The sequence below is a fragment of the Mesoplodon mirus genome (assembly GCF_964341445.2).
Source record: "Mesoplodon mirus genome assembly, chromosome: 7".
Taxonomy (NCBI): Eukaryota; Metazoa; Chordata; class Mammalia; order Artiodactyla; family Ziphiidae; genus Mesoplodon; species Mesoplodon mirus.
In genome coordinates this window covers 139,961,274-140,104,535 of record NC_138983.1, presented here as the reverse complement: position 1 = coordinate 140,104,535, position 143,262 = coordinate 139,961,274, and the positions used below count along the sequence as shown (strand labels likewise).

Sequence of the window (143,262 nt, the reverse complement as noted above, 5' to 3'; positions counted from 1 at the left end):
TATATAAACACACGTATGTGTGTGTGCGCATGTGTGCACACATGCTTAAAATTTTTTTCTGAGCTGTGAATGTATTTATATATTTTACTCTATGCATTTCATAACATAGTAATAAAATGTGAGAATAGATTTATGTATGTGTTTCATTTTGGAAACATAAACACAGATGCACAGCCTAGAAACTTATGAAAATCCTTCTGAGGAACAAAGTTGAAGAGACAGGGAAGGAGATGGAACTTCCCTGAGTTTGTCTTTTCATGTAGTTTTAATTTTTGAATAACATTGATGTTTTAAGTATTCAAACAATAAAATTACATCAGTAAGGATGGAAACAGTTTTTAGGAGATAGTAGCAGAAACAGAGGTGTTGATGAGTAATTTCATCTTCTGGTTTACAGCTTCCAGTCTCCCTTGGCATTGGTTTGGGGTCATATGACTAATACTGGCCAAAAAGCTTTAAGAAGAAGCCTTTGGGCTGGAACAGAAGAGGTGATTTTATTCCTCCATGTGTTCTCTTCCTTTGCTTGGCAGTCATAGAGGTCACATTCTGACAGCATGGAGCCAGAGGAAGGATTCATCCCTGTATCTCTAAGTCACCACATGGAGCACAGCTACCCTGAACTTGTGTTTGGAGAGTGAGAGTGAGTCTCGGCTTTCATTTGGGGACTTGTTTGTTGCCTTGGCGTAGCCTAGAGAAGATGTAAAATTGAGATGATTTGTTGAGAGTGAGGAGATATAGTGGCTATTTTAGGGAAGTTGGGGAGAGTGAGATAAAGGTTTTCTGTACTCTTCAGAAGAATCAGAATAGAACATTTATAGACTATTAGAGCTGGAAGAAAACTAGAGACATTATCCTTTTCTTTTCATTTTGAAGACAAAGAAACTAGGACCAGAGGGACTAATGATTTGGTCAACATCACATAACAGGTTAGTGGTGGAGACAGGATTACAACCCTCATTTCTGAGACCTTGAGAATAGACTCAGGGTTAGGCTACAACTACTTTTGAGAGCAGCTAAACATTTGCTTTAGGATATTGTGAACTTCACTTCCCTGGTGAAGGTTCTAGATGGGAATAGCAGCTATCTGAGCCCCTGTCAATTGTTTGCCCACAACTATGAAGTCACAACAGAATCCCCCTTTCATTTCTGCTTAACTGTCCTTCCACCTAGGCAGTCCACCATGGGTGACTTGGGAAAATCAGGAAATATGCTTCACAAGAAATGGCACTTGCACTTTTTACCCTTTACCTCTTATTGTTTGGATTATTTTTTGTGATTTGAATCACTTGTGTAAACAAAGTAGACACAAAAGTAAAACGTCCTTGTTGAGAGTTTTGCTCCTCCATCTTTGATGTTTTCTGGGTGGACGGGCCCATTCTCCCCATTTGTAAGAGGAAGAATAAGAAATGCTGTGGCATGGTTTGAACGAATGTCTAGAGGTCCCAGGTTATTTTGTTACAAATTTATTCTTTTGACTATAAAATCTCTTTCTGCTTCAGCAGTGCTCAAGAGTGGGTGACCAGCCATAAGCCTCCCTTACCCTCCATAATTTCGATCTCTGATTCAGTAACTTCCCCCTTGTATCTTTCTCAGGCTCATATCCTGACTGCCCACCTCCCACCTCCATTTCTGAGCTGTGGCCATCACTAATGTGGACACTTCCTCACCTTTCTTCTCTACCTCCACTCTGACCCTGGGGATTAAAGGAGGTCATTGTCACATCATCGTTGGCCAGCCAATCAGGTGGGCACCTCCCTCCAAGGACCTCCTTGTGCTAGAGGAGTTCTCAGCCTGCTTCAATGGAAGGAGGGAGCCACGAAGGAGGCTTGGCGTAATCCAAAGATGATAATTACAACATGGATTGTGTACATTCTTGCCCGGAAAGGTGCCGGCTTCCCCTTCCCGCCGAAAGTCAGTTCGGTAAGTGGGGCTGGTGGTAGCCACGTGGAAAGTGTGTCAGGTATCGTTTCCCCTCTGAGCCCCTGCTGCCACTTCTGGAGAGAAGATCTCACAGTGCTAACTGTGGATAATGGAGGAGGGGCTGGGTCTCTCTGTATTCTGAGGGCATCGACTTACCACTTTGTTGCAGGATGTGGAAGCTGTGGAGAGCGAGGCTGTGTCTATAGTACAGCACTGGTTGAAAAAAGTGAGTGAGATTCCTCTGGGACTCAGGGCACCACAGATTGTTGAGAGCTGGCCTCAGTGGGTGCAGGGAGCTGGACGTCCCTCCCCCTACAACCAGGAAACCCAAGCTCATTGCCCATCAGCCTGCCTAGAGCCGTGTCTGATCCACCACGTGTCTGGAAGGACCCGGGCTGTCCCCTCTCCAGAGACGGGCTGGCGTCACCACCAGCCCCGCCCTGCTTCTCAGGCACATGGGAGGGGAGGGGGTTTCAGATGCGTGGCCCCACTGTAGGGTGTCTCAGGAGGACCTTGGGCCCATGACTTACTGAGTCCCTGGAATTCCACAGGAAGGTAGCAGCAGACGAGCTAATTGCAGGAGCTGTGTGATACAGCGTGTTTGTGTGGGCACGCATGTGTGTGTTGTGATGGGGAAGAGGAAAAGGGAAAAGGAAGAGGAGGGAGAATTGGGGCCAGATAGAGTGACACTTTCTGAGGGAAACTGCTTGCCTTTCAGATTGAAGAAGAGGCTTCCCAGGACATAAAGGAGAAGATGTCCACCAACTGCCCTCCCAGGCATGGCCAAGATGCACACGTGACCAGAGACACGGTAATGGAACCTTTGAGCCACCCATCCTTGGGGGGGGCAAGGGGAGGGAAAGGGGGAGGTGGGTCCTACCACAAAGGGTCCTGGGCAAGTGGGCAGAGCTTGTCCAGGCTGGGCTCCACCCTGGCCATGGGGTCCTTGCTGGGCAGTAACCACTGGACTCCACCCCGATTTCCTAGGTGAAGCACCACCTCTCAAAGTCTGATTTGTTAACAAACCAGAGTCAGGAGGTCCTGGAGGAAAGAACAAGAATCCAGTTCATAAGATGGAGGTAAAGCATCTCACCTGCCCCGAGCTAGGCACGCTGTGGGGAGGGGGAAGCAGAGAAGGCACAAGCCCCCCCTCTTCGGGATTACTGGCCAACACAAACCCACGGCTCTCCTTCTCTAGAGATGTTGACTCCTTTGACAGTTTTTCAGCCTTACTTTGGGGTCTCTCTTTTTTTTTTTTGTCTGCGTTGAGTTTTCATTGCGTCGCGCGGGCTTCTCATTTCTCATCGCAGTGGCTTCTCTTGTTGCGAAGCACGGGCTCTAGGCGTGGGGGCTTCAGTAGTTGTGGTGCCTGGGCTCAGTAGTTGCGGCTCGTAGGCTCTAGAGCGCAGGCTGAGTAGTTGTGGCACATGGGTTTAGTTGCTCCGCGGCATGTGGGATCTTCCCAGACCAGAGCTCGAACCCGCACCGCCAGGGAAGCCCTTACTTTGGGGTCTTAAGGGAATATTTTTGCTATCTTGAAAGCCCAGCTCACTGCTAAATTTTAAAATGACTAGAGGGGTTGGAAAACTGGGCTTGCTTACCATTTCTTAAATGCTTCTGTTTAAATTTCAGATTTCTGTTGTTTTTGCACTTGATTTGTTCAGAAGTGGCTTCACTTTAAATAGACCTACTAGAGAACAGACTTGAGGATGTGGGGAGGGGGAAGGGTAGGCTGTGACAAAGTGAGAGAGTGGCATGGACATATATCCACTACCAAACGTAGAATAGATAGCTAGTGGGAAGCAGCCGCATAGCACAGGGAGATCAGCTCCGTGCTTTGTGACCACCTAGAGGGGTGGGATAGGAGAGGCTGGGAGGGAGACGCAAGAGGGAAGAGATATGGGAACATGTGTATATGTATAACTGATTCACTTTGTTATAAAGCAGAAACTAACACACCATTGTAAAGCAATTATACTCCAATAAAGATGTTAAAAGAAAAGAAAAGAAAACAAAATAGGCTCATAAAGTGAAAAAGCCAAAGCCCTCATCTTGGGCGGAGGTGAGAGGAGGTTTCTCAGCCCTGAGGCTAGAATTCTGTGCTACTGTGGAGTAGCCGTGTGCCGTGTCAACCCCAGCCTGCACAGACCATCTACACCGCCACCGCCTCTCCTGGCTCTGAAGAGCAAGATTCCAGGCAGGGGAGCTGGGCCTGGAACCTGGCTCACTGCCTCGGCACATGCTTCCCTGCCTCCTTCTGGGATGCATGTTCACTTGGGTCTCTTTTCCCAGTAGAGTCATTGTGGGATTCCGCTGGGCTTCCCCCCCGCTGTGAAGGAGCCCTCTCTCATCTCTGGACTTGGCTTCCTTCCTGTGCCGCCATCGCCAGCTTTGCTCTCTCCTATCAAGGAAGATACGTTTCTCAAGAAATGTGTTTTTGCTTCAGGATGTACAGTTTTCCTGTGTTTACACCTTCCAGTGGCATTAGCATTTTAAAAGAGGATTCAAATGCTCAAGAATTGCATAAGAGGAATGGTCTAATTTGAGGCCTCCCTGGGAAAGGTCTTTTTTGGATGGGAAGCCGGCCAAGGTCGCCCAAATCATGAACATTGGTGACTGTCCCCCGTCCACCGCCCTGGATGTGGGAGGCTTGTCCTCCCCTGACCTGGCCAAGCTACCAGCTCTGGCTGTTGCAGTTCCTTGTTTTGGACAATATGAACATCATCCTCTGGTGTTTTTTAGAGCTTGGCTGTGTAGCGTAAGTAGGTTAAAGCTTTGGAGACATGGGACAGAAATCAGTCAATTATCTACATACAAGTTTTCCACTCTGGATATTCTGTGGAGATTTTAAACCAATAAACTCAGCCTGGTCCTCCCTCCGATCCACTGATTTTGGTATCCTCCTATTAGTTTCATTAACTACGTAGTCAGGGTTGCATATCCCTTTATTAAGCACCACTGAATGCTCATTTATATGGTAGATGTGTACTGGCCACCTGATGTTTGCTAGGGCCTCTGGAAGAGAGAACAACATAAACCAAGTTCCCCATTTGAAAGGATACAAGTGACCTGGGTGGAGAAGCATGTGAGCACTGAAGGACATGTTGGGGACGCCCGTAGGAGGGCACAGTAGGGGTTCGGGCTGCACAGGCTCTCGGCTTTGCTGCCTAGGCTTCAGAAGGGTTCCTAGCAGGACGTTCACCTGGGCTGACACGTGTCTGGGCAGGGACTGGACACACAGGAGCCCGAGCCAGGTAGGGCCTTCCACACGGGCAGGAGCCTGGCACCTTGGCCAACCCCGTCCAGCCTCTGTGTCCCCTTCTTCTTGGAGGCATCACAAGTCCCCTCAGGCCCTCTGTCCTTTCTTCTCTCTCTCTTTGGGCACTGACCAGCTCCATTTTATATGAGCCATATTCCGGAGCACGTTTGGGCTGTGGGTCCTTATAGGCGGTATCAAAGCTGAATTCACAGGGAAAACCCCAAAGCACCTAGAGCAAGGCATTACCCAGAAGGCACTGTCAAGAATGGGGTGGTCCGGTGGGCACAAGAATGGTGGTCCAGTGGGCAGGCTGCTTTTCCTGGAGTGGAGGGTTTGTGAGGGTTTGTTGGGGTGTGGAGTTGGGAAGGGCATGAAGTGGACCGTGGTGAGGAAGGCAAGTCCAGAACAGTGAAATAAAACGAAAACAACAGCAGCAAAGAGGAGCCTGCAGCTTCTTTGTGACGGAATGTTCTAGAAGGATCTCTAAACCATAGTGACTGGCACAATGCTGATGATAGAGAGCTGGTGATGAAGCTGGAGAGGAATTCAGACTCGCTCTGTAACTCTAGCAAAGGCGCGTAACCTCTCCGTCTCCTTGACTCTGCTTAGGACCATTTGCTACCTGCCCAGGATCGTTGCGGGGCTCAGGGGTACTTGGTTAGTAAAAAGAACGCTTTGTGTTACTGGTACAAGGAGGGTGAAGGTGCAGCTCAAAAGCTTATGGTGACAGGGTCAGAGCTATGGTCCCCCGTGATTCCAACCCTGGAGGTTCCACGGTGACTGGTTAGTAGAGAAGGAACCCGGGAACCCCAACGTCTGATGGTGTTTTGCAGCCATACCCGCATCTTCCCAGTGCCAAGCGAGGTGAGAAATGATGCCATGCGAGAACGGATAGAGCAGGTGAGACGAAGGTAAGCATTCGAGATGAGGTGATTCGTGTCCTAACTGGGGACAGGTGGGTGGAGTGCTGCTGGCCTCTCCGTGGGTCTCCCTTAGCTCCACCCCTGGGCCTGGCCAAGCCAGGGGCCCTCGGCTGAGCGCCTCTTCCCGGGACTCAGCTCCTGGGCCCAGGCTCGGGCTGCCGACCCACCCGGCCCTGTGCGACGGTCTGGGTCTGTGCTCTCGGGGGGGCTCTGCCACCCTGTGCTCTCCCCGCTGACTCTCCTCTCCTCTCCTCTGTCCCCTGCAGCATATGCCATCTTACGGATGAGGCATCTCAGGAGCTTCACAAGAGAAATTCCTACTCAGACTGCTGAGAGCAGCAGGTGAGAGGGCTGACAGGTGAGGGGCCGGGCCAAGAGGACGGCCTCCCTGGGCAGAGAGCCGGCGCACTGGGTGGGGCTTGAGAATACCAGGGAGGGGCCTACACCTGGGCCACTGCGGGTCGGGAGCAAGCAGCTGCCTGAGGCTCCTGCCACGCCTCTCAGGTTTCCAGAAGGACTTGGAGTCAAGGTCAGATTTGCGTCTCTGAGTCTTCACTGTGGGGTCGCAGACCAGTGCTTCTCAGTTGTCCATGGGCCCCGGAGTCTCAGGGGCCAGGCGGTCGAGGCCGCAGTGGGACCTGCAGCTCTGAGTTGCTAGAGCTGCTGGGCGTAGCCGCTGCTGGTCTGCTGACCCCTCTCTGAGTCACAGGGTCACACAGCACTGGGGCGGGAGCGAGGGCGCGCAGGTTTTGGCCCAGCCCCCGATCAGGGCCGTGACCTTGGGTCGTGTGGCCTCGGCCTGCACGCGGTACCAGTGGTCATGGTAGGGCTGTTCGTGCTGCTCTGGAAGGTGGCGAGCGGAGGCCAGGAGATGCCTCTCCAGGAGGTATCTGTCCGTGAAAGGTTGCTGCACCCCTGCCACGCGGGAGAGACCATGCTGATCGTCGTGGCGGCTGACGGGGGGGCCACCAGCATGCTTAGAGGAGGGCCGTGCTGGTGTATGCTGGCATTTATTGAGCACTTACTGTATGCCAGCTCTGCACGAGGCACTTTGCCTAGGTTTCTCATCCGACCCAAATGACTGTAAGAGGAGGGTGTGGTGGTGCAGCTGTTCTCACAGTAGAGATTCGGCCACCCTGGAGAGCAGGTGATGGCTTTCTTCCAGCTCCAGCGTGGGCGATTGCTTCATGCTCTGGTGCCTGTTTCCTGACTTCAGGACGTTGCCTTGTGGACCATGGGGTCCAGCACGTGGCAAGCGCCGTGTCCGTGGTTTGCTGACGTCAGCAGGGATGAGGAGTCGGGGGTGCCTGCTGGCACCTCTGTGTTTGAAGGAGCGGAGCCAGGCTCCTGCACCAGCTCTGCCTGACACACCACCCCTCCTCCTCGAGGGGCTTCCCACTCCTGTATCCTGCTCTGTGCATGTCGGGAGCAGCGGGCTTAAGGAGGCCTTGCCAGCCCTGCCTGTCAGCCTTCGCACATTTCCGTGATGCGCCCCTGGGCATTTCCCTGCCTCCCAGGTTGATGCCCTTCAGGGTCAAGGAGCTGCCTGTGTCAGAAGGATGTCCAACCCCCCTTGACCTGAGGAGTGACCACACCTGGGCAGAGAGAATCCAGCGGGTGAGCCCTTCCTTCGGACAGTGGCAGCACTGGAGTCTTCCTGCTGAACTGCTGATAAAGAGATGCACTGTTTAACCACCACCCCGGCCTCTGGTGTGTGTGCTTTGCCATCGTTCATTCATTGGACCCTGAGCACCTCACGGGCTTGCCTCTGGGGACACACGCTCTCAGCCTTGTGGGGAGACAGCTGACAGGCCCTTACCATTGTGTGAAGCAGGCTATGCTGGGGTTCCTGGGCTGTTAGGGGCAGGGCTGTGCTGGGGCAGGAGGACTTCCTGGGGGAGGTGTGGCGTGTCTATTTCACTGAAGTATTTTATGTTCATTTACTCCTCCTCTAGAGCACTTCCTTTCCTTATGTAGACCCATGTTTCTGACCTACATCCTTTTTCCTCCTTAAGAACTGTTAACATTTCTTGCAAGGCAGGTCTGCTGGCAGCAGTTTCCTTTGTCTGAGAAAGTATTTCCATTTCATTCTGAAGGCCAGCTTTGAAGAATACAGAAGTCTAGGGGTTTTTTTCCCCCCAACACTTTGAATATTTTGCTCCACTCTCTTCTTGCTGGCATGGTTTCTGAAGGGAAGTTGGATGTGTTTTTATCCTGCTCCTCTCTGGGTAAGGTCCCCCCACCCCAGCGTTCAAGATTTTTTTTGTGTGTGTTTGATTTTCTGCAGTTTGAATATATGTTCAGGTGTAGATGTTTTGGTGTTTATCCTGCTTGGTGTTAAGAGCTTCCTGGATTTGTTGGTTGGGGTCTGTCCTTAATTTTGGAAAATTCTCAACTATTATTTCCTCAAATATTTTTTCTGTTCTTTTCGTTTCTTTCCTGGTGTTCCCATTACTCAAATGTTACACCTTTTGTAATTGTCCGCCAGTTCTTGCATATTCTCTTCCACTTCTTTTCATTCTTTTTCTTTTCTCTTTGCTTTTCCATTTGGAAACTTCCTACTGACATTTCTTAAACCTTACTGACTCTTTCCTTGTCCATGTCTAGCCTGCAGATGAGCCCATCAAAGGCATTCTTCATTTCCATTTCAGCGTTTCTTCTTTCTGGCATTTCCTTCTGATTCTTTCTTGGGGTTCCCATCTCTCTACTTACGTTACCCATGTGTTCTTGCATGGTGTCCACCTTTTGCACTAGAGCCCTTAGCCTATTTATCAAGGTTGTTTTACATTCCCAGTCTGGTGATTCCAACCTCTCTGCCATGTCCGAGTCTGATGCTTGCTCCGCCTCTTCAGAATGTATGTTTCACCTTTCATCATACCTTGTCGTTTTTTGCTGAAAGCCAGGTAAGATGAATGAGATAGAGGAACTGAGGTAGACAGGCCTTCAGTGTGAGGTTTTATACTTGTCTGGTTAGGGGTCAGGCTGTGTTTACTCCTTCCAGCAGCTGTGGTGTCAGAGGCTAAAATTTCCTTTCATGTCCTTGCTTTTTGTCTTTGGGTTTCCCTAGAGATTCTTCCTTAAATAGGGCCCGAAGCTTGCAGTTCTTTGAGGTGTAATCCCCTCTTACTTTACAGGAGCCCTATTGATGTGGTGAGGTGTGAGGGGCAGGGAGGGGAGCATCCTGTAATCCTCGAACTTGGTCTTGGTCTCAGTTAACCTGTGCCCCTGGCCTGTGACCTTCACATGTGTTTCTCCCCCAACTCCTACCTCAGGAGGGACGGGAAAACGGGAGGGGGCTACAGTTAAATATTTTCCTTCCCTCGGCCAGGTAGGCTCTGGCAAAATAGATTTCCTTGAGAGCAGGCCTTTGTTAAGGAAAACAGAATGCTTAAGACATATTTCAAAATGGCTATTTCTCCCTCCTCTTGCTGGGAGATGGGGGTGGGGGAGGTTTCTCTGATCTTCACTGTGAGAACCTGGTGGGATTCCTTAGATCCTTCCTACGACTGGCCTCCTGGACTTGTTAACTCTCAAGCCTGTCCACACTGAGTTACCAGTAGTCCATCAACTATAGTTTAAGCCTTGCTCCCTGGCCCTGGTTCCTGGAGGTTCTGCTCTGGTACATTGTGAGTCTCTGTATCCACCTGTCTGTCTCTCCTAGTTTCAGGTCAGCGGTTTACCCCGTGACCTTAGTTCTCTGATGGATCTGGGAAGAGTTGTTGCTCTTCGGTTTATTCAGCTTTTTTTTCTTACTGCGAGGATGGGTGAGGACTTCCAAGCTCTTTACACACAGACCAGAGACTGGAGACATCGCTCTCACATTTATTGAGTGTGCAGTAGAATAACAGCCAGTGTTTGGTGACCTCTTAGCATGTACCAGGGACTATAAGCACTTAACCCAAGCTGCCCTTTGGTGTGGATACTTTTATTATTAGCGAGGAGACCACGTAAGACCAGGAGGTGGTGACCTTGACCACAGTCACCGTGTGACTGAGCAGTGATGGAGCCCAGCCCGGCCTTCTGGCTCCAGGCCTCCTCTCTCAGCTGCTTTGTGTGTGGGTCCTGGGCTGGGCTGGGGAACATGCAGTAAATGAAACCTCCGTCCCTGTCCTGGTGGAACTTTTGGTTTGACAGGGGAGACAAAGTTTTAGACTACATCAGTCACAATTTTCTCAACTACCATAAAGGAGAAGTACTATATGTAATGGGAACTTGCCCTGATCAGAGAAGAGAACTAAGATTTACTTTCGCTTATTTTAAAATCATCACCTCATTTTGCAGGTGAAGAGCTGGAAGTTCAGAGAGGTTAAGTGGCTTTCCTGATGCCACACAACCATTAGACGCATGGCCAGGATTGGAATGCAGGCCGTCTCAGGCCATACCACTGTGCACGCTGGGGTGAGGGGTCGTTTTGGTGGACAGTAGTGGTGGTGCTGGTGACCTTGGCCAGCCTGACACTGTGGAGGGGAGGGGGCAGAGGTAGGACGGGTCCTGCCCCACTATACCTGGAGGTCAGGGATGCCTGCACTTCCTTCCCATCACTGTCCCCTCGCAGCTTCCCTCTGCCTGTTCATGTAGCAGAGGAGGGGAGTGAGAAGAGCGGCAGTAGGACTGGCCAGGCAGGGGCTCCAGGACAGGAGGAAAAGCAGCAAGGCTGCTCTGGCTGGACAGGAGCGGAGGGAGAGGGGCACAGAGGAGGGAGCTGAGAGGGGCCCGGGCCAGGCCACGCGGGTGGGGCCTTGCCCCAGCAGAGATGGGAAGCGCAGGAGTGTTACCTGTGGAGCCGGGCTGCGGTGAGGGTGGGGGCGGAGAGCCCAGGAGGGGTCCCCAGGGAGCGAGGGGATGGGCTTGAGACAGGACGGAGGCGACCTGGTGATGGTGGCACCTGCAGAGTGGGGAAGGAGGGACATGGGGACAGCTGGCTACAGGGGTGCACTGCCCAGGAAGGTGTCTCATGGGGTAGGCTCAGTTTGGGTCCTGATGTGGCCTTGCAGGTGATTTCCAGCAGGTGGATGGACAGACAGGGCCGGGCTGGAGGGGTGGCCCCTGAGAGTGCCTGGGGCAGGGCCAGGCTGACCTTTGCGGGCAGGGCTGCAGTCCAGACCTCAGCAGGAGGATGGAGGAAGGGAAGAGGTCCACGGGCCACTCTCTGCAGTCCCAGAAGCTCTGCCTTCCCGACTTCTCCTCATGCTCCTGGGGAGGTGCCAAGAGACGCTCAGCTGGCCAGGCCTCTCAGCCTCAGGCTCCTGGGTCACAGTTCAGTGAAGGGACAACACCTGCTTCACAGTCCAAACTGAGCGCCAGTTTTGCCGGAAACCACCAGATGGTGCCATTTCCATGTAAAAACAGGTTTCCTGAAGGTGAAGCCTGTGTGCGACTCAGGGTTTAGATTTTATCGCCACTTGGGAAGCGTGAGCAGATGGGAGGCCTTTGAGCATCTTAGTTTAATGATGACTACAGTTCACGTCCACATCCATGAACTATGGTAGGACTACTAACTCAAATGAAGCGTCCTGAGCGTTTACGTGCAGCCGCGAGCGGCTCCCCAGGCGAACATTCTGTGGCGTCCTCAGGGGCTCAGGGTGGTGGAAGGCCGACAGGCACAGACATAACGCAGGGTTGTGTGAGCATAGACGGGAGAGCAGAGGAGGGAGTGGCCTCTGCTTGAGAGAAAGTGTGGACTTCCCTGCGAGGGGACATTCAGCAGAGGCTTCTCCAGGCTCCGGCAACGAGGAGGGGTCTTCTAGGCAGGGGACAGCCCTGCGGGAAGGTGTGGAGGACAGTTAGGGACGTGGGCCTGGCCCTGAGTGTTTGGAAGGCAGGGTGTGGTGGAGATCACGGCAGGAGAGGAGGCGGGTAGCCTACAGGTGTGTGCAAGAGAACCCCGTGGAACCTGCTAGGGTACCCGAGGAAAGGAGCTGGACGTGCGTGCTGGCCGGGGGGCGGGGGGTGGGCGGCGTGCCCTTGCCCCCAGCTTCAGGCACCTGGACAAGCAGGGGCGCTGTAGCCCTCGGGAAGGAAGGGAGACCACAGTCCTGGGCCCGGCCGGCCCGCCCTCTCGCTCAAGCACGTGGAGTGGGCGGAGCGAGGGGCCAGCGTTGGTGGTGTAGCCGCGGCTCCTCCAGACCCTGGGTGGAAATGAAATCATTAAGTGGCTCAGATGGAGTTTTGTTCTGTGCGTGATTAACCCCAGGAGGGGAGTTTGGGAACAAATATGCCTCCTCTACCTGTATTACAGGGGGACTGAGCCACGGTAAATTAAAAGAAAATCACTGGCAAATTTGGGACCAGTCAGCTGTGACCAAGCCATTAGTGTAGTTAAGTGAAGCTGAAAGAGCTAATAAAGGCTTTTTGGGTCATGGATCCTTCCGGGAGGGGAGGGTGAGGCGGGGGGGCGGGCAGGCCGGCAGGGAGCTGGTCCCCACGCTGCACGTGGCGGCCTTCCCTGGGACTTGGCGGAGGTGCTGCTGGCGGTGGGCTGCTGTGTGTCGTTTCCTAACGGGGAACTTAATCCTAGGAAGAGACAGGACCGAGACCCAGCCTTGGCCTCTGGTGTATCAGAAGACAGACTGGGTCTTGGCAAAGTGGAGCCTTGGGACATGGACGTGGGAGCAGCATCTCCTGAGCCTGTTGCCCAGAGTGAGGTGCGAGGGGCCCACGCTGGGGAACCCCATGGGGACCCCCACGACGGAGGCCTAGCCTGTGCCCTGGATGTCCACCGAGAGCTGGGGTGGCTCTGGTCCATGCCCAGAGGAGGGTGTTGGACGCCCAGCCAAACCAGGACCTGAATGTGGGGCGCCAGACAGGGAGGGGATGGGCTCCCGCCTGTGCAGGCGAGTTCTGCAAGCTCCTAGACCACCCCAGGGTGCGGGGTGCGGGCGCCCGCGGCTGGAGGGCAAAGCGAGAGCTGGCCGTGCCCAGGCCAGACTCCAGGGACCCACCAGTGGCGCTGGCCGTGCTGCCCTGTCCTGTCCACGTCTGCCCCGGGGGCACTGGCACCGGCCACCCGAGGTGGGTGCGTGCAGACCAGCAGCCCTCAGTGCCTCCCGGATTGAAGCCCAGTTGCCGGGCCGGTGCCCACGTGCAGGGGTGGGGCTGGGCCTCCCCGACGCCTCGCCCCTGCATCTGCATCACTACCCCCCTCCATCCCCTCCTACCCCCCTCCCCCCAGGCCCTGCAGGAAAGCAGGAGCTGGGCTCGGTTCTGTCAAGGAGGGCGGGGACCCCGGCCTGCAGGTGCAGGGTCCCCAGTCAGTGGGCTTGGCTGGGGTGGGGAAGCCTGGGGGGTTCGAGGGGAAGATGGCAAAGGCTGTCTGTGCGGCTGAGCCGCCCCTCCCTCTGCTTCACGGCAGCACTGGGAGGGCGGCTGGCTCAGGTGCTCCCCACGCCTGTGGAAGGGACGCCCTGCTGGGCCTCAGGCGAGAGTGCGGGCCTCCGGGTTTGCAGTACCATTTCCTAGTGCTCCCCTCAGAGCCTCCACCCTTGCAGGGCTGTCACTTAGGGCGCCCTCCTAAGGCAGCTCTCTGTGGGTGGGCCTGGAGGCCTGGGAATGAAGGGCTTGGTCCCAGGAGGAGCTCTGTGGTGTGCGGGGCTCCTGAGCCAGGAGCTTCCGCCTTCCGGGGAGGAGATGGCGACCTGTCACTCCCAGAGGGAGGCTCAGCCACTGCCCCCAGGAGCTGGCGCTGGACAGTGACAGGCCCTGGGTGCATCTCAAGATGCTGGGGCGCCAGACAACGTCTGGGGAAAAAGCTGTTGGGAGCCCTTCTGGGAGCCGGTGTGTGAGGGGTGTGTTTTCAGACCCACGCATGGTCGAGTCAGGTTGGCCCCTCAGGTGGGTGAGGTTCGCCAGCTCCGCGGGCTCTGGAGACCTGCCTTGGGGACCAGCTGGACCCGGGGACGCCCCACACCCTGGGGAGGGGCCTTCTCTGGGCCCGTGTGGCAACTGAGGAAAGGTACTTCCCTGGCCTTGAGCTGCCCTGGGGTCTGGGGAGAGGCGCCAGGCTTGGCCTGCTCCAGGCGGGAGGGTGATGTGGTGTCCTGTGTCCAGCAGAGGGTGCTGTTGCCCTGGTGTTGCCAGCTGCCGGTGCCCCTGATCACACTGTCCACCGCGTAGGGCACCCAGCTTCCAGCACCTGCATCAGTGCCTGCACTCAGCTCCTCCGCCCACTCTGGGCCCTTGTTTGGGGGGCAGCAGAGGACCTCGGGCCTTAGTTTTATGGGGGAGGAGGCCCCTTGTTCTGTCTGGCTGCACAGGCAGAGGCTGGAGGAGGGCGGTCACCGTCCTAGTCCACAAAGCCCAGTCCCTGCCTGCACGCCACTCGGGGCTTCCAGGGCCCCCTTCACGAGGGGAGGGGTGCGGGCTACGCAGGGCATAGCAGCCAAGGAAGGAGCGTCACTGTGAACAGTGCTGGGGCTTTGGAGTCCCTTTTCAGGACCTAAGTCCTGTGTCCACTTTGTGCAAAGCTGGTGGGCGTCAGAATCCCACCAAAGTGCCAGGGCATGTGTTAACAATGGAGATCGCTGAGCACCACCCGACTCATTTTACTGGGTGGCCTGGGGAGGGAGCCCAGGAACCTGCATTTTTATGAGGCCCATGCAGGTTGTTCTGAGACAGCTGTCCTCAGGCCCTTTGTTGGCAGACGAGAATCTGGGGACTCCTGGGTCAGCCTGGGAGGGAACGTGCTGCTCTTGTTGCTGCTTCCTCTACCTGGTCTTCGGAAGCATCTTTGGCCAATTAGCTCGTGACCACCCAGGGGCGTCCTGCTCTGCTTTGGTCCCAGAATTAACAAAAGGGAGAGAAGCAGAGAGACAAGTCATGCAGAGCGTGGTTCCCCCGGGGCCCTCTTCAGCTCTAGTCCCTTCCACACCCTCACTTTCCTGCCTCTCTCACCTTTCATCCCCCCCCATCCAGGGCCCCTTAGGTTTCTAGCACTTTCTGAGTACTTCCTGGAGGGGGTTGTCTCTGCTTCCTGCAGGGGAGACGCCCAAGTGTCAGCCTGGGGTGTGTGTGTTTCTCTAGGCGGGTCTCCTGCCATCAGGACCGGTGAGGCCTTGGGAAGCAAAGGGTGCACCCAGGTGCTTTCCTTGGGGCTGGCACTGTTTCGGCTGCCTTTTATGGGGCCATTGCCAGCTCTTGGGGAGGGGGGCGGGCAACAGCACTGAGTCTGTCCCTGCTCTGCCTTTGCTGGCTGTGTGGCCATGGCCGAGTCCCTTAGCTCCTCCAGCGGTGGGCTGTCCCCTCTGTCAGGTGCGAGTGTCCCTCTCAGGGTGGCGGTATCAGTGGTGGCAGAGCCAGCACACAGTTTGTGCTATCTGCCCGTCCGCCCCTCCCTGCCCTCCGCTGCTCCAGAGTGTGGGAGTCCTCGGGCAAATCAGCCCGGGTGTCTATACCCCCTTCCCCGCACGGCTCTGGGGGTGGGACTGTCGAAGCCCTGCCCAGAACCGATGGTGGTCGCGTTGTTGGAGCAGGGAAAGCAATTGTGATTTGATCGGTACTTTCTCTCCCTCCTGTTCTCTGTGCCTGGCCAGGACCCTGGGGTCCAGCTGGTCTTGGGTCTTGGCTCTGAGGCCTGTTCTTTATTCTGTGCTGGGTCCAGTCGCCTGGCCTTGGGAGCCACGTAGGAGTCTCTCGACAAGGTGCGTTGAGGGGGACTCGAAGACTGGGCTGACTGTGGCCTTGGGCTCATGGGTAAAATGGGAGTCAAAGTAACTCTGAGCGGGGCCAGAGCAGGGCACGTGCAGCTTCTGACGGCGTCCTGCACGCTGCTGAGATGCCAGTGACGTGGTTACAGTCAGTGCAGCACAGAAAGAATGGTAGCTTGCCCTTGCCTCCAGCTCTCAGGGGCCTTTTTCATCAGAAAAGCTGTGTTTCCATCTAGGCATCCACCACCCTGGGCTTTGAAGGAGTGGGGAGAAGCCTGGGGGATGTTGTCAGTGACCAAGCGTAATTTCGCGACAGGCAGAAAGGCCCACGAGAGGAGAGGAGGAAGCTGCACTGTGGGTCGAGGCGGCCTCCCTGCCAGACCCCCAGATCTGAGACCCTCCCAGCTTCAACCCCAGGACCGTCCAGGTTTTGCATCGGGAAGTTCGGTTTGGACAGACGTTCCTCAGTGAGCAGGTGGTGGGCAGGATTGTATGTATGTCATTCCCGTCTTCGGTTCTTGCATTTCTTAACTTCCCAGAGTTATTGTGAATGATGAGATGGGGCCTCCGGTTTCTCCTAATCCACGCCGCATGCCCATTAGGTCAGACCCAACCCTCCCAGATGGTGAGGGCCCTGCTTGTCCACACGCCAGTGGGCCGTCCCGCAGGCTTCATCCTCTCCTACAACTCGGTGTGGACCTTGGGTCTTCAGGCTGGAATGCCCCCGACCCCATTCCCTATCCTGGACATGCCACTCGCCCTTTGAGGCCCAGCTCAAATGCCACATCCCCTGGAAATGTTTCCTCTTTCTCCTTGCTCCTAACTTGCCAATAGGATCATGTTTAGTTCCATATCTCACTGTCTCTCTCTTTAGCATAATTTCTTTTCATACTGTCTTTAAATTTTTTTTTTTCATTTGTGATCCTGTCAGACTTGCTAGATGGTAAGATTCTTTAGGGCAAGACTGATGTTTTGTTCATTTTCGGTAGGTGCCCAGTAGGGGCTGAGCTGATGCAGTGCAGCCTCGCCGACCCCCTGGAGATGCAGACCCTGGCTGGCCCACACCCTGTCTGCGGTACTGACCCCTGCATCTCTCCACAGTGCCCCTACCCACCACCACCCCCGGGCGTGGAAGGTCTGACATACAGACTGTGGGCCTCCTCTCCGAATGGAATCTGTCATGGGTGTGTGAGGCCCGAATGAACCCCAGTGGAGGAAGCATCTCCCCAAGGTCACTGGGATGAGGGTCCCTGTAGCGATGAACAGCCTTGGGGGCCGTCCTCTGGGACTGCTGTTTACATACGTCACTGAGCACGAAAGGCCGTCTAAGGAACACAGAGGCTGACAGAGCAGACGGGCATGAGCAGCTCTCGCAGACTTCCTCCTCTCAGGGGCCTCTCTCGCTCTCTCTTCCTGTCACCTTCAGCATCACAGGACCCATCAGGGTTCCTGCTCTGTTGCCAGGAGTAAGCCCTCTCCTGCTCTTCATGGACTGGGTACAATGAAAACAAATACAGGCAAAGAGGCAGAAGAGTTCCCCAAAGAAGGACCCTTGGTGTGCGGTCTTGCGAGTTTTGGTTACTTGGTCATGATCCCCCGAGTATGGGCCCAGTTCCCTCCCATCCCCCCACCCTCGGTCACCCCGAGTGCTGCTGGACATGAGCGGGTGGCTGTGTGAGCAGCCTCCTCCATCACTGCGGGACGTCTCTGACCCTAGGAGTCCTCTTTGAATTGTATTTATTAGAATTTAAGTTTTCCTGTGGTAGAAAGAACACCAAACTTGAAGTCCCAGCTCTGTTACTTTCTAGATGTGTCTAATCAAGGGCAAGTGCCTTAATTTCTCTGAGACTCATTTAAAACATTTAAAGAATACACACACACACACACACACACACAGACACACACACACAAACATTGATTTCTGCTCTGCCTGTCCCGTAGGGTGGTTGGGAGGCAGTTTGAAGACTGAAGCTGGGCTCTGAGCTGCTGAGAGCAGTGTAGGCACCTTCCCGAGGACAGGGATGGCCGCCCTGTTCACAGCTGCCTCTCCAGCAGCAGCCGGGTGCTGGGCACGGGCAGGTGTTGGTGAATGAATGAACGAAGGCCTCAGAGAAGGGTCCAAGCTGCACGCGAGGCTGTGAACGTGGTGGGTGACGACAGAGAGGATGGCAGCTTGGAGTCCATTTTTCAGGAGATGTGAGGACAGCTGGCTGAGGGACAGTGTGTCTGGAGCGGACAGTGGGTGGGGTCCCATAAATTACCCCAAGGCTTCAGCTGCATCCCTTTACATCTCACTGGCCAGGAATGGCACAGGGGAATTCAGGTTCTGTGATTGTGTCAGGGCAGTGGGTGGCTCCTCCCTGGGCCTGGCTGCATGGCTGTCCTCCCAGATGAGGTTCTGTTACAGGAAAGAAGAGTGGAGGCAGCGGCTGGACGGGCGGCATGCAGCGTCTGTTTCAGGACGGGGAGAAGAGAGCGTGCGTGTCTGTGGCTACGGCCGCTCTCTGCAGGGTGGGGTGGCGCCGGGGCAGGAGTCTGCCCACGTGTCCACCTGTGGTGAAGGGGGAGCAGGGGATGGCGTCAGCAACCCTGGCTGTTAGCCGGCGGGGCTCTGGTTCCTGTCCCGCTGGAGGCTCATTTGTGACTTTGTGCTGTTAACTTCTCGGAGTCTTCATAAATTTTAAAATTTTATTTTTAAAGGATCATTTGTTGTGCTGACTCCCAGGGTTAATGCTGATGGTGATGGTAACGATCGTCACAGCAGTAACAGGTCACACCTACTCAGCCTTTGCTGTAAGCTCGGTCACATTGTGCACTTCTCTCAACAGCCGTACGCTGTTGTGCTGCCAGTACCCACGCTTCACAGACGACGAGTCAGATATGGGGAGGTGAAGACACTGGCGCAAGATGGTAAAGATCATACATGGAGGGGCCAGGAGTGTAGCTTATACTGTGTGGCTCCCAGCCTGCTCATTTAACCATTAAACACCGCCTCTAAGTGGCTGAGATTATTATGAGGATGAAGCATAAGAGCAGCAGTGATGACTCCTGTTGTCTGTTGAGCACATTTTATTTGCCAGGCACTCTTACAGGATCTGACTTAAGAGTGGTGGGTAAAAGGAGGTCCTAGCTCTTACTTCTAGTGAGGGCAGGGGGTGGACAGTAAGCAAACTGATAGATACATGATAGATAGTTAGATAGGTAGATGGACAGATAGATGGATGGATAGATAGGTAGATTGTTAGGTAGGTAGATAGATAGTTAGGTAAGTAGATAGGTAGATAGATAGGTAGATAGGTAGTTAAGTGGATAGATAGGTGGATAGTAGATAACTGGTCTGGTGATGCTCTATGCCCTGTAGGGAAGAAAAGAAGAAAGAGAAGAGAGGGAGTGACTGGAAATTGCTCTTTTATGTGACACGGCCCTGGGTGGCCTTGCTGCAGAGGTGAGAGTTGAGGATGGACTGCAAGATGTGAGAAAGTGAACCCCGGACATCTGGGGAAGAAGGTTCCAGGCAGAGGCCCCAAGGCACAGGTGGGCTTGGCCTGTCCACGGAACCGCTGTATGGCTGGAGTGGGGTGAGCAGAATGGTAGAGGACGTGGGAGATGGCAGCATCCACTGGGAGATGGACAAGGCCACACAGCTAGTTTGGAGAGTGGGGACGGATGGCCCAGGAGCAGGCCGTGAGGGTGTCCCGGGTCAGGTGAGGTGGACCTTAGCCCTGACTGCGATTCTGCTGCCTTCCTCCTAAGGTAAAAGCTTAAGGCAGTGGCAGAATGACTTGATCAGCTTTGCATCTTAGAAGATCTCTTGGTGCTTCTGTGATCCAGTTTCTCACCTACTAAGTGAAGACAGTGACAGCTGTGCTGCCAAACCTTTTAAGATTTTGTCGCGATCAGATGAAATGGTCGAGAAAGGCCGCGTGGAGCTGTGACGTGCGGTGCAGGTGCCCGCTGCTGCGGCAGGAGGTGGGCTCGCTGCTCATTGCCGCACGGCTTCCCTTTCTCCAGGCCAGTGGCCAGATAAGAGTCTCAGTCTCAGAACTCAAAGAATGCTTTTCCCATGGATTGTTTCACTTACTGTTTATACCTTGTCCAGAGCAGTTGAAACGATTGTCCTTCCCATTTAACAGAAAAGGAAACTGAGGCTCGGAGAAGTCCGAGAGGTTAATACACAGCTACTAAGTGCTGGGGTGGGTTTTCACCCAGCACTGCCTGATTCTAGATTCAGTTCCCGAGAAGAGGCTGCTAGGTGCTGTGGAGGTGGGCTGTGGAGAGGTGGGTGGGAGGTCAAGGGTTAGACTTAAAATTTGGTTGTATGTGTGCAGACTAGACCTACTTGGAGTGACAACTGCTGTTACGGTCACACACATAGTCCCTGGGAAAGAACGCAGCATTGTAGACAGCACAGATTAATACCCAATAGAAATTGCTGAAAATAGTCCAAGCAGATGCTAGCTATAGCACAGAAAGCTTAGCAAAATAAGGTGGTCCTAACATACCAGCTGATGGCAATTAAATGCAGAAGACAAAAGAACAACCTAGTTCAGCTAAGATCTGAGAGCCTAGCTCTAACTGTGGCAGTGGCCACTGAGAAAGATCAGGGTGCATGGTGGGGAGGGGTGCAGGGGTGGTGCTTCCACCCACCAAGAGACTCCCCCCAGCCCCCTAAGCCAGAGGAGCCAGGAAGGAGCCACAAGTGTCTCCAGGAATCTCACCCCAAGCCCCACTGGTCTACACTCTTAAGGAGTTCCTAGTGTTCTTTGAAAACTGAAGTCCCTGGGGCTTTTGCTTTGCTTCTGGAAGCGTCAGAGGGCTGGGGAATTCTGCGAGTGTCCGGCCCATGATGGGCAACCTAGCAAAGAACATTTCCACAGACATCACTTAAGGCAGCCCTCGCCTCCAAGCAAGATTTTCCTCCACTTGAGGCAGTGTGCATCTGGCCACTCTCAGAGATTGCAGAGAAGGGCCTTCTGTAGCCTTGATGTTTCCTGCTGACACAGAGACTCACTTATTCCTCTTGTTCATTCTTCATCTCCTGTCCTGCCTCTAGTCCTTCTCAGGAGAGTACATGGATGCTGAGTTTGCATGCTCGTGGGGAACAGAGTGAGGCCGGAGTCCGGGTGAAGAGCAGAAGGAGGGAAGGGAGCGCGGACAAGCGCAGGGCCGTGCTCACTGCAGTTCAGGGCCACAGAGGTGGGGGCGTCCCTGATATGCCTTTATCAGCATTACCATGCAGTATTCCCCGCCGGCTTTGTCTTTGCTTTGCATTTTATCAATACCTCTGGCGGATCCTCCCTTTCTGTGGGTTTATTAATATTGCCCTATGATCTATGGGTAGCTGCCATGCTTTATATTCCAGCCCCATCCCGACTTCTCCAAACTCAGACACCATATTTAATTAGATTTTCTCCCTGGCTCAGGCAAACAGAAATTGAACTCCCAGTATATCTCTATTGCTCTGGAGCCTGGGCCTGACAGAAGCAGACAGCTCTCTTTCCCTCCCTGGCTTCCTCCACCTCATCCCCTCCAGTCCTACCTCTGACATTAATATTCCAACACAAGCCCATTTCTAGGTTCATTCTTTGGCCCCAAACTCTGAAATTCATCCTCACATCACCCCCTGCCATTAAAAAATGACCCATGTGCTGAGGCTTTGCTGCTCTGTTTGATCTCCCTCCAGACTTTGGGCAAACCTGAGAGCTGATGGGTGGGCAGAGAGTGGAGGAGGTGGAGGGGTGGAGGGCTGTCTCGCTCTGGATGTCAAGCTGATGGGTGGTTCTGCCTGAAATCAAGGAGACATGTAAGATGTCCTTTCAAGATGACTCCACCCTTGGAAAAGTCTTAGGGAAAAGTCACTTTACTGTGTTACAACTTTTCCATCTGGAAAATGGAGAACACAACAAGAATTGGGCTTTATTGAAGTTATGAAGAATGAAGATGTCTGATCTCACTTTCTGTCAACAAAATGTGAGGGAACGGAGAGGGGTTCAGAAGAGATGTAGAGAGGAGAGCTCCCAAGATGACCGAGTTGGAAGACCTGAGCTCACCTCTTCTCACAGACTCGCCAAGACAACAAGCAGAGATGATAAAAACGGGAACCTACAACTAAAGACATAAAGAAGGAACCACAATGAGATGGGTGGGTTGGGAGGAGCCATGTAGTCAAGTCCCACACCCGCAGGTGGGTGACCCATAAACAGGAGAATATTGCAGAGGTTCTTCCTGAGGAATGAGGGGTCCAAGCCCAGCATCGGGCTCCCCAGCCCGGGGGTCCTGCTCAGGGAAGATGTGCCCCCAGAATGTTTGGCTTTGAAGGCCAGCAGGGCTTCTTTTGGGAGACCCAGAGGGCAGTGGGAAATAGAGACCCCACTCTTTAAGGGCACACACAAAATCCCACGTGGTCCGGGACCCAGGGCAGAAGAAGTAATTTGAAAGGAACCTGGGTCAGACCCAACGCTGATCCTGGAGAGGCTCCCAGAGAGGCAGGAGGCAACAGCAGCTCCCCTGGGACACAGACACTGACAGCAGCCATTTATGGGAACTCCTTCTACCACATGGACACCATGTGGCGAGTGTCATTGTGGAATCCTCCCTCTTGGTTATTAGCCCCGGACTGAGCCCCGTCTCCATCCAACAGCCTGTGGCTGCCTGTGCTGGGACGCATCAGGCCAAGCAGCTAACTGAGCATGGACACAGCCCCACCCACCAGCAGACAGGCTGCCTTAAGATAGTCTAAGCCCATAGCTTCCACTGCACACAGCCCTGCCCACCAGAGGGCAAGAACCAGCCCCAGAATATGTGGCCCTGCCCATCAATGAGCCTGCTGTAGTCTCAGGACCAGTCTCACCCACCAGCAGGCTGACACCAACCCCAGGAAAACTGCAGCCCCACAGCCACCAGCAGGCCAGCACCAGCTCTGGGAACAGCTTGGCTCTGGCTCCATCCAAAAGCAAGCCAACAGAAGTTTCAGGACCCCACAGCAGTCAGCTTTCCCCAACAGGAGGGTCCATGCAACCCACATAGGGGCAGCCTTAGAGCATATGGCTTTGGAGAGCAGAGGGGAGTGGGCCGCTGGGACCCATAGGATGTCTCCTACAGAAGGCCACTTCTCCAAGGTCAGGAAACAGAACCAACCTACAGATACATAGAAATAAAAACAGCAAGTTAGGCAAAGTGAGACAACAAAGGAACATGTTTCACAAGGAGGAACAAGATAAAACCTCGGAAGAAGAACTAAGTAATGTGGAGCTAGGCAATCTCCCTGAGAAAGAGTTCAAGGTAATGATTATAACGATGATCAAAGAGCTTGGGAAAAGAATGGATGAACAGAGTGAGAAGTTAGAAGTCTTTAACAAAGAGTTAGAAAATATAAAGAATAACCAGAGATGAAGAATACAATAACTGAAATGCAAAATGCACTAGAAGGAATCAACAGTAGACTAAATGATACAGAGGAATGGATCAGTGAACTGGAAGACAGAGTAATAGAAATCACTGACGCTGAACAGAAAAAAAAGAATAAAAAGAAATGAAGACAGTGTGGGAGACTTCCAGGACAACATCAAGTGCACTAATATTCACATTATAGGGGTCCCAGAAGAAGAGGGAGAGAAAGGGGCTGATAACATATGTGAAGAGATAATAGCTGAAAACTTCCCTAACCTGGGAAAGGAAACAGTCACCCAAGTCCAGGAAGTGCAGAGTCCCATACAAGATCAACCCAATGCCAAGACACATTGTAATCAAAATGACAAAAGTTAAAGGTAGAGAGAGACTATTAAAAGAATCAAGGGAAAAGCAACAAGTTATATGCAAGGGAACTCCCATAAGGCTATCAGCTAACTTTTCGTCAGAAACTCTGCAGGCCAGAAGGCAGTGACAAGATAAATTTAAAGTGATGAAAGGGAAAAACCTACAACCAGGTATTTTGTACCCAGCAAGTCTTTTTATTTATTTTTTATTTCTAATTAAAAATTTTTTAAAAATTTTCTTTAATTTATTTTTTTATACAGCAGGTTCTTATTAGTCATCAATTTTATACACATCAGTGTATACATGTCAATCCCAATTGCCCAATTCATCACACCACCACCACCCTCACCCTCCGCCGCTTTCCCCCCTTGATGTCCATATGTTTGTTCTCTACATCTGTGACTCAATTTCTGACCTGCAAACCAGTTCATCTGTACCATTTTTCTAGGTTCCACATGTATGCGTTAATATATGATATTTGTTTCTCTCTTTCTGACTTACTTCACTCTGTATGACAGTCTCTAGATCCATCCACGGCTCAACAAATGACCCAGTTTCATTCCTTTTTATGACTGAGTAATATTCCATTGTATATATGTACCACATCTTCTTTATCCATTCATCTGTCAATGGGCATTTAGGTTGCTTCCGTGGCCTGGCTATTGTAAATAGTGCTGCAGGGAACATTGGGGTGCATGTGTCTTTTTGAATTATGGTTTTCTCTAGGTATATGCCCAGTAGTGGGATTGCTGGGTCATATGGTAGTTCTATTTTTAGTTTTTTAAGGAACCTCCATACTGTTCTCCATAGTGGCTGTACCAATTTGCATTCCCACCAACAGTGCAAGAGGGTTCCCTTTTCTCCACACCCTCTCCAGCATTTGTTGTTTGTAGATTTTCTGATGACGCCCATTCTAACTGGTGTGAGGTGATGCCTCATTGTAGTTTTGATTTGCATTTCTGTAATGATTAGTGATGTTGAGCATCCTTTCATGTGTTTGTTGGCAATCTGTATATCTTCTTTGGAGAAGTGTCTATTTGGGTCTTCTGCCCATTTTTGGATTGGGTTGTTTGTTTTTTTGATATTGAGCTGCATGAGCTGCTTGTATATTTTGGAGATTAATCCTTTGTCCCTTGATTCGTTTGCAAATATTTTCTCCCATTCTGAGGGTTGTCTTTTTCTCTTGTTTATGGTTTCCTTTGCTGTGCAAAAGCTTTTAAGTTTCATTAGGTCCCATTTGTTTATTTTTGTTTTTATTTCCATTACTCTAGGAGGTGGATCAAAAAAGATCTTGCTGTGATTTATGTCAAAGAGTGTTCTTCCTATGTTTTACTCTAAGAGTTTTATAGTGTCTGGGCTTACATTTAGGTCTTTGATCCATTTTGAGTTTATTTTTGCGTATGGTGTTAGGAAGTGTTCTAATTTCATTCTTTTACGTGAAACTGTCCAATTTTCCCAGCACCACTTATTGAAGAGACTGTCTTTTCTCCATTGTATATCTTTGCCTCCTTTGTCATAGATTAGTTGACCATAGGTGTGTAGGTTTATCTCTGGGCTTTCTATCCTGTTCCATTGATCTATATTTCTGTTTTTGTGCCAGTACCATATTGTCTTGATTACTGTAGCTTTATACTACAGCCTGAAGTCAGGGAGGCTGATTCCTCCAGCTCCTTTTTTCCCCTCAAGACTGCTTTGGCTCTTTGGGGTCTTTTGTGTCCCCATACAAATTTTTAAGATTTTTTTGTTCTAGTTCCGTAAAATTGCCATTGGTAATTTGATTGAATCTGTCGATTGCTTTGGATAGTATAGTCATTTTCACAATATTGATTCTTCCAATCCAAGAACATGGTATATCTCTCCATATGTTGGTATCATCTTTAATTTCTTTCATCAGTGTCTTACAGTTTTCTGCATACAAGTCTTTTATCTCCCTAGGTCGGTTTATTCCTAGTTATTTTATTCTTTTTGTTGCAGTGGTAAATGGGAATGTTTCCTTAGTTTCTCTTCAGATTTTTCATCATTAGTGTATAGGAATGCAAGAAATTTCTGTGCCTTAATTTTGTATCCTGCAACTTTACCAAATTCATTGATTAGCTCTAGTAGTTTTCTGGTGGCATCTTTAGGATTCTCTATGTATAGTATCATGTCACCTGCAAACAGTGACAGTTTTACTTCTTCTTTTCTGATTTGTATTTTATTTCTTTTTCTTCTCTGATTGCTGTGGCTAGGACTTCCAAAACTATGTTGAATAATAGTGGTGAGTGTGGAAATCCTTGTCTTGTTCCTGACCTTAGAGGAAATGCTTTCAGTTTTTCACCATTGAGAATGATGTTTGCTGTGGGTTTGTCATATATGGCCTTTATTATGTTGAGGTAGGTTCCCTCTATGCCCACTTTCTGGAGAGTTTTTATCATAAATGGGTGTTGAATTTTGTCAAAAGCTTTTTCTGCATCTATTGAGATGATCATATGGTTTTTATTCTTCAATTTGTTAATATGGTGTATCACATTGATTGATTTGAATATATTGAAGAATCCTTGCATCCCTGGAATAAACCCCACTTGATCATGGTGTATGATCCTTTTAATGTGCTGATGGATTCTGTTTGCTAGTATTTTCTTGAGGATTTTTGTATCTATATTCATTAGTGATATTGGTCTGTAATTTTCTTTTTTTGTAGTATCTTTGTCTGGTTTTGGTATCAGGGTGATGGTGGCCTCATAGAATGAGTTTGGGAGTGTTCCTTCGTCTGCAATTTTTTGGAAGAGTTTGAGAAGTATGGGTGTTAGCTCTTCTCTAAATGTTTGACAGAATTCACCTGTGAAGCCATCTGGTCCTGGACTTTTGTTTGTTGGAATATTTTTAATCACAGCTTTAATTTCATTGCTTGTGATTGGTCTGTTCATATGTTCTATTTCTTCCTGGTTCAGTCTTGGAAGGTTATACCTTTCTAAGAATTTGTCCATTTCTTCCAGTTTGTCCATTTTATTGGCATAGAGTTGCTTGTAGTAGTAGTCTCTTAGCATGCTTTGTATTTCTGTGGAGTCTGTTGTAACTTCTCCTTTTTCATTTCTAATTTCATTGATTTGAGTCCTCTCCCTCTTTTTCTTGATGAGTGTGGCTAATGGTTTATCACTTTTGTTTATCTTCTCAAAGAACCAGCTTTTAGTTTTATTGACCTTTGCTATTGTTTTCTTTGTTTCTATTTCATTTATTTCTGCTCTGATCTTTATGATTTCTTTCCTTCTGCTAAGTTGGGTTGTTTGTTCTTCTTTCTCTAGTTCCTTTAGGTGTAAGGTTAGATTGTTTATTTGAGATTTTTCTTGTTTCTTGAGGTAAGCTTGTATAGCTATAAACTCCCCTCTTGGAACTGCTTTTGCTGCATCCCATAGGTTTTGGAGCATTGTGTTTTCATTGTCATTTGTCTCTAGGTATTTTTTGATTTCCTCTTTGATTTCTTCAGTGATCTCTTGGTTATTTAGTAACGTATTGTTTAGCCTCTATGTGTTTGTGTTTTTTACGTTTTTTTCCCTGTAATTCATTTCTAATCTCATAGCATTGTGGTCAGAAAAGATGCTTAATATGATTTCAATTTTCTTAAATTTACTGAGGCTTGATTTATGACCCAAGATGTGATCTATCCTGGAGAATGTTCTGTGCACACTTGAGAGAAAGTGTAATCTGCTGTTTTGGATGGAATGTCCTATAAACATCAATTAAATCTATCTGGTCTATTGTGTCATTTAAAGCTTCTGTTTCCTTATTTATTTTCATTTTGGATGATCTGTCCATTGGTGTAAGTGAGGTGTTAAATTCCCCCACTATTATTGTGTTACTGTCGATTTCCTGTTTTATAGCTGTTAGCAGTTGCCTGTGTATTGATGTGCTCCTGTGTTGGGTGCATAAATATTTATTATTGTTATATCTTCTTCTTGGATTGATCCCTTGATCATTATGTAGTGTCCTTCCTTGTCTCTTGTAACATTCTTTATTTTAAAGTCTGTTTTATCTGATATGAGTATTGCTACTCCAGCTTTCTTTTGATTTCCATTTGCATGGAATATCGTTTTCCATCTCCTCACTTTCAGTCTGTATGTGTCCCTAGGTCTGAAGTGGGCCTCTTGTAGACAGCATATATATGGGTCTTGTTTTTGTATCGATTCAGCAAGACTGTGTCTTTTGGTTGGAGCATTTAATCCATTCACATTTAAGGTAATTATCGACATGTATGTTCCTGTTACCATTTTCTTAATTGTTTTGGGTTTTTTTTTTTTTGGCTGTACGTGGGCCTCTCACTGCTGTGGCCTCCCCTGCCGTGGAGCACAGGCTCTGGACGTGCAGGCTCAGCAGCCACGGCTCACGGGTCCACCCGCTCCGCAGCATGTGGGATCTTCCCGGACCGGGGCACAAACCCATGTCCCCTGCATCGGCAGGCAGACTCTCAACCACTGCGCCACCAGGGAAGCCCTTGGGTTTGTTTTTGTAGGTCCTTTTCTTCTCTTGTGTTTCCCAGTTAGAGAAGTTCCTTTAGCATTTGTTGTACAACTGGTTTGGTGGTGCTGAATTCTGTTACCTTTTGCTTGTCTGTAAAATTTTTGTATTCTCCATCAAATCTGAATGAGATCCTTGCTGGGTAGAGTAATCTTGGTTGTAGGTTCTTCCCTTTCATCACTTTAAGTATATCATGCCACTCCCTTCTGGCTTGTAGAGTTTCTGCTGAGAAATCAGCTGTTAACCTTATGGGAGTTCCCTTGTATGTTGTGTGTCATTTTTCCCTTGTTGCTTTCAATAATTTTTCTTTGTCTTTAATTTTTGCCAATTTGATTACTATGTGTCTAGGCATGTTTCTCCTTGGGTTTATCTTGCCTGGGACTCTCTGCACTTCCTGGACTTGGGTGGCTATTTCCTTCCCCGTGTTAGGGAAGTTTTTGACTATAATCTCTTCAAATATTTTCTTGGGTCCTTTCTCTCTCCCTTCTCCTTCTGGGAGCCCTATAATGCGAATGTTGTTGTGTTTAATGTTGTTGCAGAGGACTCTCAGTCTGTCTTCATTTATTTTCATTCATTTTCTTTATTCTATTCCGCAGCAGTGAGTTCCACCATTCTGTCTTCCAGGTCACTTATCCGTTCTTCTGCCTCAGTTATTCTGCTACTGATTCCTTCTAGTGTATTTTTCATTTCAGTTATTGTATTGTTCATCTCTGTTTGTTTGTTCTTTAATTCTTCTAGGTCTTTGTTAAACATTTCTTGCATCTTCTTGATCTTTGCCTCCATTCTTTTTCCGAGGTCCAGGATCATCTTTACTATCATTATTCTGAATTCTTTTTCTGGAAGGTTGCCTATCTCCACTTCATTTAGTTTTTTTTCTGGGGTTTTATCTTGTTCCTTCATCTGGTACATAGCCCTCTGCCTTTTCATCTTGTCTATCTTTCTGTGAATGTGGTTTTTGTTCCACAGGCTGCAGGATTGTAGTTCTTCTTGCTTCTGCTGTCTGCTCTCTGGTGGATGCGGCTATCTAAGGGGCTTGTGCAAGTTTCCTGATGGGAGGCACTGGTGGTGGGTAGAGCTGACTGTTGCTCTGGTGGGCAGAGCTCAGTAAAACTTTAATCCACTTGACTGCTGATGGGTGGGGCTGGGTTCCCTCCCTGTTGGTTGTTTAGCCTGAGGCAACCCAACACTGGAGCCTACTTGGGTTCTTTGGTGGGGCTAATGGCAGACTATGGGAGGGCTCATGCCAAAGAGTACTTCCCAGAACTTCTGCTGCCAGTGTCCTTGTCCCCATGGTGAGCCACAGCCACCCCCCACCTCTGCAGGAGTACCTCCAACACTAGGAGGTAGGTCTGGTTCAGTCTCCCCTGGGGTCACTGCTCATTCCCATGGGTCCCGATGCACACACTACTTTGTGTGTGCCCTCCAAGAGTGGAGTCTCTGTTTCCCCCAGTCCTGTCAAAGTCAAATCAAATCAAATCCCACTAGACTTGAAAGTCTGATTCTCTAGGAATTCCCCTTCCTGTTGCCAGATCCCCAGGTTGGGAAGCCTGACGTGGGGCTCAGAACCTTCACTCCAGTGGATGGACTTCTGTGGTATAAGTGTTCTCCAGTCTGTGAGTCACCCACCCAACAGTTATGGGATGTGATTTTACTGTGATTGCGCCCCTCCTATCATCTCACTGTGGCTTCTCCTTTGTCTTTGGATGTGGGGTATCTTTTTTGGTGAGTTCCAGTATCTTCCTGTTGATGATTGTCCAGCAGCTAGTTGTGATTCTGGTGTTCTCACAGGAGGGGGTGAGAGCACGTCCTTCTACTCCACCATCTTGGTACCACCCAGCAAGTCTTTCAATTAGATTTGATGGAGAGATCAAAAGTTTACAGACAAGCAAAAGCCAAAAGAGTTCAGCACCACCAAAACATCTTTACAAGAAATATTAAAGGGACTTCTCTATGTGGAAAAGAAAAGGCCACAACTAGAAACATGAAAATTGTTAAAGGATAAAGCTCATTGGTAAAGGCAAATATACAATAAAGGTAGTAAATCAGTCATGTACAAAGCTAGTAGGAAGGTTAAAAGACAAAAAGCAGCAAAATCAACTATATCCAGAATAAGCAGTTAAGGAATACACAAAACAATTTAATGTAAAATATGATGTCAAAAACAGTAATTGTGAGGCGAGGAAAGTAAAAATGCAGGGTTGTTAAAATGAGTTTGAACTTAAGAGATGAGCAACTTAAAATAATTACACATATATAATATTATATATATATATATATATATATATATATATATATTGCTGTATATAAAACTCATGGTAACTAGAAACCAAAAATCTGTAATAGATAGATGTGCAAAAAAGACAGAGGACTCCAAATATAGCACTAAAGACAGTCATCAAATTGCAAAAGAAGAGAACAAAAGAAGAAGAAAGGGGAAAAAAAAACTACCCAAACAACCCCCAGACAATTAACAAAATGGCAATAAGAACATCCATATCAATAATTACTTAAATGTAAATAGACCAGATCCTCCAACCAAAAGACAGAATGGCTGGTACTAACTACTACTAGAGCCCATCAATGAATCCAGTAAAGTTTCAGGGTACAAAATTAATATACAAAAATCTGTTGCATTTCTATTCACTGACAATGAAATAGCAGAAAGAGAAATTAAGGAAACAATCCCATTTATTATCACATCAAAAAGATTAAGATACCTGGGAATAAACCTGCCTAAGGAGGTAAAAGACCTGTACTTGAAAAACTATAAGACGCTGATGAAAGAAATTGAAGACAACACAAACAGATGGAAAGCTATACCATGCTTATGGATTGGAAAATCAATATTATTAAAATGACCATAATACCCAGTGCAATCTACAGATTCAGAGCAGTCCCTATCAAAATACAAATGGCATTTTTCACAGAACTAAAACAAAAATTTTTGAAATTTGTATGGAAACACAAAAGACCCCAAATGAAGAACAGAGCTGGAGGAATCAGGCTCCCTGACTTCAGACTATACTATAAATCTATAGTAATAAAAACTGTATGGTATTGGCAGAAAAAGAGTCATATAGATCAATGAAACAGTGTAGAGAGCCCAGATATAAACCCACACACTTATGGTCAAATCTATGACAAAGGAGGCAAGAATATGCAATGGAGAAAAGACAGCCTCTTCAATAAGTGTTGCTGGGAAAACTGGACAACTGCACATAAAAGAATGAAATTAGAACATTTTCTCACACCACATAAAAAATAAATCAAAATGGATTAAAGACCTAAATGTAAGACTGGAAACCATAAAACTCCTAGATGAAAACATAGGCAGAACACTCTGACAGAAGTCGTAGAAATTTTTTTTTTTTTGGATATGTCTCTTAAGTCAAAGGAAGCAAAACCAAAAATAAACAAATGGGACCTAATTAAACTTAATTTTTTTTTTTTTTTGCACAGCAAAGGAAACTTTTGACAAAACAAAAAGACCTACTGAATGGGAGAAAATATTTGCAAATAATATGACCAATAGGGCTTAATATCCAAAATATATAAACATCTAATATAACTCAATATCAAAAAAACCCCCCAAACAACCTGATTAAAAAATGGGCAGAAGACCTGAATAGACATTTTTTTCCAAAGAAGACATACAGATGGCCAACGGGCACATGAAAAAATGCTCAACATCACTAATCATTAGGGAAATGCAAATCAAAACCCCAGTGAATATCACCTCACACCTGTAAGAATGGCTATTATCAAAAAGAACACAAATAACAAATGTTGGTGAAGATGTGGAGAAAAGGGAACCCTAGTACACTGTTGGTGGGAATCTAAATTGGTGATAAGTCAGATAAAGACAAATACTGCATGTTATCACTTATATGTGGAATCTAAAAATTAAAACTAATGAATATAACAGAAAAGAAACAGACTCACAGATACAGAGAACAAACTAGTGGTAACCAGTTGGTGGGGGAGGGGGGAATATAGGGGTGAGGGATTAAGAGGTATAAACTGTTATGTTAAAATAAATAAGCTACAATGGTACATTGTACAGCCAATATTTCATAATAACTATAGAGTATAATCTATAAAGTTTCAAATCACTATGTTGTATACCTGAAACTAATATAATTTTGTAAATCATCTATACCTGAGTAAAAAAAGAAGAAGAAGAGATGTAGTGAACACAGCAAGGAGTCGCTCCTGGGCCAGCTTCTGGTGCCAAGGAAATTCCTGCTGGCAGGAGCTGGACAGCCAGGGTCCCTGGCAGCCTGTGACCCTAGACCCCTAGACCATGGAGCCTGGGACCCAGCAGAGCTCACCCCCCAGCTCCACCCCAGTCACTCTTGAGAAATTAATTTAATATGTTTGGGAGTCAGGCTCCTCATCAGTTAAATGTGGATAATGGCAGCTGCCCTGTGTGCATCTCATAGCTGTCACACTCAGGTAAAATTGCGCATGTGAATGTGTCTCATAAGCTGTGATGCTCTCCACAAGAACAGACATTCCCCTTCTTGGCTAAGTCTTGATTTGTACTTGCTGTTGGAAGAGAACAGGTCATGGGTGATGTAAAATAGAAGATCACAGGATATTTTTTACTTGGCTTTGAAATGATTTTTATTTTCTTTAGCAGAGAAATTTGATAATTAGCTTTCCTTGCCTGAGCACTTAGACTGATGTCAGGAGGAATTTAAGCTGTCAGGAAAAAAAAAAAAAAAGAAGGAGGGGAAGAAGGAAGCAAGAAAGGAAGAAAGAGGAAGAATGAAAAAGAGAGGAAAAAAAGGAAGAAGGCAAGCAAGCAAAGAGCAGAGAGGGTGGTTTACCTGAATTCCTTAGGTATGTTTGAAGTGGCATTATACCAAGGTGTGAAAATATGCACATTTACTTTACATCATGGTGAATATTTATTTATTTATTTTTAGTAGGGTAGAGTTGTTTTACAGTGCTGTGTTAGTTTCTACTGTACAGCGAAGTGGAGTTCCCTGTGCTATACAGCAGATTCTCATTAGTTATCTATTTTATACATATTAATGTATATATGTCAGTCCCAATCTCCCAATTCGTCCCACCCCACCCCCTTTCCCCCATTGGTGTACATACGTTTGTTCTCTACATCTGTGTCTCTATTTCTCCCTTGCAGACAGGTTCATCTGTACCATTTTTCTAGATTCCACATGTAAGTGATATTATACGATATTTGCTTTTCTCTTTCTGACTTACTTCACTCTGTACGACAATCTCTAGCTCCATCCACGTCTCTACAAAGGACACAATTTCGTTCCTTGTTATGGCTGAGTAATATTCCGTTGTATATATGTACATCATGGTGAATATTTAAGAAACTTAAGTGTGAGAGCTGCAGAGCATTCCACAGAGGGTAGGAAGGACTGGGGCTGGGAGGGTCTGCATGCCGCCCCGAGGACTGCAGAGGGAGAAAGGAGCTCTGGAGGGTGACCTGCCTGCACTCAGGGGTCATCCTGGTCCCCACCTGGCACTGCATCCCTGGCATCCTCAGAGGAACTCCTGGATAATTATGGGGAAGGAGAGCTCCTCCATGCCTTGGCCACGGAGAGGGCAGTGAAGGGCATGTGAGGGGCAGGGAGAAGATGCGTCCCCGGCCCCACCAGCTGACCAGATGGGGGCACGGTGGACGTGGTGCTGGGCTGAAGGAGAAGGCTTTGGAGTCCGGTGGGCATGGGCTGGATTCTGGTTGTGTCACTTATTAGCAGTTGTAAATCTCTCTGAGCATCAGTTTTGTCAGCGGCATCAAAGGGAGATAACGCCTGCTTCATGGGGTTGCTGTGAGGGTAGAGGGCATCCTGTGCAGAGCACCCTGGGCGGACGTCCGTCCTGAGTGTGCCCGGCCCCTCCACTTGACCTGTGTTCTCTCCTGCCTGAGGACCCAGGGCCCCCTGTGGCAGGGCTCAGGAGGCTAGACCGGTAGACGCTCCAGTCAGATTTTCAGAGAAGCCACCTTTGCGTTCTGACCCTGAGATCAGACAGTTAGGGAGCTTGGTGGGAGGGGGTGAGGAGAGGGTCAAGCATTTGAGTGTCCAAGGCAAAAATAAAGGTCCTCAGATGCTCTGGTGGAGCAGGGCATCCAGCTTTATTTTTATCAGCACACCCCTTGGGATCTCGTTTCTTCAGACAAAAGTCCTACCTGGAAGCCCACAGGCACCCACCAGGTAAAGGCGAGACAGTTCTGTGGTGGAGCCCCTCCCAGAGCAGACCCGCCCTCCCTTCCCAGGGGGAGTCCCGAGACTTCTGGGGCCCAGAGCTGGTTAATTCAGAGCCACTTCTAGAACTAAATCTTAATCCAGGGATTATCTCCAGACACCATGATGTCTCTTGGCAGAGGGGTTCTTGCTATTCCCTCCTTGACTGGGTTGCTGCATATTTTAGGTAAGATGACACCGGCTACTCCCAGACATCAGTGGCTTAGTGCAGTAGAAGTTTGCTTCTTGCTCACATGACGGTCCGCTACAGAATTTCTGATCAGCAGGTGGCGTTCCATCCCGTGATGGTGGAGGAACTCAAGGTCCTTCGTCAGTGGTTCTTCTATTTCAGAAGGCCTTGCTCCCTCTTTATCTAGAGGTGGGGGCGGGGTGGGGGGGAACCACGGCGGGGGCACAGATACTTCCTAGAGGCCAGGAAAAGGCACCCTGTGTTCGCTTGTGTTCCATTGGTGAGAGCTCTGCACGTGGCCACGTTTAATGGCGAGAGAGGCTGGGAAGTTGAGTCTGGCTGTGGGCCCAGAGAGGAGGGCAGAGCAGAAACCTGGGTGTTGGTGGACAGCCAGCCAGCTTTCCCACAGGTGGCCCTCTGGTCCCCGAATACCCTTTGGGGCTCTCCTTCCCACGCAGAGCCCCTCGCACACCCTGGCCTCTGAGGACACACGGTCTTCCCTGCCAGGATCCCCTGTGGTTTCTCAAGGTCTGTGAACTAAAAGGCAAGCTCTCCACCCCTCACACTTGCCCCCAGTACCACCGGGGTCCCCCTTGCCCATTCAGATCGTGCCCAGTGGTAGGCACTCAGCATCCACAGGAGTGGTGCCATCTTGCTGGGCGGGCAGAGTGAAGACACTCTACGCTTGGTTGGACCCTGCTTCTGCTCTGGGAGAAGAGTCCTTGTCTGCTGCTCTCAAAGTGCCTGCTCTGCCCTTTGTCCACCCCTGCTGTGGTCACATCTGAGGCGGGCGCTGAGGAGACTGACCTCTTGGGAGCGGCACCACTTGCCCAGCCTGCTTCTGTCTGGGGCGAGTTTTCCACTCTCAGGCTCCTTTGGTATTCAGCTCCCTTAAAAACTTTGGTGGGTTTCTGAACTGTTTGCTTCCAGTCAGTGCCAAATGCTGGTAACAGCGCCCAAAGTTCTTTCCGAGGTACAGTTCTCAGTGTGTTTCATTTTTTTCTTCTTTATCCCTACCTCGCACCTAGGGCTCCCCCCACCTCCCCAGTTTAATAGCGGCCACCATGAGCTGTCGGAAACAATGGGCTTGGAAGGTGATTTGTTTGCCAGGGCCGCCGTCACAAAGTACCACAGGCTGAATGGCTTATAAAAAGGCACTCATTGTCTCACGATTTTGGAGGCTGGAAGTCCGAGGTCAAGGTATCAGCAGGGCTGTTCCTCCCGAGGGCTGTGAGAGCCTGTTCCCTGCCGCACCCCAGCTCCTGGCGGTCTGCCGCCAGTCTCTGACGTCCCTTGGCTTCTGCTACATCACCCTGACCTCTTCTTTCATCTTCACATGGCATTCTTCCCGCGAGGGTATCTCTGTGTCCAAATTCTCCCTTTTCGTAAGGACGCCAGTCATAGTGGATCGGCCCCCCTACTCACCTATGGCCTCATCTTCACTGATCTCATCTGCAGTGACCCTCTTTCCAAATAAGAGGTCCTGGGGCTAGGACTTCAGCTTCTGAATTTTTAGGGGACGCAGTTAACCCATGGCAGAAGGCAGACAGCCTCTTTAATCTGATCTCTGTTACAGGGCTGAGTCCCTCTGCTTCACTGAGGATTCTTCACGAGCCTTTGCTACTAAAAGCCCTTTCAGTTTCATCCCTGTCCCAGCTGTTTGTTGCCCCAATTTCTGAACTCTCTTCAAACATTCTTCCTAGAAAGAAAACTAATCCAGAGGAAAGGAGATTAGCATACAATGAAGACCTACTAAGTGCATTATATTAGTTTCGGGTGTATGATATAATGATTTAATATTTGTATATATTGTGAAATGGTCACCACAGTAAGTCTAGTAAACATCCATCACTATACATAATTACAGATTTTTTTTCTTGTGATGAGGACTTTTAATCATGTACCCTCCTAGCAGCTTTCAAAGACACAACGCAGTATTTTAACTATAGTTACCATGCTGCACATCACATCCCCAGGACTTACATTTTTGACCCTCTTCACCTATTTCACCCAGCTTGGTTTTTGCTCTTTGATTTTTATTTTAGATTCCACACAAAAGTGAGATTATACGGTACTTGTCTTTCTCTGTCTGACTTATTTCCCTCAGCATAATGCCCTCAAGGTCCATCCACATTGTCACAGTCCACAAGCAAACTCTGAACAACATGTACCCTCCCTAACCTCAATTCTTTGTCCAGATGTCAGTTCCTGGGGGAGCGTTCCCTGAACACTCCATTTAGAATTTTGCTGCTCCAGTATTTCTGATCTTAGACCCTTTCTTGCTCTTTTTCTTTGTAACACTTGTCCTGATCACCTTCTGATGCAGTGTGTCATTTTCTAATCTTGTTTATTGTCTGTCTCTCTAGGTGTTTACTCCTTGAAGACAGCAGAGATTTTTGCTACTTTGTTCAGTGAAGTACTCTCAGTGCCTGGAACAGTGCCGGGCACCTCGTTGAATGAATGGATTGAAGGTGTCTCGTGGAACCTGGGAGATTGGGGCCGAGGGCAAGTTCCCAGGGGCTGAGCCAGTGTTACAGGTAAGCAGATGGGCGAGACCCAGCCCAGTGATTTCCCAGGTGTGGACCTGAGTTGAGGGAAGTTACTTCATCTTTCTGTTCTTTAGTTGCCTTGTTGGAAAATGCGGGCAATCACCGTCCTTCCCCTATTGGACTGTTGGAGGATTAACTCACAGAACACACAGCATGCCCCGGGGTGTGGCACGCTGGTGGTGCTGACAAATGTTGGGTCTTATTCATCCCGTGTTGGTGACACTGATGCTCACAAAAGGAAATAGCCCTGCCTTTTCTGCTGTCACTTCGCTGTTGATGTACGTTTTGTTTGACCCTTATGTTGGGGAATGCGAAATGATGCCCCTGTAGGTAAGAAGGCAGAAGGTGGCTTTTGCTATAAGATACTTGGTGTTACTCCACTTGGTTTCTTCCTGGCCCCGTGGACAGTCACCCAGTTGTGTGCACAGCTGTGAGACCACTGGGCTTGCCAACAGCTGGCCTGGTCCTGGGTGTTGCCCTGCCCCAGCCCCACCCGGCCAGACACCTCGGTCCTGGAGTCTCATCACGCCCCTTGCCTCGTTTGTTTATTTGTGAAATAAAGGGGTTTCTTTCTTGGTAGGTAACTTGAAGAGACTTCTGGCATTTGGGGCATCGAAGGGTTGTGATAGAGACGAAACTGGAAGGGACTTGAGTAATAACAGCCCATTAATAGTTTTCATTAAACAGTGTGTAAAGTTCCTTCAGTTCCGACTTTTCCTGATACTGCCCTCTATGGTTTAGCCAGAACTATTTCTCCCCTGTTACTCTCCAGCCGCTCAAGTCACTAGGTTCTATAGGCTGTCATGCTTGCCAGACTCCTGTGTCTCTCCTGGTGCCACCTGGGCAGATTCTCCTTTGGCCTCGGGACCGTCTTTCCATGAACCGTCCTGGACCAATGGGATCAGCCTTGGTTCTCCAGCTTCAGAGCGCAGGAGATCTGGCACTTGGCAGTCTCCTCTCCGCCCAGGAGGGCTGGGATGTGCAGGTGCAGAGAGGGTGCAGGGAGATGGGAGGTCAGGGACGACAAGGCACTGACACCCCGGCCCGCAACCCCCCACCCTGTCCCTTCTGCACACGGGAGCTAATTCGGGGCCAGTGAGGACAGGACCGGACAGCTGTACTCGGACTGACTGTGCGCTCCTTAACGAAGGGAGCAGACAGCGCTGGGCTGTAAGGACATCACAGTACGTCAGGTCTGATTCTGCTAATGGATTCCTTTGGCTTATCACAGGGACTCCTGGTTGGGTTCATGTCAGGGATTCCCAGAGGATCTGGAGAGGCTGTCGGGGTGGAGTGGGAGCTGCTCCTGCGGTCCCCATTGCCTGTCCAGGGCAGCAGCTGCTGTGTTGCCCTGGGATTCAGGCCGAGCCCATTCTGGAGAGCATCCTGGAGCTTGTGGTCCCCCAGGAGTGGCAGAGCTCACCCCTTTGCACCCTCACCACGGTGGCTGCAGGCCAGGGGCCTGGCCCCAGCGTTGGTCCAGCCACCCCTGCTCCCGCCCACAACCTGTGAAGCACCTCTTGACCCCCAGAGGGTTCATCGCTCGTACTTTGGCCAGAACATTATCCCATTCTGTGCCTGTGTCTTCCATTTGTATCTCTTTCCAGCTCTCTTTCTCCATCTCTTCCTCCAGTTGTGGGTGTATTTTCATGATGGGGCTAGACTTCACTTTTGGCTGGGCAGGTAGCATATTGCCTATCTAAGGCATCTTGAGAAAACTCAGAAACCCAAAAAATCGTACTCTCACCTCACCAGCTGCCTAAAATTTTTGGGGGCTTAAATCAGATATGTGTTAAAGGGGCCCATCTCCCATGGGTAAATGTTCAGTGCTTTAAGCTCTTATCCATCACACCCATGAGGGGATAATCTCCAGGTCCTCTCTTGAGGGGAGTTGTCAAAGGTGGTGGAGAGAAGGGACACTGAGAGCCTTGAAGGGAGGGTGGGGTCTCTACTAGAGACAAGGGGAAAGAATAGTGAGACCGGGGGTCGGGACGCTACATGGTCATACTTTCTCCAGAGCTGCCAGGGCTACATCTCCGGCAGTCACTTGTAGGACACACCGGTGTATCCCCCTGTCCTACTCCAGAGGGTCCCGCTCAAAGCTGTGTCTCTGGACAGACCCTGGCAGACCCCGAATTCCAGGAGGCAGGGCCGCGTCTCACAGCGTGTGGGCAGAATGGTGTTCAGGACCAGCGTTTAGGGCAGGCCCCCTGAGCCTCAGAGGGCTGAAGAGGATGCGGGTGGAGCCATGGGGTGTGGACAAGTCGGGTGTAAGTTCTGGCAGAGTTTGAGGACCATGGAGCGCATTTCTCTGGGAGCTCTGGACATGATGCAATATTGGAATAGGAGACTCAGAGTTTGGAGCTGAGGGCATTAGTTTTCTACTGCTGCTATGCAAATTGCCGCCAGCAGTGGCTTGAAACACACATCGGACAGTTCTGTGGGTCAGAAGTCCAGCACGGGTCTCAGCGGCTAAAGTCACGGTGCCGGCAGGGCCGTGCTCCTTCCTGGACGTTCCTCCTGTGCCTCTTGCCTCTTCCAGCCTCTCGAGTCCCATGGCTCACAGTTCCCTCCTCTGTCTCCAGAGCCAGCAACGTGGCATCTCTCTGACCTTCTTCTGTGGTCACACACCGTCCCCCCACCCCCACCCCTTGTGACCAAGGCAGGGGAAGGTTTCTCTGCTTTTAAGGACTCATGTCATTAGGTTGGGCTCGGCTGGAGGATCCTCACGAAGGTCCTTAACTTTACTGACCTGGGCACAGTCCCTGTTACCATGTAAGGTCACACACTCACTGAGTAGGGGGATGGGACACAGACATCTTCGGACCATTATCCTGCCACCACCTGGCAGTACTTAGACAAACCTCCAGCAGGTGCCTAAGGACAAGCTGCTGGGAGGGTCTGATCCTCAGAGCAGAGACTCTGGGGAGGGGTCCGTCGGGGCCCAGTGCTGACCTTTCTCGCTGACTCTGGGCAGACGGGAAGGGACTGGCGGGATGCTCGTTTCTTCTTCCTGGGGGCATAGCCAAGCCAGGCTACGCTTTCCTCATAGTTATGTGGGGACAATGGTCTGTGGGGAGGAGTGAAGCTTGCAATGCCCAGGCCTGGTGCATGCTCTCCATGCTGGTGGGATGCAGATGACCTGGGAGGAGGGCTGCCGGGCACTGCCGGAGGGGAGTCTACTGGCCCGGCAGGAGCCTGAGTTGGAGCAGGGGTCCCTCTCCCACCCACACGCGTCAGGCTGTGATGTGAGTGCAAAGCAGACTTAAAAAAAAAAAAATCTGTCTGTCTATCTGTCTATCTGTGCCGGGTCTTAGTTGTGGCGCGCAGGATTTTTTTTTTAGTTGCGGTGTGCAGACTCTTAGTTGTGGCATGCATGTGGGATCCAGTTCCCTGACCAGGGCTCGAACCCGGGCCCCCCGCATTGGGGGTGTGGAGTCTTATCCACTGGGCCACCAGGGAAGTCCCGAAAAGCAGACTTTGAAGAGTTAAACTGCTGAATTGTGGGCTCTCTGTTATAGGGTTAGGTCACCCTGAGTGACACAGAAAGTGATCCCAGGAGTGGTGCTTCCAGAACAAAAAGTCTAAAACATGGGACGTTGACTTACTAGTCAGGTGGCAGGTGGTGAGGGCTGGGAGGTGGGAGAGCCCGTGAGTGGGGATAAAGCGCTTGGTAGGGCTTCACGGCGATGACTTGGAAGGGAGGAGACCTTGTGCCTCCTGAGGGGTCAGCTCCAGGAGGGGTGTTGGGAAAGAATTAACTAACTTTGAAGAAAAATAAAAGGGAGTGGAGAAAATGTGGAAATTCGGGCCATCAAACGTGTTCCAGCTGTTACTGCTGTGTAAGAAATCACTCCAAAATATAGCACATAACCCTAGGTTCATCCGAAGTGTGAAGATTTCTTTTCCTCCCAGAGATTCTGGGCTTCAGGAATTCAGGCAGGACATCGCAGGGGCGTCTTGTGTCTGCCCCACAGTGTTTGGGTCTCAGCTGGGAGGCTGGAGGGCAGGGAACTGGGATCTTGGGATGCTCACTGACTCAGAGGTGTGGGGCGGGCTGGGGGCCGGGGGCTGGGGGCCTCTGCACGAGGCAGTGAGTGCGTCCTTACAGCCTAGACAAGCCAGCCGCCGGGCACGGGTGTCCCATCCTCTTCCTGTTAGTCACTGTCACCAAGTCACTAAGGCCACCGTACCTAGAGGGAGGGGAGAGAGGCCCTCACGCACGGTGGGCTGGGTGTCAGGCTCGGGAGAACAGAGAGCCTGGCTGGCAAAATGGCCACGGCCATGTTTTGGACACAATCAGCCACAAAGGGTTTGGGAAAGCTGGTTGCTCCCTAAAGAGCAGGAGGTAGGATTGAGAAAGTTTGTGAGAGACAGTGACCCAGTGAAACAAAAACTTGGTCCCGTAGCAGAAAATGAGGTTGGGGTGTGGCATCCCGTGGAAGCCTCAAGACGGCTGATGAGAAAATGAGAAGCACGAAGGTGAGGGAAGAAACTAAGAAGTTGTGTACGTTTTAGGATTATGTCGAGAAAAGATTGCTTTTTTCATATATGGACTGACTGGAAGCAAATGGATCAGAAGCTACTAAGCCTTTGAGGTGTTTGTATTGCAGAAAGCAAGGGAGTGACTGAGTGAGCAAAGACCCACGAGCCTCCCCTCTCCTGTTTGGCAGGACGCAGCAGTGAATGAGTCCGAGATGTCCGAGAATTGGGCGGCCGGGAGCCCTGACGTCCCGTTACCACGAGGCCGAGAGGGGTGACTGGCGGGGAACAGCTCCCCATGGGCAGAGGTGGGGCTGTGGATGAGGTGTCAGCTGGGCTGCCCGCTGCACCCTCTCCTCCAGGACAGGACTGTGTAACCGTGGCTACCTCGTCCCGCTCCACTATCTCAAGCTGGGTTTGTGAACGGCAGACACTTCCCTGTATCTCGCAGGTCACCACTCGCAGGAGGCGTGTCCAGCCCAGACGAGAGGGCTGCGAACGCAAGGGTGGCTTCGGGTCTCTGTGGAGAGGGCTGGACGTGAGCTGTGCTGGGGGAGAGTGGAGCGGAAGGGTGGGCTGTGTCCTCTCCCTCGTGGCCTGTAGTTGGGTATGGCCAGGCAAGATGCGCCCACTTTCAGTTCCCCTCTGACCTTCCCTTCGTCCTGCCAGCTGGGCTCAGAAGGGCCGGGGAGGACTCCGAGTGATCCAGCAGCAGTGCCCCTCCTGGCCTCACCCCCGACATCCCTGCCACCCACAGTCTACCGGGATGTGAGCAAGAAATGAGCCTTCGGGGTTTTGTAAATAGCAGTTAGTCTGCCCTGACTAGTGCAGACTGTTTTCCCGACATACCCTTTGAAGAGACAGTGAATGACATTTGTAGGTAAGTCCATTTCTTTCATGCACCGGCACGTCAATTCCCTGCCTCTCCCGGTCCCGCCAGCCGTGGCTGACTGCTTTGAAGGCGTACAGATGACCTAAACTGAGTCGGCCACCTCACCAGGCTGGGGGCATTTGGGTTGGGAGTTTATAGGCTGCTGTCGTGCATTGTGGATGAGAGGGGCCCAGGAGGGCAGCCGTTGGTCACTGCTGGGCACAGAAACAGGGGACTGGGCAGTGGGAGAGGACGGTGCAGAGAGAGCACGGCCGGGTGCCGTGCACCGTGGAGAGTGAGGAACTGGTGCTGGGCCTTCCCGTCCCAGCTGTCCTTTCCTGGGTTCTAGGACAGATTCCTTGTTTATATAATCAACTCCCTTTGCGTCTACTTTTAGTGGGTTTCATTTGTCATAAACCGGTGTTGACTAAGACAGAAGCAACATGGAAGAGCGTTCATGGAATTCCGGGTGGAGGGAGCAGGGCACACAGTAGATTGTATGTATGTTATGACCTTGAACTTGTGCTGGTCATTGTATATATGTGTATAAGAAATGTAGGATGTACACCAACATATAACAGTGGTTATCTCTGGGAGAAGGGGCAGTATAGGTAATTTTTAAGCTTTCTGGTGCTCTTGGTATTTAAATTTTGTACCACCAGCTCTGGACCCTGGATGTTCTACTCTCAGCCCCTGACTGGCTCTTCTGAAGGCTTGCTGGCCAGACTTCAAGGCTGGCTTTTACCCTTTGGTGCCTGTTGAATTCTTTCACTTTTGTTCCAGTCTTGTCCATCTGGCCTGGCCACATCTTCTTCCTAGGAGCCAGTTGGCTTGATCTGTCTCATTTCCCAGAGCAGAGATGATCGTCTTACTCCAGCCTCACCCATGTCCCCTCTCCTTCCTGCTTGCCCCTCAGAGGCTTGGTATTACAGAGCTCTAGCAATCGTACTGCAAAGGCAGCAAACTAACAGTGGGGGGAAGATCTAGACCTAGAGAACGCAGGCCTCTCCTGGAGCTCCCCAGGGGGCCCAGCCAGACTCTGTCCTGGAAGGACACGGTGGTCTCCCTGCTTCCGAGACTGGGGATGTTTGCCAGAATGGAATTGCCCCAGTTCCACATACAATGCTGTTGGTTGAAACTCATATTTTGAAAATGCTGATGACATTTTCATTTTATTGTTTAGTTTAATTATCATCCTCTTATTGCCTTGAAACAATGTTCTCTTTCCCCTGCAGGGATGTTAGCCCAAACACAGCCGCATCCTTGGATTATGTGGGAGAAGGGACCTGAAAGGAGTGAAACAGACTGCAGGCAGGAAATGAGTTTGACCCGCAGTCTGTGTGCAGGATTCCCAAATCTGCCCTGGATTTGGGAAGCGTCTCTGTCATTAGAACAGGCATCCCTGAGAGGGGGCATTGACCCTGGGGGCCAGCACAGCTGACCAGTACTCTAGGGGAAGGGATATCCACTCTCAGAGACGATTGTCCTTGAGGGAAGGCAGAGATGTGTTTTCAGTCCTCTTTTTGGGAGACAGGGGGATTTATTAGGAAATTAGAAGTCGAAGCTACGTAGGAATCCATAGTTCAAAGTGCTGAAGCATAGTTCAGAAATAACTTTGCTGCTTTAAATGATATCTGTGTTTACACATGAGGAATCTTGTACGATTCATGAGGATTTTGCATCATTTACCAGGAAGGATCAGCAACTATAACTTCACCTTCTTGTAACTTTGCAGGTCCTAGGCATGCACGGCCTCACCTGACAGGCACATTTGTACCATTGCAGGGACTTTGTGATGAGCGTGGCAGCGCTCACAGGGTACAGATGTCATTGATAACAGCAATTCTTGGCTTCCAAACAAACCAAGAAAGTCAGTATTATTCCCATTTCTACTCCTGTTCCTACCCCAGGAACCAAGGCTCTGAGAAGTTACACGTTTGAGCTAAGGTCACAGCACTGTGGAGCTGCAGTAAACCTCAAGATCATCTGGCTCCAAGGTCCATGTCTTATTTCTCTAAACATGGCAGTGATGGAACCAAAACACACAGCAACCCAACCCAACCCAACCCAACCCAACCCAACCCAACCCAACGCAGTGCAACACAAGACAAGCCAACCCAACATGACTGAACCCAACCCAACCTAACTCAACCCATCAACCCAAGCCAAAACAACCCAAGCCAACACCACCCAATGCAATTCAACCCATCCCAACCTGACCCAACACAACACCACCCAATTCACAACCCAACCCAATGCAACACAATCTAACCCAACCCAGTGTAAGACCCTGTTCCTTGGAGGACAGGAGAGAGCTCTCCCCCCTGCACAGAGGGAGCCATTTACATCCTTCAGTTTTCCAGTTCCCCTTGGATTTAATCTTGTTAGGCTGTTAAACTGTGACATTTGAAGGAGAGAGACATCACTTAGGGTATCCAGATCCTCCAGATATTTGATACTTATTTTGATATAATGGGATTTGGTGGGGGCTTTGCTAGGGAAACCCTGGGGTAGCGTGTGTCGATGGCTGTCAGTTTGTAACGTGTGACAGGTGGAGAAAATACTGTCAATCTTGAGAAGGATTAGGGCAAACATTTTATATTTTGTTCCATGGAATTGCTGTTCAGCATTTACCTTGACGCTCATTTGGTCAGGTTTCTGTCCTTCTGATTCTCTGTCTGTTCACAGGTCCCCCAAACTCCACTGTTGCTGGGGAGATAGTTATACAGACGCACTGTTCTGTTTTCAGAGCACAGAGGGCTGTGTGCTGAAGGCTGGCCTCAGCCTTTCCTTTTGGATCCTTTGAAATGTCATTGTCTTATCAGAGGATCGAATCCAGTGAATCCTTTACAACTCGGTTTCCATGGATAAGAGACGGTGAGAGGTGCTGGTGTTACAACATCCACTGGCAAGTATCAATTATTAATCTGACAAGCTGGGGGGTTAGGGCTTTCTGAGCCAGACGCGGAGAGGCTGAACATTTTCAGTCTCTAAAAGCTCGGGATCTGGGTCCAGCAGTCCAGCAGGATCACTTCCTTGCCATGTAAATTTGTGTTTTGGCCGCAGGTCCTTCTCAGTGTAGGCAGAGGCCTCTGTCAAAAGCAGGCTGAGCATGGCAGCTGTCCCAGGACTGGCTCCATTCCCTTCCCTCCCCCTCCTCCTTTCTCGTGGGCCTTTCTATGGGGCTGGGCCCTCGTGGGGCTTATCAGGTGCACCTCATTCACTGGGCTCCACTGTATGAGATGGGTCTCAGCTGGAGGCAGCCATGTAGGGGGGAAAAAAGGGCTGATTGAATTTGGTTTGGGACCAGCTCCAAGTCCCGCAAGGCTTGCTAATGTTTGGGGGTGATTTCCATATCACTCTAAAGTTGCTTGTCTTTCTCCCAAAGGCAAAGGCTGCTGCCAAGAGTGGAGGACTTAAAGCTGGAGGCCGCCCTAAAGATGGGAAATGAGGCAAACTCCGTTTCTGGGGCTTGTGCTGTGTGTGTGTGTGCGTGTGCGTGTGTGAGCACGACGGTCCTCGGCTCCCTGCTAGCTCCCTGTAGTAGAGATCACAGTGCCGAGGAGAAGTCCAGGGCTTGGCTAGGCATCTGGCCAGTGACGAGCACAGGGTGACACTGTGTGAGGGCGAGAGGGGGCTCCTGGGAGAAAATGGAACGTGGCAGCGTGAGCCTTGGATACTCTGGAGGGACGTGCAGGGCAGGGTTGGCCATGAGTGTGGAGTGACCTTCAGTGAAACAGGAGGAGCCAGGACAAGCTCGTTTGCAGCCGGATCTGGTGGAATCCCTTTATGCAAGTCACTGGCTGCTCTGTACCACATAGGTTCTAGGCTGTGGACGGAGACAGTGATTCTCTTGGAGGTATGATCACATAGAGGAAGGAGGTACTGGGATGAATGAGCCGCTGACCTTGTCCTCGAGGAGCTCCCTGCTGAGCTGGGGGACACGTGCAACATTTGGAAGAGGCTGTGACATGTGTGACTGTGCATTTGGTGGGAGGAAGATTAGGTGGCTTCTGAGGTCCTTTTCAGTTTGAGGGCTGAGTTTCTACGAAGCCAAGTCGGACACATTATTCATTCACTTGATTCTTCAGCAGTTATGTATGAAGCACGTTTGATAACCCACGTCCTGGGGTCCAGTGAGAAGGAAGACAGAAGCGCCCCTGCACGTATGGAGCCTGGTGTCCAACAGATGTTGAAGGGACGATTTGTATGACACACAGACCTAGGCAGGCCCTCTCCTTGGGGTGGCAGGCGTGGCTTCTCAGAGAAAGGGGTGACTAAGCGATACCTGACAGTGATTGGCTGGATGACAGGGCGAGGGAAGGGGGACGGATGAGGGCGTGGCGTGCATGCAGGTCCTGCCATGAGGGAGAAGGTGACATCTTCAGGGCTGGGAGGGGTCCAGGCTGCCGGGAGGAAGTGGAGGTGAAGTTAGACAGGAAGGGAGGCAGGAGCTGAATTATGCCTGGCTCTGCCACATGTTTTCTTTGTCCTAAAGAAGGAGACTGTGACCCTCTCAGCCTCAGGTCAAAGGGAAGCCTTTCCCGAGTGCCTGAAAGTACAGGAGGCTTCCCTGGTTACACAGTCTCAAAGAACAGATCTTTTCCTTCAGAGCTCTTATCCAACTTATAATTAAAATGATTTTCATGTTTGTTTTTTAATGGCTGTCATGCTCTACCACTAAAAATGCAAGGACCGTCACAACTTTTCTAACCAGTCTGTATCCAGTGCTCATTACAGCGGCTGGCACATTGTGGAAATGTCATAGATGATGATTGCCTGGATACGTGCGTCCCAGTGGGTGTCTAGGGATTCCTTTGCCCGCATTGTGGGCAACTCTTGCAGAAGACCAGGTGAGATAAGGGCAGGTTGAAACAGGTGGGAGGTGGTATTGACAAATAGAAAGAAGTGGGCAGACGGTGAGAAGCACCCAGGATGTTGTGGTGGGTTAGCTGGGAGAGAGGGGGGAAGGGCTGCCCAGGTTTCTGGCTGGAGCAGCTGCATGGATAGGGTGCCTTTACTGATGTGAGTTCTCGAAGAGGAGCTTAACGAGTGGCCTGGGGTGGAGATAACGCATCCAGTTGCAGAGGCCCACGCAGTGGCACGTCTGACCTCTTGCTCGTTGCATGTAGATGGACCACTTCCCATCTCCCTGTTCTCTGCACATGGATGCTTTTCCATCGGGCTCTTGTTGTGCACGAGTCTGTTGTCCATGCAAATAGTATGAAGTGAGGAATTCTCTGTTGTCGGCTCTTCAGATGGTCACTTGAGAAGTCGTGTGGGGAAGACAGGATGAGTGCTTCAGCACAGCGCACTGTCTTCACTTCTGGGCAGCTCTGTTCTGACTCCATGGACTTCCCTCCCCACTTAAACCGGGTTGACAGGCTGGACGGGGAAGTTGGTGTGCTTTACCAAACCATCCTTGAGATCCTGTCTAGCCCACAAGCAAAAGACATCCCTATTGATTGTATTACTTCTTTTCTCTCAGCCCAAGCTGGTTGAGTTAGAAGTAGACACTTGGTCCAAGGCCAGCTTACCAGAGCAGTGGTCAATCAAATTCTCTCAGGGATCTGGTCAGTGGAGGTATTTGAGCAGAAATGTCTGTAGACTTGGCACTGGGGCACTCTGAGGGACCAGGAGAATATAATGAGTAGATGACCCATAGTGAAGAGACAGGGAAGGACATAGATACACAAGTGACGATGAAAGGCCAGTTGGAGGGAGGGGGTGCAGAGACTGATTTCTAGTTCTTATTTCAGTGGAATTGAAGGGAACTTATGTCCTTTCTCCTATGTCAAGTGCAGCCCATAGAGAATGGGAATTTTACCTTTTCTCCTTGTAGGAGCAAGCTGGGGATGAAGTCTCTACTACTTGTTCCTACTTGTTTACCTGAAATATTTAGGATGTACAGTCAAAGAGAGTAATAGCAAATGTTTGTGTACTCACCAACTAGATGGGCCAGATCTTAGCCTTTTCTCTTTTGCTATATTTCGTTGACATCTCTATACTTCTCCCCTGTTCCATGGTACTCCTTTCTCCCTCAGACGTACCCACTGCTCTATATTTGTTGTTTATCAGATAATGTTTCCATATTCAATATACTCATTGACATTATAAAGTATTGGGATTTTTTGCTTGGTATTAAACTTTATATAATTGGCTTTATTCTGTAAAAAATTTTGTAATGTTCTTTTCACTTAATGTTATGTATTTTAAGTTTGTCCATGTTACTCACTGCAGGTCTAATTTTTTCATTGGCACTGCTGTAGATTATTGGGTTGCATGACTATATTCCAATTTATCCATTCTTCTATGGATGATCTTTCAAATTGTTTTCCTATATTTTTCCAATTACAAAAACGTTACAAAGAATATTCTCACGCAGGGCTCCTAATGAAGACACACGGGGTTTCCCTAGGGAAGATACTTAGAGTTGTAGTTGCTAGATCTTAAGGCCGTGCACATCTTCAACATAACTAGACTTAGCCAAATTGTTTTCTAAAGTGGTTTACTAATTCTGCCTTGCAGCAAGTTCCGATTGCTCTGTATTCTCACCAACGTTTGGCATCATTAGACTTTTAAATCTTTGCCAATAGATGGATGGGAAATGGTATATCACTGTTGTAATTTACATTTCTATGATTACTAGTGAGTTGGCTATATTTTCATATGTTGGCCATTTCAGCTTTTTTTCCCCCTAAGAATTGCCTGTTTATTCCAGTTGCCAATTTTCCTCCATAGGATTGTTTGCTTTTGCTTATTTAGTTTCTATACATTCTCGATATAAATCCTTATTGGCTATATGTCTTGATTAAATCTTTTCCTTATTTGTGGTTTGTCTTTCCAATTTGTATACGGTAACTTTTCATGTTGATAGGTTTTAAGTTTTAATGTGAAATTTATAAGCCTTCTTTATGGCTGGTGCTTTATGTGTCTTAAGAAATCCTTTCGTACCTGAAGTCATAAAGATATTCTTTAATTTTCTTCTGAAGGTTTTTAAAGATTTATTTTGTATTTAGTTTTTAGATCCATGTGGAATATATTTTTGGTCTGAAGTGAGGAATATAATTTTGGTTTTCTCCAGATGAGTACCTTGTGGTCTTGGCATCATTTATTTATTACCCTGTACTTTACCCAGTACTCCTCACTCTGTCCTATATACCAACTTTCATTATATTCAAGGTTCTGTCCTGGACCTTCTATTTTGTTTTCTTCATTTCTGCAGCAGTGTCACATTATTTTAACTTTAGCTTTATATTAATATCTGATATAATGATTATGCCCACTTTGTTCTTCTTAAAAGTTTTTGGTCAATTTTTCATCTTTTTTGGAGTATAACTGCTTTACATTGTTGTGTTAGTTGCTGCTGTATAACAAAGTGAATCAGCTATACGTATACATATATCCCCATATCCCCTCCCTCTTGGGTCTCCCTCCCACCCTCCCTATCCTACCCCGCTAGGTGGTCACAAAGCACCGAGCTGATCTCCCTGTGCTATGCGGCTGCTTCCCACTAGCTATCTATTTTATATTTGGTACTGTATATATGTCCATGCTACTCTCTCACTTCGTCACAGTTTACCCTTCCCCCTCCCCGTGTCCTCAAGTCCATTCTCTACGTCTGCGTCTTTATTCCTGTCCTGCCCCTAGGGTGGTCAGAACCCTTTTTTAAAAATTTTAGATTCCATATATATGTGTTAGTATATGGTATTTGTTTTTCTCTTTCTGACTTACTTCACTCTGTATGACAGACTCCAGGTCCATCTACCTCACTACAAATAACTCAATTTCATTTCTTTTTATGGCTGAGTAATATTCCATTGTATATATGTGCCACATCTTCTTTATCCATTCATCTGTCAATGGACACTTAAGTTCCTTCCATGTCCTGGCTATTGTAAATAGAGCTGCAATGAACGTTGTGGTACATGACTCTTTTTGAATTATGGTTTTCTCAGGGTATATGCCCAGTAGTGGGTTTGCTGGGTCATATGGTAGTTCTATTTGTAGTTTTTTAAGGAACCTCCATACTGTTCTCCATAGTGGCTGTATCAATTTACATTCCCACCAACAGTGCAGGAGGGTTCCCTTTTCTCCACACCCTCTCCAGCATTTGTTGTTTGTAGATTTTTTGATAATGGCCATTCTGACTGGTGTGAGATGATACCTCACTGTAGTTTTGATTTGCATTTCTCTAATGATTAGTGGTGTTGAGCATCCTTCCATGTGTTTGTTGGCAATCTGTATATCTTCTTTGGAGAAATGTCTATTTAGGTCTTCTGCCCATTTTTGGATTGGTTTTTTTTTTTTTTTTTTTTTATATTGAGTGCATGAGCTGCTTGTAAACTTTGGAGATTAATCCTTTGTCAGTTGCTTCATTAGCAAATATTTTCTCCCATTCTGAGGGTTGTCTTTTTCTCTTGTTTATGGTTTCCTTTGCTGTGCAAAAGCTTTTAAGTTTCATTAGGTCCCATTTTTTTTTATTTTTGTTTTTATTTCCATTTCTCTAGGAGGTGGGTCAAAAAGGATCTTGATATGATTTATGTCATAGAGTGTTCTGCCTATGTTTTCCTCTAAGAGTTTGATAGTGTCTGGCCTTACATGTAGGTCTTTAATCCATTTTGAGTTTATTTTTGTGTGTGGTTTTAGGGAGTGTTCTAATTTCATTCTTGCACATGTCCCTGTCCAGTTTTCCCAGCACCACTTATTGAAGAGGCTGTCTTTTCTCCGTTGTACATTCTTGTCTCCTTTATCAAAAATAAGGTGACCATATGTGTGTGGGTTTATCTCTGGGCTTTCTATCCTGTTCCATTGATCTATATTTCTGTTTTTGTGCCAGTACCATACTATCTTGATTACTGTAGCTTTGTAGTACAGTCTGAAGTCAGGGAGCCTTATTCCAGCTCCTTTTTCTTTCTCAAGATTGCTTTGACTATTCGGGGTCTTTTGTGTTTCCATACAAACGTGAAATTTTTTGTTCTAGTTCTGTGAAAAATGCCAGTGGTAGTTTGATAGGGATTGTATTGAATCTGTAGATTGCTTTGGGTAGTATAGTCATTTTCACAATGTTGATTCTTCCAATCCAAGAACATGGTATATCTCTCCATCTGTTGGTATCATCTTTAATTTCTTTCATCGGAGTCTTATACTTTTCTGCACACAGGTCTTTTGTCTCCTTAGCTAGGTTTATTCCTAGGTATTTTATTCTTTTTGTTGCAATGGTAAATGGCAGGGTTTCCTTAATTTCTCTTTCAGATTTTTCATCATTAGTATATAGGAATGCAAGAGACTACTGTGCATTAATTTTGTATCCTGCTACTTTACCAAATTCATTGATTAGCTCTAGTAGTTTTCTGGTAGCATCCTTAGGATTGTCTATGTATAGTATCATGTCATCTGCAAACAGTGACAGTTTTACTTCTTCTTTTCCGATTTGGATTCCTTTTACTTCTTTTTCTTCTCTGATTGCTGTGGCTAAAACTTCCAAAACTATGTTGAATAAGAGTGGTGAGAGTGGGCAGCCTTGTCTTGTTCCTGATCTTAGTGGAAATGGTTTCAGTTTTTCACCATTGAGGACGATGTTGGCTGTGGGTTTTTCATATATGGCCTTTATTATGTTGAGGTAAGTTCCCTCTGTGCCTACTTTCTGGAGAGTTTTTATCATAAATGGGTGTTGAATTTTGTTAAAAGCTTTTTCTGCATCTATTGAGAAGATCATATGGTTTTTCTCCTTCAGTTTGTTAATATGGTGTACCACATTGATTGATTTGCATATACTGAAGAATCCTTGCATTCCTGGGATAAACCCCACTTGATCATGGTGTATGATCCTTTTAATGTGCTGATGGATTCTGTTTGCTAGTATTTTGTTGAGAATTTTTGCATCTATATTCATCAGTGATATTGGCCTGTAGTTCTCTTTCTTGGTGACATCTTTGTCTGATTTTGGTATCAGGGTGATGGTGGCCTCATTGAATGAGTTTGGGAGTGTTCCTCCCTCTGCTATATTTTGGAAGAGTTTGAGAAGGATAGGTGTTAGCTCTTCTCTAAATGTTTGATAGAATTTGCCCGTGAAGCTGTCTGGTCGTGGGCTTTTGTTTGTTGGAAGATTTTTAATCACAGTTTCAATTTCAGTGCTTGTGATTTGTCTGTTTATATATTCTATTTTTTCCTGGTTCAGTCTCAGAAGGTTGCAATTTTCTAAGAAATTGTCCATTTCTTCCAGGTTGTCCGTTTTATTGGCATATAGTAATATTTAATATTGTAGTAATCTCTCATGAGCCCTAGTATTTCTGCAGTGTCAGTTACTTTTCCTTTTTCATTTCTAATTCTGTTGATTTGAGTCTTCTTTTTTGTCTTGATGAGTCTGGGTAATGGTTTATCAATTTTGTTTATCTTCTCAAAGAACCAGCTTTTAGTTTTAGTGATCTTTGCTATTGTTTCTTTCATTTCTTTTTCATTTATTTCTGATCTGATCTTTATGATTTCTTTCCTTCTGCTAACTTTGGGGGTTTTTTTGTTCTTCTTTCTCTAATTGCTTTAGGTGTAAGGTTACGTTGTTTATTTGAGATGTTTCTTGTTTCTTGAGGTAGGAATGTATTGCTATAAGCTTCCCTGTGAGAACTGCAAATTTAGGAAGTTTTCAACTATAATCTCTTCAAATATTTTCTCAGTCCCTTTCTTTTTCTCTTCTTCTTCTGGGACCCCTATAATTCGAATGTTGGTGCATTTAATGTTGTCCCAGAGGTCTCTGAGACTGTCCTCAATTCTTTTCATTCTTTTTTATTCTGCTCTGCCGTAGTTATTTCCACTATTTTATCTTCCAGCTCACTTATCCGTTATTCTGCCTCAGTTATTCTGCTATTGATTCCTTCTAGAGAAGTTTTAATTTCATTTGTTGTGTTGTTTATCATTGTTTGTTTGCTCTTTAGTTCTTCTAGGTCCTTGTTAAATGTTTCTTGTATATTCTCCCGTCTATTTCCAAGATTTTGGATCATCTTTCCTATCATTACTCTGAATTCTTTTTCAGGTAGACTGCCTATTTCCTCTTCATTTGTTTGGTCTGGTGGGTTTTTACCTTGCTCCTTCATCTGCTGCATATTTCCTTGTCTTCTAATTTTGCTCAACCTACTGTGTTTGGGGTCTCCTTTTTGCAGGCTGCAGGTTCGTAGTTACCGTGTTTTTGGTGTCTGCCCCCAGTGGGTAACGTTGATTCAGTGGTTTTTGTAGGCTTTCTGGTGGAGGGGACTGGTGCATATGTTCTGGTGGTTGAGGCTGGATCTCATCTTTTGGTGGGCAGAACTGCATCTAGTGGTGTGTTTTGGGGTGTCTGTGAACTTAGTGTCATTTTAGGCTAATGGGTGGGGTTGTGTTCCTGTCTTGCTAGTTGTTTGTCATGGGGTGTCCAGCACTGGAACTTGCTGGTTGTTGAGTTGGGCTGGGTCTTAGCGTTGAGACAGAGATCTCTCAGAGAGCTCTTGCCAATTGATATTACATGGGGCCAGGAGGTCTCTGGTGGTCCAGTGTCCTGAACTCGGCTCTCCCACCTCAGAGGCTCAGGCCTGACACCCGGCTGCATCACTAAGACCCCATCAGTCACACAGCCAGGTATGTGGGGAGTTTCTTGCCTTTTGGGAAGTCTGAGGTCTTCTGCCAGCATTCAGTAGGTGTTCTGTAGGAGTTGTTCCACATGTAGATGTATTTTTGATGTATTTGTGGGGAGGAAGTTGATCTCCACGTCTTACTCCTGCATCATCTTGAAGGTCCTCTTCATCTTTTCATTTTCTATACACATTTTAGAATCAGCTTGTCATAGTCCTCTAGGATCCTTGTTTGAGTTTATTGAAATTACATAAAATATTTAGATTAGTTTCAAGAGAAAGATCAGTTTCATAATATTATCTTCCCACTATGACATACCTCTTAATTTATGCTTTCTTTAATATCTTTTAATAACATTTTATTATTTTTTTAGAAATGTAATATATAGCTTTTGTTATTATTATTTCTCTATACCATTATTATTTTCTATTATTTTTATATACTTAGAAATTTTTTAAAATATTATTTTAAAGCTACCTTTGGGCCTGTGAGCCATGGCCACTGAGCCTGCGTGTCCGGAGCCTGTGCTCCGCAACGGGAGAGGCCACAACAGTGAGAGGCCCATGTACCGCCAAAAAAAAAAAAAAAAAAAAAAAGCTACCTTTGCTTATACATAGGGCCACTACTGACTTTTAGAAATTAATTACATCTGTAAGAAACTTGCTGAACTTTCTTGTTGGTTCCAGTTTTTTGTTTTCTGTTTATTAATTTTGTTCTTAGTTTTTATTATTTTGTTTTTCAAAAAAGCTTTGTGTATTACCTTGTTATTTTCTACATTCTTAATATTCAGATACAACTCAATCTTTATTTTCTAGTAGATGTATTTTAAGACTATACATTTACCTCTAAGTGCAACTTTAACTACAGTTACAGTTGTACTTAAAGCTGTATAAGTTTTAGTATACTATATTTTTATTGCTCAATTCTAAATATTTTGTTACTTAAGTAGTGATTTACTATATCCAAGGGGTTATTTAAGAATGCATTGAAATTTCTAACATATTTATTTCTGGGACTGCATTTGTCTATCTCTTTATTGTTCTTTTTCATATAAATACAATTTGTCAGAAAATTTGTTCTATGCTATTAAAACTTCTAACATTTCTGAGATGTTTCTGCACTAGTTCAAGTTCAATTTTCATGAATGCTCCATGGATGTTCTTCATTTGTTGGTGCAGCATTCCATGTTCATGTCTGTCTGATCAACCTTGCTTGCTTTGTTGAGTGAGTCTTTAATATGTTAACTTTATCTGCTTGCTTTATCTATTTTGGATAGAAATATTCTGAAATTTTCAAGTATGATTGTAAAATATTCATTTCTTAATGTAATTTTGTCAGTGTAAGATATATTTTGCAGCAAAACCATCATTTACATAAAATAACAATTTTTATAACTTCCTGGTGAATTGTTTTTTGATCATTCTGCAGTGGCCCACTATGGTAGACTGTATTATTATTAAAATATTCACTCCTCCCACTAAGGCAAGATTCTACTTCTCTTCCCTTGTCATAAAGTTTACTTGTGTAACTTGGCTGGGGCAGTGAAGTTGAGTGGAAGTGAGAAGCACCACTTTCAAATAGAAGATTTAAAATCCAGCACATGGTTCATGATGTCTTTTTCTTTCCTTCTTTCATGGGACCAGCAAAGTTTTGGGTAGAGATTAACCCAACAGCCAGGGTCCAAGGGTGAATGCATTATAAAGCAGAGCTGCTCCCACCAGTGATGGGTATGTTGCTGAGTGGGAAATAGACCTTTTTTGAGTGAGTTGCTGAGATCTTTTGGGTTGTTTGTTACTGCAGCCTAACCTAACCAATCATGACTAATGCTTCCAACTAACTCTTATGAATGCCATCTGCCTTAAGGTTGATTTTTGTCTGTCATGACTATAGCCACTCCAGCTTTCTTTGAAATAGTGCTTTCCTGGTGTATCCTCTTTAATCTTTCTCCCTTCAACCTTCTTAGTCTTATAATTTTGGTATGTCTCCTCTAAACCACATTTAGCTACATTTTGTTTCCATTCTATTCTGAGATGCTCTGGCCATTTAATTTTACTGTTTTTACTGATGCATTTCTTCCATCTTAATTTGTGATTTCTGCTTAGCTTACTTTTTACTTTTGCCTTTGCCATCTTTCCCATCATCCATAAACTGTTGTATTGTGCTGATGGTAGCATCCAAAAAAGATACGTTCGCTTCCTAATCCCCAGAACCTGTGATTTATATGGCAAAAGAGTAAGCATTACCTTACATGGCAAAAGGTATTATTAAGCTAATGATCTTGGGAGAAGCTTATCATGTAGTATCCAGCTGGGCCCTAAGTACAATCATATGAATCTTTATAAGACAGACACACAGAAGAGAAGGAGGCAGTGTAACTATGGAGGCAAAGATTGGAAAGACGTAGCCAGAAGTCAAGGAAAGCGGACAGCCCCCCAGAGGCAAAGGACAGTTTCTCCCCTAGAGCCTCCAGAGGGAATGTGGCCTTGCCAACACCTTTAGTTAAGACTTCTCTCCTCCAGAACTGAGAGATGATAAATTTCTGTGGTTGTAAGCCATCCAGTTTGCAGTGATTTGTTACAGCCACCACAGCAAACTAACACAAGTGGAAATAATAGTGTTCAAATCCCATAGGATCATTGTGAGAAGTAAATGAGATAATACGGATAAAGGACTTATCAGTGCCTGGCCTACATTAAGTGCTTGATAATTTTTAGCCATTATTCTAATTATTATTTTCAGTTAAAATATGTCTTAGGTCTGGTTCCCTAGAAGAGCCTGAGATGGAGACTTTTATTGAAGGGTAAACCTGAAAGATAGTGAGGGAGCAAGGTGGGGCAAAGGAACCGTGTAGAGTCTAGCTGCTAGACAAGTAGCTGCCATACAAGAGCTGAAGGCGAGTCTCAGCTTGACTCTGTGAGAATCTATGAACGACACCTGCAGTTTTCCTACCTTGGGACAACAGAGCCAAACTTTTCTTTTTTAAAAAAATTTATTTAGTTATTTTTGGCTGCATTGGGACTTTGTTGCTGGGCGTCAGCGTTCTCTAGTTGTGGTGAGCGGGGGCTACTCTTCATTGCAGTGCGCGGGCTTCTCATTGCGGTGGCTTCTCTTGTTGTGGAGCATGGGCTCTAGGCACGTGGGCCTCAGTAGTTGCGGAGCGTGGGCTTCACTAGTTGTGACTCGCAGGCTCTAGAGCATAGGCTCAGTAGTTGTGGCACATGGGCTCAGTAGTTGTGGCTCATGGGCTGTAGAGCGCAGGTTCGGTAATTGTGGTGCACAGGCTTAGTTGCTCCGCGGCATGTGGGATCTTCCCAGACCAGGGCTAAAACCCATGTCCCCTGCATTGGCAGGCGGATTCTTAACCACTGCGCCACCAGGGAAGTCTGAGCTAAACTGTTCTATTCCTACATTAGTCAGTCACTGGGTGGGGTGCTAGGGAATGGGGTGGGATGGGGTAGTGAGGGGTGGAGGCAGTATAGCCTTCCTCTCACTTCAGGGTGAGTGGGTTCTTCCCATTCCAGGGCATATCCCTTGAGAAGGGTGCAGCTGTGAGCCGCTGGCATCCAGTCCTCACAGCAGCTGGGGAAAGAAGCTCAGCCCATGTAGTGGGGGTGTGGCTGGACACCACCAGTGTCTCCTATACAATAGAAGCTGAAAGACAGTAGTTTATTGTCTTCAAAGTGCTAAAGAAAAAATACCTGTCAACTCAGAGTTTTAGCCTCACTTCAAATAGTATTCAAGTGCTAGGAAAAACACAATAGCATTTTCAGACAATAGAGTTTTCCACCCATAGGCCATCACAAAAATATATTAAAGGATGTATTTCAGCAAGTAGAAAGGTGAATCCAGCAATGAACCAGTAGAATTTGAAGTTAAAAACACATTACTATTTACATTAGCACCCCCAAAGTGAAGTACTTAGGTATAAATCTAAAAAAATATATATAGGACCTATATGGGGAAAACTGCAAAACTCTGATGAATGATATCAGAGAGGAAATAAGTAAATGGAGAGAGATTCCAAGTTTACGGGTAGGAAGACTCAGTATTGTCAAGATGTCAGTTCTTCCCAACTTGATCTATAGATTCAGTGAAATCTCAATCAAAATGCTAGCAAGTTATTTTGTAGATATCAACAAACTGATTCTATAGTTTATTTGGAGAGGCAAAAGACCTGGAACAACCGGCACAATCTTGAAGGAGAAAGAACAAATTTGGAGGACTGATACTACCCAATTTTAAGACTTACTATAAAGCTATATTAATTAAGACAGTATTGGTGAAAAAATAGACAAATAAATCAATGAACAGAATAGAGAGCCCAAAAACAGACCCACATAAACATAAGCAGATATTACTCAGCCATAAAAAGGAACGAAATTGGGTCATCTGTAGAGACGTGGATGGATCTAGAAACTGTCATACAGAGTGAAGTAAGTCAGAAAGAGAAAAACAAATATTGTATATTCACGCATATATGTGGAATCTAGAAAAATGGTGCAGATGAACTGGTTTGCAGAGCAGAAATAGAGACATAGATGTAGAGAACAAATGTATGGACACCAAGGGGGGAAAGTGCCAGGGGGTGGTGGTGGTGGTGGGATGAATTGGGAGACTGGGATTGACATATACACACTAATATGTATAAAATGGATGACTAGTAAGAACCTGCTGTATAAAAAAAGATAAGCAAATGATCATTGACAAAGGAGTAAAAGGCAATACAGTGGAGCAGAGACAGTCTTTTCAACAAATGTGCTTGAACAATTGGACATCCACATGCAAAAAATGAATCCAGACACAGGCCTTGTACCCTTCACAAAAATTAATTCAGAATAGATCAGAGACTTAAATGTAAAACAAACTGTAAAACTCCTAGAAGAGGGCTTCCCTGGTGGCGCAGTGGTTGAGAGTCCGCCTGCCGATGCAGGGGACGCAGGTTCGTGCCCCGGTTTGGGCCGCAGAGCGCCTGGGCCCGTGAGCCATGGCCGCTGAGCCTGCGCATCAGGAGCCTGTGCTCTGCAATGGGAGAGGCCACAACAGTGAGAGGCCCACGTACCACAAAAAAAAAAAAAAAAAAAAAACAACAACTCCTAGAAGATACATAGGAGGGAATCTAGATGACCTTGGGTGTGACCTTGGGTATGGAGATGACATTTTATGTACAACACTCAAGGCACAGTCCACAAAAGAGATAATTGATAAGCTGGACTTCAGTATAATTAAAAACTTCTGCTCTGTGAAAGACAATGTCAAGAGGATGCAAAGACAAGCCACAGACTGCGATAAAATATTTTCAGAAGACACATCTGATAAGCAACAGGAATTTTCATTCAGTACTGGTGGGAATGCAAAATGGTGCAGCCGCTTTGGATTGTGTTTTGGAAGTTTCTTACAAAACTAAACATGGTCTTACCATACCATCCAGCAATCACACTCCTAATGGTATTTACTGAAAAGAATGGAAAATTATGTCCACACAGACACATGCATATGGATATTTATGGCAATTTTATATAGAGGCAACCAAGATGTCCTTCAGTAGATGAATGAATACATAAACTATGATACATCCAGACAATGGAATATTACTCAGCTCCAAAAATAAATGAGCTATTAAGCTATGAAAAAACATGGAGGAACTTAAAGTCATATTATTAAGTGAAAAAAACAAATCTGAAAAGGCCATGTATTGTGTGATTCCAACTTCGTGACTTTCCAAACAAGGCAAAACTATGGAGATGGTAAAAAGATCAGTGGTTGCCAGAGGCTAGGGGGAGTGAGGGATGAATAGGTGAAACCCAGAGGATTTTTAGGACAAGAAAACTACTCTGTAGGATCCTATAAAGATGGCTACATGTCATCCTAGATTTACCAAACCCATAAAATGTACACCACCAAGAGTGAACCCTAATGTAAACTATGGATTTGCGGTGATAATGACGTGTCATGTAGATTCATTGATTGTAACCAATGCACCATCTGGTGGGGGGGTGTTGGTAGTAGGGGAGGTTGTGTGTGCCGGGGCTGGCGGGGAGGGAACATATGGGAATCTCTGTACTTACAGCTCAGTTTTTCTATGAACCTGAAACTGCTCTAAAAATAGTTTATTAACTAAAAATAAGTGAATCGAAGAGGGATGAATGGGATACAAGATACAAGGCAGAACGTGGCAGAGAGGCAAGATTTGAAGAGATAGTGATATTTCTAATAAAATTAAAGAAAAAAATGAACCTTCACACTGAAAGTATGTTCCAGAACAGAGCAGAATACAAACAAATATGAATCCACATCGAGAGACCTCACAGTGAAATAGCAACACATCAAGGATAAAAAGAAAAATATATAGTTTAAACTTCTCATCTCAGAGAAATCAGACTGCTTACAAAGGAATCAAATTAGAATGAGAGCCTATTTATTATCAGCAGTCTTTGTTATGAGAGCAGGGTTTCAAAGGTGAACAGAAAGTGAGCTGTATGTCTGTGTGTGGGAGTGTCCAGGGCATGTGGTAGGGCCAGCGTGAGACAGAGACAAGAGGAGGGGGAGAGGGTTCGTGGTCAGATGACGAGCTCACCCGGGACGAGCTGGGCGCCAGGCATTGAGGAGACCAAAGGGACCACAGGAATGGTCAGATGGTCAGTTGTGGCTATGGGGCCAACATGGGGTAGTGACCACATGGGTCACTGTGCAACCCACTGGTGAGGAATGCTGGGTGCCTCCGTGCTCTGAACCACCACTCGGGGCCTATTTCCATGAATTTTTCAAGTGCTACTGGCTTGGCAGGATTTGAAGAAGTCTGGGTGGAGGTGTGTAAAGATCTTAGCAGAAAAGTGGGGGTGAGGAGAGAGGAGAGCAGCAGTGGAGGCAGGTGCCGGGAACTCGATGTTCCTGGGGCTGGAGCATTCCTGGACACCCCGTCTCTGCGGGCACGTCCCTGTGAGTTCTCTGTGCAGAATAACAATGGGACCAGTTGATGACTGTGGTGGACAGAGTTCTAAGGTGACCTCCTGATATTCCTGGCCTCTCGTGTACCGATACACCTCCCAGGTTATTCAAACATGAGTCTAGATACTGCTGTGAAGGGTTGCAAATGTAATTAAGGCCCAAATCAGTTGACCTTAAGATAGGGGGGTTATCCAGGTGAGTCTGACCTAACCACCTAAGCCAGAGATTTGAAGCCGACACACAGGAGAATTGGACACAGAAGAAATTCTCTGTTGCTGACTTTGAAGATGGAGGGGGGCACTTGATAAGGAATGTGGATGGCCTCTGGGAGCATGACAGCTTGCAAGGAAATGGGAACCTCAGTCCTATGACTACAAGGACTTGAACTCTGCCAACAGCCTGAGTCAGTAGTAGATTCTCCTCTGCCCCAGATGAGAACCACAGCCTGGGAAACACGTGGATTTCACCTCGTTGGACCCTGAGTGGAGAACCCAGCCACACCAGGCCCAGATGTCTCTCTTCAGAGACTTTGAGATACTAAGTCTAGGTGGTTTTAAGCCGCTTAGTGTGGTAATTTGTTACATGAAATAGGAAACTAATCCAGTGATGCTGATGATGATGAAGAGAGAAAGAAGGTTCAGGAACGGCTGGAGCAAAGAGAGAACCAGAGAAACCCAGGTCATCGGTGCAGTCTTATGACCCAGGCTCTCCGTCCTCTGAGCTCGGGAGCAGCCCCGGGTCTTGATTCTGCTCTCGGCCACTTCAGGCAGGCTCTAGAAAAGAGGATTCAGACCTGCTTAGTGAATGAATGTCTTCCTTTTGTCTGGTTTTCCCTTTTACTCTGAGAAAGAGGCACACGCTGTTTTTCCACTGATCCCTTCTCTAATAAGTGTGCCGACCTGAAACAATTGACCTTAAAAAATAAAAATAAGTAACCAGCTCCCAGAGCCCTAGCAGGCAGCATTAACATTCTCCCGTCTCGCTGGCTGTGTCCTGGGAGTCTCAAAGAAATGAATCTTATTATTAGTCTGCTGCCAGTGACTGCTCCTGACGGCTTCTTCCTGCCAGCCGCAGCTGCCGAGCCTGGCACAGGTGTCATGAGCCTGACGGCTCCGCAGGGTGGGGCGGGGTGGGGGAGGCACATTGAACCGTCAGCCCCAAGCTCAGAGCAGGCTGTCTGGGTTCCCCCAGTCAGAGGAGCCTCCAAATCGATGTTTCCAGGACTTTCTGGCAGATAACTGATAAGCCATTATAGTGAATGGTGGTAAGATACACCATTCAAGCCTTCAGACCCTCTCTTTTTGTTGTGAGATATATCCTTCACTTAGAGGAGCATGTATAATCTGTGTGTACAGTTTTAAAAATTATAAAGCAAACACCAATGTAAAAGGAAAGACAGACATTGCCAGTACCCCAGAAAACCCCCGTTCTCCCGTTCCCATACACAATGCCTTCTTCCCCCAGGGGAAGATAATCATTATCCTGATGTTCATGAAAATTATTTCCTTGCCTCTAAGAATACTAGTTAATGCCTCTCTCTTCCTATGCCTGGAGAGGAAGTGTCTAGTTTTGCCTGCTTGCAAACCTTATGGAAATGGAGTTTGTACCCTTGTGCATCTTGCTCCTTTACTCAATATTATGTTTTTGAAATTCATCCATATTATTCAACATATAACTGTAGTGTGTTCATTTTCATTGCTGATTAGTATTCCATTTTATACCATGATTTATTTGTTCTCATGATGGACATTTAATTTAGGTTGTTTTTACTGTCTGGATATTTAAACCACACGTCTGTGGACATTCTGGAACCTGCACACCTGGCAGGAGGTTATGTAGGGTAGGTACCAAAGCACAAAATTGAATGGACACAGCGTAGTGTCTTCAGTCTTCCTAGATAATGTCAAACTGCTTTCCAAATGGGATCCAAGTGCACTTCCATAAACAGTAGGTACAATTTCCTAATTCTGTACATCTTTCTCAGCGCTCGGTATACTAATTTTCTTATAAATTCTTGGCAGTTCTTTTTTTTTTTAATTTTATTTATTTGGTTGGTTGCACCAGGTTTTAGTTGCAGCAGGCAGGCTCCTTAGTTGTGGCATGCGAACTCTTTTTTTTTTTTTTTTTTTTTTTTTTTTTTTTTTTTTTTTTTTTTTTTTTCCGTACGCGGGCCTCTCACTGTTGTGGCCTCTCCCGTTGCGGAGCACAGGCTCCGGATGCGCAGGCTCAGCGGCCATGGCTCACGGGCCCAGCCGCTCCGCGGCATATGGGATCCTCCCAGACCGGGGCACGAACCCGTATCCCCTGCATCGGCAGGCGGACTCTCAACCACTGCGCCACCAGGGAGGCCCCATGCGAACTCTTAGTTGTGGTATGCATGTGGGATAGTTCCCTCACCAGGGATTGAACTCAGGTCTCCTGCATTGGGAGCTTAGAGTCTTAACCACTGCGCCACCAAGGAAGTCCCTGTATACTAATTTTCTATTGCTGCATAACAAATTGCCGCAAACTTGGTGGCTTAAAACAACTTAAATTCATCACAGTACAGTTCTCATGAGCCAGAGTCTGGGCACCGATTACTGGGTCCCCTGCTCAGGGTCCCACTAGGCTGTAATCAATGTGTTAGCCTGGTTTGGGGGCTCATCTGACTCTTGGGTTCTCTTCCAAGCTCCCCCGGTTGTTTGTAGAATTCATTTCCTCGAAACTGTAGGACTCGTGGAGCCTGCGTCTTCAAGGCCAATGGGAGGATGCCTCTGACACTTACCTTCTTCTAAAGGAGCCTCTGATTAGGCAGGCCCGCTTGGATAAGATCCCTTTTGATTAACTAAAAGTCAGTGGGGCACTTAGGTTGCTTCTATAGCTTGGCTCTTGTCCATAATGCTGCAGTGAACATGGGGGTGCAGATATCTTTTTGAATCAGTGTTTTTGTTTCCTTTGGATAAATACCGAGAAATGGTATTGCTGGATCATATTGTAATTCGATTTTTAATTTTTTGAGGAGCATCCTTACTGTTTACCACTGTGGCTGCACCAGTTTACATTCCCACCAACGGGGCACAAGAGTTCCTTTTTCTCCACATCCTCTCCAACATTTGTTATCTGTTGTCTTTGATAATAGCCATTCTGACAGGTGTGAGGTGATATCTTCTTGTGCTTTTGATTTGCATTTCCCTGATGATTAGTGATGTTGAGCATCTTTTCATGTGCTTGTTGGCCATCTGTATGTCTTCTCTGGAAAAATGTCTGTTCATATCCTTGGTCCATTTTTTAACCAGACTGTTTTTTTTTTTTTTTTTGCTATTGAGTTGTATGAGTTCTTTATATATTTTGGATATTAAACCCTTATTGGATATGTAATTTGCAAATATTTTCTCCCATTCAGTAGGTTGTCTTTTCATTTTGTTGATGGTTTCCTTTGCTGTGCAGAATCTTTTCAGTTTGATGTAGTCCCACTTGTTTGTTTTTGCTTTTGGAGTCAGATCCAAAAAAATCATTGCCGAGTTTGATATCAAAGAGTTTACTGCCTATGTTTTCTTCTAGGAGTTTTAGGGTATCAGGTCTTACATTCAAGTCTTTAATCCATTTTGAGTTAATTTTTGTGTATAGTCTAAGATAGTAGTCTAGCTTCATTCTTTTGCATGTGGCTGCCCAGTTTTCCCATTTATTAAAGAGACTGTCCTTTTCCCATTGTATATTTTTGCCTCTTCTGTCATAGATTAATTGACCATATATGTATGGGTTTATTTCTGGCTTCTCTATTCTGTTCCGTTGATCTATGTGCCTGTTTTTATGCCAAAGGATAAAGAATATGTGAGATTGATCTGTCTATCTATCTATCTATCTATCTATCTATCTATCCATCTATCAATGGAATATTATTCAGCCATAAAATAGAATGGCATCTTGCCGTTTGTGACAACATGGATGGATCTTGAGGGCATTGTGATAAGTGAAATAAGTCAGATAGAGAAAGACAAATACTGTATGATTCCACTTATATGTGGAATCTAGACAAAACAAAACAAAACAAACAAACAGACAAGCCAAGCACATAGATACAGAGAAGAGATTGGTGGTTATCAGAGGAGCAGGGGTTGGGAATAGGCAAAATGGGTGAAGGGAGTTAAAAGATATAAACTTTCAGTTATAAAATAAAATATTTCATATGCTTCTCATTTGCAGATATTTCTGACCTGGTTGAGCAATATTCTTTAATAAAAATATTGTATGGGGCTTCCCTGGTGGCGCAGTGGTTGAGAGTCCGCCTGCCGATGCAGGGGACACGGATTCGTGCCCCGGTCTGGGAAGATCCCACATGCCGCGGAGCAGCTGGGCCCGTGAGCCATGGCCTCTGAGCCTGTGCGTCCGAAGCCTGTGCTCTGCAACGGGAGAGACCACAACAGTGAGAGGCCTGCGTACCGCAAAAAAAAAAAAAAAAAAGAAAAAAAAATTGTATGATAAGACTTTTTTAGTGCTTATTCTTTGTCAGCCATTTACACACAAACCTCTTTTAATATACTTTTAATATAAACCCCTTTATAATAGGTCCTACGAATTTCTCCATTTTACAGATGAGGAGCCTGAAGCTCCAAGGAGGTAAGTGACCTGGCAGGGTCCTGTAGGAACCACTGCTTTGGTGTTGGAACCCGCTTTGCATGGCTTGAGAGCCCATGTTCTCAAGCTCTAAGGACATCTAGCACACTGACTCAAGGGACAAGGAGATCTGCTCTGTGTCATGTTAGAGGGACAAGTGCTCTCTTATTCCTTTTGTGATTAAAATGCTGCTTTTATGGAGAAGAGTGACTGTTTATATTGCCGTTCTCTTCCTCCAGCTAGCCTCTTCTCCCCTCTCCAATCTACTCGATACACTGTTGTTAATTCCTCTTCTCCAGCCTCTGAGTTCATCATGTTAGCTCTGCCCCGAAGCCTGTGGGATCGACTGGGAATCTGGTGTCTCAGGCCTTCCTCCCAGCTCTGGGAGTCTGACTCCAGACTTGTTCCCAGCCTCATCTCCCACGGACGCTCTCTTCTGGCCCTTGCACAGCACTGGAACATACACAACCCAGTACTCTACTCGGACCACTGCCCCTAGTTGTATAGCCTAGTCCCACTTTCTGTCTCTTCCAAACTCTAGTAAGCTTTCAAGGCCCACTTCAATTCAGGCTTTCTAGATGAATCACCCTTTAACCTCTCTGTCCCAAGAGATCTTTTCCTCGGTCTCTTGAGTTGCTATATCATTTATAATTTTTACCATTTGACCCCTAGTCAGATCCTTCATTATAATGCTACTTAAATGTTCATCTCTCAATAAAATTATCTACTTATTGCTAGTTAGCGAATCTGCTGAATCTTTCTCAATTCCTGTGTTATTTGAACTTTACGTGGCATCTAATACTGTTAAGCAAGGAATTATTCTTGAAATTTTCTTCTCTATGTTTTTATGAAATATTTATTTCCTAGTTTCCTTCTTCCTTTGGATTCTCATTTTCACCCATATCCTAAATGTCTGTTCTTTGGGATTCTGCCTTTGGCCCTTTTCTCTTTCACCCTGTACTTCTGTGTGTAGCTCTTACTATACTGTCACTTTATTGGATTCTCTTTTCCATTGATCCATTAGCTCCTTGAGGTCAAGGACAGCATCCTCTCTTCATTGCATCCCAGGGGGCTTGACCCAGAGACTAGCAGCCTGCATTCCTTGTGAATTCCTGCAGTTGCTCTGACGCTGCAGTGTCAGAGGTGATGCTCGTGGATGGAGGAAGGCAGAACTGATGGTTGTGGATGGACAGGACGTCTAACTGATGAGACCAGGATGGAGGTACAGTGGTTTCTGGAGAAGACCCTCTTGGGAATTTCTCTTTTCTGGGATTTTTCCCTTTTAACTTGGGGTGTGTCTATATGGGGAATGCTAGTTGTCTTCAAATATTTAAAATAAATATTCAGAAAGCTCTCATGCCTTTAGTCCTGTTCATGCATTTCAGATTGTGTCAGATCTATTCTGGTCCATCGCTTCTAAGATAACCGGAGCTCTCTGACTTGGCTCCCAAACCAGACATAGAAAGTTAAATCAGATAACTCACGTTTGGACACAGATTTTCTGTCTTCAACAAGTTTCCACATCTCATTTTGTCTTCATTAGAATACCCTGTGTATGAATTCATTCACTAAAAGTATTTCTGTTTTTTTCTTTTTTTTGCGGTACGCAGGCCTCTCACTGCTGTGGTCTCTCCCGTTGCGGAGCACAGGCTCCGGAGGCGCAGGCCCAGCGGCCATGGCTCACGGGCCCAGCCGCTCTGTGGCACGTGGGATCTTCCCCGACCGGGGCACGAGCCCGTGTCCCCTGCATCGGCAGGCGGACTCTCAACCACCGCGCCACCAGGGAAGCCCCTAAAAGTATTTCTTGATCCAGGCACTGTCCACGGTGCTGGAGGAGCCACATGGAGAACAGCCCCAGGCTTCAGGTGGCAGCACTTGCTGCCCTTATTGCCATTCGAAGCTGAGGAAGCGGAGGCCCTGGCAAGTTACACGGTTTCTGAATGTTCCTCTGATGGTAAATGAAGGAGCTGGAGCCTCCTTATCTCAAGCCTGTATTCTGCCTGTTACACCACCTTGCTAAGTGACCTTGCTAAATGACCTTGCTAAGTAACTTGCTGAACTCTAAAGTTCAGTGGAAATGTGCTTTTATTGCCACGTTCAGTTCGCAAGTTTTGTCTTTTTCTGAAAGAGAAACTCGGAGGAGAACCAATGGTAACATTTGAAGCAATGCTTCGCTTTTCCTTTCAAGTTCCTTCACGTTGAATGGCCCAGGTTGCAGGGAGCTGTTTCCAGGAATGACACCCAGACTCCTCGGCCTCTGATTGCTTGCATACTTCCCCTGGGGTGGGGCAGAGGGCTGGACGCTGTGAGAAGTGTGCCAGCCCTGCCCAGCTCGCACCCTTACTGGTTTTCTCTGAGTCCTGGGGGCCCAGCTGCCTGGGTCTCTGCCCCAAGCCTGCTAACTTTCCTTAGAAGAAAGTAAAGGTTAGCTGAGATCACACAGCCAGGTGGATGCCCGGATTCGCTTTCCCTGGGGCTAATTATGGAACCACATTAGATAAAAGTCAACATATGTTGTGAAAGGCACTGTGTATCACTGCTTGACAGTTTCTAACAATGTGCTCATGTAACAGCTGTCAAAGGCAGTGCTAGAAAATGAGTAATATGTTGATTTATGTATATCAGATCTGTCCTGCGCTCTGTGCTGGAACAGACCAGGCTCTGTGGGTGGAGACTTGGGGAGGGCGCGGAGGAAGGAAGGAAATTCCCTCATCTTCAGAAGCGCCTGGAAGGCATGGCTGAAGCCTGTAGCAGCTGTTACTTTCCGAGGTCCTTTGGAGAAAAATTGCCAAGGGGACATCTGCTCCCTTTCTACAACAGTGGGAAGAGTAAAATCTGAGCCTCCTTAGGCGACGGGGGCTGCTGAGGTAGTCACCTGTGCATTCCTTGGCTTCTGCACGGGGCTGAGGGTGACACCGTAGGGCCCACTCTAAATGGCTTTTGGAAAAGGGGGTCTCTCTCCAAGTAACCAGTTTGGATTTTCTTTAGAGTTAGGGCATTTTCTGAATGACCAGCTCGATTTTCTTATTTGTTTTGTAAGTATCTCATTTTGTTTCCAAAGTACATTGAAAGAGGAAGTATTCTCTTGCATTTGAAATGCTGTCTCCACTTTCTGTGTTGTTTTCTCCTGAGGCCATTCAAAGGGCCCACTTGATTCCCAAAGGGCCTGATTAGTACGCCGGGGAGGTCACTTTGGTGTTGCCCTTGGGATCTCCACTAGGTTCCAGATTTACCAGCAGCTCCTCTCTCTGGCCTCCTTCTCTTGCATTTGCTAAACTGTTCGCTCACCCATAACGTTTTGCTTCTCTAAATGCTAAGTGACTTAGTAAGAGAATTAGGCCTAAATCACAGAGCCAGCCCCTGAAAGCTAGCAGCAAATCAAAACTCTGAAATAATCACTACTTAATGTGTAGCTTGGGGGAATCTTTCACAAATAAACATAAACAAATATTCTACTTACTTGTTGGTATTTGTTGGGACAGAAATAGAAACTCCCTGCTCATTTCTATAGCCTTCGGAGCAGTATCCCCACAGTGAGATTGGGGATGGAGTCCAAAGCACACTTGCCTTGTGTTTAAGGTGGGAAACATTGATCAACATAGCAGCCTTGAGGGCTCTTCCTGAGGGTCTGAGGGTGCGAGCAGATGGGGCACGCTTTCCTCTCTCGAAGGTTGTGGCGTTGATTGTGTTGACAAAGGCACACCCCTGCCCCTCTGGCCACACATGCCACAGCTGCCATGTTGGCTGCCAAGAACCTGGCGGATGCCATGTGTCTCCTGCCGCTGCACTTCCCATCCCCAAGGCCTGGATACTGCCTCCATGGAACAGGACTTCATCAGGCTAGTGTCCTCCAGCTCTAGATCTGATGTGCTCCCAGGGGCATCCAAGTCATACCCAGGGGGAGTCAACCCCCTATAACCGAATCTGCTTCCAGCAGGCTAGGTAATGGAGAAAGCCACTTGCAAACCGCTCCTGGTCACTAAGATGCTGTAGGAGTAGTTGACTGCACACCCAGTTAGTGAAAGTTCATGGGCACTGCACACATGCTCGGCCAAGGGTTTAGAAGGAAGTGAAGATTCACAATAGACCAATGGTAATTAATGTAGCCGATTCAAAGTTTCAACCTGCAAAAGCAGGTGTCCTTTCCCCAGAGAGATGTAATGAAGAGAGCAGTGTTGAGCCATTTACTCCAGGATCCATTAGACCTTCCAGTGATGCAGATCTGCTCTTGGGAGGCTGCATCTTTGGGGGACAGCTGTATTTCTATTTGACCCATCAACTCACAATGATTACAGAACTTGACTTGTACCAACTCGATTACAATTGGTATGAAGGCAATCTTAGCTAAGAGTGAAGGAATCTCCGGAGCAGTTAGGAAGAATCTGCTGTAGCAATCTTTTTAATAAAAATTATCTTTCCTTACTAGTGATCAGCAAAATATTTTAGATTAAAAGGTTCTACTAATTTAAGACAGAAAGGTAACATGAGGTGGTGGAAAGAACACAGAATTTAGAACCAAAGAGTTAGCATCCTGGGTTAGTAGCTGCGTGATCTTGAGCAAATTCATGAATGTCTTGGAAGCTTGGCTTTTTTAGTCTATAAAATGGGAATAATAATCGTAGCTACCTTGTGAAATTGTGGTAAGATTACATTAGATAATGAATATACAAGAGCTCTTCAAATTGAGTATAAACTTGTTGTGTTTTCTCTCTTCTAAAACACATTTCCCCTGTGTTTGAATGTTTCTAAAATCCATGGGTTTCTTATAATTGATATATATATATTCAGTGGTAGTACTTTCTTTTTTCCCCTGGAAAGTTATTAAATTGTTGGCATGTGTTGCAATCCATGGCTTTTTAGAGATGAACATATGGTAGTTCAATAAAAAGAGGTCAAATTTATTACTTTTCATTTGGTATTGAGTCACTTGTTCACATGGTGTACTCACCATTTATTAAATGCATTTCATTATTTGCAACAAAATACTACCTAATGCTAACACTTGTCTACAGAATTTCCATCTCCTCTGAGTTATATTTGACTTCACAGTTGGCACGATACTTGCTTGTCAACATTGCCACCTGGCAAGTCACTGCGGAGTGGCGATGGCTGGAATCTGCTGCGTAGCAGAGGCCACCTTTACTGATGGAGGTTAGCTGGATGGCTCTGGGCCGAAAACCCCATGAGCTCTGAGTCGGCAAAGTCTTAGAGATCTGAAGAAAGAGCCCTATAAGTTGATGGTTTTATTACTATTAAGAGGTGAGATTACTTAGACACCAAAATGCAGGTTGCTTTCCTCTAGATTGATTTTTATTAACTCGAATGCAAACTGTTTTTTGTACCTGATTGTACCATTTTATTTTCAAACACACTGCATTGATAACCTTGCTCCCTCTTTGCATTTTCTGCAGGCTTTTGTTGTCTTTTATGAGGCTATTCAGTGAGGAAAAAAGTAAAATGGACTTGATGGTGATATATTTACCTGGCTAGATTATAACTACTGCTAAAATAAATAGAAGTTTTAAGACAACAAAACTGAAAAAGTGCAGATATCCACTGAAGCCTTCTCACCTCCCCTGGGAGGGATAAAAACACATCCTACTTACAGCATTCCTTTTTCTAAGGCCCTTTCTGGTTTTCCCAAATAACCATTGTCTAAATAGAGTAGCTTGTATGAAACTGTACACGTGGTGGGTGGTCCTATACATATTCATTAGTAAAATGTACATAAGGCACTGATCCATGGGTTTTTTTAGTCAAAGATACGGTTTCAGCAATAAAAAGTTCAATTCGGATCTACTGGGTAGAGTCCATGTAGTTCTGAGATCATGATCCTGAACTCCATCCGCTCCCATCCTTTCAGAACTTGAAAAATATATTAACAAATTTGGCCCAAAATGAAGCTGGGAAGACAAAAATGAAGCAATAAATGCTGGTAGATGCCAAGTTCAGAATTCATCTGCTCCCGTTGAGGGCCTCATGGTGTTTGCAATGCAAATCTCAGACTCATGCCTTAATCATTACCGCAGGGAGACAATTAGGGTTAAAATATAGATTTCTAGATAACGAGAGCAAATAATAAAGAAATAAATACACAAAACAAAGCGAGCTAATATGACTCATTTAGAGCAATGCTTTGTTTACAGCTTGCAGGGCCTTTGTAGCCAGGAGATGGGCTTTCTGAACGTGAGACTGTGTAACTTGGCTCCAGATTTTTTATTCATAATTCATCAGTTTAATACTTTCTTGAATTGAGAGAAATACAGGTTTTATTTTTTGACTCTGGATTTTATGAAGGGAAGATGGGAATATCCCCTCAGGACCGTGGGTTCAAGGATTGTGCCCTAAAATCAAGGCACATAAGTTGTTTGATGTTTTCCATTTTATACTTTAGGGGTTAAATACTCAGGCCCTGGAATCAGACAGGCCCAGCTCAGCAGATTAAAGCTCTGTGGCCTTGGGCAAATTATTAAGCCTCTTCAACAGCTAAGGCTTGAAGGTTCCTTGTCCAAACGGTTATCAACCTCAAGGGCTTGTTGGGGAGACTGAAGGAGAGAGTGCGTGTGAAACAACCCATCGTGGCTGTTCCTGTTAATCACATTGCTCTTTTCTCCTGAGACAACCTCCTTAAATCTATGCCTCCTCATGGTTGTCCCTCCAGCCCTCCTTCCTGATCAGAACTTTGAATGATCCGTCTCTGCTGCTCATGACCACCTGTCTTGGAGGAGAAGTGGATACCTGTCACTGGGGATCACGTGGACCTCCCCTCCTAACCGTGGGGGTGACAGCTACCCTCCTGGGGGTCATCCACCCATCTGCTCAGAGAGAAGCGCTTGTGAGTAGGTACTGCCCTGGACGGGAGTTCAGGAACACAAGGTTCCAGACTTGACACAACCCTGACTACGGTGTCTTTGCTGTCTTTGTGTCACCGCACATCCCTGGGCTTTCGTTCTGTCCTTATATTAGGGGAGTTGTTCTAGATGGTGGCTTCCAACCGTGGCTGCCTTTAGAATCACCAAGGGGAGCTTTGGAAAAATACCAGTGCTCAGACCCCATTTCAGCCCCATTAAACTAGAATCTCTGGGGTGGGGTCTGGAGTTGATATTTTTAAAAAAGCCCTGCCAGGTAATTCTACTGTGCAGCCAGGCCTGAGAGTCACTTGGAGAGGTTGCTGGTCTCTGAGCTGTGCCTCTCCGGCAGGGAGGGAAGCTGGTGCCATGGGCTCTGGGCCCACTGCATCCTCAGACAGGGCAGCTGGGTTCCACAGACAGTGGTTTTCTGCTTGAGGTTTAGGTTAAAGAAAGTTCCTCTGCTACAAACCAAATCAAAACCTTTGAGTGGTAGTGATGACAAAAATTTCTTCTGTCTACGGTACAGCAAAACTCAAAAAAAAAAAAGAAAAGAAAAAGGAAAAGAAAATTAAGAGACTCAATTGTCTCTGATGTTATTTGGCACTGTTCTCATGATCTGGAGCTCATTTGTTCTGAAGGTTACCATTGTTTTTTTCACGTTTCATCATGGAGTCTAATGAATCCCTTTACATTTTCTGATTCATCTTGGAAATACCTACTTCATAATTAAGAAAATAATGTTTTGTTTACATAATTATGTTTACATAATGTTTGTTTACATAATCATTATTAAAGGCACAATGTGGTATATTAACATTACATTTATAGCACATCCTGCTATATGCATCCATCAGTTATTTACATATATGAATTGAATTTGAAATTTATAACAGATGTCCTCATCCTACACCAACAGGAAATAAGGTTGTATTTACATATAAGCTATGTATCTATATATCTGTATATGTGAATACAAGTTTTTTATTATTAATGTATTTTATTTGTTTTATTTTTGGCTGCGTTGGGTTTTCGTTGCTGCGTGTGGGCTCTCTCTAGTTGCAGTGAGCGGGGGCTACTCTTCTTGCGGTGTGCGGGCTTCTCATTGCGGTGGCTTCTCTTCTTGTGGAGCATGGGCTCTAGGCACGCAGGCTTCAGTAGTTGTGGCTCACGGGCTCAGTAGTTGTGGCTCTCAGGCTCTAGAGCACAGGCTCAGTAGTTGCGGCGCACTGGCTTAGTTGCTCTGCGGCATGTGGGGTCTTCCCGGACCAGGGCTCAAACCTGTGTCCCCTGCATTGGCAGGCGGATTCTTAACCACTGCACCACCAGGGAAGCCCCAGTACAAGTTTTTTATCTTTTAGTTACAGCTTCTGTGCATCCATCCATGTATGTGTTCATTTATTTCTTCCTTTAAGAATTACTTCCTGTTGGATGTCTGGTTTGTATGAGACTTTGTGCTGTGGGGGATTGTGTGTTTGTCATGTGTTCGTGTATGTATGAGAAATGAGGATATCTGTTTGTAGATAAATACAGGAAAATATTTATACGTATAGCAAGCACATGCTTATAATTGTAAAAGATGTCAATTCATTTCCAGATGCTATGGACTCAGTTTTCTTTTCTTTTTTTTTTTTTTTGTGCATTACGCGGGCCTCTCACTGTTGTGGCCTCTCCCGTTGCGGAGCACGGGCTCCGGATGCGCAGGCTCAGCGGCCATGGCTCACGGGCCCAGCCGCTCCGTGGCATGTAGGATCTTCCCGGACCGGGACACGAACCTGTGTCCCCCGCATCGGCAGGCGGACTCGCAACCACTGCGCCACCAGGGAAGCCCTGGACTCAGTTTTCTGTTAACCGGATAAAAAGAAATAATTTTCAAAACTACCCTGGAAAAAAGGTTTCCAAAAACTTTTACTTTGTTCACTTGCTTAGTTCAAGATATCCAAAATATATTTAGTTAAGAAACAATAAAATCAAATGAAAATGCAAATATATGTAGAACATATCTGAAAAAGACAATGATAAAAATCATGAGTGAATAATAAAACATATAAAATAAGGATCTACTGTTAGAAGAAGCAGGTGCCAACTAATCCAGAAAAATGTGTCTATAATGAAGAAGGAGGGGTGGAAGTCGGGTTTCAGAGACCCCAGCGGTCTCTGTGGGTAAATTCACACACCCCACTGTTTTTCAACCCTGGGGATATTTTAAAAAATAACTGATGCCTGGACCCCCAACTCAGACCAGTTGAACCCAACTCTCTGGGCATGGAGTCTAGGTCTCAGTGATTAAAACTTGCCCAGTGAATTGTCAGATGCAGCTGGGGTGGACGAATGCAGAGGCACCAGTGGCTTCTGTCCTGGGGCATGTTCTACGCTGGAGTCAGGCCCAGATGCACACTATTTTTGCAAGAAGCAGACAAGTTCTACAAGGAATTTTGGTGTCGTGGGAGGTTAGTTGGGTTATAATTGGCTCTAATTGGCTCTCCCAGCAGCTGAAACGTTCCTTGCCTTAGCTGAGTGATATTCCAAAAGGGGAGCGAAGTGGTCCGACCTTTGAAAACATCAAAGGAGTCACTTCCTGCTGGTCTCACGACCCAGTGCCCTACAGCTCAGCAGGGCCGGGTCCAAGCCCAGTGGAGCTGAGAGGAAACACCTTCTGCAGAGTCAGATTTTTATCTTTGCCCCCAGATCAGCAGTGCCAGCAGACTCGCAGGAAAAGAATGGGGCTGGGAAGGAGGCCGAGCCCTGACATAAAGTCAGCATCTGCCCTGTAACTTACTCAGCTACCACCAGTGTCTTTGGGCGGCTTGTTCCCCTTCTGATGGTGAAGCTAAACTCCATTCACATGTGTTTTAGTGCAAATGTGGAAGGGTTTAACACAGGTTACATGCCAGGTGATTAACATGACTTGTGAGGTATCTGTGAGGTTCACTCATGTCTCCAGTTTCATCTCTTACGACGCCATGTACCAAACATATGGAACCATTTCTCTTTCCTTAATTAAGCCTGGTGTTCTCTGTCTCTCTCTGTCACTCGTCTGCATTCTCCTCTACACAGGTAGCTCTGCGTGGACAGGGACATTTGCTATCCTGTCGAACACAGTAGGGTTCAAATATTTGCTGAATGAGTGGAATGTGTATGATGAGGTGAAGTGCTGAGATGTGGCCTTGATTTTCACGTGACTTGCCGTCCAAGTCAGGACTGAAAGGCTCAGAGACAGCACGGCCCTGCCGTCTGGGTGGCCACAGTCCAGGGTGGGAGCAAACCTGAGGATAAGTACACGATGAAGCACAGTGCAGTAGGGGTAAGAGGGGATTTCTTACTCCTTCTCTCTTGGGGTGGGCCTGCTAGGGGGCGAGGAAGGGGCTCAGCCTGGGCTGAGGCCCCAGTGGGTGGGAACAAAGGATCAGGGCCTGCCCAGATGTGCTGGTGCTCAGGAGTGGGGCCAGAGGCCAGGGGTAGCTGCCTGGAGGAAAGAGCAGGGTTAGGAAGGAAAAGGCATATTTGCAGTAGAGTCCAGGTTATGGGAACAAGCCAGGAATGAACTAGAGTATGGAGAGAGGAGGATGAGGAGGTAGCAATACCAGAGAAGATCCACAGCCTTGAGCAGCCTGGATGCCAAACACCACTTCTATTAAGTGGAGCCCACACCGCGTGGTGGGTCAGAGCACTGGATTTGGGTTTGGGTGGGCTTGGGTTCAACTCTCACTTCTGCTACACGTTAATTGTGGGTTCTCGGGCAGGAGACGTCACCGCCCCCCAAGCCCTCCAAGAACGGGAATGGCATGCTTGCTGCTGCAGAGTCTGTCACAGGGATTAGGGGACCCTGCCCCCCTCAGCACCCCTCCTGGACCTGCCTGTCCTTGTGTTGCCTCCCCTGAGGCTTGTACGAGGGTCCCGAGCATCAACTGTGGCAGCGTGCTTCTTTCTCACAGCCAGCAGGGGAAGTGGAGGGGCTTCTTCCAGATTTCCTGAGAAGCCCCCACTAGTGTCCTCAGCCCAAGCTGGCTGAGGACAACCGAATGCGCATCCTAGGGCTGCTGTCCAAGCCGACCACAACTGGGAGGCTTAGAACAACTGACATTTTTGCCGCACGGCTCTGGAGACCGAGAGCCTGAAGTCAAGGTATGGGCAGCTCCCCCTGAAGGCTCCAGGGAGGGCTCCGTCCAGGCCTCTCTCCTGGCTTCCTTTCCAGTGGGTCCTTCTCTCGTGGCAGCATCTCTCCAGGCTTCACATGGCATCTTCCCTGTGCTCACGTCTCTGTGCCCAAATTTACCCTTGTAGTCAGGACACCAGTCATATTGGGTTAAGGGCCACCCTAATGATCTTGTTTTAATTCGATTACTTCTGTGAAAACCCTAACTCAAATTAAGGTCACATTCTGAGCTACTGGGAGTTAGGATTTCAATGTATATTTTAGGGGAGCTCAATCCAACCTGTAGCAAGGCCCACCCCTGAACCGAACGCCGCAAGAGAGAGACTTGTCATGACTGTTGTAAATCATCTGCGGGGGGCTGGACGCTGGAGTTGTCTGCGTGCCCACACCCTCTACTCTCTGGGTGCTGGGAAAGGGGCGGGGGCCAGCGCCTGCAGAGGTGAGGTGCCTAGAGCCTGTGCTTAGTCCACATGTCACCTGGACCAGGTGCTTGGCCTGTCTAAGCTTCAGCTCTCGAGGCTGTAGAAACGGTGACCTGGCCGGTGGCTCTAGGAGCTGAATGAGCTGATTCGTGTAAAGAGCCAGGCCCTGGGCCAGGCCCCAGAGTGAGTGCCCGAGTCACAGGGCCGTCACTCGCTGTTGTTGTTACTATGACAGTGGCACTTGCTTCTGGCCACGGTGAAGGAGCAAGAGTGTCACCGTGTCACCAGAGGAGCAGGGGAAATGAAAGCATTTGGCTTTGGAATCTTTGAATTAAGGACCTTAGAATGTTCACAGAGGATCCCTGGCAAAGATTCAGGCCTGGAGCTCTGGAGAATGTTGGGGACCAGAGGCTCTGTCAGTGGGTAACTGACAACTGTGAGTGTAAACCTGCGAGCTCAGGGACAGGCGGGGAGCACGGGGCAGGGGGAGATGTGGACAGAACCCAGGTGCTGCTGTGTTCAGGCAGGTGCTGGATGGAAAGAAATCGGGGAGCCCAGAGGTCCTGACAGCAGTGTCTTATTTGGCGGTGCAGGGTGCAAAAGAAAACGCTATAATTGAGCGGCATGAGTTCCAAAGAGAAGGAGCCATGGGGGCAAAGTCAGGGGCCAGCTTCCACTCAGTCCCCATGAAGGGCTGAGTCAGCGTCCCTCTGCCTCAGGGCATGCAAGTCTTGGAGGGGAAATCGGAGCCCAGGGAAAGGGGAGCAGACAGAGTGTGGGAGCTGAAGGGGGGTGTTCAGCACCAAAGCTGAACACTGGGCAGGAGGCGGGGGTCCTGGGGCAACTCGAGGGGCAGGGGTAGAGCACGGGGCATGTGCTTTGCCCTACAGTGAGGGCACCGTGAGATGCAGCCAGCATGGGTCCAGTCTCGGCAGGATCCTGAGGAAGATGCCGGGTTGGGAGCTGTCTTTGGTCACCAAAGCCCTGGAGGGTGGAGGAAGTCCTGGGGCTCGCAGAGGGGGTTCGGGTATCATGGCAGGTGCTGCCCCAGCAGACACAGTCCGGTGTCAGGGGCTGAGGAAGCTGGGTTGGTTCTGGCCCACGTGGATGTGATGACAGAGCGGCTCAGAAGGCTAAAATTGTAGAAGCACATTTGGGGCTGGGGGTGGAGAGATGACTCCTTACAAGGAATATGCTATAAAAATTCTGGGCTTTTTTCCTGTAGCCTGGACCAAGTTGAAGGCTCTGCAAATGTTATAAACCAAAAAGAAGTTGTTTCCAACTTTGTCATAATACTTTGAATTGGTAAAAGGAATGCATACTGTAATTATTTAGTGGTTTATTCTTAATTTCTGGGTTTAAGCATCATGCTTTTGTGAAGCATCTGCATTTTTCATGGTTTACTTTTCCACAGTCTGTTCTAGCATATAAACCCCTGGGAATAGGGGGTCTGTGTCATTGGACTCTCAACTGTCCAGCAAGGTTTGTAACTAAAGATAATTCGGTATATTTCTTTTGGGTGGTGCAAACTGTTGGAAAGACCTTCTTTTCTTATTTTTTGTAAATTTATTTATTTATTTACTTGTTTATTTATTTGTTGGCTGCTTTGGGTCTTCGTTGCTACACACAGGCTTTCTCTGGTTGTGGCGAGCGGGGGCTACTCTTTGTTGCGGTGTGTGGGCCTCTCATTGCGGTGGCTTCTCTTGTTGTAGAGCACGGGTTCTAGGTGTACGGGCTTCAGTAGTTGTGGCACACGGGCTCAGTAGTTGTGGCTCGTGGGCTCTAGAGTGCAGGCTCAGTAGTTGTGGTGCATGGACTTTGTTGCTCTGCGGCACGTGGGCTCTTCCTGGACCAGGGCTTGAACCCCTGTCCCCTGCACTGGCAGGCAGATTCTTAAACACTGTGCCACCAGGGAGTTTTCATGAAAAGACTTTCTTTTATTAATGGAAATTGTTTCCAGCGCTGGAAGCAGGAATCAGGTATCAATACGCCTGTGTTTGTTCTGCCAGTGAGGACCTCGGGGGCAGTGGAGGAACTGGCGTGGAAACCCCTGGTTCCTGGTCTCCTCCTGAGGTGGTAGTTCCTAAACTTTGCTGCACTTTGGAATCACATGGACATTTCTAAAATTACGAGTACCTGGTTTCCACCTGCAGACATTCTGACTTCATTGGTGGCATTGAGTGCAACTTGTGTGTCATTGTTTTCACAACCTGCTCAGATGGTTGTAATTGTTCTGAAAAAGCTGGGCGTCACTGTCCTGAGGGCTTCTCTATGACAATTCAAATGAATATCATCATTGTATCTTTCAAAACACAAGTTATAAAACATATTATAAATCTGTATGATACTGATTTATGAACCAGTATCATGAATAGAATATTGTAATGATCATGTTTACCTATAGTATATAATAGAATGAATCAATATCAGGAATAGCACATACAATAGAGTAAAACCCTGAGACTTAAGTATATAAATATTCAAAGATATAATGAATATTCAAAGCTGTAAAATGAAGGAAGGCTCATGGATTGGTGAGGATGGGAACTATTATTTAGTTAGAAATCAGTTTAAATTTGGGGGACCTAGGGGACTTGACAAATGACCTCCTCTTCACTGCCCACATTCAAAAGGAGTGAGTGCCGGACATAGAGTCAGAAAGATGGGGATCAGTGTTACATGGGTCACTGGTGAAGACTGGGTGGGGAGTGTGGATCTGGATCTGCTGGGAGATGAGGCTGGCTACCACTCTGCACCTGGGCTGGGTAGACTTGCCCAGGTAAGTCCCTGGCAACACTGAACATCTCAGGTCTGCCCTGGGGGCCAGCTCTTGTGGAGCTGCCGGGCGGAGGAGCAGACCAGAATTGAGAGCTCTGGATGGGAGGGCAGGAGCGCAGAGGGCGAGGGAAGGGCTGAGCCTTCACCCAGGGCACTTGCTTATGGTGGGATCTGGGCAGAAGGGCAGGAGGGAGAGAACGCTCCATGAGGAAGCAGGAAAGAACTGGCAAAGGGGGCTCCACCCCAAGGGGAGAGCCCTCCTGTCACATTCACTAACTTCTAATGGGTTGTACAGTTCGGTGTAAGACAATGAAAACCTGGAGAACAGAATGATATTTAGGTGGCTATTTTTCTTCCGTTTGAATGAGCACGGTCTTTCTCAGTGTTGGAATGGTGGAAGAAACCACAAAGAAACAGATCAATACTTGACGACACACCATTTGGGGCCTATCAGATTATTAAAGATTTTTAAACGTGAGGATAATACATGAGGGTGGGAGTATAAATTGAAGCAACCTTTCTGTATATGAATTTGGCAACTTATTTTAAGAGCTTTCACATGTTCATCCATTGACTCAATACTCCACCCTTAGAAACCTGAGAATGTAATCAATGATAAGGTCAAAGATTTATGTCCAAAGATGTTCATTCCAGGTTATTCATCATAGTGAAAAGAATGGAACCACCTGAATGCCCAACAGTAAGGGAATGATTAAGTAGACGAGGGTGACTCCATTCTACAAGAGTGTTATGTTTTAACTAAAATGGACCTTTTGAATACTTTTCCATGGGGGAAATGCTTGCAAAGAATTAAGTTAAAAATACACAGTACAAAAATAAATATACCCTATGATTATAATAGTGTAAACAATTTTATTTAAAAATATTGGAAGGAAGTGCATCCAAATGTTAATAGTGATTGGGATTGTATTTTTTGCTTTATTTTTTTAAATGGAGATTCTGGTTTTTACATTATTTTTATTTTATTTATTTATTTACTTAATTTATTTTTATTTTATTATTCTTTGGCTGTGTTGGGTCTTTGTTGCATACACAGGACCTTTCGTTGCAGCGTGCGGGCTTCTTTCTAGTTGTAGTGGGTGGTCTCTAGAGCGCATGGGCTCTGTAGTTGTGGCACGCGGGCTCTCTAGTTGTGGCGAGCTGGCTTAGTTGCCCCACGGCATGTGGGATCTTAGTTCCCCGACCAGGGGTGGAACCCACGTCCCCTGCATTGGAAGGCAGATTCTTAACCATGGGACCACCAGGGAAGTCCCTTTACATTATTTTTAGATGAATGCTTCTTAACAATCTTTTTTAAAGTACATATTCTTTTTTTTAACATCTTTATTGGAGTATAATTGCTTTACAATGGTATGTTAGTTTCTGCTTTATAGCAAAGTGAATCAGTTATACATATACTTATATCCCCATATCTCTTCCCTCTTGCGTCTCCCTCCCTCCCACCCTCCCTATCCCACGCCTCTAGGTGGTCACAAAGCACCGAGCTGATCTCTCTATAAAGCACATATTCTTTGTGGAGGTCTGAATGTCATGGGCCTTCAGCATGCCAGCTTGGTGGCATTGGGACTGAGAGTGAAAACTACCTCCAGACCATGAGTGGGAGAGGAGGACATGACAGCTTCGTCCCCAGGGCCAGTGGTCTCAGAGCCACACACAGCACCCCCGAGATGGAGATGGAGATGGAGGGGGCTGCTTGTCGTCACCTCTGTGCCAGCACACGTGCTGTAGGACACAAGGAGATTTATAAAGAATAGACGATACGTGCTCTTTGATTAATTTCTTTTTTTTTTTTTTTTTGCCGTACACGGGCCTCTCACTGTTGTGGCCTCTCCCGTTGCGGAGCACAGGCTCCGGACGCGCAGGCTCAGCGGCCATGGCTCACGGGCCCAGCCGCTCCGCGGCATGTGGGATCTTCCCGGACCGGGGCACGAACGCCTGTCCCCTGCATCGGCAAGTGGACTCTCAACCACTGCGCCACCAGGGAAGCCCTGATTAATTTCTTAAAATAGGCAGTCAGCCTGTTAGACATAAACGCCTGTTAGGACTGCTAGGTCTTGGTGGAGGCCATGCCCGTGGAAGTTTCTGGGGAAGAGCACTTTGGGAAGAGGTGTGCCGGAGCCACCCCGGCAGTTAGAGCAGCTGGAGCGAACATGGGTACCTGATCCCTGACAGGTGCAGCTGAGCACCTGCCGCGCACCTGCCTAGGGTGCAGGCCACACCCGCCCCCCGCTCCCCGCAAGTGCAGGGCCAGGACGGCTCCGCACAGGGGAGCGTCCAGAGTAGCCCCCATCGGCCTCTCCCCACGGAAAGCCAGGTGGCTTGTAGGCAAACTAGGTTATAAAATTCCTAACCGTGCTTCTTCATCCAGTCCTGGAGAGTTTGGCCTTGTTCAGATTCAGATATGACCACAACAGAACCTGGTTTCCTAACAGAAAAGGCTCAGAGATTTGAGCGCAGGGTGAGGCTGGGACCAGGACAAACGCATGGTGCAGAGCACGAGTTCCCGTTGAAACATTTCCTCCACAGTTAGGCTTTGCTTTCAGTCTTGGCTCTTCTGCCTTTTTGAAATATGTTTTTTTTTTCTTGAGTTAATTTTTTTTTAAGGAAAAAAATTCCTGAAAACAAAAGCATATTTACTCAGATTGGTACTTGACCTTGGTGAATCACTAGTTGAAATTAAGAATATTCAGGGACACTTTATTTCTCCTATTTGAAACTTTGCCCTTTTTCAGAATTTTGGTATTCTTTATTTTAAAACAAAAGCTGGGACAAGTGTGCTACCAGCCCTGCTTTTTGTATGAAGATCTCTGTAGTTTCTGTACAGCACTGAGCACTATGGACAGCGACCTTGAAAGATCAGAGAGAGAAATAACTGCTGGGTTAATATCTTTTCCCTATTTCCTTAAGACCTGCACTGCCCTCTCTTCTGCATTGTGCTGCTAAAGCCCAGTTTGGTTTGTGATGTCTAAATTATTAAATGGTGCAGGATGTAATCAATGCAGGACTAGGAAGTTTCCGTGACCTGAGATGGGAGGTGGCTTTCACCACGTGCAGTGACGTTTCAGAAGCGCATAATCAAGCAGGTGCCTTGATGTTCCTCAAACTGCCTCTTGCTGGGTTTCTTCCTTCGTACCCGGGGAAGATGCGGGTCTGTGGCTGTGCAGTTGGGCCTCCAGGGAGGTCGTTTTCCAGGCTCAGGGCACTTTCTCTAGCATTGGGACTGGTTTGGATTTGGCAAGCAGCAAGGGGAAATGCTTCCTGTGTCAGCGTCTCTTATGCATTTCCCCACTGACTCCCACAGGTGTGAGGACCTAAAGTAACCAGGGAACGGTAGAGGGGGGAGGGATCGATCCGTGCCGAAGTCTGTCTCACTGATCCTTCTAGCGGAGATGGTGTCGCCTCTGAGCCCGAGCGTTCTTGTATGGGAAACGCATCCTTTTAAAGAATTAGTCTTTAGCATTCTGTCAATTATGGCCTGCAAATCTGCCTGAGTAATTAAATGCCAGCTGACAGTAAATATCAAACTGCTTGGGAGCTGTAGTGAGATATAGACAAGTGGATCTGTGTGATTGCTTTCGTAATTTGCTTTTTAATCTTTAATACCAATTAAATGCAGGGGAGCTGAGCCTGAGTGTCGCCCAGCTGAGACAGCCCATCAGCTGAGGCCGTGAGTGTCCAGCATGGGTTTCTTGGCTCCCGTGACTGCACCGGGTCTTGGGAGACAGGGAAGTCTGATGGGCAGTGACTGGTGGGCCCTGCACTGTCAGCAGGCAGAAGAGCCCCCTGCCCTCAGGGCATGTCCTCAAAGGCTTATGTCAGTTCCCTTCCCTGTACTTTCTCCCCTTGGTTGTCCCCAGCACCACTGTGGTTCAGTTTAAGGCTTGATTTTTTTTTAACCTTCTTGCTTTGGGGGAAGGCAGAGGAGGAAGAGAAGCAGTACTTGACCCCCATCAGGTGCACTTACAAAGCGGAAACTGCTCTTCGGTGGTTTCTGCCAAGACACCAGCCAGTACGAGCGCAGGTTCCTGGCCCCAAGACCAACCCCAGAGGGACTTAAGGGTAGTGGTCTCAACCAAGGATGAGCACCCGCCCCACCCCCAGGGGACCTTTGGCAGTATCTGGAGGCCTTTTTGGACGTCTCAGCTAGGGAGGGGATGCCTGTGGCCTGTAGTGGATGCAAGCTGGGATGCTGCAGGGATCCTACAATACGGAGGACAGTCCCACAGCAAAGAATGATTTGGCCCCCATGTCAGTGGTGCCGAGGATGAGAAACTTGCTCCTGTAGAGTGAAAACAGGAACTCAAAGAGAATTGAGAATATTCTTGGGGTTATAGAGGGTTTTGAACTGTGAGTGGGCGGGAGTGATGTCTCAGGGCAGGACGGCCGACACAGTGATGGGAAGGTAAGGACTGTTGGGGCAGCTTCTGTGTCCCCTCATCGTTGTTCTAGGAAATGCAGAGCCTGTGCTGTACCCTGGGTAGCCCAGGCTCCAGCCCAGGTGTTCTCCAGAATGGACAAGGGCATCTCGGGAGCCCAGTGCTCCTTGGAGCTGACAGAATAGGTGGACATGCACTTCCTTGGGCAGTTGCCTCCTGCCGCTTCCCTCTAACCTTCCCCACCCTCTCTCCTACCCCTCGGTGAACTGTTTACTATCTAAGGAGTGTCTCTTTTTACTGTTGTTCCTTTCGGGTTGACAAAAAGTAAAATGCTGAATGAGGTGGTTGTTTGTGGAGCAGAGGATGATTGACTGCAGTTCATTGTACCTAAAGTTCTCCAATATAGGCTTCATTTGAGCTAATTAGGCTAATATGGACAGGGGCTCTGGCTTTCCCACTCTCATTGATAACCTTAGGGAGCTCACTAGCCAAAACATGAGACATTTGAGAAGTATAGTTACTGCAAAAGAAAGGTGGTGTAGTGCATTACAGATTGCATCAGAAGCAGATGTATTAAAACATTTAGACCAAGATTTTAAAATGAGCCTAATAAACATACTAATCACTCATATGTGGAATCTAAAATATGACACAAATGAACTTATCTATGAAACAGAAACAGACTCACAGACATGGAGAAGAGACTTGTGGTTGCCAAGGGGGAGGGGGCAGGAGAGGGTTGGATTTGGAGTTTGGGACTAGCAGATGTTAGCTATTATATACAGAATGGATAAACAACAAGGGCTACTGTATAGCACAGGGAACTGTATTCGATATCCTGTGATAAACCACAATGGAAAAGAAAAAAATGAGCCTAATAAACATTATAAAAGAGGCAAAGAGACATAAAACAAGAACAGGAAAACATAAAATGGACAAAGTAAAAATCTAGGTATAAAATAATGGTTGAATAATGATGGGTTATTTAGCAAAAAGGATATAGCTGAGGAATGAATTAGTGACTGGGAACATCGGATTTAGGAAATTTCTGAGAAGAAAGGACAAGGAATTAGAAAAGCTGAGAAAGATGGGAAAAAGAAATAGAAGAGTGAAATACAGTCCCTGTGGGTTACACAAAGCCAGCCATGCAGAGGAGATCACAGGATGCAAGAAATAAAGGGAGAAAAACTCTTGGGAGAAATGATGGATTAAAAAAAATAAAAAAACTTTCTTTAATATTTTCTGTAGTGTAGTCTGCTGGCAGTAAATTTTCTCAGTTTTTGTTTATCTATGATAGTCTTTATTTATCATTTATTTTTGGAAGATACTTCACTTGGTATAGAATTCTGGTTTATAATTTTATTTCTTTTAGCTCTTTGAAAATGTTACTCCATTGTTTTCTAGCTTTCATGGTGTTTGAAGATAAGCATAATATAATTCTTATCTTTGCTCCCCCATATGCAATGTGCATTTTTTCTCTGGCTGCTTTGAAGATTTTCTCTTTGTCTTTTGTTTTCAGCAGTCTGGCTGTTCTATGACTAAGTATGCTTTTTATTTGCTTGTTTGTTTTGGCATTTATTCTGCTTGCTGTTCTCTGAGCTTCTTTAGATCTGTGGTTTGGTGTCTGTCATTAATCTTGGAAAATTTTTGACAGTTCTTTATTTTTTAAAAAATTAGTTAATTTATTTTTGGCTGCGTTGGGTCTTTGTTGCTGCATGTGGGCTTCCTCTAGTTGCGGCGAGCGGGGGCTTCTCTTTGTTGTGGGGCGCAGGCTTCTCTTGTTGTGGAGTATGGGCTCTAGGCGCACGGGCTTCAGTAGTTGTGACACGCAGGCTCAGTAGTTACGGCTCTTGGGCTCTAGAGCACAGGCTCAGTAGTTGTGGTACATGGGCTTAGTTGCCCTGCAGCATGTGGGATCTTCCCGGACCAGGGCTCGAACCTGTGTCCCCTGCATTGGCAGGTGGATTCTTAACCACTGCACCACCGGGGAAGCCCTGACAATTATTTCTTCAAATATTTCTTCTGTTCTGTTCTTTCTTTCTTCTCCTTCTGGTATTCCAGTTGCCTGTTTGTTAGATGTTTGATTTGTCCCCAAACTCATGGATTCTCTGTTCTGTTTTTCTCTTTCTTTTTTTTTTTTGTCCGTATGCTTCAGTTTGAGTAATTTCTTGAGATCTTCAAGTTGTTTTATCCTTCACCTTGTTGAATATATAGATAAGCCAGTTGAAGGCATTTTTAACCTCTGTTACTGTGTTTTTCATTTCTACCATTTCCATTCTTTCTTTTTTTTTAAACATCTTTATTGGAATATAATTGCTTTACAATGGTGTGTTAGTTTCTGCTTTATAACAAAGTGAATCAGCTATACATATACATATATCCCCATATCTCCTCCCTCTTGCATCTCCCTCTCATTCTCCCTATCCCACCCCTCTAGGTGGTCACAAAGCACTAAGCTGATCCGCCTGTGCTATGTGGCTGCTTCCCACTAGCTATTCCATTCTTTCTTATAGCTTCACTTCTCTGCTGAAATTACCCACCAACTCTTGCATCTGGTTTACCTTTTCCATTAGCACCCTTAACATATTAATTATACCTATTTTAAATTCAGCATCATATAGGTAGTGTCATATCTGAGCCAGGTTCTGATGATTACCCTTGTTATGTGTTTTGTCACTTTGTCTTGAAAGACACGCATCTTGTGTAAGATAGTAGAGACTGAGGTAAATATTTTTTGTGTCTGGAAAAAGTATATATCTTTCCTTCTGCTAAGACCTTAGCACAGGAGTTTGAGTTAATCTACTTAGGAGCTGGGCTGGATTTGAGCTTTGTTATTGCCATGGTTATGCTTAGTAAGTTTTATAGACGTCGTATTTCCCTGGTATTACACTGAGTTTAGGGTGGGGGCTAATTTGTCAGAAAATATTTTTCAGTGTACGCTACCCCCTCTGGCTCGAGGTCTTCACCATGACCTGAACCTGAGAGAAGGGGTGTGTCCTGTGACTCACCTGTTACTCCATGATTGTTGGCCCCGCCATAGGGACATTCTCTCTTGTTCTGACTAAGCGTCCGTCTGGGAGGAGCTGTGTCCCTGCGTCTCAGGGAAGGGGTCTTCTCCGTGCTGATCCCCTCCGCCAGTGTGACTCCCCTCACCTTGGGGAGAGGGATTGTCCCCTTTTCCTTTTCTCAGTCGCAGTGGGTCTTCACTAGTGCTCCAAGTGAAGTTCACTTGTTGCCTTTTCCCTCACCTGTTAAGACTTTTGTTGCAGAAGGGGATGGAGGTACCAGTGGGCTTTGCCCCTCCTGCAGTGTCTGCTCATCCTTTATATCTGCACCACAGGAGACTCTCCCCGGAACCTCCCAATCTTGTTGGTGAGCACCCAGTAGAGTTTGTACAGAAAAAGCCTGTAATAGTGTGTGGGCCCCTGGTGCCCATGCCCTGCGGAGGCTTAATCATGGGTTACTACCCTCTCCTAGCCACCAGTTTGCCAGCCCCCCAGCTGAACCCCCTCCTAGTGCCTGGATGCCACCAGTCAAGCTAAGCCAGGTCCTGTACCTCATCTCCTGTTGGCACATGCTCTTGAGCTCAGCAGTCCAACTGGCTCAAGAAAAACCATGAACTTGCTGTTTGTGCCACTTAGGGTTTGTTTTTTTTTTTTTTTATGTTGTTGTAGGGTTGGGACAGTCATTCTTTCCCAAACTCTACCTCCCTGAGGGGAAACCAGAAGTCTGAAAAAGTATTTTTAAAGTATTGAAGAATACTTTATTCTAGAATTATATCCAGCCAGTTTCCTGTTCAAATGTGAGAGTATAATACAAGTATACTCAGATACAGTCTTTGTCACACACCATCCACACTGCAAACAGTTTTATTTGAAACACTTAAATACCAGGAGAGAATAATTCAGAATATTTTACCTATGTAAAAGAAGTAAAGGTAATAAAATGCCTAAGCTTGTTGTCTTTTTAAAAGGGAAATTTATTCATGGTGACCCAGAGTTGAAAGTCTAGAGTACTATAAATATGATGGGTGCTGGGAAGGAGATCAAATAACCTAAGAGTAAGCTAAAATTCCTGTTTAATTTGGGGAAAATAATATATATTTTTTTAAAGTAAGAATAGATTAAAATACAAAAGGTTGGGATAAATTAAACAAGCAAATAATATGGTAGGAACAGGCTCAAGTATATTTGATTACAATAAATATAAATAGACTAAACTCACCATTTATAAGACAAATCTTGATACATTGTATTAGGAAATATCTAGATATAGGCATAACTGCAGAATTTTCCTCTGGTTCAGATTTTTCTGGTAGAAAGTTCTTTTACTAGCCAATCTTTACAGAACATACATACTTCCTAGTGCAGTATTTTCCATCCAATGTTGTAATGGGAAAAATTATATTTATACCCACCAAGCTCAACTCAATTTTAGCAAAATGATTTCAGGGAAGATAACAAGTTATGTTCTAAATACAATTGGTGAAATCATGTGTAGAGATTTTGAAAATCTTGACAAGTGTTAGCAAGGAGGATGTTATCTTGGATTTTGCTGAAAAGCATCTCAGAGTCGTTCTCAGTTGAGCAATTCTCTGCCATTGTGCACTTGTTCTCAACGTGTTTCCAAAGTGCTTTCGTATTTAGCTTCATGTTGTAAAACAAGTCCTCAAGAATGTTGAGAAAATGTTGAAGAAAATTGCAGAGAGGGAAGCAAAATGAGTAAGGAAGATGTTTGAATGGTAGAGACGTTCCTGCGTGTGAGGAAACTTTTGTTACAACCATGTTGATTTTTGGTGATTGAGAAGGAATCTTAAAATACTTTATGATCTAATAAGTTTGTTACTGACAAATAGGTATTTTATTTTAGGAAATAGATCGGGGGGTTTGACTGATGTGTAATGGATTCTTGGATAAATAAAATAAAGGAGACTAGGCTCCTGATTACCCTTTCACATAAGAAGCCTGAATTTTGGGAAAAAATTGTTGGCCTTAAGTGGAAGCTGCCTCCAAATGAGGTTACATAAAGGTGGAAAGTGAAAAGATGTGTGAGGACAAATCCGGCCAAATAAAGTTAGCCTGGCTATCTAATTTTTAGATAAAACAGACTTTAAGACATTTCTAGGAATGGAGAGGATCACTGTATACTAAACGTGTTTGTTTCACCATGAGGATATGGCAATACTGTGTATGCATCTATAAAAATCTTCCAAAATCTGTTAAGTGGGGCTTCCCTTGTGGCGCAGTGGTTGAGAGTCCGCCTGCCGATGCAGGGGACACTGGTTCGTGCCCTGGTCCGGGAAGATTCCACATGCCGCGGAGTGGCTGGGCCCGTGAGCCATGGCCGCTGAGCCTGTGTGTCTGGAGCCTGTGCTCTGCAACGGGAGAGGCCACAACAGTGAGAGACCCACATACCGCAAAAAAAAAAAAAAAAAAAAAAAAAAAATCTGTTAAGTAAAAATTGATAGAGCTATAGGAAGAAAATTGATTAATCCACCTTCATGATGGGAGATTTCTACATACATTTGTTTATAATTGATAGGTCAAGTGGGAAAAAAAGCAGCAAGTGAATGAGATTTCAAAAAGACGATTAATTTGAGTTCTGCATATTATTTTCAAAATATTTTTTGAATATTCTCAGGTATTGAGATTTCAACATGTCTTTATTTGATTGGAAGATTCCCCCTTGTCTTGTGTCTCAGTCTTTTCTCTCTGTAGTTTACATCCAGTGTTTTTTCATTCTACTCCATTAGATCATGCAGAAAAGGACTATTCCCTGCATGTAATGTAGAACAATTTGTTTTGAGTTAATTTTTTTGTGGGATATGAGGTAAGGATCTAAATTCATTCTTTTTTTCATATCCAGTTGTTCCAGCACCATTTGTTGGACAGACTATCCTTCCCCCAGTGAATTTCCTTGGCACCATTGTCAAAACCAGTTGATTGTAAACATAAGGTTTGCTTCTGTCTACTTCTGTTCCATTGATCTGTATTTCTACATTATGCCAGGACAACGCCGTCTTGGTAATGGTGGCTTTATGTAAATTTTGAAATCTAGAAGTGTGAGTACTCCAACTTTGTTGTTTTTCAAAAATATTGTTTTGGATTTTTTAGATGTTTTGCATTTCCATACAAATTTTATAATCTGCTTGTCAATTTCGGCAAACAACGCTGCTAGAACTGGGGTGGTTGGTTACCCAGCAGTAGACACCTGAACAATACTGTTTACTCAGAGTCACTTTATCCTGTACTAACATCCAATTCTTCCTCCTAAGAACTGCTTCAAAGACATGTCTCTCTTATCCCACACAGTGGATTTCTTTCCCTTTCTCTCCTTTTTTTGGTTTGACCCCTGTGAGGCACTTCACCTTTTTTTTTCTGTTATGCTTTCTATGACTGAGTTTTGCTCATGATTTCAGCCAGTCATCAGTTGTGTCATCCAGCGTCTCCAGTGTCTCCCAGCTGTGAATCATCGAGGGCTCCAGGAGCCGCACTTTTGCGTGACTTCATGCACTCACAGAATAAGATTGTGGAGAAGATCAGGAGAGAGGCCTGGGCCCAGGTGTGAGCCCTCAGGGCTGGTTCCCTAAAACAATACTTTAGAAACTGTAGGAAACTGGGGAGCAGCAGGGAGAGTGACACTTGTCTGGGGGGCAGCTGAGCTCTTTCCCAGAATGTTTTTTGTCTTTGCAAGAGTAGAAGATCACCATTCCTTCTGATGAAGAGAGTCAGGGATCGATCCCTTCAGCCTTACCTTGTAAAACGTGACTCAGGGCGGGAGCTCCAAGGAAGGGCCGGGTCTTTCTCAGAAACATGCAGGATGACAGGGACATGGACTGTACTTCCTCAGTGAAAGCCAGGAGGGAGGGAGGGAGCAAGGTCGCCACCGGAGAAAGGCCTCCCCCCATGGAGCCAGGAAGACCACCCTGGAGACTCAGGCAGTCTCTTTGTAGTTGAAATTATATGGAGAGGAAAAGAGATTCAAGAGAGAGAAACTGACCCAGCACCAGCAAGAGGAGACAATCGATGCCAACTCTCCCCTGCTGGACGCTGAGCTCACTGGCAGAGCAGTTCCTGCAAGAGAAACCAAGCAGTGTGGACAGTTAGGAATAATGACCACCTCACAGAACCAGCAGCGGACAGAAACAGGTGATGTTTGGGAAAGTGGGACGCAGAAAACCTGAATCTGTGACAAGCTTGCGTTCGCCCCCTCTTTCTGCCTCATTGTCCATTGACGTGCATTTGCAGTGAGAGAAGCCCGGAGGGTACTGTCTTTGGAGACACGCCTGGTCAGACCTGACTCACAGGGTTGCCTCTAGCAAGGGCGGAGATGGGGCAGTGGGATGGCAGAGAGGACTCCCCGGATTCTCGCGAGGTGCAGCCTTAGGCAAGACCCCTCACCATGGCGGCATCCTCCTCTGGGAGTTTATCTCACCAGCATCCTTCCCGCTCCTCACCAACCCTCCAGTGGGGAAGTTACTGCCCACTCTCCATTCTACCTGCTTTTGGTGGAGCTGCCAAGCAGAGGGCCCTGCTTTGCTGAGTGTGACCAGAGCCAGGGCAGCCTATGGCAGACAGTCTTTTGCAGACCGAGGGGAAGGTGAGGGCACAGAGATGGTCAGAGCGGGGGCCACACCAGAGACACGCCAGGAGTCACTGCGCTGTTTCCTGCCCTTCCCAAGACTTGGTTTAGGGGATGAGGCCAGCGTCCTTCCATTGAAGGCTTTCTCTCTAAAACTTAAGTCAACAAATGTCTGTTTGGTTGTTTTCAACCAAAGCAGGTTATCTGATATCAGAGAAGAGGGCGTTCCAGGGACGTAGAGAGAGAGCTTCAGGCAGAAACACAGGAGCTTTTCATCTCTGGCTGCTGAGATGGGCAGCGGCTCCGGCTACAACCACACATGCAATTTCTCCAGGCCCCGTGTGGGTGGGGAACTCGCGTGGGGCCTGGAGCGAAGGCTCTTCTGCTCTAAAGCTTGGCTTCCCTGGATATGGTCCCAGCTCCGTGGCTGTCTTCCATGGATATTTTTAGAGTAAATAAAATGCTATGAAGTGCTTTGATGATTCTGGAAAAGCGATTAAAAATTAATCCAAGATAGTATGAAAATCTGGGCCCGTCCCTTTAGCCAGCTGTAGGCATCTCAAAGTATCTGATCCTACAGGAATGGAGCTTCTGTGCATTTTGTATTCTGTCACACACGGTCCTATGGATTGGCCAATCTGGGCTAGAAGGGAAGCAAAACACATAAAGACAAAAAACCCTCAGCAACTAATTAATTATTTTCCAGTTTCAGAGGGAAGTTGTGGGGGAAAACTGTTAAAACCAAGTAACAATCATTTTTAAAGGAACCCAACCAACGCATTTCCATAAAGCAAATGCGTTGGACCTAGTAAGAGGCAGAAGGCTCGCTTGGAGCTAAAGCTTCTCCAAAGTTGCGTGTTTTTAAAATAGGGGCTGATAAAAGCAAATACTCCAACACAAATAATTATAATATTTTAATTGCGTTTCTTTGGGGCTTTTAAATTTTAAAAAATAAACATATGTAAGACAAAGTCAGCACTGGCAAGTGGCAGAGATTCTGTCAGACCCAATTGCTCTTCTGGAGCTGCATGAGGAAAGAAAGGGGTGAATGTGGCTTGCTCACCTCTTTGAATTCCAGAGCTGCTGGGGATCAGTTAGGTCTGGGGCTCGATTCCTGTTTAGGGAAGATGTCACAGCCCCTCTCTGCTCTTCCGTATTTTGTCACTTACCTACCTGCCCTCTGACTAGCACAGTACATGGCACACAGTAGGACGTTTGATAAGCACTTGGAGTGGGAATCCTCTGCCAGCACGTGGGCAGCAGCACCTCACAGGTTCTGTGGATCACAGAACGTGGAGATGTTAGGGGCAGAGAATTCAGCCACACCTACAGACTGGTAGCAAAGACTGTGAGACCCCAGGCTCTCCTGGGGGCCTCACTGCAAGCTGCTGGAGCCACCGCAGTGGGAGACCACCGCCAGGGCGTTCAGTGTGCCTTGTGGGTTTTCCTCAAGGAGACACTGAATAGGAAGCTCTTCCTCTCTCCGCTCTGATTGTCCAGAGCCACCCCCAGATTCTGAGGCATCTTATCTTGTGTTCTGGGTCAAGCCATGGACCCTTGGAGCATAGGATCCCATTGCTGGAGCTTTCCATAGCTGTGTGGAGGTCCAAAGAACTTTACAAATCAATAAGCTGATGAACCCTTCAAGGCTTACTTAATTTAACCCCATCACAATTTTGTAGGCAGGACTTGGAAAACTATGGCTCTAGAAGTGGCCCAGCTGGTTCCCAGCCACTGGGCTCCCCCCTCACACCCAGTAGGTCAGTTTGGTCCCCACGTGCAGGCCCAGGTGAATCCCCAAAACCCAAGTTCTACCCTGCTCTCAGGCCCCACTAATCAAATACGCGTGGTCTGGCTGGGGCCACCCAGGGTCCTTGTGTGGACTTGGTGTGTTGCTTCCATTCCTAGCAGCAAGGCCTTTCTTTAGTTCCCGTAGTTTCCCTCATGTCCTTGTCGTTTTCTCTAGAAGTCCCATTCTCAGCATAAAATGCTCCTTGCTCTCTGTAACCCAGGCAAAACGACAGCCTCTCTGAGCCTCAGTTTCTTCCCTTGCAGAGTGAGGATAATAATACTACTTCATAGCAATATTGCTATTGCTGGTATTCAGGGTCAGTTGACATAGTGCAGAGTCTGGACTTGTGAGGTGAGAGAGGTGGAAATCGGTGTTTATTCCTCGTTGGCCCTTGTTGGGCATGTGGCTCTCCATCCTCTTGGCCTTCTCTCCTCTCTGGAGCTGGAGCACTGCTGTGGCCCCAGTGTGGCAGTGGGGCCTTGCTCTTACTGGACAGACTTCCAGGAACCCTGACTCTAATCTAGCCCTGACCCTAAAGCCCAGCTTCTCTGGGTCCCAGTCTGGCTGGCTGTGATTCCCAATCACTGGCTTCCAGTCTGCTGGGCTCTTTGTCCTGGACTCTAGCCTGTGACTGCTTGCCTGGTCTTGGCCTGGTCTTGGCCTGGTCTTGGCCTGGTCTTGGCCTGGTCTTGCCATTTCCCTTGTGAGCCCTCCAGGAGCTGGCTCCCTTCCCGAGGTCAGACCCTGTGTCTGGCCCCAGGACCTCCTACCTGCCAGCCCTGAGGGCGTGACTTTGACTTGTCAAGAATCTCCAGGGAAGATACTAGAAAAGCTCACTAACCGGAGTTTGTTTGGTGATACTCACTATTATATTCATTGACCCTCTGGCCCTCCTCCCTTCAACCCTCCCCAGGCTCAAAAAGGAGAAATATCTGCCTGCAACCCCCAACTCAGGACAAAATAACAACCCAGCTAAATAACAAAATATCCATGAAAACTGGTTTTGGTAGTAATAGACAGAAGCACAGCCCATCACTGGTCCTGGAGGTCACTTTACAGTGTGAGCATGAAAATTCATGAGACCAGCCAGGGAGAAGGAGGCAGTGGTGTTGAGGTCGGGGGGGGGGACCAGGGAGGGGCAGGAGAGGAAAGAACATGGCTCAACATTTCTTCAGTTCATTCTCTTATTCTTAAACGCAGAAAAGTTCCTGAACCTCCCTCCTCTCCCTTTACACGTGCAGCTGTAACGCCTGTCTATGGAGCTTGCACTGGAGCGTTTCTGTCTGTCGGTCTGTTCCATATGTAGCTTGTGTTCTGGTTGTTTTCGTATGAATATATTTTCTTTCCTCAGCTAGATGCCAGGTACAGTCCTTTGTGTCGAGTGACATATTCAACCAACGCGTGGAAATCAGTGTCTGAATCCCGGTGTCCCACCTGCCAGCTTTATTCTCTCTGGCACCTCCCTCCATCTGCAGCCCCCCTTGGGCATCTTACTCTTCAGAGTCACACGTTCCCTGACTTCCTCCTTGCTCCTTCATAGCCGGAAGTCCTCAAGTCCTACTGTTTTGAAAGCGGTTTTGTACCCATTACCGTTTCAGTTCCAGAACTATCATGTCACACCTGGATCGTTGCCACCATCTCCTCATGATTCTCTTTCCTGCTGCTCTCTTGGTACCATGCAGCGTCCTTTACTTAGAGACAGTCCCCGCAGCGCGTCAGTGAAGCCAGTCCCAGGACCAGGTCCTCCCCGAGGTCTGCGGGGCTGGGCCTCTGCTGCCCCCGCATGTGGCCCATCTTCCCCAGGCCGGGGCTCACCCCGCCAGGGCGCACGGTGCCACCCCCACCCCAGCGCTGGCTGTGCCGACTCCCTCTGTCCTGTCCTCATTCCGGGCTCAGCCAACACCCTGTCTCACGTGGGAAGCCTCGTGGACCCTCCCAGCCACAGCATCCTCTGATCTCGGTGGCAGGTGTTTTCACTTTGGGATTTAGCCACGAGTGTTCATGCACAGATGCCTGGCTATTTCCTGCGACTCCTGTCACCTGGACACAGCCGTGACACCCCCGCCAGTGAGCAGGGGCCAGCCGCGCTGCACGGCAGCCCTGCCGCCGCATTTGTTGAGTCCCCCCCCCGCCCCGGGCTGGACGTGTGTCAGGTGCTGGTTCAGAGGTGAATGATCATGTCGCCATCGGCCATCAGCTGTCTAGATCCATCCATTGGTCTAGATTTAGCCTCAGTAAGACCCAAGGTCAGGCCCTACCCCCCCTCTTACCAGAAGGTCATGCACCAGCTCTCAGACCTGGCTTCTTCATGGGTTAATGGGGTGTTATATATGACATGTTGTTATAAAGATTCAGTGTGTCATGTATGTACTATTCCTGTGGTGGCCCTTGACACCTAAGTTATTGACACGTGTTGGTTCTCTCCTCCTCTGGATGGTGACAGAACTATTTTCTTAGGTGGCCACCACTGTCAGATGCGCCCTACTCACACCTGCAGTATCGTCTGATAAAACCAGAGGAACGCAAAAAACCACGAGCTCTACCTTCTAATTTCACTTAGAACTGAGGTCACAGGGCTCCGTGGCTGAACCACAGGGACATAGAGCCTGCCGGGCATGGCCTTTGCAGCTAGCTGCCCATTTCCCGTGAGGCTGTGGAGTGACCACTAGGTGAGCTCCAGACCTCTTGGCCACTTCTCTTGCCTGCTTGACTGAGTGGCAAGCACTAAGCGCACAGTAGGACCGCATGAATACTTCCAGGATGAGTAGCTGGGGCTCAAGGTTGTGGCAGATTAAAGGGGCACGTGGCCAGCGGTGCAGACGTCCCCGGGGGGGAACCGTGGTGGGGGGCTGACCCGCCTCTGCAGCCGGGCCTGACTCGCCGTCTGTTTCTGCAGCTCCCGGTTTCTTCCTCCTGCCTTCGCCCCAGGACCCTGTGTGGCCCTGACGGTGGTGGGGAGGAGGGCCAAGAGGAGGGTGTGGATGTGTGTGTGTGGAAGCGGGACCCGTGGTATGCGGAGGGCTGTGGATAAAAGAGCAAGTGAGGAACTGGGAGGGAGAAAGGGGTGAGGCGGGGAGGGGGAGGGAGGAGGCGGGGGGAGGCGGGAGACGTGTGTGTGTGTGTGTGTGTGTGTGTGTGTGTGTGTGTGTGTGTGAGAGAGAGAGAGAGAGAGAGAGGGAGAGAGAGAGGGAGAGGGAGAGAGAGAATCACGGGGCCAACGGGCAGGAGCCCAGCAGTCCACAGCAGCAGCGGAACGGCCGACTGAAGGCACGTCTGGAGTCTGAGCAGTGATGCGTGTGGGTGCGTGCGCCCCTGCGTCAGAGACCCCGCCTCTCCAGGAGCTCTGGGCGTCCTGTCGCTTGGATCCACGCTGGACCCTTTGCCCTCCCTCTGGGACGGGAGGGGAGAGAGTATGAGCGCACCGCCGTCCCTGTCATTCTGGGAGGGGTGGAGGGACGCGCTCAGGGAGCCGTTGTGACAAATGCTTGTCTCCCAGCGGCTGTTGCCCCAAACTGTCCTCTAGAGCATGGCCCTACAGGCTCTCCTGCAAACCTGGTCCCCAGAGGGTCCCCAGAGATACAACCTTGACCTCTCCACCGGCCCCTCCTCCCTCTGGGGCTCCTCCCCTCCAGCTGGGGGGCTGGCTGCCCAGGTGCAGCGGCGCCTCCCTGACCTGCCATGAAGCCCCCGGGGCTGGGAGACCACGGCGACGGACTGGAGCCTGGCCCTGGTGGAGCTGGTGTCATGCGAACTGCTTCTCCTGCTCAGAGCTTTGGAGCCACCCTGTTTCTCAGAAAAGCTCTGTTCCCAGGAAACTCGCTGTTCATCCAAAGAAGGTTCTGAGGGAGGGAGACTCTGGTCGCACTTTGAGGAGCTAAAGATACACCCCACGTGGTCTTCTTCTGGGTTTGGAGAAGGGAGGTGCGTGAGGCCACATCAGCAGCCTGGAAAAGCTGAGGTGAAGAAATGGAAGAGGTAAAAGGACTGAGCTGGGGCCACGAGCGTGAGGTGGCAGCCTGGGCACCTGGGGGCTCAGGCTTCCAGATTTGGGGCTAAAGGCACGTGTAGCCACCATGGGCCCTGATGGCCTGGCCAGCCCTCTTCTCTCGAACCTTCTGTCCTGTCCTGGGTCACCAGGAGGCTTGCCCCCTGCCCCTTACTGTCAGCTCTGGAGATATTTGAATAATGAATTCTGTTTAAGACTGAAAACCTCGAAGTTCCATCTGTAACAAGACTCAAAATAATTACCGCTGATGATTGCCTGGTACACTCAGCCAGAAAAAACAGAACAGCTTTTGGCCGCCAGCAATTACAAGCAGCACGGGCTTCAGCACAGAAAGAACTTTTAAATGAATACATGAATACATTGCAGAAGATCAGAAGGCAGGAGAGCCTGTTCGGGCTGGGTGGGGCTGGGGGAGGTGAGTTGGCAGAAACCGAATGACTTTACCCACTGAGAGAGAGGGAGGGGGAGAGAGAGAGGGAGGGGAGAGAGAGAAGGGGAGAGAGAGAAGAGACAAGGAGAGAAAGAGAAAAGAGAAGGAGAGAGAAAAGAGAGCAAGAGAGAGAGGAGAGAGAGCTCTTCCCCTAACCCACTTGCCCATCCAATACTTGACTATGAAATAGCAAAAAGAGGCTAGGGCTCTGTTTTAGGGCTTGCTCCGATTTAAACGCATCCTGGGAGACAATGAGATGGAGTAGCTTGCTTCCATGGATGTGGTTTGAAGTTACAGAACATGGTGCTTCTCTTCTTGCCTGGTGTCGAGATACTGTAAGCTTTGGAATCAGAGAAAATTGGGCTCAAATGCCAGGTTTGCTACAACCATTATCTTGCTTGGCCACTGAGCTACCCTGAGCCTGTTTTGTCACCTGTGAATACCTTCTTCAGAGCATTCTCCTGGGGACTGAATAGGCAAACGCCTGTTTAGTGCCTGCTGCTGCCGTCTGTCTGGAGTGGCGCCAGTGTTCGTTAGGGGTCGGTGGTCTTCATCCTTTTGTCTCCTTCCACCTGGGAAGGGCCCCTCAGTCCTTCCCCGCTGGTTTTACCTCACATCTTTAATCCTTTCTTGCATCCACTGAACCTGTCCAACCTCCCCCAATGATTTAGAAGAACCAGGGTGTTCAAGACTCTGTAAGAAAAATGTGGCCAGTCGTTTGGTTAGAGACGTTTAAAGATGAAACCGAAAGGACTTCTGAGCCACAGCAGAGGGACAGGGCGATCGCCTCCGATCTTGCCTTCTCATTTTGCACAAGTTTACTTTGATTTCCCTGCCTGATTCACACATCTACCTTCAATGGCTAATTCCAACCAGGATTAGAAGTAAAAGCCTGAAACTCTCGGGACTTTAAAAATGAGTGGATGAGCCATCAAAGTCCTGGTAATCGGGCCACTGGAGTGGGGAATTTCAACCTCACTTGAAGACTGTGATTTTGGCGCACTCCGCTTCTCACCAGCGCTCTGACTCAGCCCTCCCACGCCCATCTGGGAGTCTGGGCAGGGCTTACGGCTACTTCCTGTCCCCACACTCTGGAGCTATCTGATGGGGGTTCACAGACCAGCCTCTGTGCAAACCCTCTGACGCTCTCCAGGGAATTATCTCAGTGAGCCCACTGTGGACATTCCTCCTCTGCAAGGCAGGGTGCCCGACTTGTTCCCCTCTCTCTGTCCATCCTCTCTCCCTTGTTTCCCACTCTCTCACCTGTGAGCGTCTGCATGGGGTGGGGATCAGCCGCCCCCCATAAACCCTTCCTTCTCAAACAAGAGGCCTCTCCACAGGGCTCTGGTTCTATGCCCTCTTCCTGACATCAGCTCAGGTCAGAGCATCTCTCGGATCTGATGGGTGTTTTTGACTTTGCCCCCAGAGCCCTCCTGGGCTTTCAGGTTGAGTGCGTCTCAGCAGCTCGGGAGCTGCGCTGCGTCTGCCCTTTTCTCCGCCCGCCTTTGGACCATCCCATCGCTCCTTGGTGCTTACCCCTAGTAGAGCCAGGGTCAGGGGACAATGGAAGAGAAAATGGCACCAGCGAAAGCAGATCCCATAGTTTAAAGTGAAGTGTATGGAGGCAGCACGGTTGGTGAGAGAAGCAGGGGACCTGGGACCAACCGTCTTGGGTGGAATGTGGGATCCCTGCCCCGGAGCTGTCTCAGGCTCCTCATAGTCAAATGGGGCTGCCACAGGGCTTGGACTCTGTGGGTCAAAGTGTGTGGAAATGACGACCCAAGGAGGACGCTCAAGATTGCACGGCACACGGAGTACTGCAGGTCACGTCACCGTGGTCTTCCTGCTCCTGAGAGGAGGAGAAATAAATAGGAGAAATGGCTGCAGGGGTGCGGGCTGGGGTAATGACTCCACGGTCCTGCAGGGGCTCATACTCTTTCCAACGTGAGCTGACTCTCCTGAAGTTCCCAATATTGAGATGCCCCCGCAGAGTTGCTCTGGGAGGGGTGAGGCACTGTCCTGGTCACAGGCTCCCTCCCAAGGCTCCCCTAGATCCCTCGTCCAGGGAACCTCGGGCTCCCTGAAGTGCTGGGCCCAGTAACGGTACTGGCCTGGGTGCCTGGTACTGGCCAAAAGCTCTGATTATGCCACTAGCTACTGGGCTCTAGGTGATTTAAACCCTTTTTAGATCAAGTTTGGGTATCAGTACACAAGAGGATAGTAATTATAATACTTTGTGATGCTGGCTGATTTGCTTAATCTCTCTGAGCTTTGTTTCTTGTTTTAACGTTTAAATCAGCTTGACTTCATTAGTATTTATCCCTTTAGGATTTACTGCTTTGTATTATCTACCTGTATCTGTCTATCCACCAACGTATCTATCCTTTATTTATTTATTTATTTATTTATTTTTGGCTGCGTTGGGTCTTCTTTCTGTGCGAGGGCTTTCTCTAGTTGCGGCAAGTGGGGGCCACTCTTCATCACGGTGCGTGGGCCTCTCACTGTCACGGCCTCTCTTGTTGCGGAGCACAAGCTCCAGACGCACAGGCTCAGTAGTTGTGGCTCACGGGCCTAGTTGCTCCGCGGCATGTGGGACCTTCCCAGACCAGGGCTTGAACCCGTGTCCCCCGCACTGGCAGGCAGACTCTCAACCACTGCGCCACCAGGGAAGCCCCGTATCTATCCTTTAGATGAACTTGAGGTTCTTTGAGTGCTGAGGCTGTCTCACAAGATAATACATGAACACTTATTATTAAATAAGCATAATTGAGATCGTTTTGGAGCCACCAAGATGAATGTGAATGATACGTGATTCCTTTTTCTAGACAGAGACAGAGAAAGAGAGAGAGGGAGAGAGATTAGCTTCTACTTTTTCTTGTTCCTACGACAGTATCTTCCACATGGTATGTAAATTTCTCAGTAAATACTTATGCATTGACTGATAAATAGGCCTAATTCCCTCATGGCAACAAGGCGTGTTGTGACTTTTAAGTGGAATTAGTAACTGGTAGAGGATTTTTGGTTAAACTTGGTGATGTGAACACATGGTTGCATCTTGGCTTCTCCCCCAATGTCCTCTAAAATTGCAGTAAAGGATTAAAAAAAGAGAAATATCAATAAATACAAAGGGATTAAGAAAAGGGACAACAGCGTATGAGAGATGACCATACATATTAGGCGCTGGAAAGTAGATGAAGGAGGCACAACTGCCTTAACATAGACAAGCTAAAACTTAAGCACTTGTGTGCGTGTGTGCATGCATGTGGGCACGCGTGTGCATGTCATGAAGCAAACAGAAAGCAAACTGAAAAAAGACTTGGATGCCAAGCTACCTCTGAAAAGCTTTTGACCCCAGATGAACTCCCCCAGCCTGTACCTGGTGCCTGCTCTACTGCTCTATCCCCCAACCCCTACCCTTCACAGAGGAAGGTGAGGCACTGTTCTGAAAATAAAGCAGGACTACATGAAAGTTTGCATAATAAACTATGGTTCTTCCAGCTCCTCCCCAAACCGGGCAACCAGTCCTCCTAGCAGGAGGTTGGATGATTCCTCTCTGGGAAAAGTGACTTGCCATTTAATAGGAAGTTTTCAGATACTGAGCAATCCAAGTCAAGCCCCCAATCTGAGTCAAATTGAAATCCAAGTCAAATCAAGCCCTACCCAAGCACAGCCCCCGTGAACTGCCTGTCTACCATGGGTTGGCTTGGGATTCTGCTCCAGGTTGTCCTCACCCTGAAACTCAGTGGAATAGCCGTCATCAGGCACGCGGGCCATCGTCATGGAAACAGTGCTGTGGGTTCTGCAGTGATTCCTGAAGTTCCCCACGGAAGTGAGGAGTCTATGTCCCCCTTCCCACTGTCTCTCCTTGAATAGCTCTCTCTCCTGGGCCACTAAGTGATGACACCAACTCAGCCTCTGGAACAGTGGTACCCGCAACCGTTCTCTTCATCAGGGGTGCTGCTCAGGAGTCCCTATTTCAGGTTCATAGGGAGCTCCCAGTAAGTCGGTGACCCAGGAATTCAACACCGCTCCCCCCCTGCCCCCGCAAAGCAAAAAGCCACATAACAAACAAGTCATTTGCCTCCTCTCCACCCTCTGGATATATACTCATGGAACAGGACAGAACGACTGCAGTAAACACTCTTGTTCAGAAAGAGGACAGAGGGTACCCCCTGGGCCGCCATGTGTAGGGTCCCTGGTCTGAGAGAGGGAAGTGCTCCTTGATGACCCTCGGTTCCTTCCCCTGCCCTGTTCCCTGCCCTCTGCGTCCTGTGCTGCCTTTTTCAATGTCCTACCTTTTTATTATCCTCCTTTGCCTCATGAGAAGTGGATGTTGGGGAGTACACTTCCTTCGGAAACAAGCAAGCTTTTTAATCCTATTTCCCGTCCATAGATAGTAGGAGCTCAGGGGTTATTTTATGTCTTAAAGAGTCACAGTCCAGGCTGTAGTATTTTTGACAACATAAAGCTCTCAGAAATGTAGTTAGCTTATAATTTATTTGATCACAGCTCCATATGCAAATAGACACACATAATCATTTTATAGAAAAACTTAAATTTGCTACATTTATTTGCTCTCTTGCTGTCCTGCCTTTTTCTCTCTCAATTTAATTATAGGTATCTTGGGAAAATCTGATCAGGTTTTGGTAGGAGAGCCATTCCTGCAGCTTCCTCCCTAAGTCATTTTTTCATTTGAAAGGATTTTCTGGGTGCCATATCTTTTTTTTTTTTTAAATGAACATCTTTGTTCATTGAGTTTTAACCCTGGATTTGGTGGCTGTGCTTTTGTGGTTCTTAATTCAAGGTTATTTATAATCATCCTTTAATTTTTTTTTCCTCACAGACCTTCTCAGTTTTTTCTATTACTATTTGGGCTTGAGAAGGAGCTCCCTCTTCCAACCATGAAAATCCCCAAATTATTGACTCTGTTCCTTTGCATTCCTGCTTGGATGCCCACACACTCTCTTCTAGGCTCATCACTACCTTTATATTTTATTGGCTGCACTGAGGGTCATGTGGAATCTTAGTTCCCTTACCAGGGATTGAACCCTCGCCCCCTGCAGTGGAAGTGCAGAGTCTTAACCACTGGACCACCAGGGAAGTCCCCTTATCACTACCTTTTGTATTTAGCTTTATACCAAATGCAACCGATATCAACACATGCACGCTCCTGATACTCTGCTTCCCCAGAGCTGCAGGGTCTTTAGGGTATTGTGTTGGGGACACCAAGTCAACAGGGTGTATCTCTGTCTCTACATCTATATCTATATCTAATCTCTCTCTCAATAGATACCTACATAGATGTATCTATAGCTCTGTCTAGATATGTATAGGCCTGAGAACCAGGAGGGCCAATGGTGTAAGTTCTAGTCCACATCTGAGTCTGAAGGCAGAAGAACACGTCCCAACTCTAATACAATTGGACAGAAAGAAAGAATTCTTCCTTACTAGGCCTTTGGTTCTACCGAGGCCCCAAGCAGGCTGGACGAGGCCCACCCAAGTTGGCAAACACATGTGCTTCGCTCTGTCCACAGTTCACGTGCTCATCTCATCCACAAACACCCGCAGACACACCCGGATGATGTTTAACCAAACACCTGGGCACCTGCGGCCCACTCACGTTAGTTAAATGAATCATTACAGTTGCTTTCTGCTTCTCAGGGCATCTCCTGGGAAAGTTTTCCAGGTGTTCCCCTTTCCTCTAACCCCCCAGTAAGTCTTGTTTGCTGCCACGCCACTAAAGCAATGCCACGTATTTCAGGTGTTTGCTGTGGCAGCCCCCTAGTCCACATGTCAATTTTTGTGTCTCGGGAGAGTATAGGTTAAGCTACAGTAACAGACAATTCTAGAATCTCAGTGGCTTGTATTAACAGAGGTTTATATCTCACCCACATCAGCTGTTTCTGGCGGATCATCTAGGGTTTCCGCACTGAGTCACTCTTGCTTCTGGCGGTCTGTTCCTTGACGTGCGCGGCACAGGGGGAGATTCAGGGTCACCTCTGCTCGATGCCCTGGGTCACCATGAGTCATGTGGCCACAGGTAATGCAAAGGCCACGCGTCCAGCCTGTGCCAGGAAGAAGGGCTCGTGTGGCTGTGCGCAGCCCAGAAGACCACCGCACAAGCCCAGCACATGTGCACGAACCTCCAGCCAGCTCTTTAGGGGCTTTTTCTTAACTATGAAAGAGGGAGACCCAAGGGTCACCAGACACCTGACAGACGCCCCTAACATGAAAAACAGAGACCAATGCAAACGAAGCTTTAAGAAAGGAACTGGGAGAAAAGAGGCATGCAGGGAACAGAAGGAAACTTGAAGAAAGTCCTCCAGTTGATCTCAGAATGAAACTGTTCGACTTTGGCTATACATCGGGTTCAGAGATCAGGCAGCCCCTTGCAGGGAGCGGGGGACGGAGGCCTCCCTGGTGGGAGGAGAGGACGGGAATTAGCACTGAGGAGGGTGGGGCAGAGCTGCCTGTTTATGTCATAGGCCTTTTTGTCTTAAAGTGGCATGTGTGTGTCTTCTGTTTTAAAAAAATCCAAAATGTCAGTGTCTTGTGTAGCAGTGGATTATAAGTCAAAGAAACCATGAGATTGAGTTCTGATTCTGATCACTAACTCACTGTGTGGACTTGATCAAGTTACTCAGCCTCTTCTGCAGAGTCTTTCTTATTTCTTCATTTACAGAATAAAGCAGCAGGAATACGTGACCTCTTAGGTTCTCTCTGGTCCCGACGTTCTAGAATCCTGAAGGGATGCAGGTGTCAGCCACCTTAAACAGGCTTGGCCCAGAGTTGCCCTCCTCTAAGGCCAGCGTGCACTGGCCTGTACCTGACTCAGCCTTTCAAAGAAGAGACCAGGCCTCAGGGATTACGGTTTATGTAGATGCTTTGGGCTCTTTATCCCGGGGCTCCCCGTGAGGCTCCCTGCTGCACAGTCGGGCTGGCTAGAAGCTGATCTGGAAGCTCGTTAACACTCAGTTAGAGCTCTTCTGTCCAGCATGGCATTACTTTTAAAAAATTTATACATGCAGTTGAAGGAATTAAGTGCAACTGTGGTTTTCAAAGTGGCTCACGTGAGGGAGGCTGTGAAATTGTTCTAATCTGCCTAGCCTTCAGTTTTCACATTTATATGTGCAATTGAGTTGGAAATTAAAGTGCAGTTTTAAGGTGGGTGTGAGTGTCTAACATGGCACCACATTAACCGTTTTAAATTTATAAATGTAATTAGAGTGGGATTACTTTGGAATTAAAGAATGTAGGAAGGAAAAGATACACTTTCTCAGGGATATGCTGCTTTTTCCCCTTCCTATAATCTGAATTCACGATGCATCACCTGACACCACCCGCCTTGCCTGTCTTTCCATGTTGTGAATGAGGGTTGCCTCCCATAGGACTTGGGAGGGTGTGTAGACTGTACCCTTGGAGACTCATTAGTCTTGGGAATGTTACTTTGCCTTAGTGATGCTATGGTAGGGACCCAGAGGTTACATTTCCCACTTCTTGGAGTTATGCATAAACTGGTTTTCTGGAATTAAGGAAGCAGGTGCTGTAGACAACTCTACCTGCAGACACCAGAAGGAAGGACGCCTCGTGACTCCATCCCCGTGCTGAGCACGTTGCTTTTTCAGGTGGGGGTCCACAGACAGGGGGCACTTCTGGATCTTCAGGAGGATGCAGAGACTGGGGCAGATGCTGGTGAGGAACACGGGCAGCTCCCTAGCCTTCCGGGGATCCAAACAGCATATTCTAGAAAATTAGAGGATTACTCTGCTGTGTCTTTTCTGACTCTTATGACATTGTCAGAAAATTCTTAAGAAAAGTTTCCCCTTCTGGTTTAGACTGGTTCCTTTCAGACCCCTGTGTCTTCTGACTGCATGGTTAGGACATGTCTGAACTATCTGAGAATGCCTGTGACTCTGGAAAATTCCAAGATGAAGATGCAGCCTGCATGACCTCTGAGATGATGAGGCACAGGGGATGCACATCGGTGAGCTCAGCTCCGGATGCTCCAGCCTCCTGTCTGTCTCTCCTCCTTCAGGGCAGGGAGCTTGCACCCTGGTCACCATCCCCCGCACTCCCCCGGCCCCATGACTGTCCAGAGCAGAGCTTTGTGCAGGGCGGGTGAGTGGCTTCCATAGGCGCTTCCGCCTCATCTGGGATCCCCAGGCATCCTCTTTGTCCTCTTGGTGGCTTTCGCAGGTCGGGCACAAGCTACAGTCCTGACTGTGCTGAGCAAGGACAGGGGATGGGCACCACCCCATTGTGTCTGTCATCTAAGCCCCTTTATCATTCATCCTTGTCATTTTCAGAAGTCTTTGAATCAAGACCCCTTTCTCCTTTTCCCCCCTAATACATTTGCATGCTCACTGAGGCGAAAAATTACATGATTTCAAGATTGCACTGCGTCCTGTTTCAGGCCCTGGACCTACTTAGCAGGGCTGTCGCTTTGCAACTAGGCTGGGGCTCCCCATCCTCATGTAATCCCGCTCTGCTCCGACGTGAGGACTGGCGGCTCGCAGCCCCCGGGCGTCTCTCTGTCCTATCGAGAACTGTCCACGCAGCCTAGACAACCCCCCTTCCCCCGGGGACAGGTCCAAGGACACCCATCATGTAACTGCACAGGGAATCACGGTAAAGGACTGACTGAAAGACTCAATCAGTGAAACATGTCGTTAAAAAAAATTGTTTAAAGAGTTCAGAAGAAAAGGTTAAGCTTCACTCTTTGGTAAGAAAGTTAGTCTTGCTATTAAAACAACAAAGCCAAACAACCCAGAGGAAATCATTGACTGCTTTGCCCTGTGCCACAAGTCACCAAAGATTTGTAGGAACCTCCAAAAACAAGTAAAAGGCAGCAGGGTTGAAATTGAGGAATTAAGGGTTATGAACAGAAAAGATCAATGAGGAAATAATAGGCCTCCTCTCCCTTTTTTTGAGAAAGGGAAAAGTGTGTTGTAATTCCTGGCTAAGGGAAATGCAGACGGCGGTTCCTGCCAACTCTTGAGGCCGCTACCTGCCAGCCAGAGGGGCCTCCAGGAAGCCGTGAGGGTGGCTGGCCTGGCGCAGAGGCCGCTCTCTGCTCTGCTGCTGGGAAGCGAGGGGTCCGGGCTGCAGCTGAGCCCCAGCGCCCGGTGGGCCCGCCTTGGGTACAGTTCTGTGAACGGATCTTCACTGGACTTCATGAATTTCTCATCCATCTTTTCTCTTCACCTCCAATGCCTCAGTTGTTTCAGAGTTCCTGCAAATCTGTGCTGACTTGAAGCACAAAGTCCATCAGTCAATGAGTCAGAAATTATTATGGAATTTACTCAGAGGATGAGAGAAGCCACTTATTATAAATCTTCCTAAATTAACCTAACTGAAGGGAAGGCCAGAATGACTCGTCTGATTTAGTGGACTTCATTTGTGAGTACCTTTACGAATTTTCAGTTCATTAGTGAGAATTGACAGCACCCACATTCGTGCATGACCTTGGCTGTGGAGACTCTCAGGGAGACACTGAGAAGACCCACACAGACAGGCCCCTGTCGCCTCTGGACCCCAACTTTCCGGATGCTGGGAAGCTGGAGATGGAATGGGTAGGCCTGAGTCTCCTCCCTCTGCCTCAGTGGGTAGGTGGTCCCACCAAAAATGAGCCCGCCTGAAGGGTCGGGATGGGAGGGCAGCCGGCCTGGAGCGGCAGCTGCGGGGCCCGGGCCTCCGCCCCCAACTGGATGGCCATTTCTGGTCTGAGAAGGTGGGCTTTGGCACTTAGCCTGACTCTGCTGGGGCTGCGCTCTCTCCCTGCCCTTCCTCAGGCGGCCAGAAGCTCTTTCCAGGGAACAGACAACAACATATAAGCAAAGTCATAAGGTGACTTAGAGTGCTGTGTGCTACAGAGGAAGATGACACAGGGGAGCATGACGGGGTAGTAGGGTGGTCGGATGTATGTTCTTAGAAGACAGTGTTCTGGGCAGAATAAACAGCCCATGCCAAGGCCCCGAACCCCACCCCCCAGGTGCTTAAGGAATGAGAGGGGCCTGGAGCCCGGGGAGTCCAGGAAGGCAAGGACACTGGGAGGAAGTGAAGAGCCTTGGAGGCCATGTGAGGAGTCATTCCAAGGGCGATGGCAGGACACTGATGCTTAGTGAGGAGAGTGATGTCATCCGATTGCTGTTTCCAAAGTTCTCCGACTCCTCACCCAGGATGAGTTAGAAGGGGGGGTGGGGAGGGGAAGAGAGAAGCAGAGGGACCAGGTCAGGGCCAGCTCTGCTGTCCACGGGAAAGGTCACGGCGGGGTAGCAGTGGTCAGGACGCCTGGCCAAGGCCTGACCAGCTGTGTCGAGAGGGCTTCCACCATCAGCGTTCCTGGTCACCTCCCGGGGCCTCTACGTGGACTGAGTCCCTCGGAGCCCACGCCATGCACGTGAATACGCCTTCCTGTAATTGCTGTCTGGGCCGATCACCTTCACCAGAGGGTGAGCACGTCTAGGGCAGGTGACACTCAGCTGGGGGTGTTGCTTAAGTTATGGGCCCAGGGGAAACGTGTGGTGGTGGTGGCGGTGGTGGGGTGTGTGTGTGTGTGAGTGTGAGTGTGTGGGAGACCCATCTTGCACTGGCTTCCAAAGGCTCAACGCCTTATTTCTGTGACTGGACATAAAGCGCTGGTAATGAAACACTGACATTCTAGGAAAGTCTTTTTACTCACGGGGCCTCAATTTCCATATGTGTAAAATAACCATGTTAGATCTAAAATGCCCTTTCCAGCTCAAATGGGAACACAGACCCCCGCTTCTGTGCTTGGACATGCACAGGGTCTCACAGACCTTGATTGTAGAGTTAGGATATTACTTGTCATCACGTGGGTGCCTGCTGCTCAGGAATTACATCAGCTTGGTTCTCCTGTGCAATTCTTATTTATACCATTTATTTGCCCAGAACAACTCTCCACCAACTTCTTCCCCCAGGTCAATGTAAAAGTAGGTTTCAGCCCAAACCAAATAATCATTCATAACAAATGAGTTAAGTCCTACTGTGATGCTGTAGGAGAAAACTGGCGGCCCAGTGGAAGCCAGAACCACGTGAGGCTGGAGTCTAAGTCAGGGGCAGATTCATGGCCTTGTCCCATGTGGGCGGAAGCGACTTGAGGGCAGTGTTGTTGTTTCTGTCTCTGGTACCGTGTCCAGCTTCCCTGCAGGCACTTAACAGCTATTCACCGTTATCCTGGAGACTGACAAGTGATGGGAGCCCTCCTGCCACCCAGCACGTGGAAGGGTAATGGCTGCCTGGCCGGGATCAATTCCAACCACACCACTGCTGCAGGGACGGGAGCTCTGCCTTATCGGGGAGCCGTCCAGCTGCCGGAAGCTGCAAGCCAGAGTGACCTGCTGGTGCTTTTAACTGGGCAGCAGTTTCTCAGCAAACAAACACATCAAACTCTTAATGGGGTTTTTGAAAGTAAATCTCCTATTTGAAGTGAGAAAGAAAGAAGTAGACAGTTATTATTCTATTTCTCTTCTTTAAGAGAAATTCCTTCTAATTTGGGGGAGGGGGCAATTGAGTACAGCGCGGGTGGGCAGAACGATTCCTTAAAGCAAGTAGCAGTTCCGTTGGAGAGTCGCCTTGTGCAACCTCTGGTGTGCCTGGGAGCCGTGCAGGTAAAGTGTTAAGAGCCAGGGTGGTAGCAGTGTGGTTGCCATAGAGGGAATCAGAGGAGTTGGTCAAGGGCAGGCGTTGATGACTGATCAACCTGCAAAGTAACTAACCCTGCCCTTTACGTCTGTGTAGCAACTTTAAATATTTAGTGAATCCCTAAGTCTGTGAGGGTTTGTCCTCACCCCGCTCCTGGTCACCTGTGGTTTTTGGATGAATTTATCAAACGTGCCTTTTTATGGACTTCTGATCTAGGCCGTGGATGCAGGAAGCGCCATTTAGAATTCGTGTCCCATCCGCTTCTTGGCACGGTGCTCAGTGGGGCCAAAGTCACACGCAGATGGTGTGGGGGGAGGAGGCTGTGCTTGTGGGCACAGTGTAGGGGGCCATCGGGACACTGGTGCACCTCACAGGCACCAATCACAACGTGTATCTGCAGCCGAACCCGCAACGTGACACAGCTCAGAATGGGATCAGTTTCCTTGCTGATGGCTATTTGGGCTGCAAGTGTTCCCAGCCTGGAAGGCCTGCGATGGGGAGGACACAGGGCAGTGCCCCCGAAGCAGCCTTTGTGGTTCACGTGCCCCACGGGTCGGGGTGGTCCCATCAGAAGGTGCTACCCAACCTTCAGTGCTGGGGGGCGCCTGCGTTTGAGAGCAGGGACTCGGCTCTGTGGGTGCGTGAGGACCAGCCATTGCCGCTGCGCTCAGGGGTGCTGGAGATGCGGGACCCGCACGGGACTCAGCTGCAGCACGTTTGTCAGAGGAGGGGACCTGGCAGAAGCGGCGATGAGGATGGGCGTCTGAGGCAGCCATGGCCAGCCACCTGCTTCTGTTCACCTGGTGGCTGTGGGCAGCTGTACACTGTCAGCTGTACACACCTGGTGCCTGATGGGGGACATGTGGCCTCATATGGGCCCAGCCACTCTCAGGGAGTGTCCACGCCTGTAGTCTGATTTTGGAGACAATACTGAGTTTCACTGAGTCGAGAGATACTAAAGGCTGCTTGGAGTCGCCAGGAACGTGTTTGGTCTGGATTCACTGAAGGGACGAGACGCAAGGCCACTGAGCCTTTTGTGCTCCACTGTCTTAGTAATGAGACAGTGGTGCTCAGTAATGAAGGCTTTCATTTATTAGAGTCAATACATATTTATTAAGTGCTTATTGTATGCCAGGTCCAATGCTAAGGGCGTGGGGATAAGGCCTGAGAGATGTGTCTTGACTCAGAGAAGCGGTAGATCTCTACCAGAACTGTCATCTCACAGACAGGATGACACCTGTGGATCTTGCTGGCGAGTTTGTTCCAGAGCTTTCTTCGATAAAGAGTAAAGAGCAGAACATGTATTCAGGGAGAATCTCCGTGGTTATACCCAGAAACTCAGGTCAAGCGGGAAAAACAGGGAAAGGCAGGGTTATCTGGAATTGAAAGACCAGTGATTAACTCTAGGAACTAGCAGAAGAAGCGGGCTTTGGTGGTAGAATCCAGATTTCGCCTTTGTACATGTGCATCTGGGACTGGGCTCAGCAAGTCTCAACCAGCGGGTGCTACCAAGAGCAGATGGAGAGGTGGGTCCTTCTTCTCGGGCCTCGCGCAGCCCTGACAGTGCAACAGATGGCCCCGCACAGCCGAACGAGGCCAAGTTTGGGTGCATGGCGGGCCCACCTCACCCGGCTGTGCCCAGTGCCATGGAGAGGTGGGGAGCACAGGCTGTGGAGGACGCGGTTCCCTGGGGCTGACCTTCACGGTGGCTGGAAGAGAGGGTGGGGTGAGGGTCATGAGAACGGGGAGGCCGTGATGGTGGCCCTGCTGGAGTGACAGCTGGCGGGCAGCTGTGGGGAGATCTTGTGTGTGCATTAACAGCCACAGTGACTGGGTGTTTATTGAATTGCTGTGGATTTTCTGAAAGCAAAGCAAGCATACTAAATTGCTGCAAATTACCAGGGGCTTTCCTAACGTTCGATAAAAATACTGTGAACGTTTAAGGACACGGGCTCTGGATGTGGTTGTAGGGAAGCTCTTGCTTTGAGAACAAACGTGCTGGCTCTTCAGTACAAATAAACGGAGCTCATAGAGTGATCCTGGCACCAGAGGCTGGACGTTACACATTCGAGGTGGCGGCCCCTCTTCTTTCAGTATTTGCTTCCATTTCTTCTGAGCAGCCTGGCGTGTGCCTGCCATGCCTGCGGGGTGGTGATCCCAGTGGGGCACCGCCTGGTGGGTTGGATCATGCCTCCAGTCCGGTTTTGGCAGCTTGTATTCTGGTTCAGGATGAAAACAAGTGCAGGGGGATGGGCTAAGTTTTTAATCGTCTTCCTTAATCATCCCCAGTCTTGTCACCTTTCTCAGTGTCCCTGAGTCTACCCATCTCAGTCTGGGAACGGGAGTCTCTTGCAGAAAGCGGGGCCCAGAGGTTTGGACAAGGACACATTTCCTGCTTAGCAGTCAAATCCCTCTTCGTCCCCATACCTGGTTTCTTCAGGTTCAGCCTAATTTGTTTCTGTCCCTGGGCCTTTGCACTTTGGCTCATTTTCCTCCCTGACTTAGGTCATATTCTTTGGACAGAAATAAACCATAATTTTTGTCCTGAGGAAAAAAATATTGTTAGATTCAGAGATTTGTGGCCTCCAGCCTTGTACTGGGAAGTACAGGAGAGTTGGGCCTCCAAGAATTAAATTACACCCCAGTTTAAAAGTCAAAGGCATAAGAGTTTAGGGGCCAAACGCATTTTCAGTTAAATCAGTTCAAAGCATCAGAAAAATCGTTAGAAATAGTTGAAGAGCACAACAGGTGGCTGGGTTTGCATTTCTTAACCTGTGTCATTTGATGTTTTGCTTCCACAGGGAGGGTGTGAGGGATTTCATTGCCTTCCAGCAGTTAAATGCGTTCAGGAATCCTACATAGCCTTGGTGGTTTGCAACCGAATTTCAAGCATAGGGGCTTTGCCTCCTGTCTGATAATGGTTACTGTGGCTAAAACCATCACTTTCAAGTCTCAGTGTGCAATTCCTTCAGTCATGAGGCAATTTCGCTGAAAACCAAAAAGACTAGTATAATTTCCAAAGCCAGCATGGGTGCACTTTGGAGGTTTGCCCAGGCAAGGGAGCCACAGGTATTGAAGTTTCCATAGAGTCTAGGAGAGAAGATCCAGTACTTTTGGGTTAGAACAGATGCTTCCCAGATCAACACAAAAAGTAAACAAAAAGCAACAGAGACTAAAGCTGGGCAGAGGGGGAGGGGAGTAGCATAGGGATGGGAGCCATGCCCTGTGCAACACAGCACAGCAGCCCAGCTGTGACGGGACCAGCACTAGGGGTGAGGCAGACGAGAGAAGATGACCGTTGATGGCATAGGAAGAACAGATGTTTCCCTCAAGAACAATTACTGAGCAGTCATCCCAGGGAGAGGCAGACTCCTGTTATGAGCAGATGGACTTTATTAGCAGCCTTACAAATTGGTGCTCTAAGACCCCTCTGATGATCCTTGAGTCCTTAGCCAGGACTTACTCTTCTGATGGGACAAAGGCCTGATCAACCCGGCAAAGCACATTCTAGAGGAGGCCTTTTTGAAGCATGGCTTCTCCCGGTGAAGGAGGAGTTCTGGGGATGAAACTTAACTTTCCTAGGATGTGCTTCTGCTCCAGGACTAGGAATCCATGCTGCTGGACGGCTATATTTTGAAAGGTGGTCACAGAATTAGGCATAAATGTGACCTGCATCTTTGTGAGTGCCAATTTTCTCATCTATAAAGTTAGGGAGTTGGGTATTCTGATCTCTTAGGTTCCTTTCATCCCCTAAGTTTCCCAATTCAGTCTCTCATGCTCCATGTCAAATCTTTTGGGGAAAATAATCGAGGGAAGACAATTGTGCAATGTCCTGTGCTCAAAGCTCAGAGATGTGTGTCCTTGGAAAGGACCATCCATCCATCCATTTAATCAGCCACCCAGTAATTTGTTGGTACCTTTAATGATTCATTCATATCATTAATACACATCACTCAGCCCTTAGGATATAACCGAATCCATGATATTTTAACCTCTGGGGGTGGCAAGAACCGTGTTCTTCATGTTGACACTGTATCTATTCCCCATGCCTGGCAAATCGTGAATGCTTAAATATTTGCCAAATGAATGAGTGAAAGGTAACTACCCTACCTGTTTTACAAGAACAACAGGATGGGGAATGGTTCTGCTTTGCTCTAGTCCACTTCCCTAGTTTTTTGGCAGTTGTACATATTTCAGCACTAAATAAGTATTTGTTAAAGGAAAGAAAGAATCTCTGTGAAGCTGCGGTTGTTTGTGTTTGTGTTTTGGACATATGCTCAGTACCATCTCCTTAGGCAGTGTGGTATAGTGAGTAGGGCATGGTGGGTCTAGAGTCAGGGGATCTAGATTCTCCTCCTCACGCTTTCTAGCAAGCTGTGCCAACTTGGATGAATCATGTAGCCTTTCTGGACCTCTCTGTTCTCATCTGCAAAGTGAGAAGTCTCATTTGGCTCCTTCCAACTTTAAAGTGCATGATTAGAGCGTGAGGAAAAGCAGATGTAGGCAGAGAGTATGCCCCTAAAAATGATAGCTGTTATTATACCAAAGGCAGGGGGCTTGTCTTCTTCATCACAATATTAAGGAAAGGGTTGAATATCCTTTGAATATTCAGTAAATGCTTTTGAAGCACAATAATAAAATAACTGGGAAGCGTTTACTTAGACATTTCGTAGGGATCACTATGTGACAGGCACTGTTATATATGCTTCATTAATGAATTTCATCTTCATGACAACTAAATGAGATGGGTAGCATTGGTCCCACTTTGCATAGCAGACAGCTGGGACCCAGAGGGGTGAAGTCAGCTCCCCCCGCAGCATTTGGAGCCAGGGGCTCAGGCACTCATGCCTGTGATGTTGACCGCTCTGCCCTGCCCTGGCGTGTGTGACAACTGTGTTAGACTCTTTGGTGGCTAAAACAGAATATGAAGCTCAGTCCCTACCAAGAGGTGCTCACAGTCTCATTGGGCACGTGAAATATTTAGAGAATGAGAGAGTGGGCAATAAAGCCTCAATGGGACGTGTAGATCACTGGAGAACAGGAGAGCACATCACAGGTACCGGACGTTTAGAGAGCATGTTATGCCTTTCTGAGTGTTTTTACATCCATCACCTCATTTGCTCCCCATAAAAGCTATCATTATTTACTGAGGCCTTACCATGTGCCGGGCACTGGGCTAAGTGCTTCGCTTATATTATCCAACCAAGCCTCACAGCAATCCCATTATACAGGCACCACTTCTATTTTAGCATCAAAACCCAATTCAGTCCGTTCATGGAACAAAAAGTGGAGGAGTGAGGACTGGCATCGAGCACAGCTGGTTCCAGGGATGCAAACGATGCCTTCGGGACGTGGTCTCTCTTCCCTCATCAATCCCTCCTCTCCTGTCATGGCTCCAACACGTGTTGGCTTCACCGTCAGATGAGCTTTTCCCTCAGGTGGCCTCACACAGCCCCAGGCTGAGGTCATCCTCAATGCAGATGATCCCAGAAGAGAGAGGATCTCCCTTCTCAGCATTTCCAGCAAAATGTCCTGAAATTGAGCTCCGTGCATGTGACTGTCCCTGAACTGGTCACTCTGGCCAGAGGGATGGAGCACGTTGATGGGTCAGACCAGGGTCACAAGACCAGCCCTATGTTTTGGAAGGAATGGACCTCTCAGACCCTAAAAGGAAGCAAAGATGATGTTTCTAGAATAAGGGAGGAAGGATGCTGGGCAGACACGAAGTGAAAAAGTAAATGATGGTTATTTTCTGTATTTTATGGGGAAACAGGTTCTGAGAGTTGAGTGCTTTGACCAGGGCTGCACAGCTAGAGTAGAGAGTGGGGGTTTGTGTGGCCTGTCTGCTTCTTCTCATCCGTTTGTAGATAGGAAAAGTGGGGCACAGACTGGTTGAACGCCTCCTGGATGTGTCTGGATAGGAGAGACCTTCTGGGATTCAGGGCAGTGCTCTCCGCAGAGCGGCAGCTGACAAAGTCCTTAGGCAGACGTCTGCACTGTCTGAGGGAGGCTATTGAGGGTACGAAATCTGGACAGCTGGCACTGCATCTTCTTTCAAAACCTGCAACTCGGGTTTTTGAACCACAGCTTCTGGTTGAAAAACCCACACGGTCCCTAAATTTGGAGGAGAGACACGAGTGGTTCCTGTTGGGTGGCTTCTTTCAAAGGAGATTTTCAAAACGTGGCAGTGGGTGGTGGCTCTGGGCCCAGGGGATGGGGGCTTGGCTGTGAGTTTGAGGCAGAAACTTGCCGGTGGACACTGCCAACGCCACCGCACACGCCAGCCTCGCGGGCTGCACACGGCTCTTCCTTTACTCTGGTTTGGGGAGAAGCCGACTCGGTCGGGGACCGGTGGTCAGGAGTGGTCTCAGGCAGAAGTCTGCAGGCGTCGCTGTGTGGTGGGGAGGCCTGGCTGCAGGTGTCAGACTGTCCTCCGTCTGACTGTTAGCTCTGGCGCTCCTGTTGTGTGGGTTTGGTGTCTCAGCTAACCCCTCTGTAGGTGGGACCCGTAGGGCAGGCCTCCTTGGGGCAGGAGACAGGAGTCCTCACGCTACCGACCAGGGTTCCAGGCCTTCCCCAGTCAACAGAAATTGACTAGAGGCCAGAGAAGAAATTCAGGCCCCGCTTTACTGGGGCCCCTGCTGCACAGCAGCGTGGCGGGAGAACAGACAACAGCTTGCTTGCTCCCTGGGTGGGGGAGGGGAGCTGGTTCCTTACCTGGGGTGAGGGCAGGGGCGTGTCCAGGGGTCGTGCTGGAGGGGTGGCTTGGGTGTTTCACCCACCCCTCTGGTGGTGGTGAGTGCAGGGGGCATGCGCAGTACCCCGCTTTTGCTCCCGGCTCCCCAAGAGTGGCAGTTGGGTTTTTTGGTCTCTTTAGTCCCATAGAGTTTCTGTGTATTTTGTTGCCCCGGGAGAGGTGTGTCCAGGTGCAAGCACTGTAGCAGAGGGTCCCAGGTCCCAGCCTGTGTCACTCAGACGGAGGTCTGGCCACTATGGGAAAGGCCCCTCACCAAAGCCAAGGTTCCCTGGCCGAGGAGGAGATGGACCGCCCCCCAGGTTCTGTGCCGCCCTTCACAGCCGCGAGGCTGCGACCAGGCCGGTCAGTGGCGGGGCAGTGCCCTCGCTCCCTCCACACGGCGGCCTGTCCTCTGCCTGGTGGTCTCCTGGGGTTAGCCCCGCACCCCTTGCCTTTCTCCCCAAGACCCGAGTTCCAAGCACAGGGGCAGGGTGGGCGTCCAGACGCGACCGCCTGGGTTGGTCCGGCCCCTCCGGCTGCAGGAGCACATCCCACGGGTGCCAAGTCTCGGTTCCGGTCCTGGCCTGCTGTTGAATAAATCAGAAAAGACCTTCGTGTGCTCGCTGATTACTCTGCCCTGGTCCCCAGAGACTGAGGACGTGACTCCTGTTGACTTGAGGCCTGAGTGTCACGGTCCCCCGCCAGGCCCAGGGGAACCCCCTCTGTGTGTCCCGGGGGTTCATGGCCCCACCCCCAGCCTGGGCGGTACCGCGCAGCCGCAGTTGCTTCGCTCCGCCCCTCCCGGCTTCCCGCCCGCTGCCTTCTGACCTCTCAGGCTGGCCGGTGGTGCTGCTCCTTCCGGGGGGGATCCGTCTTCCGTGATTCTCTCTCCACTCGCCTCCTGCCGCGCTGTCCGGCTGGTCCTCAGAGCTGCTTGTAGCCCGTCAGCTAGTAACGGAGCTCCCGGTGCCGACTGCGGGAAGAGGGGCGGTGTCTGTGGCTCCACAGCCTCGGGGGCGCCAGGCCCCGCATCCAGCCCGCAGAAGGTGAGGACCATTTTAATCATAGTCAAGTGCCCAGTTCAGTGGCACTAAGCACATTCACAGTGTTGCGCTACCACCTCCTCCATGTAGTTCCAGAACATTCCATCACCCCAGACACACCCACACCCGTCAGCAGTCACTCCCCTGCTTCCCCAGCCCCCGGCAACCCCTAATATACCTCCTGCCTCTATGGGTTTGCCTATTCTGGGCGTTCCGTTTAAACGGAATGCTACAAGTTGTGGCCTTTGCGTCTGACTTGTTTCCCTTAGCGTAATGTTTTCAAGGTTCATCCACGCTGTAGCATGAACCAGTGCTTCACTCTTTTTTATGACAATAATACTCCACTTTGGGCTGTACAATAGTTTATAAAAATGGTAGTTTCTATTTGCAATCTCATTCAGAGGCTGGTGATCATAATGGAAAAGGGGCGGTTTGAAGCTGGGGAGCAGAGATGCTGCATTTGGAGAAGAGGGGGCCTGGGGGGTGTCACGAGACAGGGGGCTCTCATGGAGCTGGGCTTTTCCCTGCCTCCCACTGCCAAGACCAGGGCTACTGGGGTGTAATTTCTGAGTCCCTTCTGGTGGGCTCGGGAAGGCCTCTAGGATGCCTCCCCACAGGCTGCCCTTGAGGAGGGAGGGGTGCTTTGGGGTGTCCTGCAGCCCCTGAGAACGGTGACCTGACAGAGGAGAGGAGCTGTCAAGCCAGACGGAGGAGCAGCTGCGTGTGATGGGTGTGGGGCTGGGTGGGAGGGCGTGAGGCCCCGGCTGGAGCCAAGGCGAACGGAGGGGATACGTGCGTGCAGAGGGCTGGGATCGGGGTAGAAGAGGGCAGGCCTTGGGACCCAGGCCAGGAACAAAACCTGGGAGCTGGTCCCAAGGGCTTGAGTGCACCTTCCTCTCCCCCCGCTGTCACCACCCTCGTCTGTCCGGGGTCACCTCCTACAGCTTACAGGTTCCCTGAAGGACCCTTGTCCGGACGTCTCCCCACCTCATTCCTACCACTTATCCGCCCTTTGACTTGCTAACTGTTAGATCAGTTCCAGCTGAGACGCTGCCTCTTCCAGAAAGCCTTTCTTGACCTGCACCCCCGTAACCCACAAAAACACCCCGGTGGCCTCTCTCCTATGTGTCCCCACAGGTCCCTGCACATCCAGCCGGGCTCTAGAATGTGGGGGCTGTTTGCTCGTTTGTGTCTCTGCAGGAGGACACACTATGTCTTATTCCCCACGGCACCTCTGGCATCGTGGACCAGCGCCTGGCATTGTGTACCAGTGCCTGGCACATGCAAGGTGATCTGCACATAATTGCCGAATGAATGAATGAATGAATTGGGCTGGATAGCAGTTAAAGTGAGGCAGGCTTGAGTTTATTTTTCTAACAAATGACAACCATGGAGTAGAGAACCTTGGGAGAAATGAGTTCGCCCACATCGGAGGAGCTCCAGGCGGAGTCGTGGTGATGTGATGTGCTGCACGGAGATTTGAGTTAAGGGGATGGATCAGGGGACCTCTGAAGCCCTGTTAGGCTCAAACCTTCTGGGCTTTGATGACTCACCTGCTCCTTGCCCTCCGCCTGGGCCGTTCCTCATGCCAGCTGAACCCCCGTGGGGACCCAGTTGTGACCCAGATGCTGCTCAGGATTCTTCAATCTAGCAAGTGGTGCTGTTTATTGAATTTAATCTAGTAATGCATCACCCACGTGGCCTTTTCATTAATCACCCCTTCCGACTAGGAAGCCAGAGCCAGAGGCTGGGGAAGCATGAGAGGAGAGGGTGAGGAGCATCTGACAGCTTAGCAGGTTCTGTTGGAGCCAGAAGAAGGTAGGGGCTGTAGGGACGATGCTGGGCCTGGGGGCGGACAGGGTCGAAGACTGGAACAGTGGGCAGATGCTGGACGGGGCGGAGATTGCCGTGCTCCCCTCCCGGTGGGAGCTGTGCCCTTTCAAAACCTCCGATTCCAAATACTTTCTCTGCCAACCTCCCCAAGCCCCTCGCTCTTCCTCAAGGTGGCAAGATCCGCCCCACTCTGGTTGCTCTGAATCCAGCGAGTCCACTCAGTTCCCTCCGTGCAGATGGGACGTTACAGAAGGAGAAACGGAGGCCCCGGGAGGTATGTGACTTGCCCGAAACTGGCCTCTCTGGTCAGCTATCCAGGATCCTCTGTGGTCAGAGGGGGTGAGGAGAGAAAGTTGGAACCGGGTAGAAGTTGGGGTAGATGACGGGCAGGCTGGGGACTAGCAGTTGTGGAATCTCATTCCTCTGTCATTTCTTGCCAGGGGCCCAGGGCCCATTTCGTTTTGTTTTTCGGGAGTATTTTCCCTTTGGTTTCCTTCTGTTACTTGCTGTCCCCTATCAGCGAAGACTCCCAGGGGCTGCCCTGTCCCTGAAATCCCAGCGTGTGCGGTGAGCAACCTCCTCGTCCCGGCCCCTGACCCTGGGTTTGCCCTTCATGGATGCCCCTCCCACCCGCCACAGTCCCCCAACACACCTGCTTCCTCTCCTGCTCCCTCTGGATCACAAAAATGGAGAAATGTAGGAAAAAGCAGAAATGTGCACCGACACAGGCTGGTGAAAGGAGCACAGGGAACGCGACAAATTAAAGCCCAAATTAAAGAGTGAGAAGGGGGCCGAGGGCAGGGAGATGGGGCTGAAATGCAGATCAGAGCAAGCGGGCATATGCCAGCGCGCACTGGGCAGCGGGTCGCTGGGCATAGGGGCCGCGCACATGGTGAGGCGCACGTGGTGAGGTAAGCGTGCCCTCCTGGTGGGCCCAGTTGCCGGCCTCGCGAACCATTGCGGTGTTTTATCTCCCGGAGGCGCCTTTGCTCGCTGAGGGGGAGGTAACGGGGTTAATTAGCGGCGATCCCCTTCCCTAAGACGCAGACGGCTTGCTGGCAGGAATGGGAAGGCGGAGCTCTTTAAGGAGGAAGACGTGGGGGCACCCCGCCTCCGGAGCACGCACTCACGCGCCCTCTGCCGCGGCTTGCTGAGGTAGTTTCAAAGGCCCAGGAAAGGAGAACTTTTGCAGAAAATGTCACTTTTTCTGTGGGAAAGCAGGGTATGATGATTGAGGTGGCAGTTGGGTAAGTGGGCAGAGGGTGGGATCCTTCTAGCCCCGGGGCTTTTGACGTAAAGGAGACACTTCCTGTCAGCTGTCCATTGTGAGAGAGGGAGGAGGGAGGGCTGCCTTCTGTCCATGCTGGCCGTCATCAGGCGCAGAAGTCCCGCCAGCCCTGGCCATCCCGCTTCTTCATAGCCTTGCCCCGTGGGCAGACCTGGCGTTCAGGGCGTCCTCCTTCTTGGGACAAAGGCATCATTGGGGTGCCTAGCGGGGGCCTCCCCACATCGCTTAGCTCATTAGAAGGGAGCCTTGCCTTGGAGCGGCACAGGTCATGAAGCATCCAGGGTGCCCGCGGCTCTAAGAAGATGGAGAATTAACTTGGTAGGATCAGTTCCCTGGGCGGCAGGTTGCTTGGAATCGCTTCTTACCCCGGGGCCGGGAATCATAAACACATTCCTCTTCCGGACCAGCGCTGACTGGTGGGGAGGCTGAGCTAGAAATGCCCACAGGGCCGCAGAGAGGAGCCCCGGGGGGCGGGTGGGGGGGGAGGCTGCAACCAGCTCTCTGCTGGGGAGATGCCTGTTTTCTTCCCAGGATGTGGCTCAGGATGTTGGGCTGAGTCGTGACCCGCACGCCGGGAGCCCCCGGCCCTGTGGGCCCTGGACAGAGGCCCAAGTTGAAGTTGCAAGCATTTGTCTTCCCAATTCTGATCCTAATTCAAGTGTCTCCGGGGTTACAGGAGGCGATGGAACGAACAGGACGCAAGGCATCCTTAGGTTTCCGTTGTGCGCCTGCCCCACAGGGCTCTGTGCTGAGTGCCTTGGGAGAGACTGAACAGGGCATGTCCTGTGCCCTTGAGGTGCTCACAGACCCTTAGGGACACAGCAGGACACCAGCCCCAACACGGCTGCGTGGCCCAAGGCGGCAAGAATCCAGGAAGTCTGCTTGGCCGCGGGCTGCGAAGGGCCTGGAGGCCTTTACCACAGAAACGGCTTTTTCTCCTTTACCTGCGTGGGCTACTGCATCACCAGGTCAGGGGGTGCTGGGATCGGAGGGGCCTCAGAGACTGGTGGTCCCTCAGATGTGGGATTCATTCTGGGTCCCTGTGAAAGATACCAACCCCAGGCCTGTGCCTGAGGCCCAGTGAATGTCCTGCAGCACCTGGGAACCTGCATTCAGACAGCATCCCAGGTGGTCCTGCAATGAGCTGAGAGAGAGATACACTGAAGTACCCCATCCTCTGCCTTCACAGGGGAGCACTTAGCCTCCAGGATGGGTGTGCGCAGTGCTGCTTTGGGGCTGTTAGCTGGTACATGGGGTGCGCCGGGCCCTGAGCTCAGATCCGAGTTTCCAAATCCAGTGCTGTCTTCACTAGGGGTGGCTACACTTGGCATGTCCCACATTGGGGACCCCGCAGCACGTAGCAGGCTGTGTTGGGACAGAGTCTTCTGTGGGGTCCAGAGCACCTTCAGAAGAGGGGAGAGCTGAGTGTACAGCCACTTTCCATTGCTCTGCTGGCTCTGGCGGGGTGTTCCCCGCTAACCCCACCTGCTCCAGGCTGCAGCACGCCTCGTTTCTGGAAGGTCATGCTTTCCTACGTGGAGACTAGCAAAACGCTTGACATACTGGGGGTTTCTCACACTCTAGATACAGATGGCAGTATTTGGGAGGGGACAAAGTTTTGCCATAGAAAGTTACCAAACTCTTGTTTCTAGAAACAAGGCTCTACAAAGGCCATGAGCAGGAAGGTGTGGCTCTAGGGCATCATAGCTGTCCTTCCTGAAGGAGCACTGGATGCCTTTTCTGTCCTGGGGGGATGCCCTTTGTGACCTGTTTGACTTGCCCAGCGAACAGCTGCTGTGGCCAGCATGTGGCCTTGGCTTACCAGCCACCTCATATTCAGTACGAGAAAAGAAATGTGTTTCCACGAAGTGTGTGTTCTATTACATCCAAGCTGAGGAGCCATCACTGGTTTCCCAGGCTGAGCGGTTCTCAATCTCAGCCTGGCCTCTAAGCGGTGGGCTGGTGGCCCATCCCCTGGCAGCCTTGCATCTCCCGCTGTGCTTTCTGCCCGCACAGCCTCCCTCGGGCCCCTCCCTCTAGGCTCTCGGAGGCAGGAAGGAGGGGTTGTAGGTAATATCTTTGTCTGTCACTGGAGATATGGTACCTGGAGACTCACACCCAGGTATCCGGTTCTAAATCCTCCCTTCTTGGTCCGGCCAGCCGCATCACCCAGGCTCCCGCCCAGCTCTGCGCCTTTGCAGATGTCTTCCCCCTCCGGACTGCCTGCCTTTTCTCCAACTTTCCCGTCCTTCAAAGCAGAGCCTGAAGCTCCTCCAGGAGCCCTCAATCCTCTCTGAACCTGAATGACACTATTTAGCACTTAATTCTGTTCCGTCATATTATGGCCAATTGTCTAAGGTGCGTCATTTTTCTCAGCACATCTAGTTTGTAAACTCTAGGATGGGGGTCACTTTAGGCACGAGTCTTTGATCATGGTACCCAGCCCGATGCTCAGCACAGAGTTGAAAACTTTTCGCTGAAAGCCTGCCTGGAGAACGCCGACGGTGTTTATCTTCCCAAGGGAATTAACAGTGACCCCATTTCACACATCTCATTGTGTGTGGTTTCTCCCCATCTTATTAGTGTAGAGACAGAAGCTATCTGGCTCAGAAAAAGCATCCAGCTGTTCAGAGCAGCTGGAAACCAAGTACGGGATATTTCGGGATGAGTTATTTCTTGCTTCTTAAGCCCTTTCACATGGTATTGTCTGGGATGGTGCTGCCTGTTGGAGAGGACTCCCCTCATTCCCACGAAACCGATAGAAAAATTACTCCAGGGCAAGATCGAGGACAGGCTGGGAAGAGCAGGAAGCCAGTCTGGTGACCGGCTGCTTTAGGGGCTCTTACCGGGCCCCATCACTGCTTCTGTACAACAGCTGTTCTCGGGGGCAGGGGGACAGCGTAGTTCCAAACTCGCTTCCACCCAGTGCTTCATGCATTTGGGGGCCTAGTGTTTGCTTATTCCTTGTTCTGCCTCTGCCTTTAGGGATGTCACAGGTTCAGTGGGGATGCATGTAGATAAATGAAGTGATTGCAGTTAATATGTGCTTGGAGGGAAGTGATACAGGTGCTGGGAACAGTGGTTGAGTGGGTGCGAGTTGCCTTAGCTGGCGTGGCCGTGGTGGTCAGAGAGGGTTCCCTGGGGAGAGTCAACTGAGACCCGAGGGAAGAAAAGCTGGCGGAGCGAAGAGCCGGGAAAGGCATTCTGGGAGAAGGCGTGCTGGCCTGTGGCGGGTGCTCGAGAAAGGGATGGGGACGGACGGAGGCCAAAGTGACAAGAGATGAGCCGGGGAGGGGGGAGTGGTGGTGCAGGAGGCGCCAAGAGACCAGCCAGATGTGGTCTCCAGAGAGGATTTCATTGGAGTGGGCGCAGCGGAGATGGGGGGTCGGAGGAGGGAGGGAGGGATTCGGGAGCTGGGCTGGGGAGTGTGTTGAATGTGGCACAGCCAGGCCTGCGCAGGTGGGGTCTGGGGTCACAGGGAAGGGAGGGGTCAAGGATGAATCCCAGGTTTCCAGCTCTGGTTGGGGAATTGTGGGCAACAAAACAGGTGTGTGTGTGTGTGTGTGTGGAGTGAGGGCGGGGGCTAGAGGTGGTGTAAGCCACGCACTCTAGTCTGTATGTGTTGATACGCAGTGGCCACCGCTTAATTCAGCCGCTACTTTGTGCAACAGTGCCAGGCACTGTTGTGGGCTTTGGGGATGTAGCAGGAAACAAAAACACAGCATCCAAGACAACAAGCAAGGTGAGTAAATATATACACAGTAGTACACTAGGGAGGGAGCAGCGCCTGGCGGGAGACAGGGCAGAGGAGGGAACTGTGGAGAGGGTGGGCGTTGTGGATAGGACGTCGGAGAAGTCCTCACAGATGGTGGGATTCAGGCAAAGCCTTCTAGGAGCTGAGCAGGCTTTGGAGCAAGGCCTTCCAGGCAGGGGAGATAGCAGGTGCATTCCTGGTCTGCAGACAGGAGAATGCCAGGGGTGGGTAACCCAGGAGCGGGGAGGTGGACTTGTGGCCAGAGCAGCGTTAACAGGCTGAGAACAGGGGCGATCACAGAGAGAAGGAGGGGTGGGCTGTGTGGGCCTGGTGGGTTGGAGCAATGTCTGGCCATGTGTGGGGAAGTGGGTGGTTCTCCGTGTATGTGAAAGGGCTGTGACTGCGTTTGCTAACGTATTGGAAGTGGGGCAAGGAGGCGGGAAAGGTCAAGGGTGACTCCAGTGTTTTTAGCTTTTCAATTGAAAGGATGATTTTGCGTCACCTGGTCCTGGGAAAAAAGTGGGAAGAACGGGTTTGGGAAGATCAGGAGCACAGTTTTGAGCATGTCAGGTCTCTGATGTCTGTTAGACATCTGTGCGGGGATGCCTACTGGGCAGCCTGATGTGTCAGATGAGTTCGGAGCAGGGCCTGAGCTGCTGGTACAAATCCGGGTGACATTTTCAACATTGATGGTGTTGAAATCCAGAGGCTGGATGACCCAACCCAGACAGTGGGAGGAGACGGAGAAGAGGTCTAGAATCTGAGCCCTGGGGCCCTGGCACTTAGAGGCAAGGTGAGAGGGACCCAAGGTGGACACTGAGAAGGGGGGGTCAAGATGTGGCTGGAAACCAGGTGGCATGTGGTCCAGGGAGCCCTGCTGAGGAAGTGTTTCAGGAGGAGAAGGTGACAACCAGTGTAACACACTGACAATAATTAAGAGGATTGAGGCTGAAAACTGACATTGGCTTCTGCAGTGTGGGTGACACTGGTGGCCTGAATTAGAGCAGCGTTGGTGAGAGGTGGGGGCAATTTCATAGGAGGATGGAGGAGATGCAGACGCACAGCAGGCACAGACACGTTGCTTAAGGAGCTCTGCTCTAGGGAACGAGGAATGGGGCAGCTAGAGGAGGAAGCATCGCTGGGAGATTTTTACAACAGAAGAAAACGTCAGTGTGTTTGCATGCTGATGGAAAAGGTGCGGTAGAGTGAGATAAATTGAAGCTGCAAAGGGAGAAGGGCCAATTGCTGAAGTGTCGTCCTTGAGCAGATGAGGAGAGATGGGATCAAACACACGGGGAGGCTGGCCTTAGAGCGCAGCCATCACAGTGACAGGGGAGGGAACATCACATGCACACATGCCGAAGGCAGACGGATGTGTGGTGGGAGCCGTGGACATTCCTTTCCCACTATTGCAGTTTTCTCCGTTGAATAGAAACAAGGCCGTCGGCCGAGATGAGGATTGGTGAGGCGCCATCCTACGTTAGAGACGCGATTCCTCAGCATAGTGTCTAGCAGTGGAGAGAGCGGGCACCACAGGTGTGCGTGCTGACAGTGCCCCAGGCCCCCTGGAGCCTACTGATCACAAATTGAAGCAAGCAGCACAGTCGTGTGTTCTCCTTAAACTTGTTTGGTTGTGCAAGTCGGTCCAAGTCTGGTTGGAGAAGACCAGTGGCAGGGCATGGAGGTGCAGGTGAGGGGTATGCACAGTGATCCACATGGGATCAAGATGGGGACCTGGGGGAGGTAAGGGACGGGCCCAGGTTGTAGACTCAAGTACCAAACCCACGGGGGTGGGTAGAAAGATTGCCGAAGACCAGCTGCTTGAGGAAGCGGACTTGAAATACAGGAGGTGGTGGGCAGAATAGGGGAGGTTTGAAATTAGGCTTATGATAAGTTAGGAAAGAGGAAAAGCTCCGTGGAGGAGCGGATGATGTGGCATTTATAGCGTGATTATTTGTATGTTAAATCACCAAAGCAGGAAAGAATAATGCTGGACAAAGGGATTATCAGGTGCTAAATTCTTCAGGGTGAAAGGGGCAGGAGATACATTACAAGGATGGGAGGTGGGTGGCTCAGTTATTAGTCAGAAGAGCTTCCAAGCAAGGTCCTTTATAGGGGAGTCTGGGGAGGGGGTGGCAGCAGCTCCAAGCTGGGGCAGATGCACCAGGAGGGCCTAGAGGCCAAAGGAGCCCTGGGCGAGGGTGAGCGGGTCTCCAGGGAAGAGCCGGGTCTTAGTTAGAGGCACAGGTGGAGGCGGTTCATAGTAGAAGGTGAGGCCGGGGGTCTTGCTGAGGGTCGGCCGTGAGTCCTGGAGGGCATGTGGCAGCCGGTCCTGAGAAGGGGAGGGAGGGGACAGATGGGAAAAGCAAGGTACAGAGCCTATGGGTTTGGGGTCTAGGGGCCGAGGGCCGCTCGTGGTGACTGGATACGAGCAGGCGGAACGTTTGATAAAAATAGCCAAGGTTTAGTGAGTGTATCCCACGTGCCAGACTTTTCCCCTGTCTTTCTACTTGCATTAACTCCTTCAGTCCTCACAATAACTTTATCAAGTCGGCACTATTATTACCTTCGGTTTATGGATGAAGACACTAAAGCACAGAGAGGTGAAAACACTCACCACGGTCACATAGGCTGTTGAGTAGCATTTGAACCAGGCAGAGAGGTTCCAGAATCCGCCTTCCCGCCAGTGGTTGTCCCACCCCTTATTAGGTATGCAGCCTGGGGAACATGGGTTAACCATTCTCCGCGGTTCACTTTTCACATCTGCAAAATAGGGGCGATAAATAGGAGAACACAGAGCCCCGGTCACGTGGCTGCTTGTGTGTGGCAGGGTCAGGACACCTGCTTTGTCCAGTAGTGACTTTATGTGTTGACACTGCATTTGGATCAGTAGCACTAGGGTGGGCCCTGCCCCCCAAATGGCAGAGTCAGAGTGCTGTCTTCACCCAGAACGAGCTGACCTTGGGGGTCTCTAGGGGTCCTGAGTCCCAGCTCAGGGTGGGACAGTAACCAGAGCCTGGAGAAGGGACCTGAGGTCATGCAGATGCTGGGCTCACTGACCGCGGATGCCTGTGCTCCCACCTGTTCCAAGGAAGTCCTCTGGGCCAGCATCCCAGGGGACAGAGAGGATGGTGACACTTCACTGCCCGGGGTGCACTCAGCAAAGAAGGATAAGAGGGATTCCGTAGGGTGGACGGAGGCCCACTGGTCCCGGTAGTTTCTCCCGAGGCTCGTAAGAGTGGCCGGGAGAAGTCCAACTTCAGCAGGCCAGGCTCTTGTCCACCTGCTTCAGACCTACAGCAGTGGCTGCAGCCGGGTTGAGGGGGGAGCAGGGAACAGACGCAGCACTGCCCAGAGCAGAGGCCGGCAAGGCAGGCTGTCCGAGGCCCTGCTCTCTCCGCAGGCCTGTGTGGAAGGAAGCACTGCCTCTTTCCTCCTCCCTGGAGCTCCAGCAGGTCTGTTTCCTTTGCATGCAGCGTGCATACTAATTGGAGCCTCTCCCTGAGAAGAAGCCCTCTTTCTGACAGACTCTTTAAGAATAGACGTAGGTTTTGAAAAACTCAAGATGGCATTGCCTGTAATTAAAAAGTAATTGGTGTAATTGAGAGCGCAGGGTCTTATGCAAATCACCCTCCTGTTTTTAACTTTACGTCAAGACTATTTTTATTTTTAAATGCAAAAAAAACCCACCCCACAAGCCACATGTGCATCTGGGTCTGGCGCGTGTGCATCTTGGCCTGCGCCCCATGTGCGTGGAACACGACAGTAGCTGTGCAGGAGGAACCACCTTTGACTGACCGTCAGGCTGCTGTGGTCCTTGTGCGTCTTGGAGGGAGTCGCTGGACTACTCTCAGCTTTCGTTTTCTTCATCTATAGAGCAGGGGTGGCAAGAGGAGCCTCCCGTGTTGTGAGAATTAAATGGTGTGGTTATGGGAGTGCTGTAGACTCTAAGGTGTGTTCACAAATGTTAAGTTGGGTTTTAAGCTCCTCGGGCCCCATCTGACAAGTGACCTTATTTTTTCTCTTGTGTACAAAGGAGATCAGGTGGGGGTCAGATGGCCAGCTGGTAAGATCAATGGGAAAAAGCACTTTGGAAAGTGCTAGTGCTGTTGAATTACTCCTTCAGCCAGTGATCCGATTGGCTCTGCGTTTCCTCTTCACTAAGACCTTTCTGTGAGCAGTGGTGGCCGCTGTGATTTCAGCTGAGGGTGGACTCTTCCAATAGGAGATGCCCAGCTCCTGGTTGGAGCGAGAATACTTTCCTGCAGCTGCTGTAACAAATAACCACAAACCAGGGGGCTTGAAACAACGGAAGTGTCTTCTCTCACAGCTGTGGCGGTCAGACGTCCACAATCCAGTAGGAAGGACCTCACTTCCCTCTGGAAACAGTGGAGGGGGCATTGGTTCCTTGGCTCCATCACCCCAATCTCTGTCGCATCTTCACATGGCCGTACCCACTGTGTGTCCCCACTCTGTGTGTTTGTGACATCTCCCTGGTGTCTCCTTTAAGGACATGGGATGGCATTTAGGGCTCAACCACAAAATCCAGGGTACTCAAAATCCTTAAGTATGTCTTCAAAGATCCTTTTTCCAAATAGCAAAACATTTTCCAGTTCCTGGGGCTAAGACTTGACACATCTGGGGCATCATTCAGCTGACTGTAGGGATGAAGGCTCCCTGGAGCCCAGGCGGGAATCAGTGTGACCTCACACTAGTTAATGTCATTGCTCTGCAGCTTAGTTTCCTCATATGTGAAATGGGGAAAATAATAGCATCTACCTCACAGGGTAGTTGTGAGGTTAAATAAATTCATATACATAAAGCACCTAAAAAGTCCTTGGCTCATGGTAAGTTCTCTCAAAATGTTCAGTATTATCATCTCTAGTTTTCCTTTAGTACCTGGCGATAGATTTGTCATCATAGTTTCATCCAGACTCTTCCAGAACTTGATTACATTTGGCCTGAGCAAACCTTTGGGTGTAAATTACTTTTTATTTCCTCAAAAATTATTTTTTCATGCTTAAAGAAATAGCATCTATAAAAATATTTAACAATTTTATGAGCTAGTCTGTTTTTGCTTTTACCATCATTTTATAATTTTATAGAATTTCATTATGTCCCCTTTTATACTTTTTCATGTTAAGAAAACAAAATCATTGTAGCTTGACCCTGTACAGAAGAAGGAAGCTAATGACTCTCATCATATGTTACATCGTGTCATGTCCTAGTAATTCCCAGCATTTCCCTATAAATGACCTATTACATTGACCCCTCTCTCCCCACCACCAACCACCACTGAACCACAGGTTTTGCAATGATTTTACTTATGATGCAAATATGATTAAATACTAATTAATTCAGTTTTCACCAATAAAAAAATATAAGCCTGGCAGTCAGTTTGTCATCAAGCTGATTTGACATACTTTTATCAAAAAGTAAAAACACTTGCTATTTTGGGCATTCCAGTAAGCTTTTAAAATACAAAAAACCTGTAGTTAACATCATACTCAAAGGTGAAAGACTGAAAAATTTTGAAGTGAAAAAGACTGAAAAATAAATGAAAAATATCTGTTTTCACCACTTCTATTCAACATAGTATTAGAAGTTCTATCCAGAACAACTAGGCAAGAAAAAGAAATAAAATGAATCCAAACTGGAAAGGAAGAAGAAAAATTATCTCTTCACAAATAACATCTTTTTATAAATAGAAAACCCCTAAAGATTTCCCAAATGACTGTTAGAACTAATATATGAATTCAGTAAAGTTACAGGATACAAAATCAACAAAAAAATTAGTTGCATGTCTCTATGCTAACAATAAGCAATCTGAAAAATTAAGGTAACAATTCCATTTACAATAGCATCAAAAAAATGAAATACTTAAGAATAAACTTAACCAAGGAGGTGAGAGACTTCTATATTGAAAACCCCAAAATGATGCTGAAAGAAATTAATGAGGACATTAAAAAAAGGGAAAGGCATCCCATATTCATGGATTGGAAGACTTAATAATTGTTAAGATGTCAGTACTGCCCAAAGAAATTTGTAGATTCAGTGCAGTCCCTATCAAAATCCCAGTTCATTTGCAGAAATAGAAAAACCTAGCCTAAAATTTATATGAAATCTCAAGGGACCCTCAATAGCCAAAAACAATCTTGAAAAAAAAAAAAAAAAGAAAAGAAACTTGGAGGTCTTACACTTTTGGATTTCAAAATTTACTGCAGAGCTACAGTAATCAAAACAGTGTGGTGCCTCCTAGAGAAATGGAAATAAAGACAAAAATAAACACATGGGACCTAATGAAACTTAAAAGCTTTTGCACAGCAAAGGAAACCATAAACAAGACCAAAAGACAACCCTCAGAATGGGAGAAAATATTTACAAATGAAGCAACTGACAAAGGATTAATCTCCAAAATTTATAAGCAGCTCATGCAGCTCAATAGCAAAAAAACAAACAACCCAATCCAAAAATGGGCAGAAGACCTAAATAGACATTTCTCCACAGAAGATACACAGACTGCCAACAAACACATGAAAGGATGCTCAACATCTTTACTCATTAGAGAAATGCAAATCAAAACTACAATGAGATATCATCTCACACCAGTCAGAATGGCCATCATCAAAAAATCTAGAAACAATAAATGCTGGAGAGGGTGTGGAGAAAAGGGAACACTCTTGCACTGCTGGTGGGAATGTGAATTGGTACAGCCGCTATGGAGAACGGTATGGAGGTTCCTTAAAAAACTACAAATAGAACTACCATATGACCCAGCAATCCCACTACTAGGCATATACCCTGAGAAAACCATAATTCAAAAAGAGACATGTACCAAAATGTTCATAGCAGCCCTATTTACAATAGCCCGGAGATGGAAACAACCTAAGTGTCCATCATCGGATGAATGGATAAAGAAGATGTGGCACATATATACAATAGAATATTACTCAGCCATAAAAAGAAATGAAATTGAGCTATTTGTAATGAGGTGGATAGACCTAGAGTCTGTCATACAGAGTGAAGTAAGTCAGAAAGAGAAAGACAAATACTGTATGCTAACACATATATATGGAATTTAAGAAAAAAAATGTCATGAAGAACATAGGGGTAAGACAGGAATAAAGACACAGACCTACTAGAGAATGGACTTGAGGATATGGGGAGGGGGAAGGGTAAGCTGTGACAAAGTGAAAGAGCGGCATGGACATATATACACTACCAAACGTAAGGTAGATAGCTAGTGGGAAGCAGCCACATAGCACAGGGAGATCAGCTCGGTGCTTTGTGACCGCCTGCAGGGGTGAGATAGGGAGGGTGGGAGGGAGACGCAAAAGGGAGGGGATATGGAAACATATGTATATGTATAACTGATTAAATTTGTTATAAAGCAAAAAATTAAAAAAAAAAAACTGGAGAAAAAAAAAAAAAACAGTGTGGTGCTAGCATAGAGATAGACCTATAGATCAACAGAATAGAATAGAGGGCCCAGAAATAAACATTCACATATATGGTCAATTGATTTTCAACAAGGCTGCCAAGACCACTGAATGGGAAAAAGACAGTCTTTCACCTGGTGCTGGGAAAACTGGACCCTTACTTTATACTGTATACAAAAATGAAGTCAAAATGGATTAAAACCTAAATGTAAGAGTGGAAACTATAAAATTCTGAGAAGAACACATGGGGAAAAGCTTCATGACGTTGAATTTAGCAATGATTTCTTGGATATGATACCAAGAGCATAGGAAACAAAAGAAAAAGTAGATAAATTGGACTTCATCAAAGTTAAAGAAAACCTTTTTCTACATCAAAGGACACTAACAACAAAGTGAAAAGGCAACCCACAAAATGGGAGAAAATATTTACTCATCATATATATGATCAGAGATTAATATCCAGAATATAAAAAGAACTCTTGCAACCCATCAGCAGAAAACCAAAAAACCCAATTAAAATATGGGCAAAAGAATTGAATAGGCACTTTTCCAAAGAAGATAAACAAATGGCCAGTAAACAAAGTAAACTGCTCAACATCACTAGTCATTAGGGAACTGCAAATTAAAACCACAATGAGATATTACTTCATGTCTCAAAGGATGGCTATTATCAGAAAAACAGAAAATAGCAAAAGTTGGCCAGGATGTGGAGAAATTGGAATCCTGTGTTTCTGGTGAGAAGGTCGAACGGTGCAGCTGCTGTGGAAAAGAGTATGATGGCTCCTCAAAAAATTAAACATACAATCACCATATGATCTAGCAACTCAGCTTTTAGGTATGCCTCTATAAGAATTGAAAGCAGAGACTTGAACAGATACTTATACACCAGTGTTTGTTAGCAGCATTATTCACAATGGTCAAAAGGTAGAAACAACTCAATGTTCATTGACAGAGTGTGGCATATGCAGGCAGTGGCATATTATTCAACCTTGAAAGGGAAGGAAGTATTGATACAGGCTATTACATGGATGGACCTTGCAAATGTTATGCTAAGTGAAATAAGCCAAACACAAAAGGCCAAATATTGTATGATTCTACTTACATGAGGTACCTGGAACAGCCTAACTCAGAGAGACAGAAGGTAGAGTAGAGGTTTCCAGGGGCTGGGGGGAGGGAGGAATGGGAGATAGTGTTCCCTGGGGACAGAGCTCCAGGATAAGGTGGTGAAAGTTCTGGGTGGGTGGTGGTGATGGTTGCAGACCAGCGAGAATGTACTTCATGCCACTTAAAAATGGTTAAAATGGTGAATTGTATGTATTTTTCATCACCATAAAAATGAAAATAAAAAAGATAGCACTTAGACCCCCTTTCCTCCCTGTAAGACAAGGCACAGAGTGGACCTGACGGGGTGTCAGGGCACAGCACAGATCATGAACCATGTGGGAACTACCCAGCCCCATCCCTGGTCTTTCAGGGAGGAAACGAAGGCTCATAAAGGCTTGGTTGGGAAGAAATCCTGACCTGCCGTTGAATGATCAGGAGAAGGTCCTGGGACTGATGGCAGGGCTGCTGAGCTGTAAGAGGGAACCAGGTCGAGGTGGTGAAGTTCCATATTCCTGTAACGGGGCAACGCTGGTGGGGATCCTCAGAGCCCAGGGCTCCAGAATGGGGTCTGCACAGAAAGAGCCAGGACGTGATTGCTGAGCCTCTTCTGTGCTCTGGTCAGGGGACCGGGGAAGACAGATTCCTTGAAGGAACTTGCCAGCTGGTTGGGGAGGGGAGGCGTAAGTATCCAAACAGGGAACACTGGTTCAGGACAGCAGTGGCTGAGCTATGACAGTGCTGTGATTCACTAACGGTCAGAGCGGCTGGGGAGGCACTGAGTGCTCACAGAGCCCACAGCCTGGCTCCACACTTGAGGACAGAGGGGCCCAGTGGCTGAGGTCCCTGGGGCAGAGGCCAGGCCCCAGGCTCTCCCCACAGCTCTGCCTGGCCTGGCTGACCCAGGGCCAGTTTCTTAACCTCTTTAGCCTCTGTTTGCTCACCTGTGAGAGGGAATAGTGTCTTTCCCCACACAGTTGCGAGGAGGTCGTGTGTCCAGAGCACTTAGCGCAGAAGCAAGCACACATGGGACACACTCGCTGTTAGTGCCCAGAGGGGAACTGAGGCTCCAGGAGGGAACAGCAGTGAGGGCAGGCCCGGGCGTGCAAGGCAGAAATAGTGGGTGTGACCACAGTGCAAGGCTTCTTCCTTTCCTGCAGAGGGAAGGTGGGACTTCTGGTAGACCTGTCACAGGGGTGAGTCTGAACAAGCTTAGAAAGACCGGCTCTGAAGCAAGAGGAAAGCTTGACTGTGGGCAGACTCTGGCTGGCTTTTCTGGGGTTCTGTCCCCCTTTGGCCAGTGGGGTCACCCGGGACTGTTATCCTAAACATTTAGCCTTGATGCCAGTGTACAGACTGGCCATTGGGAATCAGCATCCCACGTTGGCCTGGGATCCTCGCAAAGAACTTTTCAATCATTTGCTAGTTCATCAGAGATTTAATGAGAAGCAGGAAACATAATGTCTGCCTCATAGAATGAGATGGGATTGTTTGCAGGATATTTATGGTCTTCAAATGGTGCATCACCAGCAATGATGTTACCTCGCAGTAATGAACTTTGCACATTCAGTAGTTATCAGGGACTGCCCTATGGGGAAATGGGAAATGACTAAAACTTAATTTTATAAGGAGGAAAAATGAACCAATATTGTCCCATAGGCTTTGTATGATGAATTTTACATACATTTCCCTGAAATTGTGGGTGCTTATATTATGATTCTCTGAAACTTATCTTATTTTTCTAACTCAGGTCTGTTTAGGTAATTAATTAATCTGTGTGGTAAATGTCACAGCTGAATGACAGTCTTAGTTCAGTTTTCCCAATGAAAACAGATTTACCTGCTCAGTGAGACAAAGAACTTGATTACCATTCTTCAGAATTTTTTTTTTTCCTAATGTCCCTTTCCCTTTCAATTCAAGATGCAATTCTGTGATGGTACAGTTCTGGTCCAGAGCATGGTCAAAGGTGCTTCCTTGCCCTCCTGCTTGGATCGGACTCAGATGAGTTTGGTACCGAGGCCGCTGGGTTCGGAGCGATGGTTGTCTCCAGCCCTGCCCTGCTCTCTTGAGGGCTGCTTCCTCCCTGTCTCTTTGTCTGCGTTTCTCTCGCCCGCTTTCTAAACCCCTCTTCCGGTCACCCTCTTCCGTCCTGCTGTGGGCCTCCAGCCCTTCGGAGACCCCTGTGGCCACACTGTGTGCTGCTGACTGGGGCAGCAGGGGCTGTGGAGGAGCTGGTGCTTAAGGGTCCCGGCGTCCGCGTGTGTCCCTGGCCTTCTTTCCCGGGTCTCCTCCACACCCAGAGTCCCCGTCACAGCCTGGTCAGAGCAGCACTCGCATACCTCATTCCTTCGTTATCCAGCAGGTACTTATTGAGTATCTACTCCATGTCAGATGCACACCTACTGTGTACAGGGAGGAGGCATCAGACAAAACAGACTCCTGTCCTCAGGTGAGTTTTCTCACCTTCCAGTGAGAAAACAGAACGGACAAGTGAAGGACACACGCACGTGGCTGCTCAGGTGGCAGCGATGGCTTTCAGGAGAGTTAAAGTACCAAGAGCAGGCTTGTCTGGTGAGGCTGGTGTCACGGTGGAGACGTGACTGAGAAGAGGGAGCCGGACGCACAGATCCCGGGGAAGCAGTGTAGACAGAGGAGCAGGGGCTGGAAAGGCCTGGGGCCAGAGTCGGCCTGGTGTCTGAGGGGCAGAGGATGTCCCGAGGGCTGGAGGAGCGGTGCCGAGCAGCTCCTGGCTGGGCTGAGGGCCCCTGTCCTCTTCCTTTCTGGTGAGAGTTGAGCTGAGAGATGCTGCATCTTCCTTCCGATAGAGTCACTCTGAGTGAAGTCTTTTCACCAGCGTTTCCATCTTGTTCTGGGCGTAGCAGGAAGAAGAGTGCAGGGTGGGTGTCTGCGCTTCTGCCTCCTGACACTATTTCCTGCTCTTTGGCTGCTGTGTCCTGCTTCCGTCCTCCCTGGACCAGCCCAAGTGTTCACATGGACTCCACCCCCCACTGGCAGGTGGAAGACTTGACCTGGGTCTCCACTAATGAGCACATTGCATCCTCCTGGCCACTGGATCACGTGACCCAATCTGACCAACGGGACACAGTGAAGACTTTGCTGGGAATAGTGGAGAAGAGCCTGCTTTTCTCACTAGTTTAATGCTAGCCTGTATGCGGTACACAGAGACAGCAGCCTCCCTGACTGCATGCAGGGCCCTGAGACCGGAGGCCCACACGACGTGCAGCTGAGACAGACGGACACTGAGTCCGCGATATAATTGGAGGCCTTGCGTCAAACCACACTTGAAACAGTAACGTATCTTGAATTTTCTGTAAGTTGTTAAATGTCATTATTGCTTGAGCCAGCTTGCATGGGGTTTAACAGCAATCTTTTGGTCACTTGCACCAAAATGATCTCTGTCTCACCGACACAGGACTAATACGGGATGGTGACGTGACCGAGACCACAGACTGAAACTAAAACCAGCTCTGTGACCTTGGGCGAGGCCTTCCCCTACCTAGGCATAACTGTCCTCACCTATAAGTGACAGCCCCTACCCTGGGACTGTTGTGAAAATGGCTGAATATATCTATCTTTGGGAGCACACAGTAAGTGATATTTAAGTGTCTGCTGCTGTTATTATGTTTTCCCCACTTTGTGAAATAAGGTTTCTGAAGCTGGGCTATGTTAAGTGGCTTCCCCTGAAATTAGACTCCAGGATTTTAAGGGGCAGCAGTTACCCATCCGAGAAGGCCCTTCCGAGTGCCTACTGTGCTCTGAGCCCTCTGCTGATGCTGCGATGTGGATGGAGATTGCAAATTCTGCGAGAAGAGAAGCTGCACTTTGAATTCGTTTATTTCCCTTGTTCCGTGACAGGGTTCTGCGCCCAGTGAGTGATTAATCAGTGGTGTCAACTAACCTTCCCTGACACTACTCAGCCTCCCAGGGAGGAAAGGCATTTTCTGAAGAGGCTTTATTTGGGGAATCAGTGACCCGCACAGACGGAAGCCCGTCTCCCAGGGCCGGTGCTCCCCCGCTGGCCCGGCAGCCCCTCTGCCCGGCGGGGCAGCTGAGCCAGCAGCTGAAGCTTGGAGCTGCCCCCTGCCCAGCTTCCCGGGGGCCTCTGCCTCCGCAGCTTGCTCTTGGTCTCATGATAAATTCATTACCAGAAAATGAAACTGGAGTTTCCTAGTGACATAAAATATTGATGAGAGAAATAAGGACGAAGATAAATGACCAGGGCTGCTCGCAGGCCCCATGTGCCCTGTTCTGCTGGGTCTGCAGACACTTGTTCTCACTCCCTTTTTGATTTGCTCGGGCGGGGTTTTGTTCTCTTCATAGGAAGTCTGTTGGAACACTAGCAAAGAGCTCCAACCCCTACGTCACACCAGAGTGGGAAAAATAGACATGTCTCCTGGTTACTGTCAAAACTACGAAGCCCAACCCTGCCACTTCACCACCTTCTTGGCAGGCTCTTGGCACCCTCGGGGCGGCATGCAGAAACACAACGTCCCTGCTCAGAAACTGCTGATGGCTTCCACGTGCTGTGGAGTCAGACCTGAGCCCCTCGGGGTGCTGTTCAGGGCCTTCTGTGACCCTCCTCCAGCCAGCCTGTCCGTCTGATCCTTCTCCGTATCACCGAGACCCTGCACTTCCACACATCTGGTCTCTCTGAGCTCCTGTGCTGTTTCCTGCCGTGAAGTGCTCTCCCCAGCCACTCGGGTCAGCTCAAACACCGCTTCACTCACGAGACGTCTTCCTTACTGTTCTCCTGCTCAGAACTAACTGCTGCAAAGGTAAAACAAAATAACCAGGGTTTCCCTGGTGGCGCAGTGGTTGAGAATCTGCCTGCCAATGCAGGGGACACGGGTTCGAGCCCTAGTCTGGGAAGATCCCACATGCCGCGGAGCAACTGGGCCCGTGAGCCACAACTACTGAGCCTGTGCGTCTGGAGCCTGTGCTCCACAATAACAGAGGCCACGACAGTGAGAGGCCCGTGCACTGCAGTGAAGAGCGGCCCCTGCTTGCCGCAACTAGAGAAAGCCCTCGCACAGAAACGAAGACCCAACACAGCCAAAAATAAAAAAAAAAAAAAAAAAAAAAAAAGAACCAAACCCGTTGTTGGTAAGCGCTCAGAGAAACAGCTGTCTCCTTCATCATGCCTGAGGCCATAAAGCGTCAGCTGTAGGTTCAGATCCTTGAGCAGGTTCACAACTTTTGACCCAGTGACTCCACATCTAAGAATTCATCCTAAGGAAACAATCAGGAAGGTGTCAACATTAATGCAAGTATGTATAAGGCTATTCGTCACAGTGTTCTTTAAAATAATGAAAAATTGGAAGGAATCTAAAATCTAAATGCCCTCAAACAGGGATTTAAATAAATTGTAATACAGTTGTATGATAGAGTGATATTCACCTGCTTAAAAGTTATGGTGTAGAGAAGTAGTTGATGCTTTAGAGAAATGTTTGTGATGTTTTTGTAAGTGAAAGACATAGGAACACAACTGAGTGAAGGGGTGGGGAGAGAGAGTAAGAGAGGGGGAGAGAGAGATGCCTGAGCCTAGAGTAAGCTTTGGAAGGGTAGGTGCCAAAGTCTTGGGTTGTGAGCCCATGAGTTATGTTTATACGATTTTTCTCTTAAGAGCCAGTCCATGAGCTGACCTTACGATCCGGTCCTCCTGTGTGAACAAGTTGCCCATCTTCATTCGACCTGCTTTCCTGGCTTTGCTCCTCTAGTGGAACAAGGCCCCTCGCCGTGATCCTTCTTACGCTTTCACTCCGTTAAACTCACTGACTCACCCTGATCTTTTCTCCAAGGGCCTTCTTTTTACTGTTTCCTCATGTTGGCGGTTCTGCTCCGAAACTTCCTAAGTCCCAGGCTCCATCTTCAGTAAAGATTTGACCACGTGTGTTCTACCATTGTTGCTTTCATATATTTTAATGTCTGACCATTTGAGGTCATCCTTACCGTTTTTAATGCCTATAAGGGTGTGCAGGAAGTGTTCTCCAGCAGAGGTTTTCTGCCATCTTCTCTGACACGTATACATCCAAGGTGCTCTGGGAGGTCGTATTAGACCGGGTTCAGAAACAGGATGTGTATATTTATCATTGGGAATTAGCTCCCACAGTTATGGAGGCTGAAGGCTCCCAGTATCTGCCTCCAGTCAGCAGGCTGGAGACCCAGGCAGGGTCAGGGTGTCAGCCTGAGTCTGAAGCAGTACAAAACCATGTCTTGGCTCACAGTCAGGCAGGGGTGGGGGGCGGTTCCCTCGTACTCGGCCTTTTTGACCTCCTCAGGCCCGCAGTCGGTCAGCTGAACCTGCCCGCATTAGAGAGGGCAGCCTGCTTGACTCAGCTCAGCAACTCAAGTGACGATCTCCTCCCGAGCACACTTACAGATGTGCCCAGGAGAACGTTGGACCAGGCGTCTGGGCCCCAGTGCCCTGTCAACTTGACACACAGAGTTAAGTATCACAGGTTTAGTTGCCGAGAGATGCTCTTCTGGCCACAGGTCATGTACATGTGCTGAGGTCACCCTCTTCTCCCCGGTATGTTCAGAGCCCTGGACCAGCACAGCTGCTTCACAGGAGCTGGAAACGGAGGACGAGGGCAGTGGGGTCTGCAGACACATGGGGACGCGTCCAAGGATGTGTTTGTTTGTATTTATTTATTTATTTGTTTGTTTATTTATGGCTGTGTTGGGTCTTCGTTTCTGTGCGAGGGCTTTCTCTAGTTGTGGCAAGCGGGGGCCACTCTTCATCGTGGTGCGTGGGCCTCTCACTATCGCGGCCTCTCTTGTTGCGGAGCACAGGCTCCAGACGTGCAGACTCAGTAATTGTGGCTCACGGACCCAGTTGCTCCACGGCATGTGGGATCCTCCCAGACCAGGGCTTGAACCCATGTCCCCTGCATTGGCAGCAGACTCTCAACCACTGTGCCACCAGGGAAGCCCGGCCACGTGTTTTTTAAGTGGCAGAGCCAGGACGAGACCCAGGGGCTGACGGTCATGCCGCCCTGGTGTTTGTCCTGAAGGAGGGGGGAGGGCGAGGAGACCCTGGTCCTCTTGAGCCTCGGAGGAGGAGTGCACTCTGGGCACCTTCCCTTGAGCTTGCCGTGTCCTGTCTCCCCTCCCACCTTGTTCCCGACCGTGGACTGTGTGTTCCTGCTGGTTTCCTACCCCACCGATACTCTCTGGCTCTGACGTGCGTCATGTCTCTCCCTGCAGGTGTGGCTTTGCTGTTGTGGCAAATTGTGTGGAGCACAGTTAGCTTGCTCATGTCTGCGAAAGCTCTCTGGAAGTGAGAGAGGGGTGCTTCCCGCCCTGCGGTGCCCAAGGCCCAGGAAGCTGCTGGCGTCCGGCCAAGATGGGGGCTGCGGGCCCCCGGCCAGTCCTGGGGAGGGTGGAGCTGGACCCCCGAGGGGCCTCTGAGTCCTTCAGTGAGTCTGTTCTGGTCTTGCTGTCGGGTTATTTTCCGTCTTGCAGCCTTTCCTTGTCACCATGGGCTCTCTCCTTTTGGCATCCATGTCTGGCTTGCCCCGCGATGGCACTGATCAGTAACTCTGCAGGTCTGTCCCCTGTTCACACTGTGACACCCCGTTTCCGCCTGCCAGGTCCTTACGTGTAACAGGCAGCAGGTATCCCAGACGGAGGAGACTTACTTTGGGGCCAGGAGCACAGCTGCACCTCAGCGCTCCTAAGGTCCATTTGTACTAAAAACTCTGGATGACAAGAGGGCAAAAGGTGTTTTGGTTTCACTTACTTGGGAAGCAAGCATGTGTAGCTCCAGATTATGTGTTTTGGGGGCTTTTGCAGTTTTCTTTGTTGCTGTTGCTTTTGAGTTCTTTATTAATAGGTAATTTATTTAGTATTTTTGCAGGTATTTTTTTTACTCCAGAACATCATGTAAAGTATGTGTTCCTTCTGTGTCCCCCTCCCCTTCTCCGTGCTCCTGCCTCCCCTTTACTTCTTTCGGTTAGAAGCAGAGGCCCTCCCAGACCTACAGGGGGGCAGAGAACTCTGCACAGGCCCATGTCACCCCCCCCCAGCCTGTCCAGGTGATAGGGTGACACTGGGGTCACCAGCTGGGAACTGTATATAGAAAGGGAGAATGGAGCAGACTGAAGCATTTGGAACTTTGGAGGAGGCAGGCCTGGAATCAGACCGTAATTCCGAGGTGCGTAGAGGCTTGCCTCCCGGCTGAGGGCCCCGCGTGGCACCTGGGATGCAGGTGTTCAGTAAAGGTCACTTCCCAGCAGGGGTGGAAGGATTCTTAGGGCTCTCAGAGAGCCCTCGTCCTGGGCGCTTGGCCCAGGAAAGAGCGGCTGAGAGAGGAGCAGAGGTCGAGACGAGGACCAGGCCCTCAGGACTGCAGCCGGGTCTGCTGACCAGGTGTCCACGTACTGCCCACTAGTGTCCTGGTGCCTGGAGCGGTGCCCTCTCCGGCCCTGCCAGAGAACGGGGCCTGGGCCTTCACAGCCACGGCCCCCGGCCCCCTCCGCAGGGAAGGGGAGGCTGGCATGGCCTGTGGGGCGGCCTTTGGTGCTGATGGCAGGGGTCCTCAGAACCGGGACGCTAAGCCCATTTTGAGTCACTCAAAGAATCTTTGCAGGGTTGGAACTACAGGCTCTGGTTTAAAACCTCTCAATGCTGCCTTTAAAAGGCCACTACTACTTTCAAAGGAGGGCAATTGTATTTGAAAGACGTATTTCAACCACAGTCTTTAAAGGCCTGGGACGGTCAAAAATAGATGGTGGCCGAGCATCACCAGCCTGTCCTGCCTCTGGACGTTCTTAAAATTCCCAGGTTGAAAACTGGGGGCCCTTCCTCTGCTCCTGGGGCATTACCGTGCCCCGCCCCGCAACTGCTGGTTCTAGTTCCTGCCCAAACCCCCTGGTCGCTGTTAGCCTCAGAGGAGTGGCCCTGACTCTCCACCAAACCTAAACCTGAGCCCCGGGGCGAGCTGTGCTTCAGGAAGAGAGTGAGGAGCGAAGCATCCCAGGCGTCCATGGAGATGGAGGAGGAAGACGCAGCCCTTCTCACCTCCTGAGGCTGGTGGCCATGTGCACCCGGGAAGGGCAGAGGGGCTGGGCTGCAGGGGACGGGGTGGCAGCCCCCCAGCCCTGCCCAGAAGTACTGACAGACGGCCTGTCAGGCCTGGCTGAGGGCTTCGTGGGGAGAGTCTCCAGTTTCCACGACAATCCCGTGAAGTCGCGCTATTATTATCCCAGTTCACAGAGGAGGGAAGTGACACCCGCGTGCAGTTATGTCTCTCCTCTGGTCTCGGTCACCCTGCCAAGCAGGGATGCTTGTCCTTGAACCCAGGTGGTCGGCGACCCAAGCACCCTCTCTTAGCTGCTGCAGGCTAAGGGTCGGTAAATGTTTTCTGTAAAGGACCAGATGGTAAATATTTCAGGCCAGGCAGAGTGTGTCGAAAGAGTCTGTGTAAGTGCTGGTCTCCGCCTTTGTGGTGTGAAAGCTGAGTAGACAAACAGGAGCACGTGGGCAGTGCTCTGGTCCAGGAGTGCACGGGGCGGGCAGAGAGAAGGCGGGCAGAGGCCTGAATTACCCACCCCCGCACCTGCTCACTGAGTCATGCTGGGCTGCACGTTCCTCTTCTGCAAAATGGGGATGATAGCATCTCTCCGGGCACCGTTGTAAATGGATTTAATGAGATAATGTATGTGAAAGATTCACCCGGTGTCTGGCACGTAATTATCTCTCAATAAATGGAGCTGTTTTTCTCCCTACCTGAGGGCAGCCCCCGAGGAGGGAATCACTAGTTGTACAGCCCAGGGGCAGGGATAATAACAGGCACTTAGACAGCAATCTGCAGTGTGCACAAGGCCTTTGCAGCTCCGTCACATCTGGGAAACCTTTTGAAATAGACTTGCCACATCACAGGGCTGCTGCTATTTTACCGATGAGAGGATGGAGATGTAGAGGGTGAGTCTGCCTGGCTAGGGTCTTAGGCCTGGATCCCATGTTTCATAAACTCCAGTCCCAGTTTGCAGCTTCCTCTGGGGCTTGGTGCAAGCCTCTGTGTCCGGTTCTCCTATATAAAGTGGGGATAAAAAACCATCTCCTTCCGAAGTTGGGAATTCCAATGATTTGATGTGAAGAAATCTCATCTCTCACCCTTAGGAAAAAGCTGGTTCACTGCCCTTTTGGGGACCCTCGATTTTCTGAAGTGAGTCACACTGTGGTCCCTCTGGACAGTTGGGCAGCTCTGTCCCTCCCTGGACTGCCGTTGGCCTCTTCTCCACCCGCTTGCCCCCTGCAGTCCAGCAGCTCAGGAATGCTGCTCCTGACCCTCCACATAAGCCATGGACACTACGATGGTGGCAGCGGTCAAGGGAAAGTGACTGAGGTGCCTCTGTCAGAGCAGATGGGGCGCTAACCACAAGTGGCCTGCAAGTCCCTGACCAGCAGACACACAGCAGGGCCCGTGTGCCCCATGGCGCTGTGATACGCGCTGCGTTTTAACTCAGGGAAGCCAGGGTTGGGCCTGGCCTGAGCATGCCTCTGGGAGCACTTGGCTGCATTTGTTG

At 48.6% G+C, this 143,262-nt stretch overlaps 1 protein-coding gene across 1 annotated transcript; it reads left to right on the top strand.

Moving 5' to 3' along the window:
* Window positions 1-1,842: 1,842 nt before the first annotated feature.
* Window positions 1,843-6,435, top strand: SPATA19 (spermatogenesis associated 19; the record flags this gene model as incomplete). The annotated part of the gene is made up of 6 exons (XM_082628776.1): window positions 1,843-1,920; window positions 2,090-2,146; window positions 2,639-2,731; window positions 2,908-2,999; window positions 6,013-6,090; window positions 6,369-6,435. The coding sequence occupies 6 exons, from the start codon at window positions 1,843-1,845 to the stop codon at window positions 6,433-6,435; spliced, it is 465 nt and encodes a 154-aa protein (XP_082484902.1).
* Between the last annotated feature and the right edge of the window lie 136,827 nt (window positions 6,436-143,262).